General features: G+C 46.3%; 3 protein-coding genes across 3 annotated transcripts; 2 read left to right on the forward strand and 1 right to left on the reverse strand.

The window, feature by feature from the left end:
* The first annotated feature begins 11,572 nt into the window (after positions 1-11,572).
* Positions 11,573-49,753, forward strand: LOC106585483 (stalled ribosome sensor GCN1). Its single transcript, XM_014171737.3, has 57 exons — positions 11,573-11,637; positions 12,422-12,524; positions 12,636-12,699; positions 12,792-12,923; positions 13,067-13,175; positions 13,398-13,496; positions 13,638-13,772; positions 13,865-13,933; positions 14,099-14,207; positions 14,312-14,386; positions 14,472-14,600; positions 14,707-14,757; positions 14,865-14,963; positions 15,048-15,221; positions 15,370-15,522; positions 15,645-15,737; positions 15,926-16,001; positions 16,119-16,278; positions 16,483-16,672; positions 17,414-17,538; positions 17,731-17,909; positions 18,073-18,166; positions 23,346-23,459; positions 23,575-23,773; positions 24,093-24,245; positions 26,144-26,325; positions 27,254-27,334; positions 27,452-27,595; positions 27,701-27,825; positions 27,983-28,172; positions 29,362-29,432; positions 29,578-29,743; positions 29,886-30,080; positions 30,212-30,458; positions 30,570-30,691; positions 30,870-30,984; positions 31,183-31,362; positions 32,072-32,292; positions 32,418-32,486; positions 32,574-32,909; positions 33,002-33,144; positions 33,255-33,372; positions 33,473-33,688; positions 33,918-34,082; positions 34,262-34,423; positions 35,215-35,307; positions 35,471-35,614; positions 38,123-38,392; positions 38,586-38,699; positions 44,035-44,265; positions 44,506-44,699; positions 44,883-44,997; positions 47,600-47,696; positions 48,122-48,270; positions 48,393-48,503; positions 48,660-48,881; positions 49,043-49,753. Exons 1-57 carry the CDS (start codon positions 11,620-11,622, stop codon positions 49,166-49,168), a joined length of 8,016 nt encoding a protein of 2,671 aa, XP_014027212.3. The 5' UTR covers positions 11,573-11,619; the 3' UTR covers positions 49,169-49,753.
* A 401-nt stretch (positions 49,754-50,154) lies between these two features.
* Positions 50,155-64,553, forward strand: LOC106585482 (ras-related protein Rab-35). Its single transcript, XM_014171735.3, has 6 exons — positions 50,155-50,471; positions 54,754-54,804; positions 54,945-55,068; positions 61,444-61,568; positions 62,040-62,164; positions 62,406-64,553. Exons 1-6 carry the CDS (start codon positions 50,420-50,422, stop codon positions 62,532-62,534), a joined length of 606 nt encoding a protein of 201 aa, XP_014027210.1. The 5' UTR covers positions 50,155-50,419; the 3' UTR covers positions 62,535-64,553.
* Positions 64,554-67,281: 2,728 nt separating this feature from the next.
* On the reverse strand, positions 67,282-92,645 carry LOC106585479 (BICD family-like cargo adapter 1). The gene is made up of 10 exons (XM_014171732.3): positions 91,495-92,645; positions 90,212-90,427; positions 80,087-80,203; positions 75,224-75,370; positions 74,819-74,998; positions 74,447-74,665; positions 72,561-72,704; positions 72,269-72,399; positions 71,946-72,066; positions 67,282-70,777 (listed from the first exon to the last, which is right to left on the reverse strand). The coding sequence occupies exons 1-10, from the start codon at positions 91,900-91,902 to the stop codon at positions 70,592-70,594; spliced, it is 1,869 nt and encodes a 622-aa protein (XP_014027207.1). The 5' UTR covers positions 91,903-92,645; the 3' UTR covers positions 67,282-70,591.
* Positions 92,646-141,984: the final 49,339 nt, after the last annotated feature.

Consider the following 141,984-nt stretch of genomic DNA (forward strand, 5'->3'; position numbering starts at 1 on the left):
TAACTCTGTGTTGTTGTTTGTGTCGCACTGCTGTGCTTTATCTTGGCCAGGTTGCAGTTGTAAATGAGAACTTGTTCTCAACTAGCTTACCTGGTTAAATAAAGGTGAAATAAAAAAATTGTGAGTATGTGTGTATAAGTGTGTGTGCATGTTGGAGTGTCATTGTGAATGAGTGTGTAGAGTCCTGTGAGTGTGTTTTTTTAAATACAAGGGTCAACTCAGTCCATGTATCCATTATGTTAGCTATTTAGTTGTCTTATGGCTTGTGGGTAGAAGTTGTTACTGCTTGCCGTGTGGAAGCAGAGAGAACAGTCTATGGCTTGGGTGGCTGGAGGCATGTTTGCAAATGTTTTAAAAATAAAAAACTGAAATACCTTATTTACATAAGTATTCAGACCCTTTGCTATGAGACTCCAAATTAAGCTCAGGTTCATCCTGTTTCCATTGATCAACCTTGAGATGTTTCTACAACTTGATTGGAGTCCACCTGTGGTAAATTGAATTAATTGGACATGATTTGGAAAGGCACACACCTGTCTATATAAGGTCTCACAGTTGACAGTGCATGTCAGAGCAAAAACCAAGCCATGTGGTCGAAGGAATTGTCCGTAGAGCTCCGAGACAGGATTGTGTCAAACCTGTTCCTACTTTGTCATTGTGGGGTATTGTGTGTAGATTGATGACGGAAAAAAACAATTTAATCCATTTTAGAATAAAGCTGTAACATAACAAAATGTTGAAAAAGTCAAGGGGTCTGAATACTTTCCGAATGCACCATATATATAAATATGATATTTGAGGCGCTCTCACTAATTGATTGTACAATGTGTACACACAATATTATGTTATGATTTCAGTTTGTGAGTGTGTGATATGGGGTTAGATACATAATATATTATTAAGAGAACCTTTTATAAACAATCGCAACACTGCCATGTTGATCTGAGCCTTGCTGTCAGAAAACCACATTAGTGTTCGACTTTCGGCAGTCACAGATGCACCTCCACTGACTTCTCTCCTTACAACTCAAACGCACCCAATGAGAGAAGTTAACAATTCTTCCTTAGGCACCATCTAGATTAGAGACAATATCTTAAGTAGTTGAACATGTTATTACTCAAACCTCGTGAAAGTGACAAACTGACACATTTTCATTATAATTTCCGTCAAAAACAACTTTATATCAAAGGAGTGTGTAATATAACACACTGAGGCAGGGATGCGGGTAAAATAACAATGTTTATCAGATGTCATGGGTTAAGTGCAAGTACAGATGACATGAAATTGGGGAGAAAAATAGGGTAAAAATTTAAATAATAATAATAAAGATCACATGTAGTAATTAGTAACAGCGTCACCCTCAGGCACTCCAGGTAAGTACATGTACATACATGACATCATTTCTTTAGATAATAAAGAACAAACCAAAATGTTCTTTCAACTCAGTGTTTCACTGAAAAAATAAATGTTTTACAACATAACAGAGACATCACATTTGTCATCACACTGTTATTATTAAATTGTGAAAGACTCCAGTCACCCAAGTCATAGACTATTCTCTCTGCTACCACACGGCAAGCGGTACCGGAGCGACAAGTATAGGCCCAAAAAGCTCCTTAACAGCTTCTACCCCCAAGCTATAAGAACAATTAATGAAATGGCCACCCGGACTATTTCCATTGAAACTTTGGCAAATGGTAAAGTCTGCAAAACTTAGTGCAATCTGTTCGTAAGAGATTCTTATTTTTGAAATAGAAAACTGTTTTGAGATTCAAAGTTTAATCGATGAGAAACTTTGCAGAATGTCGGCCAAAATCCATCTCGCTCCATCTTCTCCCACTGCTGATAACTGAGCTTCCTCTCACCACCATATTTGGTAGTGAGTGGAAATGCCAACCGGGTGCATTACATTTATACATCCGGTGAAACATTGGTCTGATTGAGACTGTATTGTCTTTAAAGTGGTAATAAAAATAAATGCTTTTTTTTTCTTTTCATACAAGAATGCCATTCATGCTCAGAGGATGTGCATTTTGTTTAAACCAGTGGGGCAATGATCTATGGTTTTCAAAAGGTACAAATCATTCTGCAGGGGTCACTATTCCCAAACCAAGACTGATGCAAGAAGTCACTGGGTCCTTTTAGTAATTAAAACTTCTGTAGAACAGTTCTTACTTTGTAATGTTTCTGGTTATAGCTCAAGAAATGCAAATGAAAAACTATTGGAGGATATAGAAGAGAATCCAAATTCATTCGTAGATCATTTTCCTTCCGCAGAGACTTTAACATGGTTCTACACAATACCATAGACACATATCCTCCTAGAGCACACGATGCAGGTAATAGATCATCTGTATTATGTAATTGTATGAATGTTATTGATATATGGAGGTATAGAAAACCTATGGTAAAAGATTTATCTTGGAGAAACAAAAACTTCACTCTACAGCCCAGAATAGATTTATTGCTGATATCCAATGAATTCGAACCTAAAGTTGATCAGATTGAGATCTAACCTGCTATTTTATGGGATCATAAAGTCATCAAACTAAAACTGAATCTTTGTGATGACTCACAGAAACAGTCAAATGTGAGTTATTGGAAATGTAATAACACTCTATTGCAATTTGAAGATTTCACAGCAAATGTCAATTACCTTATTGAAGAACGCTGGACATTAGCCATTGATTATGATCAATGTGGATGTAAAAAAGGCCGTCCTGCTCCCCTCCTTTCTACCTAACTTTCCCTCACAGTTCCTTCAGTTTCCCTCGAGTCCCGTTAGTTTGGCGGTTCATGCTACCTTAGTTTTCCCACACATCATAGCCCTGCCATTCCCAACCAATCAGAGCGCTTGGAAAGGCGCATCTGGACACCCACTCAGGTATGAGTGTGATCATTGTCCGCAGAAAGAAAACACACATTTCTTAGAATTATTTTTATTGTGGACAGTAACAAGAATACCTGAATGTGGTGTGTGCATCTAAATAACCACAATTCATTCGGATTTACAAATACTATTCCACCAAGATTCACTCCCAGTCAAGATTCATGTTATATGACCAAAAGTGTGTGTGTGTGTTTGTGTGAAGAGAAAAAAAATACACCAGTCGTCATTTACCATCGTGTGTCAAACCACGAGTTGGGAGACCTGTAGATGTATCTTACCTTCCCCGATTCAGGAAGTCTGTCGGCATTTCTTGCCCATCTCCTGTGAAAAAAGAAGCATTAGCATTGTTCTTACCAGACATCCTCTGGAGGGTCAGAACCCAAATCACAGTCAGCATAATTGTACTAGCGGACGAGGACATTCACAGCCGACGGCTCAGACGGGTGAGGGCGTACCAGCCCACCGTTTTTACAATAGGCAATTCTGGAACTACTAAAGTTTCAGATTAGAACATTGACAATGAGGCATGGCAAGGAACATGCATCAAAAAATAAGTTAAGGATAGAAAGCATTGTCAATGAAATGACTTCCCTATCTGAGCATCAAAAAGAAGGTACAGGGTTGTATGACATTCCGTTACATAGACTGCTAAATGAATAAGCTGAAATGTACAAAGATAAGGCTAGAGGGGCTTTTGTTAGATCAAGAAGACAATTGATGTAGGAAGGCGAGAGAAATAGTACCTATTTTTTTGGCTTGGAAAAGAGAAATTCTGAAAAGAATGTTTTAAGGAAACTAACAATTGATGGGGCTTTAAGTGAAGATAGTAAAATAATCTCTACCTTTGTAGCTAGTTTTTACAATAATCTTTACAAACTGACTCAATAACAACGACGCTCAGAAATATTTAAGTCTATTATTAATCCAATAACTGTAAATGAGGAAACTGAATGTTCAAGAAGTATAACTATACATTTAATTCATTATTTTTTAAATCCCGGGGCAATGATGGATTAACGGCAGAGTTTCACAAGGCCTTTATACATAATATTATAACATTTCTTCTTGTAATTTAGTTTTCTTCTGGCAGTTGTTTATAAGGCCATTCTTCACAAACTTCTGTCTTATCTAACTTGGCTATAGAAATATAGACACCTGAGTTGCCTAACCCATTTACAGGATTTGTTAACTCTTGAGGTTCCTAGGTTTTGCTTTTAATTTTAATGCACCGTATTGCTGGAACAAAATTCTAAATACATTTCATCTTGATGTTCTGGTGCCATTCGGGCAATTTAAAATATTGATTTGGGACTTATTTGTGAAGGAATGTAACTATTTTTCTGGGTGATTTGTGATGTTTTTGTGCTTGCCATGTATTTTAATGTGTATACAGCATACAGTGCGCTCCAAAAGTATTGGGACAGTGACACATTTGTTTTGGCTCTGTACTCCAGCACTTTGGATTTTAAATGATACAATGACTATGAGCTTAAAGTACAGACTGTCAGCTTTAATTTGAGGGTATAAGAATATAAAATATTGCTAAACACTCATACATTATTGTGAATGCTACCATGATTACAGATAATCCTGAATGAATCTTGAATAATGATGAGTGAGAAAGTTACAGAGGCATAAATATCATACCCCCCCAAAAATGCTAACCTCCCTTGTTATTGTGATGGTGAGAGGTTAGCATGTCTTGGGGGTATGATATTTTTATGTCTGTAACTTTTTCATTCATCATTATTCATGATTCATTCTGGACTACCCGTAATTGTCACATCCTGACCAGTAAAGGGGTCATTTGTAATTGTAGTATGGTCAGGGTGTGGCAGGGGGTGTTTGTTTTGTGTGTTTTGGGGTTTTTGGTTCTAGGGGATTTTGGTTCTAGTTTTCTATTTCTATGTTTCTTTTTCCATGTTTGGCCGAGTATGGTTTCCAATCAGAGGCAGGTGTTTCTCGTTGTCTCTGATTGGAAGCCATACTTAGGCAGCCTGTTTTTACCTTTGGGTTTGTGGGTGGTTGTTTTCCGTTATAGTCTTTGTACCTTACGGAACTGTCGTTTTGTCTTTTGTTTAAGTGTTCACTTTAATCTAAATAAAGAAGATGAGCACTATACCCGCTGCGTTTTGGTCCAATCCTTACGACGCCCATGACAGTAATCATGGTAGCATCCACATTAATGTAGGAGTGTTTAGAAACATATTATACTCTTATTTACAATAAAAGTGATTCTAAAATGACACAATACATTATTTACCATTCATTTCTACTGGACACAAAATAACCTGAAACACAACCAAAACAAACAGCAAATACATCCAACAAGTTTGTAGAGTGACAAGCTTAATGTAATCATTGCGTGCTAGAAATATGGTATAGAGGTCCTGGATGGCAGAAAGCTTGGTCCCAGTGATGTACTGGGCCATACGCACTACCATCTGTAGTGCCTTGCGGTCGTAGGCCGATCAGTTGCCATACCAGGCAGTGATGGAACCCGTCAGGATGCTCTCGATGGTGCAGCTGTAACACCTTTTGAGGATCCCAGGACCCATGCCAAATCTTTTCAGTCTCCTGAATTTGTATAGATTTTGTCGTGCCCTCTTCATGACTGTCTTGGTGTGCTTGGACCATGTTAGTTTGTTGGTGATGTGGACGACAAGGAACTTGAAGCTCTCAACCTGCTCCACTACAGCCCCATCAATAAGAATGGGTGCGTCCTCGGTCCTCCTTTTCCTATAGTCCACAATCATCTCCTTTGTCTTGATCACATTGAGGGAGAGGTTGTTGTCCTTGCACCAACTGTCAGGTCTCTGACCTCCTCCCTATAGGCTGTCTCATCGTTGTTGGTGATCACTGTGAACAGGGAGCACAGGAGGGGACTGAGAACGCACCCCTGAGGGGCCCCCGTGTTGAGGATAAGCGTGGCAGATGTGTTGTTACCTACCCTTACCACCTGGGGGCGGCCCGTCAGGAAGGCCAGGATCCAGTTGCAGAGGGAGGTGTTCAGTCCCAGGGTCCTTAGCTTAGTGATGAGCTTTGAGGGCACTATTGTGTTGAACGCTGAGCTGTAGTCAATGAATAGCATGTTCACATAGGTGTTCCTTTTGTCCAGGTGTGAAAGAGCAGTGTGGAGTGCAATAGAGATTGCATCATTTGTGGATCTGATGCGGCGGTATGCAAATTGGAGTGGGTCTAGGGTTTCTGGGATAATGGTGTTGATGTGAGCCATGACCAGCCTTTCAACGCCCTTCATGGCCACATATGTGAGTGCTATGGGTCGGTAGTCATTTAGGCAGGTTACCTTAGTGTTCTTGGACACATGGACTATGGTGGTCTGCTTGAAACATGTTGGTATTACAGACTCAGACAGGGAGAGTTTGAAAATGTCAGTGAAGACACTTGCCAGTTGGTCAGCGCATGCTCGGAGTACACGTCCTGGTAATTCGTCTGGCCCTGCGGCCTAGTGAATGTTGACCTGTTTAAAGGTCTTACTCACATTGGCTGTGGAGAGTGTGATCACACCATTGTCCGTAACAGCTGATGCTCTCATGCATGTTTCAGTGTTACTTGCCTCGAAGCGAGCATATAAGTTATTTAGCTCATCTGGTAGGCTTGTGTCACTGGGCAGTTCTCGGCTGTGCTTCCCTTTGTAGTCTGTGATAGTTTGCAAGCCCTGCCACATCCGACGAGCGTTGGAGCCGGTGTAGTATCATTTGATCTTATTCCTGTATTGATGCTTTGCCTGTTCGATGGTTCGTCGGAGGGCATAGCGGGATTTCTTATAAGTGTCCGGGTTAGAGTCCTGCTCCTTGACAGCGGCAGCTCTACCCTTTAGCTCAGTGCGAATGTTGCCTGTAGTCCATGGCTTCTGGTTAAGGTATGCACGTACAGTCACTGTGGGGACGACATCATCAATGCACTTATTGATGAAGCCAGTGACTGATGTGGTGTACTCCTCAATGCCATCGGAAGAATCCCGGAACATATTCCAGTCTGTGCTAGCAAAACAGTCCTGTAGTTTAGCATCTGCTTCAACTAACCACTTTTTTATAGACCGAGTCACCGGTGCTTCCCGCTTAAATTTTTGCTCGTAAGCAGGAATCAGGAGGATAGAATTATGGTCAGATTTGCCAAATGGAGGGCGAGGGAGAGCTTTGCACACGTCTCTGTGTGTGGAGTAATGGTGGTCTTTAGAAACCCTTTAGAAACAAACTGTTGTCATTACAGATCCATCACTTGTAAATTCAAAGATAGTAATTAACAGTGTCTCAATTATTGATTAAAAAATGCAATAATTCATTAATTAGTGAAGCTTTTCCTGACAGTGTTGTTCCAATAGAAAAGGGTATGTGGAACTTGCTATGTGTTGTAAATTGGCCGAAGGTATGGACTTTATCATACACATATGTGCTCAGAAACAAAGTGAGGGAAACACTCTTTGAAAGAACTCATAGATGTTAGCCATCCAATGAAAGTATTTGTATGTTGAGGAGAAATGTACATTTCGTCAATCTGGGACAGAACCACTTTGTTTTTCCAATGTGTGTATATCCCTATGTTCTGGGTGGAACTTCGGCTGTGTAAAAGATTTGTTAGGGACATCCATCTGCAAGCTTGTGATGTTATTTTTGTTTTTGATAGTCCAAGATTCTCTGCTAACGAAAAGAATGTGATGAATTTTATTATAATTTTTATAAAATATTATATCTATAAATGTCACGTCCTGACCAGCAGAGGGCGTAATTGTGTTAGTCTTGGTCAGGATGTGGCAGGTGGTTTGTGTTTGTTAAATGTTGTGTTGGTGATTGGGACTTCCAATTGAAGGCAGGTGTGTTGAGTTGCCTTTGATTGGAAGTCCTATATAGGTGTGTGTGTTTTTCTTTGGGGTTGTGGGTGGTTGTCCTTGCACTGCATTGTATGTGCCTGCAAGACTGTTGCTGTTGTAAGTACTGTTTATTGTTGTTTTCAAGTGGATGCTTTACGTGTTTTATTTAATAAACATGAGTGTCCACAATCCCGCTGCGCCTTGGTCCTCTTCTCTCCATGACAACTTCTGTGACAATAAAATGAATTTTTTAGAAGAAACCATCCTATTCAATATTTTTTAAGGTAGATATAAATAATTACCTTGCCATATTCAAATCAAATTTTATTGGTCACGTACACATGGTTAGCAGATGTTATTGAGAGTGTAGCAAAATGCTTATGCTTCTTGATCAACAGCGCAGCAGTAACTAACAGGTAATATCTAACAATTCCTCAACAAAACCTAATATCTAACAAATTCCACAACAAAACCTAATACACACAATCTAGTAAAGGAATGGGATGTGAATATATAAGTATAAAATATATGGATGAGCAGTGACAGAGCGGCTAAGATGCAATAGATTGTAAAGAATAGATAGTGAACGATACAGTATATACATATGAGATGAGTAATGCGAGATATGTGAACATTCTTAAAGTGGCATTCTTAAACCTGTTAGGGACAGACGTTCCGCTAGCGGAACGCCTCACCAATATCCAATGGTATAGAGTGGCGTGAATTACAAATACCTAAAAAATGCAAAAACTTCAATTTCTCAAACATATGACTATTTTACACCATTTTAAAGACAAAACTCTCCTTTAACTAACCACATTGTCCGATTTCAAAAAGGCTTTACAACGAAAACAAAACATTAGATTATGTCAGGAGAGTACCCTCCCAAAAATAATCACACAGCCATTTTCAAAGCAAGCTTATATGTCACAAAAACCAAAACCACAGCTAAATGCAGCACTAACCTTTGATGATCTTCATCAGATGACACTCCTAGGACATTATGTTATACAATACATGCATGTTTTGTTCAATCAAGTTCATATTTATATTAAAAAAACAGCTTTTTACATTAGCATGTGATGTTCAGAACGAGCATACCCACCGCAAACTTCCGGGGGAATTTACAAAATTACTCATGATAAACGTTCACAAAAAACATAACAATTATTTTAAGAATTATAGATACAGAACTCCTTTATGCAATCGCGGTGTCACATTTTAAAATAGCTTTTCGGTGAAAGCACATTTTGCAATATTCTGAGTAGATAGCCCGGCCATCACGGCTAGCTAATTTGACACCCACCAAGTTTGGCTCTCACCAAACTCAGATTTACTATAAGAAAAATTGGATTACCTTTGCTGTTCTTCGTCAGAATGCACTCCCAGGACTTCTACTTCAACAACAAATGTTGTTTTGGTTCGAAATAATCCATAGTTATATCCAAATAGCTCCGTTTTGTTCGTGCGTTCAAGTCACTATCCGAAGGGTGACACGCCGGCGCATTTCGTGACAAAAAATGTCAAAATATTCCATTACCGTACTTCGAAGCATGTCAAACGCTGTTTAAAATCAATTTTTATGCGATTTTTCTCGTAAATTAGCGATAATATTCCAACCGGGCGACGTTGTGTTCATTCAAACACTGAAAGAAAAAAATGGAGTCCTCTCGTGCATGCGCGCGCCTCAGTGTCATTGTTCTCAGAAGGACCACTCACAAAAACTGGAGAGCTCTCATTCCACTTTCTGGCACCTTCCTAGAGCCAATGGAAGCCTTAGAAAATGTCACGTTACAGCAGAGATGCTGTATTTTTGATAGAGATGCCCTAGAAGGAGAACAAATTGTCAGGCAGGGCACTTCCTGTATAGAATCTTCTCAGGTTTTGGCCTGCCATATGAGTTCTGTTATACTCACAGACACCATTCAAACAGTTTTAGAAACTTTAGAGTGTTTTCTACTAATCTACTAATTATATACATATTCTAGTTTCTGGGCAGGAGTAGTAACCAGATTAAATCGGGTACGTTTTTTATCCGGCCGTGAAAATACTGCCCCCTATCCCAAACAGGTTAAAGTGGCATTATTAAAGTGACTAGTTTTCCATTTATTAAAGTGGCCAATGATATCAAGTCTGTAGGTAGGCAGCCGCCTCTCTGTGTTAGTGGTGGCTGTTTAACAATCTGATGGCCTTGAGATAGAAGCTGTTTTTCAATCTCTGTCCCAGCTTTGATGTACCTGTACTGACCTCGCCTTCTGGATGGTAGCGGGGTGAACAGGTAGTGGCTCGGGTGGTTATTGTCCTTGATGATCTTTTTGCCTTCCTGTTGTAGATGATGCGTTGTGCAGACCACACAACCCTCTGGAGAGCCCTGCGGTTGTGGCCGGCGCAGTTACCGTACCAGGCCGTGATTCAGCCCGACAGGATGCTCTCAATTGTGCACCTGTAAAAGTTAGTGAGGGTTTTCGGTGATAAGCCAAATTTTTTCGGTCTCCTGAGGTTGAAGAGGCGCTGTTGCGCCTTCTTCGCCACACTGTCTGTGTGGGTGGACCATTTCAGTTTGTTGGTGATATGTACACCGAGGAACTTAAAACTGTCCACCTTCTCCACTGCTGTCCCATCGATGTGGATGGGGTGTGCTCCCTTTGCTGTTTCCTAAAGTCCAAGATCATCTCTTTTGTTTTGCTGACATTGAGTGAGAGGTTATTTTCCTGACAGCACACTCCGAAGGCCCTCACCTCCTCCCTTTAGGCTGTCTCGTCGTTGTTGGTAATCAAGCCGAGGCGTGCATGCAGTCGTGGGTGAACAGGGAGTACAGGAGAGGACTGAGAACGCACCCTTGTGGGATTGAGGATCAGCGGAGTGGAGATGTTGTTTCCTACCTTCACCATCTGGGGGCGACCTGTCAGGAAGTCCAGGACCCAGTTGCACAGTGCGGGGTCGAGACCCAGGGTCTCAAGCTTAATGTTGAGTTTGGAGGGTACTATGGTGTTGAATGCTGAGCTGTAGTCAATGAACAGCATTCTTACATTGGTATTTCTCTTGTCCAGATGGGATAGGGCAGTGTGCAGTGTGATGACTATTGCATCGTCTGTGTACCTATTTTGGCGGTAAGCAAATTGGTGTGGGTCTAGGGTAACAGGTAGGGTGGAGGTGATATGATCCATGTCTAGTCTCTCAAAGCACTACATGATGACACAAGTGAGTGCTATGGGGCGATGGTAATTTAGTTCAGTTACCTTAGCTTTCTTGGGAGACTGGGATAGGGATTGATTGAATATGTCTGTAAACACACCAGCCAGCTGTGCAGACACATGCTCTGAGGACGTTGCTAGGGATGCCGTCTGGGCCGGCCATGGAGAAAGAGAGCCCAACAGTCTTTGGTAGCGGTCAGTGTCGGTGGCACTGTATTGTCCTCAAAGCGCGCAAAGAAGTTGTTTAATTTGTCTGGGAGCAAGACATATTAAATACTATGCTCTGTAAGAATAAGAAGGTGATGAAATCAAGGGGCACAACTTTCACTTGGGGGGAATAATGTCCTCCCCACTTCTAAAACCAAACTTGCGCCCCTGGCGAAATCAACTGATACTCTTAAGCTTTTCAAATGTCTTTGAATGTAAAAGCCCTGTATGTGTTTCTGTATTTGTGCTTTCTGTTTGTTTGTGACGTTTGTGTTACAAAAATCTATACATCTCTCTTAAAGATTGTAACACATTTTAATTTGTATCCTTCAAACAGTATGGAATTTCAAATATTTTTATTTATTTAAAAATGACATAATATAATAATAAAATAAACAAACAAACAAAAAAACAGTACTTACTGTCCTTGAAGTGATGATCACTCGTATCATGAACCGGAAGTGACTATAAGTTCTCCCTAGTTTGAGACCGGCAAGATGGCAGCGGACACGCAGGTTTGTGTCGCTGATGTTTAAAATGGTGCTGATTCCTCCTCGAGGATTTGTCAACAACATACTGCTGACAAGGAAGATATGATATGAGGGATAATTCATTTATTGTGGCTGCCTGTAGGGTTTCCCGTAAAATAAATGATTTAAACATTGTCCAGCTGGCTAAGCTAGCTAGCTAACCGTTACCTGGCTAGTACAGAGTGCTGACGTTAGCCATAGGTAGCATAAATATAGTAGCCAGCTAACTAGCAGTACGTGGCTAACTAGCTAGTCAGTTTTCTCGTGGTGACCAAATCCGTTGTTTTAGATTAATCGAAACACCAACTAGATGAGTAGGTTTCAGCCAGCCTAGTTTATAATTTATTTAGCAGTTAGCGACAATGAAGCATTTCATGAAGTTGTTCTTTGTTGGCAACAGACAATTTTAGGTAGAACATATACTATACAGTACTTGTTTGCTAGCTATTATGAGAAGCCAAACACGACTGTCTTCTGAATGGCATATTGTATTTGGTGACCACACCTCAGTATCCAGAAATTTGCTCAATTAAATGTTTTAATTGTTATGGGTGGTCTGATCACTTTTTGCCTGATGATGCCATAAAAATCTCTGAAGATATGTTTTCCATCTTGATAAATTGAAGACTAATTACAAAGTTACATCTTCAATCAGTGTGACATTTTTGAATATTCAGTACTATTGTTTCAAATGATTGACTTTATCCTAGATGCACACATTGCCAGGCGGCTTTCATTTGATTTTGGATGTCTGTGTGTATTGCACCAGGTTTCGGACACACTGAAGAAATTTGCTGTGAAAGTGACCACAGCCAGTGTAAGCGAGCGTAAGGAGATTCTTGGCGAACTGAAACAGTGTATTAGCGGCAAAGGTGAGGAGATCGATGCCCATGTAGTTAGTATAATTTGTTTATTTTCTGCTCTCACTCTGTTTATTTTTTGTCTTGGATTGTCAAATTAAAGCAATGTGTATGTCCTTATAGAGCTACCAGAGCCAGCCATCAAAGGGCTATGCAAGCTCTTCTGTCTCACTCCACACAGATACAGGTAGGTGCCCTTAGCCTACTGCTCTTCAGTATTCCCCAGTTATTGATTTGTTGGAAGTGTGTGTTGAGAGTTAAATGACATGTCTTCTCTAGGGATGCTGCATCTCGACGAGCTCTCCTCTCCGTCATTGGCCTACTGGCTGAGTCTCAACCTGAAATCCTAGCAACCAGCCTCCTTCACTGCCTCCTCAACTGTGGCGTCATCAGCAAGAATGGAGCACCCAGGTAGGACTTGGGGATAGGAATAGGGCTAAGACTAAATGCTTTGTATACATTTTACAGTGAGTTCTGTGAAATATTGTACTAATTTCACCACATACAGAATACCTTATTTGTGTTCCCTGTCCATCTTGTTATGGTGTTGTCAGTAAGAGCACAGGCTCGGCTGCCTTCACCGGGCTGGCCTGGACCTGCCTGTTGGTTCGCTCTGTGTTCTTGGCTCCAGAGAAAAGAGTGTGCCCCATCTGGAAGAAACTGGTAAGTGAGCAAGGAATCAGACACTGCTTATAGAAGCCATGCCTTTCACCTCCCAGCAATCACTATTTACATATATACTGTGAAACGATTTCGGCATGAATTTAGATGTCGTCAATTCCACACAGGTGATGGGATGTTAGATTTGGTTGTATAGGGACTTGTTAAGCCCTACTACTGTTTCTGCATCCACCCATCCATGCTTCACTATCTTTCCTCTGACAGGTGGAGGTACAGAGTTTACTGCTGGCTGAAGTGGTGGGAGGGGCTCAAGCAACAGCACTGAAGTCAACCCTGAAGAACCTGAACCACCTATGGAAAAAGGTAAGGGAGGTGTGGGGTTGGTATTCAAGGAACGCCAGACGGTTATAAGGAATATTTGGACACTGTCATCGTGGTCCAGTGTAAAATCTATATATTGGATTTGCTATGATTTAAATGCTTGTCTCTGCTGTTTTTCTCCAGAACCCTGGCCTGGCGGATCAGTATATAAGCACACTGTTGAGTCTGGAGCAGAACCCCAGCTCACTGGCTCTGCTGGGGGTGTGTCTGGACTTTTGCACAACTAACAAAGACATGGCCACTGTAGAGAAACACAAGGTGAGTCTTATTTGAATTCAATTAGATGAAAAATATTTCTATATAATAATAAAAAATCTATATCTGTAACCAAGCCTCTATTTTGTTTTTAGAGTGCCATATTGGACCTGTATATGAAGGCAGTCCTCATGAGCAAGACTAGACCACACCAACACCTATTGGTGAGTGGCGCTGGACTGGCCCTGAAACTGCTTTTGTCAGTGAGACCCAAAGATTGGAATTCACAACCTAAAGACCTCCCATAGCCACAATTTGATGTGTATTGCAAAATATGGGTATTAGTGCTAAAACTTCTTCTCTGTAATGTGTTTTGTGTTCCTCTGCAGGACAAGAGTGGTTCCTTGCTGCGCCATGTCTCCCACTCTGAGTTCAAGGAGCTGCTGCTGCCTGCCCTGCAGAAGGCCATGCTCCGCAGCCCAGAGAACGCCATGCAGAGTGAGTACAGTAGCTAATATCACAATCAAACACAATGTTGTGTATATTACCTACTATGTATTGTAGTTTTGTCCTTTCAAGATATAATTTCCTCTCTCCTTCAGCCGTCTCCTGTCTACTGGCTTCAGTGACTCTTGACCTCAGTCAGTATGCCATGGATATTGGAAAAGGCATTGCAAGTAAGTCAGGCCTTTATATGTAGAAATGTAGCTTTTTGAGGATGTTTCTCTCTCTATGTGTGTGTAACCAGGTTGTGTGTTTCAGGTCAGCTGAAGGCCAATAATCCCCAGCTGATGGAGCAGGCAGTGCAGGCCATGCGGAACCTGGCCAAGCAGTGTAGTGACCCTAGCGCTGTACAGGATGTCATCACACACCTCTTCAGCATCCTGGGAGGCAAGGACAACTCACTTTACTATGACCTAAGAAACATTTGAGCACACATAGCACAACACCCAAGTGTAAAGTATGTTTTTGCACTAACAGAACTGTGTATTTTCAGGGTCAGAGGGGAAGCTCACAGCGTTCGGCCAGAAGATGAGTGTGCTGTCAGGTAGCGTGGTCACTATTCTTCTGTCCTTCATAACCCACACTTAGTGTGTAGTCTTGCAGACCGATGGATGTTGTTTTTTAACCCTGGTTTTGACTTGTTCTGTCCAGGTATCGGCAGCTGCAGCCATCATGCTGTGTCGGGCACCTCCAGCCAAACTCTCAGCTCTACAGTCGCTGTGCTGTTCATCCCTTATCTGCAACAAGAAGGTAAGAACTATCTCTCATTCCTTCCTCCTTCTCAATCCCTTCATCCATAGAGAGAGGTGCTCATGTTGTGTTTCTGTCTGTCAGTCCATGAGGGGACCTTGGTGCACGCAGTGGCTATGCTGTCTCAGTGGAGTGGGCGGCTGACGGTGGAGGTCCCCAAGGCTCTGCTGGACTGGTTCAAGAAGGCCTTCACCCTCAAGACCTCCACCTCTCCTGTCCGCCACGCATACCTGCAGGCCATGCTGGGGGCTTTCAAAGGTTAGTTAGTCACAGGCACTGGGCAACTGTTACCTGTGTGTCTGTGAGCTTGTCTTTGAAATGAAATAACTTGTCTGCGTGTATTGATCCAGTTCTACGGAATGCAGGATGCACAGAATCACAGCCCTGCCCTCTCTCTCCTCTCCAGGGGACACTCTGGGACAGGTCTCTGACCTCGTGCCCCTCCTTCTCCAGACAGTTGAGAAGGCTGCGGCCCAGAACTCCCAGCATGCTCTGCTCTCAGAGGGCGTGGCTGCTGCTGTTCTCCTGAGTCGACTGTCTCTGCTGGAGACCCAGACAGGTGAGAGAATTTAGGATCATGACACCCCATAATTATTGAATGTTGAGGTTCCCAGTAGGGGACAGTGCCCTTGTTCATCAGTTTAGAGACTGATAGAATGGTGTGTTTTGTTGTTACTGCAGAGGCCAAGTTGGCTGTCTTCTGGACCCTGATCCTGGATGAGAAGAAACCTTTATTCACCACAGAGAAGTTCCTCTCCCAGGCCAGTGAGGAAGGTGAGGCATAATAAACAAACAGTACACAAAACACTAATGCAGACTGTCAGTAATCGCGCAAGTGTCAAGATATGGGACGATATTGAGTATTACATTTGACATTTTAGTCATTTAGCAGACGCTCTTATCCAGAGCGACTTACATTAGTGAATGTATACATTTCATACATTAAATCTCTTTCACCCCAGCATTGTGCACAGTGATACAGCTGTGTGAGAGAATTTTCTTGGACCACTCCCACCGACTCACCAACGGCAAATCACCGTGAGTGATTGTTTTACTGTCTCAGTCGCTCTGAATTTGTATCAGCATTTTGCGTAACACATTTCCACGTTTAGTACTCTGTAGGTGTTGACTCTTTCTGCTCTCCTCACCTGTCAGGATGTACCACCGTGCCACTGTGGCGGTGCTGCTGTCTCGTAGTTGGCGTGTGCGGAAGCGGGCACAGCAGACCGTGAAGAAGCTGCTCTCCTCCCTGGGCGGCTCCGGGCTGGCCCACGGCCTTCTGGGAGAACTAAGAGTGGTCATCAACAAACACAAGGTACGAATAGTTGACTGTGAGGCACTAAGAATTTTTATAGATTTGTAGTTGCAGGTCTCACCTCAGTGGTACTATAAACTAGTAATGACTGACTTTAAATTGGGATGTTAAGTACAAATATTTTAATTGTATTTGTAGTGTAATATGAATCTCTACATTATCCCTTTGTCATTGACTATATACTGTGTCTTTGTCTTTCCCCAGGTGTTGCCTCAGGAGGTGCTGCAGACAGAGTCAGGGGAGTTGTCTGAGGTGGGCAAGGCCTACAGTCCCCCCCGTGTCCTGCTGGAGGCGCTGGGTGTGGTGTGCTCTGTGGCCGGCCAGTGGAACGACACAGCCGAGGCTGACAAGATTGCCATGGAGATCCTGGTCGTCACCCACCATCCCTCCATAGGTCTGTTCGTTTACTTGTTACTGCGCTCCACAGCATCTTTCACACTGCAGTTTGTATGAACTAGGGATGGGCAAGGTTCATCAAATATCTGAACGGATGTTAGTATTTGATTACGTGAGTGTTAATTTAGCAAGATTTATTTTTTTATATATATTTATTTTTTAGGCCTATTTTATCAAAAGCTTTGTTTAAATTATTTTACATGGATAAACCATGACATTTGAAGTGATTAATTTAATAAACTTTAGAATGTAGTTTTTATAACTGTGCGTTGAGCTACTGCTCCACATTTAACCCTCCAGGCTGCCCTGACATCGGTATGCTATTTTCCCCACTTCAAATAGCAGTTACATGCGCTCACCTAACGTTTCCACAACACCTGACACAGATCAATGCAAAACACTCTTAACATTTCATGTTTTAGTTTTGTATTAACACTTGCAGTGTTTTAAAATGATATGCAGAATCTTTTTGTAACAATCAGTTCTATCATGGCAAATCTTCTTTCGTTGTTGCTGTTAGCCAAACTACTGGAGAAAAGCAGCATGGCTCCTGTTTACCTCTGCCATGTGCATTTGCATCGTTCTGATTGGTCAAGATTCAATAGCAAAGAGCTTTTCTTTTTTTGAATTTCGATTATTTGGATTTCTGAACAATGATGATATTACTTGAAATGCCCATCCCTAGTATAAACCCACTACTAGTACTGACATCTTTCCCCCCTCCTCTCCGATGATGCAGTTGAAGCTCGACCCGGTTTCTGGCCGTACCTGCTGTCCAGCATGAACATCAAGGCCGACGAGTTCATAGACAAGAACCTGGATGACATTCTGCCACGGCTGTTGCAGGCCAACGCTGACAATCAGGTCAGAACATAGTTTACATATTGACATCCTTACATCAGATGTACACATACAATACACATACATACTTACACTCACAGCCAAGGGATGGTTGAGGCCTACATTTGCTCTCGGTGATTGGATGAGACAAGCCTATGGTCCAACTTGTCATGTACTCTTATTGGCTGACTGATGGTCGTCCTCTTGTTTCACCAGGCTATAAGGAATGCGGTCGGTGCCCTGTCCGGTCTCTCTCCCATCAAGCTGCTGCCACGGGTGATGGAGCATGTGACACAGTGGCTGTCCAATCCGGCGCTGCGGCAGGTCACCAGGGAGGAGTATGCCATCATGCTCACCCCTGAGGGAGAGCTGTATGACAAGAGCATCATCCAGAGGTAGGACACTAATACAGTGTAAGAGCTGTTCTGTGGGTTTCACATTGTAGTCAGCAAGAATGCTTATCATTGTTTCAAAGACCTTGGCTATGTTGATTTCTTAGTTAAACGCAACAAAGGCTTGTTTCAACATTTCATTCTCTTCCTCCCGTGTCCTGTGCAGTGCCCAGCAGGAGAGCACTAAGAAGGGCAACATGAAGAGGGAGAACAAGGCCTACTCGTATAAGGAACAGATCATAGAGCTTGAGCTGCAAGAGGTGAGACTATGGGGGGCTATGATTGATAAACTAGATGGAGAGAGGATTGTTAACTGTTGCACTCCTACCTCTTACCTTATTACTGTACAGTGCCTTCAGAAAAATATTCACACCCCTTGACTTTTTCCACATTTTGTTGTTACACCCTGAATTTAAAATGGATTCAATTTAGATAAAAATAATTCACTGGTACACACAATACTCCATAATGTCAAAGTGGAATTATGTCCCTCAGTCGAGCAGTGAATTTCAAACACAGATTCAACCACAAAGGCCAGGGAGGTTTTCCAGTGCTTCGCAAAGAAGGGAACATATTGGTAGATGGGTATAAATCAAAAAGCAAACATTGAATATCCCTTTGAGCATGGTTAAGTTAATTACACTGTGGATGGTGTATCAATATACCCAGTCACTACAATTTTTTAAATGTAACTTTTATTTAACTAGGCAAGTCAGTTAAGAACAAATTCTTATTTACAATGACGGCCTACTAAAAAGGCAAAAGGCCTCCGGCAGGGCCTGGGATTAAAAAATAATAATGATACAATATAAATATAGGACAAAACACACATCACACCAAGAGAGACAACACTACATAAAGAGAGACCTAAGACGACAACATAGCAAGGCAGCAACACATGACAACACAGCATGGTAACAACATAACAACAACATGGTACAAACATTATTGGGCACAGTCAACAGCACAAAGGTCAAGGAAGATACCGGTGTACTTCTTAACTCCGTAGCCAGAGAGGAATGAAACTGCTCAGGGATTTCACCACGAGGCCAATGGTACATTTAAAACGGTTAGAGCAGTGGTGACCAGCCATTTCTGAGTCAAGATCACTTTCACAGTCAAAAAGCAAGCTGAGATCTACTGCTCAGATGTATTTTTTTACATTAACCTCACACAAAGAGTTTAATAGGAATGAGGTTTGGGCAGTAGGCCTAATACATTATCACAGCATATTAGATATATGATTGGCCTGCCAATATTGTTAATCAGACCATATTATTTTCAAAACTCGAGCTTTGATAACAAAATAGATCAGTTGGTTTAGCACTTGTGAGGCACTGTGGAGCATGAATTGAAATCATTTGCTTTTTTATTTTACTGGACTGATGGAACCTGCATCTGATGGTCAACGAGGTCAAATCACGGCGTCCGTGATCTTCAGGTCGAAAAATCGGAGCTCTAGAAAGATCCGAGTTTCCGACTTTGAATTCCGAGTTGGATGACGGTTCAAAACAACTTTTCACAACCGCTTCTCACAGTCCCTGCTCTCTCCTTCCCTTCCTCCAGTGAGACTGATCAGAGAGAGGGGACGCCGTTTTCTACCTGTTGGCGAAACTCATGTCGCACCGCATCTGCCTCATGCACAAATTCATGTTGTTCCTATGATCAGAGAAAGTTAAATATTCCTTAATATCGACACAACGAGCTGCTAATAATAATAAAACGTAGGGCTATCGATACTCGGCTACTCATTCATTGCAGCTGCAGCCCAAGCGGAAATACGGAGAAGTGTGTTTTGTTATAGTGTTAATAGTAATAACTCAGTCATAAAAACAGCAGCTCTTTGCTGTATCCGTTGACAGTCTCTCTGTGGTCGTGGTTTTAAAAGTGATTAAATCTTACGTAGGCTAGTAGCCTATTAAACGTGGCTGTGGCCAGGGTCATGGAAGCTCTGTAACCATAGTGATTTGAGCTATCCGATTGGGCAGCACAGTAGGTGCTCTAGATTGTCACAGATTTGCCGGTGTGCCGGACTTCAGAATCAAGTGCACCTACCGGCAACAGCTCAACACAATTTTAAAATATGAGCGCAAGCCTCGCTCGTTGGCTTTCTACAGAAATATTTGATGATGGACTAGGAATGCCTTGAAGGTTGACGACCACTGGGTTAGAGTTGAATGGCTCTGATAGGACTGAAGATAGATCAACAACATTGTATTTACTCCACAATACTTACCTGATTGAGACAGTAAAAGTGAATCCTGTACAGAATAAAAATATTCCAAAACGTCAGTGGTTGAAAAAACAACAACAATTGTCATACTTCAGTTAAAGATGCCTTAATAGAAAATGACTAAAGTGAAAGTCACCCAATAAAATACTACTTGAGTAAAAGTTAAATATCCTTAAGTATCAAAAGTAAATATAATTGTAAAAATATACTTAAGTATTTCAAGTGTGAATAATTTCGAATGGCCTATATTAAGCAAACCAGATGGCACCATTTTCTTGATTTGTTTATTTACGGATAGGCAGGGGCACACTCCAACACATCATTTACAAACAAAGCAGCATACCACCCTGCATCTGACTGCTGGCTTGCTTCTGAAGCTAAGCAGGGTTGGTCCCTGGATGGGAGACCAGATGCTTCGGGAAGTGGTGTTGTAGGGCCAGTAGGGGGTGCACTTTCCTTTGGATGGAAAAACCCCCCCTTTGGATGGAAACCCCCCCCCCCCCCGTGCCCCAGGGCAGTTATTGGGGGACGTTAAATGGGTGTCCTGACTCTGTGGTCTCTAAAAGATCCCATGGCACTTATCGTAAGAATAGGGGTGTTAACCCCGGTGTCCAGGCTAAATTCCCAATCTGGCCCTCACCATCACGGTCACGTAATCATCACCAGCTTCCAATTGGCTCATTCACCACCCCCCCCTTGCCTGTAACTATTCCCCAGGTCGTTGCTGTAAATGAGAATGTGTTCTCAGTCAACTTACCTGGTAAAATAAGGGTTAAATTAACTCTGCCAGATCAGAGGCAATAGGGATGACCAGGGATGTTCTCTTGATAAGAGCATGAATTTGACAATTTTCCTGTCTTGCTAGGCATTCAAAATGTAATGTACTTTTGGGTGTCAGGGAAAATGTATGGAGTAAAAATAATGTTATTTTCTTTAGGAATGTAGTCAAGTGAAAGTTGTCAAATATAAATAAAGTAAAATACAGATATCCAAAAAAATGACTTAAGTAGTACTTTAAAGTATTTCTACTTAAGTACTTTACACCACTGCAAAACATGCATCCTGTTTGCAATAAGGCACTAATGTAAAAATGTGGCAAAGCAAATCACTTTTTTTCCTGAATACAAAGTGTGATGTTTGGGGAAAATCCAATTCTACACATTGACTACCACTCTCCATATTTTGAAGCACAATGGTGGCTGCATCATGTTATGGATATGCTTGTAATTGTTAAGGATTGAGGAGTTTTTCAGGATAAAAAATAAATGGGATGGAGCTTAGCACAGGCAAAATCCTAGAGGAAACCCGGTTCAGTCTGCTTTCCACCAGACACTGGGAGATGAATTCACTTTTAAGCTAGACAATAACCTAAAACACAAGGCTAAATCTACACTGGAGTTGCTTACCAAGAAGACAATGAATGTTTGACTTAAAGCTACTTGGAAAATCTATGGCAAGACCTGAACATGGTAGTCTAGCAATGACCAACAATCACTTTGATAGAGCATGAAACATTTTGAAAAGAAAAATGGGCAAATGTTGCACAATCCACTTGTGGAAAGCTCTTAGAGACTTACCTAGAAACACTCACAGCTGTAATCTCTGCCAAAGGTGAAGTATTGGCTACTTTAATTTTCAATACATTTGCAAAAATGTCTAAAAACATGTTTCACTTTGTCATTGAGGTATTATGTGTAGATGGTTGAGATTTTAATTTTTTTAGTCCATTTTGAATTCCGGCTGTAACACAACAAAGTGAAATAAGTCAAGGGGTATGAATACTTTTTGAAGGCACTGTATATGGGCTAATAGATGCAGGAGCATATTGGTACTGTTTGATGATCCTCTGTTATCAGAGAATGTAAACTGAACAAAAATATAAACGCAACATGCAACAATTTTGACTGAGTTACAGTTTATATAAAGAAATCAGTCAATTGAAATAAATTCATTAGGTGGTTATCTATGGATTTGTCATGACTGGGAATACAGATATGCATCTGTTGGTCATAGATACCTTTAAAAAAAATGGTTGGGGCGTGGATCAGAAAACCAGCCAATATCTGGTGTGACCACCATTTGCGTCTTGCAGCGTGACACATCTCCTTCGCATAGAGTTGATCTGGCTGTTGATTGTGTCCTGCGGAATGTTGTGCCACTCCTCTTCAGTGGCTGTGCGAAGTTGTTGGATATTGGCGGGAACTAGCACACATTGCTGTACACGTTGATACAGTGCATCCCAAACATGCTTAATGAGTGACATGTCTGGTGAGTATGCAGTTGTGTTCATTGTCCGCAGCTTATCCCTGCTCATAACAAAACCCCACCGCCAAGAACGGGTGCACTCTGTTCACAACGTTGACATTGGCAAACAGCTCGCCCACATGATGCAATACACGCTGGCTGCCATTGGCCCGGTACAGTTGAAACCGTGATTCATCCACGAAGAGCACACTTCTCCAGCGTGCCAGCGGTCATCGAAGGTGAGAATTTCCCCACTGAAATCGGTTATAACGCAGAACTGGTGAGGACAACGAGCACGCAGATGAGCTTCCCAGAAATGGTTTCTGACAGTTTGTGCAGAAATTCTTCAGTTGTGCAAAGCCACAGTTTCATCAGCTGTCTGGATGGCTGGTCTGACGATCTCGCAGGTGAAGAAGCCGGATGTGGAGGTCCTGGGTTGGCGTGGTTACATGTGGTCTGCGGTTGTGAGGCCAGTTGGATGTACTGCTAATTCTCTGGCAACAGCACAGGTGGACATTCCTGCGGTCAGCATGTCAATTTCATGCTCCCTCAACTTGAGACATCTGTGGCATTGTGTTTTGTGACAAAACTGCACATCTTAGAGTGGCTGAGATATTGTCTCCAGCACAAGGTGCACCTGTGTAATGACCATGCTGTTTAATCAGCTGCTTGATATGCTACACCTGTCAAGTGGATGGATTATCTTGGCAAAGATGGAAATGCTCACTAAAAGGAATGTAAACAAATTTGTGCACAAAATTCAAGAGAAATAAGGTTTTTGTGCTTATGGAAAATGTACAGGATTATTTATTACAGCTCATGAAACATGGGACCAACACTTTACATGTTTTGAATTTTTGTTCAGTATAATAGGTCTAACTTGAATTACGATTGAACCATCATTAATTGAAGAAAGTAGAGTTATCATGAAATGAACACGGTGATTTCTATGTCTGTTTTAGGAGATCAAGAAGAAGAAAGGCATCAAAGACGAGTTGCAGCTGACCAGCAAACAGAAGGAGATGATGCAAGCCCAGCTGGAGAAAGAGTCCTCCATTCGCAAGAGACTACAAGGGGTACGGCCAGACACTTTAACATTTTTCACACTTATCCAGTTTCTCAAACGTTAAACTCCAGACATTGACATAATGTTCCTGTTGTTTGATCGATGGACTGTTGTGTGGTTGTCAGCTGGACATGGAGCTGCAGTGTGCGGTGGGTCTGCTGGAGGCAACGTTGATCCAGAAGCCTCCCCAGATCTCATGGCAGCTCCCAGGGGTCCTCCAGGTCCTACTGCCCCTCCTCCACTCCCCCCTGGCTGCCCCACGCCTGCAGCAGGCCTTCCTCGACATAGGAGCCTGCCTCATGCCCACGGAGCTGCACTACCTGGGTACGTGTAATATATTCCATTTGTAGACACTTTTATCCAAAGCATAGACTAATACTCGGTAGAGCTTTCCTCTCACTTCCCTCATATGTCCTTGTTCACACACCTTCACAGATCTGACAGGACTGGATAGGAGAAAATAACATGGAAACTCCACCTAGCCTACATGAAAACTATGTGGAGTTATTGCTTGTACCTATCCAGTTGTCTCTGATCTTTAAATGGGAGTGAACAAAGATAAAGTGGAGGGAAAAACGTTCTACTTCCTGTGATAAAACTTCCTCTTACCTCCTGCATGTTCTACTCATGGTCTTCTCCACAGCTGTGCTGGTGGGCAGGGTGACACTGCGCCTGATGAAACCTGAGTGTGATCTGGACGAGGCCTGGGGACAGGAGGATCTAGAAACAGCCACCCAGCGCACTGTCGGGCTGCTGCACATGCACACTGTCCCACACAGAGAGGGCAAGGCTGGTGGTGAGTACACTGTCCCACACAGAGAGGGCAAGGCTGGTGGTGAGTACACTGTCCCACACAGAGAGGGCAAGGCTGGTGGTGAGCACACTGTCCCACACAGAGAGGGCAAGGCTGGTGGTGAGTACACTGTCCCACACAGAGAGGGCAAGGCTGGTGGTGAGTACACTGTCCCACACAGAGAGGGCAAGGCTGGTGGTGAGCACACTGTCCCACACAGAGAGGGCAAGGCTGGTGGTGAGCACACTGTCCCACACAGAGAGGGCAAGGCTGGTGGTGAGCACACTGTCCCACACAGAGAGGGCAAGGCTGGTGGTGAGTACACTGTCCCACACAGAGAGGGCAAGGCTGGTGGTGAGTACACTGTCCCACACAGAGAGGGCAAGGCTGGTGGTGAGTACACTGTCCCACACAGAGAGGGCAAGGCTGGTGGTGAGTACACTGTCCCACACAGAGAGGGCAAGGCTGGTGGTGAGTACACTGTCCCACACAGAGAGGGCAAGGCTGGTGGTGAGCACACTGTCCCACACAGAGAGGGCAAGGCTGGTGGTGAGCACACTGTCCCACACAGAGAGGGCAAGGCTGGTGGTGAGTACACTGTCCCACACAGAGAGGGCAAGGCTGGTGGTGAGCACACTGTCCCACACAGAGAGGGCAAGGCTGGTGGTGAGTACACTGTCCCACACAGAGAGAGCAAGGCTGGTGGTGAGCACACTGTCCCACACAGAGAGAGCAAGGCTGGTGTCGAGCACACTGTCCCACACAGAGAGGGCAAGGCTGGTGGTGAGTACACTGTCCCACACAGAGAGAGCAAGGCTGGTGTCGAGCACACTGTCCCACACAGAGAGGGCAAGGCCGGTGGCGAGCACACTGTCCCACACAGAGAGGGCAAGGCTGGTGGTGAGTACACTGTCCCACACAGAGAGGGCAAGGCTGGTGGCGAGCACACTGTCCCACACAGAGAGGGCAAGGCTGGTGGTGAGCACACTGTCCCACACAGAGAGGGCAAGGCTGGTGGTGAGCACACTGTCCCACACAGAGAGGGCAAGGCTGGTGGTGAGTACACTGTCCCACACAGAGAGGGCAAGGCTGGTGGCGAGCACACTGTCCCACACAGAGAGAGCAAGGCTGGTGGTGAGCACACTGTCCCACACAGAGAGGGCAAGGCTGGTGGTGAGCACACTGTCCCACACAGAGAGGGCAAGGCTGGTGGTGAGCACACTGTCCCACACAGAGAGGGCAAGGCTGGTGGCGAGCACACTGTCCCACACAGAGAGGGCAAGGCTGGTGGTGAGCACACTGTCTTGTCCCACACAGAGAGGTCAAGGCTGGTGGTGAGCACACTGTCCCACACAGAGAGGGCAAGGCTGGTGGTGAGCACACTGTCCCACACAGAGAGGGCAAGGCTGGTGGTGAGCACACTGTCCCACACAGAGAGGGCAAGGCTGGTGGTGAGCACACTGTCCCACACAGAGAGGGCAAGGCTGGTGGTGAGCACACTGTCCCACACAGAGAGGGCAAGGCTGGTGGTGAGCACACTGTCCCACACAGAGAGGGCAAGGCTGGTGGTGAGCACACTGTCCCACACAGAGAGGGCAAGGCTGGTGGTGAGCACACTGTCCCACACAGAGAGGGCAAGGCTGGTGGTGAGCACACTGTCCCACACAGAGAGGGCAAGGCTGGTGGTGAGCACACTGTCCCACACAGAGAGGGCAAGGCTGGTGGTGAGCACACTGTCCACACAGAGAGGGCAAGGCTGGTGGTGAGCAAACACACATACACAGAGAGAGGAGAGGGCAAGACTGGTGAAGAAACACGGACACAATACAGACACAAATCAACGACATCAACATTGTGATTATACCTGCTGGTGTCCTAATGCGCTCATCCTGTTGTTTCAGACATGGCTCCACTGTCTGCCCCAGCCTTCTCCTTCTGTTTCCCCCTGCTAAACACCGTGCTCAGGGACTCCTCAGGCAGCACTGAGGAGACGGAGAGCATGCAGGTCCGTGCCCTGCAGGTCATCAATGTGCACGCTCAACTTCGCGCTGAGGTTGACACCACAGACATACTCATCGATGAGGTAAGAGTTGATCAAGTTTATCGTCTCAGTGTGTTGTCACATCTCTTTGTCTGAGGCATACTCCTACCAATGTATAATACACTTACCAATGTATAATACTCTTACCAATGTATAATACTCTTACCAATGTATAATACTCTTACCAATGTATAATACTCCTACCAATGTATAATACTCCTACCAATGTATAATACTCCTACCAATGTATAATACTCCTACCAATGTATAATACTCCTACCAATGTATAATACTCTTACCAATGTATAATACTCTTACCAATGTATAATACTCCTACCAATGTATAATACTCTACCAATGTATAATACTCTTACCAATGTATAATACTCTTACCAATGTATAATACTCTTACCAATGTATAATACTCCTACCAATGTATAATACTCCTACCAATATATAATACTCCTACCAATATATAATACTCCTACCAATATATAATACTCCTACCAATGTATAATACTCTTACCAATGTATAATACTCTTACCAATGTATAATACTCCTACCAATGTATAATACTCCTACCAATGTATAATACTCCTACCAATGTATAATACTCCTACCAATGTATAATACTCCTACCAATGTATAATACTCCTACCAATGTATAATACTCCTACCAATGTATAATACTCCTACCAATGTATAATATTCCTACCAATGTATAATACTCTTACACATGTATAATACTCTTACACATGTATAACCTCACGTCTCTACACATGTATTAATACTCTTACACATGTATATAATACTCTTACACATGTATATAATACTCTTACACATGTATATAATACTCCTACACAATGTATAATACTTTTCTCTTCCTGCACTCTCCACTCTATTAATGGCTGGCCATCATGGACAAAGGGCTTATGTTTGTATGACTTGTCTCTCTGTTTTGTCTCTCAGAATGGTCCTGAGCTGCTACCTCGTTTCAGTATGCTGCGTCTCCTGACCAGAGTCATCTCCACTGCAGCACCCAGACTGCAGGTACACACTTCAGCACCATGCTTCTACCACATTTACAGACTAATAGTAACCAGTAGAGCTCTCACATACGTTTATACACTGTGTCTGAGTGTAGATCTGTAATTGTGTGTGTTTCAGGTGCTGGCGTCCCAGTGTCTGACAGCAGTGTGTGCCAGTGGAGGAGGAGAGAAGGGCTGTGCTCTGGCTGAGCAGGATGAGATAGACGTCCTGCTGGAGGCTTTGCTCTCCCCCTGCTTCTCTGTCAGAGACGCTGCCCTCAGGGTGAGGAAATAGTGTGTGTGTGTACTGTGTGTACTGTGTGTACTGTGTGTACTGTGTGTGGGTCTTTGGATGTGTGTTAATGTCCCACCCTCTCTCTCTGTCCAGGGCCTGTTGGAGATGGAGATGGCTCTGCCTACAGAAAGTACAGATGCCAATGGTCTGCGTGTTCTCCGCAGGCTGTGGGTGTCCAGGTTTGATGTGGAGGAGGAGGGCAGGACCCTGGCTGAGAAGTGAGTAGCTAACGTCTCCTCTATGTAATACTTAGCTAGTTGAATATAGCTCCCGTCTTCAAAATGACTTTGCTTTCGAGAAGTAGCACGTCTCCCCTCTCATGTAGCGTAGCTGCTGTGACTGACCATACCTCTCTGCTCCCCTTCTCTCCCCCAGGCTGTGGCAGGCTCTGTGTCTGGAGCTGGTCCCTGAGCTGTGCTCTCTGCTCATCGGAGATGTGACCCACCATGAGGAGGCTGTGCGTACTGCCGGGGCCGAGGCTCTGTCCAGTGCCATCAGCGAGTACCGCGACCAGTCCCCCGCTGTCCTGGGCCAGCTCAATGAGCTCTACCACCAGAAACTCTACGTGAGTCTCCCTCACCCATGGCCCTCCTATCACAGCTCAGGAATAGCCACTAGTCGGGTATCAGGAGTGGTGTGTTGTAAGATACACTATATATACAAAAGAATGCGGACACCCTTTCAAATTTGTGGATTCGGCTATTTCAACCACACCCATTGCAGACGGGTATAAAGTTGAGCACAGAGCCATGCAATCTCCATAGACAAACATTGGCAGTAGAATGGCCTTACTGAAGAGCTGTGACTTTCAACATGGCACCGTCATAGGATGCTACCTTCTCAACAAGTCAGTTCTTAAAATGCTGTTATGGTGAAGTGTAAACGGCTCAGCCGCGAAGTGGTAGGCCACACGTGCTCATAGAACAGTAATGCTGAAGCGCATAAAATCATCTGTCCTCGGTTGCAACACTCACTACAGAGTTCCAAACTGCCTCTGGAAGCAACTTCAGCATAATAACTGTTCGTCGGGAGCTACATGAAATTGATTTCCATGGCCGAGCAGCCGCACACAAGCCTAAAATCACCATGCGCAACGCCAAGCGTCGGCTGTAGTGGCGTAAAGCTCGCCGCCATTGGACTCTGGATCAGTGGAAACGCGTTCTCTGGAGTGATGAATCACACTTCACCATCTGGCAGTCCGACAGGCGGATCTGGGTTTGGTGGATGTCAGGAGTACGCTACCTGCATAGTGCCAACTGTAAAGTTTGGTGGAGGAGGAATAATGGTCTGGGGCTGATTTTCATGGTTCGGGTTAGGCCCCTTAGTTCCAGTGAAGGGAAATCTTAACGCTACGGCGTACACTGACATTGTAGATAATTCTGTGCTTCCAACTTTGTGGCAACGATTTGGGGAAGGCCCTTTCCGGTTTCAGCATGACAATGCCCCTGTGCACAAAGTGAGGTACATACAGAAATGGTTTTTCGAGATCGGTGTGGAAGAACTTGACTGGCCTGCACAGAGCCCTGGCCTCAACCCCATCGAACACCTTTGGGTTGAATTGAAACGCTGAATGTTCCAACATCTAGTGGAAAGCCTTCTCATAAGAGTGGAGGCTTTTATAGACGCAAAGGGGGGACCAACTACATATTAATGCCCATGATTTTGGAATGAGATGTTCAATGACCAGGTGTCCACATACTTTTGGTCATATAGTGTAGAACCATGGTCAATGTGAAACTGTTGTCTTTTTACAGAGACCTCCTCCTGTCCTGGATGCTTTAGGACGAGTCATCTCTGAACAACCACCTGACCAGTGGGAAGCCAGGTAAGCGAACACTCAGCCACTCAACAATGTCGATACCACTCTTATTCCAGTGTATAGGACTGGGTGGTGATGATAGCTTTCCAGATTCTGTGTTTAAGTGGCACCACCTTGTGTATGGTGTCTAAGGGTATGTTGGTGTCTGCAGGTGTGGCATCGCCCTGGCTCTGAACAAGCTGTGTCAGTATCTGGAAGAGCCCCAGGTTACTCCTCTCTTCCTGTTCTTTGTTCCTGACGCTCTGAATGACCGTCACCCTGAGGTGCGGCGCTGCATGCTGGACGCTGCCCTCTCCGCCCTCAACACACACGGAAAGGTACCAACACTCTTTATATACTCTAGACAGCCACACCCTTCTCCTGGCACCCAATGCAACTGCTCCTCTCTCAATGGACTCCTTTCAACTCAATACAGTACATCCCTTTTCTTTCTGAGCAGTGTGTTGTGTTGTGTTGCAGGACAATGTGAGCTCCCTGCTCCCCGTCTTCGAGGAGTTTCTGAAGGACGCCCCCCAGGACGCCAGCTACGACTCAGTCCGCCAGAGTGTGGTCATCCTAATGGGCTCTCTGGCCAAACATCTGGAAAAGAGTGACCCCAAGGTCAAACCCATTGTGGCCAAGCTCATTACAGCACTCTCCACACCCTCACAGCAGGTACTGGAACAATCTGTCACATTATTCGCTATAGGTTTCATCTTGATTTCTAGAACCTATATGCATTGACCTTTACAATCAAATGCCTGCTTATTGTAATCGTTGCCTTATTTGTCTCTTTGCTCCCTCAGGTCCAGGAGTCTGTGGCTAGCTGCCTGCCCCCTCTGGTCCCTGCCATCAGGGAGGATGCTGGGGGGATGGTGCGGAAGCTGCTGCAGCTGCTGCTGGAAAGTGACAAGTACGCTGAGAGGAAGGGCGCGGCCTACGGTCTGGCAGGCCTGGTGAAAGGCCTGGGAATCCTGGCCCTCAAACAGCAGGACATCATGAGCACCCTGACCGATGCCATCCAAGACAAGAAGAACTTCAGACGCAGAGAGGGTCAGTGACTCCTCGCCAGTAGCTTAACCTCGCTGGTCTCTGTGGTTTAGTTTGTTCTCCCGCTATCTGTGCCTGTGATTTTTAACACCACTCTCTCTCGGTCTTCTCCAGGTGCCCTGTTTGCCTTTGAGATGCTGTGCAACATGCTGGGGAAGCTGTTTGAGCCCTATGTGGTCCACGTGCTGCCCCACCTCCTGCTCTGCTTCGGGGACGGGAACCAGTATGTCAGAGAGGTACTGTTAACATTACAAGCTTCTCATTTCAATCCCACCTACCTTCTCTCTCTCTCTCTCTCTCCTGTTTTCTCTTACACTTCTCACTCAACACTATTTTTCTACCTAATAATTCTCACATTCACTCACACGTTTTGTTGTGCATTACGCTCTAAGTAACGTCTTTGCCCTTTCCCAGGCTGCAGATGACTGTGCCAAGGCGGTGATGAGGAACCTGAGTGCCCACGGGGTGAAGCTGGTGCTGCCCTCCCTGCTGGTGGCTCTGGAGGAGGAGTCCTGGAGGACCAAAGCAGGTGAGGTTCCGCCCACTGCATCATGGGCCTTTTTTTTAGAGAGCTGTGCCATGTTATCCCAAATGATAGGATCGAACCATTCAGCAATCACCTGATGGTAACCACATCCTTGTCCTCCCTTCCTTGGCCCCTACTCTGCTCCCCATTCATCTCATCTTTCTCTCTTCTTAATCCTTCTACTCTCGTTTCCTCCTCCAGGTTCTGTGGAGCTCCTGGGGGCCATGGCATACTGTGCCCCTAAGCAGCTGTCCTCCTGCCTGCCCAGCATTGTGCCCAAGCTGACCGAGGTGCTGACTGACTCCCATGTCAAAGTGCAGAATGCCGGCCAACAGGCCTTACGACAGATCGGCTCTGTTATCCGCAACCCTGAGATCCTGGGTAGGAGGGTTATGCTCAACTCTGAGCATTAGCTATAGGAATGTGGGGAAAAGCAGTTAAAGCAGAATGTACAGTTGTGTGGAAGTAATTAAGTGAAAATACTTTAAAGTACTACGTTTTTTGGATATCTGTAGTCTACTATGTATATTTTTGTCAACTTTTACTTCACTACATTCCTAAAGAAAATAATGTACTTTTTACTCCATACATTTTCCCTGACACCCAAAAGTACTCGTTACATTTTGAATGCTAAGCAGGACAGGAAAATTGTCTAATTCACACACTTATCAAGAGAACATCCCTACTTCCTCTGATCTGGCAGACTCACTAAACACAAATGCTTCATTTGTAAATGATGTCTGAGTGTTGGAGTGTGCCCATGGCTATCAGTACATTTTAAAAACAATAAAATGCTGCTGTCTGGTTTGCTTAATATAAGGAATTTGAAATGATTTACACATTTTGATACTATATTTTAGCAATTACATTTACTTTTTACACTTCCGTATATTTAAAACCAAATACTTTGACTTTACTCAAGTAGTATTTTACTGGGTGACTCACTTGAGTAATTTTCTATTACAGTATCTTTACTTTTACTCAGGAATGACAATTTGGTACTTTTCCCACCAATGCATCTGTAGGGGTAATACAGATGGCGATTGGTATTTTAGGGTAGTTACTAACAGTGTTTCTGTCCCCCTCTCAGCCATAACCCCCATCCTGCTGGATGCCCTCACTGACCCCTCCCGTAAGACCCAGAACTGCCTGCAGACGCTGCTGGACACCAAGTTTGTCCACTTCATCGATGCCCCCTCCCTGGCCCTCATCATGCCCATCGTCCAGAGGGCCTTCCAGGACCGCTCCACTGACACTCGCAAGATGGCCGCTCAGATCATCGGCAACATGTACTCCCTCACTGACCAGAAGGTGCGTAGCAGCCCTGGGATATTGAGTTGCATTGTACTACAATTAATCTTCTCAAAATGCTCTACTGTTTATAATGTATGTGTTTCTAGTGATTGACACAATGTGTTTGTCTCTTTGTGTTGCAGGACCTGTCCCCATACCTGCCCAGTGTCATTCCTGGACTCAAAGCCTCTCTGCTGGACCCTGTGCCTGAGGTATGTACCTCTGCCTAACAGCTCAACAACAAACCCTTTAAGTGGTTTGGTTACCTGATGATAACTCTCTCTGTCCTCTCCTCTCAGGTGCGTACAGTGTCAGCCAAGGCCCTGGGTGCCATGGTGAAGGGCATGGGTGAGTCTTGCTTTGATGACCTGATGCCCTGGCTCATGGAGACCCTGGCATCTGAGCAGAGCTCTGTGGACCGCTCTGGAGCTGCCCAAGGTCTGGCTGAGGTGATGGCTGGGCTGGGCGTGGAGAAGCTGGACAAGCTGATGCCAGACGTGGTGCAGACGGCCAGCAAGGTGGACATCGCGTCCCACGTCCGCGACGGTTACATCATGATGTTTATCTACCTGCCCCTCACCTTCGGGGACAGGTTCACCCCCTATGTTGGCCCCATCATCCCCTGCATCCTCAAGGTAGGGAACACTCAACAATCACTAGCATCTCTCCATTCTCTCTCTGGTTGTGAACACCTCTCACCAGTCTCCCTCTCTCCTTGGTATTACAGGCTCTGGCAGATGAGAACGAGTATGTGAGAGACACTGCCCTGCGTGCCGGCCAGCGCATCATCAGCATGTACGCTGAGACTGCCATCGCCCTGCTGCTGCCTGAACTGGAACAGGGCCTGTTTGACGACCTCTGGAGGATTAGGTCGGGCATCTACCCATATATACACACACTATACATTTTATGTCAGTATGTAAGGGTTTTACCTGGCAGTGATAATGTAAGTGAGCCTCCATGTTGTCTCTGGTTCACAGGTTTAGCTCCGTGCAGCTGCTGGGAGACCTACTGTTCCACATCTCTGGAGTCACAGGGAAGATGACCACAGAGACCGCCTCAGAGGACGACAACTTTGGCACAGCGCAGTCCAACAAGGTATTCTGACAAATATGCGTGATTGTACTGTATAGATGGTTGATTATAAAGTGGTTTGTATGTGGTGTTGGTGCTGAGCCCTCTTCCTCCTCTCCCCCAGGCGATCATCGGAGCCCTGGGTGGAGAGAGGCGTAACCGAGTCCTGTCTGGCCTCTACATGGGCCGTTCAGACACCCAGCTGGTGGTGCGACAGGCCTCCCTCCACGTGTGGAAGATCGTGGTGTCCAACACTCCCCGCACCCTCCGGGAGATCCTGCCCACCCTCTTCACCCTGCTGCTGGGCTTCCTGGCCTCCGACTGCCCTGACAAGAGAACGGTAACGCTACTGCTCATTAAGTCTACAATCTATGGAGCTGTTTCCTTCTTGCTCTTTCACAGCTTTTGCACTTTATCACATCCCCTTTGTCTAACTCTCTGTGGTCCTGTTCATTAGTTGCACATGTTAAGACAATTCAGTGTTCTGAATTTGAGTGTATTTGCGTTCTGTGTTCTCTCATGCTTCTGATCCCGTGGTTACTGAATGTGGCTTCTCTCTGTGGTTGTAGATCGCTGCGAGGACACTTGGAGACCTGGTTCGTAAGCTGGGAGAGAAGATCCTCCCAGAGATCATTCCTATCCTGGAGGAGGGTCTGCGCTCAGACAAGAGTGATGAGAGGCAGGGTGTTTGCATCGGCCTCAGTGAGATCATGAAGTCCACCAGCAGGGATGCGGTCAGTACCTCAATACATACCTGGACACTTTTTCCTTCATCTTTTTATTCATGCTTTATTTAACCTGGCATTTAACCTTGAGATTAGTGTGAATTGTTCAAGGAAAACTTCAAATGTCTTAGACATAGCAGGGGTATGTGATGCCATGGTAGAGCAGTAAGGTGACTGTGTGTTTCCAGGTGCTGATATTCTCTGAGTCCCTGGTCCCCACGGTGAGGAAGGCTCTGTGTGACCCCCTGGAGGAGGTACGAGAGGCTGCAGCCAAAACCTTCGAGCAACTCCATGCCACCATCGGTCACCAGGCCCTGGATGACATCCTGCCTGCCCTGCTCAAACAGCTGGTGAGAGACACATCCACACACACCAACATTAACCCTCTTCACCTCTAAACAACCCTCTGTATCAACCATAGCCATTAAAACCAGTAGATAGTAATAGCGCTGACATCATCCACGTATTCCTATGGAAAACTCCTGATGGCGCATGAAGTATTTGAATTTGAAGCGTGCCTTATTGCTGAATGGGGCTTGAATGGCACCAAAAAAAATCACTAAGGATCATGGTGAAAGTGGCCGTAACTAGCAAAGTATCATGGTCGATGTAGTAGCTTTCATCCTGTCTGAGTCATCCGGGAGCCTCCTCGTAGCCTGCTGGCACGTGATTGGTCTGTGTCAGCAAGTGGTCCTGTGTAACGACAAATGTTGTTGTCCAAATGGATCCCTATTTAATCCAATTTCCTGATTTGTATTTAACTTTAAAATAAATCACTGTGTGGATCGAACTTGATCATAATAAACACATTTTAGAGCTCTAAACTGCTGACAAAACAAAAAAAGCCCGTTCTGGCGATCGTCATTTACATAGGCTTTCTAGGGCAGACCGGGGCTTTCTAGGGCAGACCGGGGCTTTCTAGGGCAGACCGGGGCTTTTGTCACGGCTGCGTTGCTACGCAGTAGCCGACCAGCAGAGCTTGTGACTTTACGCTCCAAACCGGACACTGGGGGCCTGATATCCACACATTGTGTTCGGTAATACTCACTCTCATGTCCCTCCTAAAGAAATTCTGGAGAGGGCCGAGAGGACCCACCATGGAACAGAATATAGAGTGAGGTTAATGTTTCTCTGTGTGCAGGATGATGAGGAGACTGCGGAGTTTGCTCTGGACGGTCTGAAACAGGTGATGGCAGTAAAGAGTCGCTCTGTGCTGCCCTACCTGGTGCCCAAGGTGAGCTGTCCAAATATTATACACTCTACTAACAATGGTTCATCTCACTGATCATTTATTGGATTTATATAACACTTTTCCTGATGCTCAGTGCTTTTTAGTCTTTTTTATAGTATGAGTGTAGTTCTGTGTATGAATGCTATCCTCTCCTCTTCCGTGACAGCTAACTGCTCCTCCAGTGAACACGCGTGTGCTGGCCTTCCTATCTGCTGTGGCTGGAGACGCTCTGACACGCCACCTGGGGGTCATCCTGCCCGCCCTCTACTCCTCTCTGAAAGACAAGCTGGGAACAGAGGAGGGACAGCAGGTAACAACGGCATTCTGAAGTGTTTCATTGAGCAGGCTTTCTTTCATGATTTGTTTTATTTTGCCTGGAGCAAGATTGATCTTATCCCTGATGTGGAAACTGCCTGGAAATTCTTTCATGATGGTTTTTCCCAAATAGTAAACAGACATGCTCCATTCCGCAGGTTCAGGGTTAAAGGGAGGGATAATCCATGGTTTTCGTCTGAGCTTTCTTGCATTGTTCACGACCGTAATCTAGCCTGGGCTAAAGCAAGGAAATCGTGTTCTGATGCTGATTGGCTTATTTTTAGGCAGTTACGAAACAAGTGTTCTTCTCTTCTCAGGAAGGCCAAGTCTGAATATTTTATGTCTGTTACCACTGATAACCTGAATGACCCTAGAAAGTTTTGGAAGGCTATTAAGTCTATGTCTGGTAATGTTAATGAATTACCGTCATGTGTATTGAAGGACTTTGTTGCTGTATATGACAAAACTGAAATGCTGAATTGTTTCAATGAGCACTTTGTATCATCTGGTAGACTGTTTGATTCAGTGTCCTCTGTCTCTGTACAACCTTGTGTTGATGAACCAGTGAGAGCTGGTCAAACTTGTAGCTTTTTGCCATTCTCAGTGCAGGTGGTACATAAGGCCCTGAAATCCTTAGATCAGAGAAAGCCTGCAGGTCCTGATCTTTTGGATCCCTGCTTTTTAAATCTGGCAGCTGATTTCATAGCTGAACCACTTACATATCTGTTCAATCTAACCCTGGAATGTAATGAAATTCCAAAGATCTGGAAATCAGCATTTGTCCTGCCACTTTTAAAAGGGGGAGATCCAACTCTTTTAAATAATTATAGGCCAATCTCAAAGCTGTCACCCCTGGTGAAAATACTTGAAACCCTTGTGAGTGACCAGCTAAAATAGTTTTTATATACTAACTCTATTTTATCAATGTACCAATCGGGTTTCAGGAAGAAGCATAGCACAATTACAGCAGTCATGAAGGTTTTAAATGATATCACTGAAGCTCTTGACAAAAAACAGCATTGTGTCTCACTTTTTATTGATCTCTCTAAGGCTTTTGATACAGTTGATCATGCTATACTAAGGCAGAGATTGTCGAGTGTAGGTCTTTCAGAGCATGCAGTTGCATGGTTTGTTAACTATCTGTCTGATAGAACTCAGTGCACTCAATTTGATGGGCTTAGGTCTGTTCAATTGTCTGTCTTGAATGGTGTGCCCCAAGGCTCTGTACTTGGTCCTCTCTTATTCACTATTTATATAAATAATTTAGACAAAAATGTCCAAAATGCGCAACTTCATTTTTATGCTGATGATACTGTTATTTATTGTTGTGCTTCATCTCTTACAAAAGCTTTCCAGAACTTGCAAACTGCTTTTAATACTGTTCAACATACCTTGTCTCAATTGAAGCTTATCCTCAATACTGACAAAACTAAACTACTGGTGTTTTCTAAAGCAAGAAATAGACCTCTGAACCTTTCACCTATTACTACCTGTCAGGGCAAGGAGATTGAGGTTGTAACCTCATATAAATATCTTGGAATTTTGATTGATGATGGCCTCTCTTTTAAAATGCATATTCAACAACTTACAAAAAAATTGAAGCTGAAATTAGGATTTTTATTTTAGGAATAAGGCTTGTTTTTCTTTTGAAGCCAGAAGGAGGCTAGTATCAGCTACATTTATGCCTTTACTAGACTATGGGGATATTTTATATATGAATGCTTCCGCTCAGTGTTTGAGATCAATTGACACCCTTTACCATGGCACTTTGAGATTTATTTTAAATTGCAAAACCCTTACGCACCACTGCACTTTATATACCAGGGTTGGCTGGCCTTCTCTAGTCACTCGTAGGCTCAGTCACTGGTATACTTTTATTTACAAAGCCATTTTGGGTTTACTACCTTTTTATTTGGGCATTTTTATTGTTCAGAAATGTGGTGGGTACTCTCTTCGTTCGAGGGACTTTATCTTGCTAACTGTTCCAAATGTCCGAACTGAATTTGGTAAAAGGGCTTTTATGTACTCTGCTCCATCGGCTTGGAACGCCTTACAAAATACTTTTAAACTGGAAGAACTTGTCCCGATTTGGTATTTTTAAATCACTGATGAATGATCTTGAGACTGATTCCCTGACATGTCAATGTTTTTAATTTGCTGTTTTTGATTTTGTTATATTCTTTGTTAATTCTATGGTTTTTACTAGATTACTTGTAGTTTTTCATGTTGTTTGTCTAATTTTTATAATGACTTGGCGCTGCCTATCTTGGCCAGGACGCTCTTGAAAAAGAGATTTTAAATCTCAATGAGCCTTTCCTGGTTAAATAAAGGTTAAGAATGATTACAAGATGGTTGTAAAGCAGTTCCAAGTGCACAGGCACTACTATTAGTCATCATCATGGGATATTATTACAGTGGCTCTTAGTGGGCTGTTGTGGTCACTAGATGATGGCTCTGTCCCCAGGCTCATATAACTCCTGTCCTCATCCCACCCCTCCTCTAGGAGCTGGCCAGCTGCCAGGCAGTGATCCTGTCTGTGGAGGATGAGGTTGGTCAGCGTATCATCATCGAGGACCTGCTGGAGGCCACCAGATCACCTGACGCTGGTCTCAGACAGGCCGCCGCCACCATCCTGAACGGATACTTCTCCCGCACCCGCCTGGATTACAGTGCCCACACCCGCAACCTGCTGTCAGGCCTCATCCGCCTGCTCAATGACTCCAACCCTGAGGTCCTGGTGCAGAGCTGGGACGCCATCAACTCCATCACCAAGGTTAGCAGTTGGCACCAAGAGCATTACAGGCACTGGGAATGAGTTTGTCAGGGTTTACTGACGTCGTACAGTATTTGTTATTCATGTGTGTTGGAGCTTTATGCAGCATTGATTTTATAGATAACCTAGTGACCTTTGGTTAACTGACATAGTATGCATCTGTGAAGAAATGTTCAACTCTTTGTTTTTATAGAAACTGGACGCTGGCAGCCAGCTGGCTCTGATTGATGACCTGCACAGAGACATCCGGTCAGTGGCAGCAGACGTCAAGGGTCAGCATCTGCCTGGGTTCTGTCTGCCCAAAAAGGTAAGCCTCTCCTCTAGACACATACGGTGCATTTCCACTGAGGATTTAGCCCAGTGGTTTACCCAGAAGGCTCAGACTTTTCTGTTTCCATCTACACGGGCCGGCACCCATGTCTCACTGGGCTATGGCTCTGGCGGACCTACTTTAACTTGGAGCCCCCTGGGTACTTTTCAGCTGGCATTTACATAACACTGGCTAACTGTGAACTTTAACACCTCACAAAGCAACATTCTTGAATGATGCAGAGGTTGTTGAAGTCTTTAGTATCACACTCCTAATGGAAACTCACTAAAGGAGTCCATATGCTTCCCAGCCGCAACGTGTTACAGCCTTATTCTAAAATGGATTTCCTCATCAATCTACACACAATACCCCATAATGACAAAGCGAAAAAAGGTTTTTAGAAATGTATGCAAATGTAGTAAAAAAGAAACAGAAATACCTGATTTACGTAAGTGTTCAAACACTTTGCTATGAGACTCGAAATTGAGCTCGGGTGCATCCTGTTTCCATTGATCATCCTTGAGATGTTTCTACAACTTGATTGGAGTCAACCTGTGGTAAATTCAATTGATTGCACGTGATTTGGAAAGGCACACACCTGTCTATATAAGGTCCCACAGTTGACAGTGCATGTCAGAGCATAAACCAAGCCATGAGGTCCAAGAAATTGTCCGTAGAGCTCTGAGACAGTGTTGTGTAGAGGCACCAATCAGGGGAAGGGTACCAAAACATTTATGCAGCATTGAAGGACCCCACAGTGGCCATCATTGTTAAATGGAAGAAGTTTGGAACCACCAAGACTCTTCCTAAAGCTGGCCGCCCAGCCTAACTGAGCAATCAGGGGGAGAATGGTTTGGTCCGGGAGGTGACCAAGAACCCAATGGTCACTTTGACAGAGCACTTATTTTTATTTTTTATTTCAACTTTATTTAACCAGGTAGTCTAGTTGAGAACAAGTTTTCATTTACAACTGCGACCTGGCCTAGATAAAGCACAGCAGTTCGACACAAACAACAACACATGGAATAAACAAACATACAGTAGAAAAAGTCTATATACAGTGTGTGCAAATGAGGTAAGATAAGGGAGGTAAGGCAATAAATCGGAGCGTGTGCTACGGGTGGGTGCTGCTATGGTGACCAGTGAGCTGAGATACCTAGCAAAGACTTGTAGATGACCTGGAGCCAGTGGGTTTGGCGACGAGTATGACGCGAGGGCCAGCCAACGAGAGCGTACAGGTCGTAGTGGTGGGTAGTATATGGGGCTTTGATGACAAAACAGATGGCACTGTGATAGACTGCATCCAATTTCTTAAGTAGAGTGTTGGAGGCTATTTTGTAAATTACATCGCCGAAGTCGAGGATCGGTAGGATGGTCAGTTTTACGAGGGTATGTTTGTCAGCATGAGTGAAGGATGCTTTGTTGCGAAATAGGAAGCCGATTCTAGATTTAATTTTGGATTGGAGATGCTTAATTTGAGTCTGGAAGGAGAGTTTACAGTCTAACCAGACACCTAGGTATTTGTAGTTGTCCACATATTCAAAGTCAGAACCGTCCAGAGTAGTGATGCTGGACGGGCGGGCAGGTGCGGGCAGCAATCGGTTGAAGAGCATGCATTTAGTTTTGCTTGTATTTAAGAGCAGTTGAAGGCCACAGAAGGAGTGTTGTATGGCATTGAAGCCCGTTTAGAGGTTAGTTAACAGTGTCCAAAGAAGGGCCAGAAGTATACAGAATGGTGTCGTCTGCATAGAGGTGGATCAGAGAATCACCAGCAGCAAGAGCGAGATCATTGATGTATACAGAGAAGAGTCGGCCAGAGAATTGGACCCTGTGGCACCCCCATAGAGACTGCCAGAGGTCCGGACAACAGGCCCTCCGATTTGACACACTGAACTCTATCAGAGAAGTAGTTGGTGAACCAGGCGAGGCAGTCATTTGAGAAGCCAAGGCTGTTGAGTCTGCCGATAAGAACGTGGTGGTTGACAGAGTCGAAAGCCTTGGCCAGGTCGATGAATACGGCTGCACAGTAATGTCTCTTATCGATGGCGGTTATGATATCGTTTAGGAACTTGAGCGTGGCTGAGGTGCAGCCATGACCAGCTCTGAAACCAGATTGCATAGTGGAGAAGGTACAGTTGGTTGGGATTGGTTAGGTTAGGATGATACCTATGAGGGTGCCCGTATTTAGTATTGGTTGTTTAGGATGATATCTATGAGGGTGCCCGTGTTTACGGATTTGGGGTTGTAGCTGGTAGGTTTATTGATAATTTGTGTGAGATTGAGGGCATCAAGCTTAGATTGTAGGATGGCCGGGGTGTTAAGCATGTCCCAGTTTAGGTCACCAAGCCGCACGAGCACTGAAGATGGATGGGGGGCAATAAATTCACATATGGTGATCTTTCGCAAGCGGCAACGGTGAGAGACTTGTTTCTGGAAAGGTGGATTTTTAAAAGTAGAAGCTTGAATTGTTTGGGTACAGACCTGGATAGTAAGACACAACTCTGCCGGCTATCTCTGCAGTAGATTGCAACTCCGGCCCCTTTGGCAGTTCAATCTTGTTGGAAAATGTTATAGTTAGGGATGGACATTTCAGGGTTTTTGGTGGTCTTCCTAAGCCAGGATTCAGACACGGCTAAGACATCCGGGTTGGCAGAGTGTGCTAAAGCAATGAATAAAACAAACTTAGGGAGGAGGCTTCTAATGTTAACATGCATGAAACCAAGGCTTTTACGGTTACAGAAGTCAACAAATGAGAGCACCTGGGGAATAGGAGTGGAGCTAGGCACTGCAAGTCCTGGATTAACCTCTACATCACCAGAGGAACAGAGGAGGAGTAGGGTAAGGGTACGGCTAAAGGCTAGTTAGTTCCTCTGTGTACATAAGAGAACCTTCCAGCAGGACAACTGTCTCTGCAGCACTCCACCAGTCAGGCCTTTATGGTAGAGTGGCCAGATGGAAGCCACTCCTCAGTAAAAGGCACATGACAGCCCGCTTTGAGTTTGAGACTCCTTTAGGGGCCTTTTGGCAGACCATGAGAAACAAGATTCTCTGGTCTGATGAAACAAAGATTGAACTCTTTGGCCTGAATGCCAAGCGTCACGTCTGGAGGAAACCTGGCACCATCCCTACGGTGAGGCATGGTGGTGGTAGCATCATGCTGTGTGGATGTTTATCAGCGGCAGGGACTGGAAGACTAATCAGGATTGATTGAAGCTGAATGGAGCAAAGTACAGAGAGAACCTGCTCCAGAGCGCTCAGGACCTCAGACTGGTGCGAAGGTTCGCCTTCCAATGGGACAACAACCCTAAGCACACAGCCAAGACAACGCGGGAGTGGCTTTGGGACAACTCTCTGAATGTCCTTGAGTGGCCCAGCTTGAACCCGATCGAACATCTCTGGAGAGACGTGAAAATAGCTGTGCAGCAGCGCTCCCCATCCAACCTGGCAGAGCTTGAGAGGATCTGCATAGAAAAATGGGAGAAACTCCCCAAATACAGGTGTGCCAAGCTTGTAGAGTTATACCCAAGAAGATTGTAATCTTCTGTAATTGCTGCCAAAGTTGCTTCAACAAAGTACTGAGTAAAGGGTCTGAATACTTATGTAAATGTTAGATTTCATTTTTTTTATTTACAATTAGCAAAAAAAATCTAAACCTGTTTTTGCTTTGTCATTCTTGAGTATTGTGTGTAGATTGAGGTGCGGGCAATTTAATCAATTTTAGAATAAGGCTCCAATTTAACAAAATGTGGAAAAAGTCAAGGGGTCTGAATACTTTTTGAATGCACTGTATGTTATGGCAACAATTATGGCACAAAGTTTTTGTGAGAGTGTTTTCGGCTGTTTTGGCGTACACATTTTTTCCTGGAGGCAAGCCGAAGTCGACGCCCTTTCATCGGTGATTGGTCAACAGTAGGGATTCTTCAATTAAGTCTTTGTTGTCATTCAAGGAGAGACGACTCGTTTTCATGCACATTATTTCATTGAGAAATACTGCACCAAACATCTTAGTTAGATGTTGTTCTATTTTGAGGACGTTTACTGGATACTGCGTCTCAAAATGTATAAACCATACTATTGACGCTGTTTTCTCGTTTTTCAAGCGAAGCTCTTTAAGGGAGCATGCAAGCGCAGTTCTTCGTTTCACCTAGCCGACTTTGGCTAGTTACCAGCTGAACTGAAGCAAGCTGACGCCTTACCCCTAGAGCTTACATTAGCAACATGCATGCACCGCCCACCTGAGGATCTGTCTTTCAGCAATCTATTGACTGTGTTTGAGGGGGGAAAGGTCCACTTGTCACTTAAATCTAGCTGGAATGATTGCTTTAATTTTACTCCAACGTATGTATAATGTTATGACAGCGAAAACGTTTATAATGACCTGTCAAACACACTCTGGTAATGGCTGAAATGGACGCAATGGAATACATTGTCTTTTTGTTGAATCTATCAGAAAGCTTCGTCGGGGATTTAATGCATTGTCTCGACACTTACATCACAAGAAAGAGAAGAAAAATAACTTTATTTTGATGGACGTTCATTTTTTTGTGCAATTGAAAAAATGGGTTTAATACAAATTAGATGCGCTGCAATGAAAGCAACTTCCGGAAATATACACTCGGATTATAGTGATATTATGTTTGATCTCGCAAACAATGTAAAGTATGTTTACATGGGTGTAATCTAGAGCCAAGCGTGTTGATTTTTAATCCGAGGGTATCCTGCTATTGACACACTTGAATCATGCAATAGAACGTGACAACGTAATTGAGGTAGTCCAGACTGTGCAGGTAGGTTAGACTGAGCAAGTGTTTGGTGGTTGCAGGCCTGTTCCACCCCTTTATATTAATTGATTAATATATGCAAATACATCTGGTGTATTTATGCAAATTAGGAACATATCATTTTCTTAATCTTAACACAAAATATATAAAAGAGAACTGATACAATAAGAACATGTGTGTGTATATACGAGTGCATTTTAAGATTTGACAAAAGTTGATGACCTGAAGTCCACCAAAATCCCTGAACTCCATTATTTGTCTGTGTCAGTAAAATGTTTTATGTGCTATAATTCAGTCAATATATATGAGGGATTATACAATTCAAAACGTTTGGAATATCTTCATCCATTTTCCAACTGTTAAATTTATTATAATTGTTTTTAAAACCTTTTGACAATTTTGATGACCGTTGATATTAATATAAAACACTGGTGAGTCCAGATAGAAAAACACCAATACAGTCACATCTACAAGTTACTCCAACTCAGGCTGACTAATGTTATTATACCCTGTGTCCTCCCTCTTCTTCTTCTCCTCTCCCTCTTCCCAAGGGTGTGACCTGCATCCTGCCAGTCCTGAGGGAGGGAGTGTTGACAGGCAGTCCTGAGCAGAAAGAGGAGGCAGCTAAGGCACTGGGAGGAGTCATCAAGCTGACATCCCCCGATGCTCTCCGTCCGTCTGTGGTCAACATTACTGGACCGCTCATCCGTATCCTGGGAGACCGCTTTGCCTGGAGCGTGAAGACTGCTCTGCTGGAGACACTCACCCTGCTACTGGCCAAGGTCAGTGTCTGCTGATGATTCAGTCTGATGTTAAAGGCTGTGTTCGGTAAGCACAACATGGGAGGGGAAATCGGGCTAATACATTAAATAATAAAAAATAAAAACTATTTTCGCTCTTCCATTTCTAAACGTTTTCCCATTTTGAACCAACTAAACACAATCCTGTAGTTTCCTCCCTGCTGGAACGATGGTTGGTGTCTGGCTCTGGTCCTGACCCTGTTGCTCTGGCCCTGTCTCCAGGTAGGCATAGCCCTGAAGCCCTTCCTGCCCCAGCTACAGACCACCTTCCTAAAGGCTCTGCAGGACTCCAGCCGGGCGGTTAGACTGAGGGCCGCTGAGGCCCTGGGCCAGCTGGTCTCTATCCACAGCAAGGTGGACCCTCTATTTACCGAGCAGCTCTCTGCCATCAACAACGCTGAGGACTCCGGAGTGAGGTATGCAAAACCATTAAATTATGGGAATGTTTCTGGAATTTAGCAACCCTCAGGTGTTCTTACTGAGAAACACTATCAAGAGTAGTGATCAGTTCCATATAGGATTCCCCTCATTTAAGAAATTATTTTTGATTGATTGATCAATCAAAATTGTGATCCTAGTGTTCTGCTCCCATATTTCAGGGAGACCATGCTACAAGCCTTACGATTTGTCATCCAGGGAGCGGGGTCAAAGGTTGACCCAGCCATCAGGAAAAACATTACCACGACATTGCTGAGCATGCTGGGACATGATGAGGTATGTCCAAAGATGGTGGATAAATGAAGAGGGTTCACTCAGGCCGTTGTCAGTTCTGGTCTACTTAATGGGGTGGTTCTCCCATAGGCACCAATGTAATAGCAGCTGGGTCTGGTCTACTTACAGGCTGACTACATCAGCCTGATTTCAAAATAAATTTTGAAATCTATTATTCAATCATTGCACCCACACTGCTCGCGGTCGCCAACGAGCGTCTGCGTTGCCAAGGGCTAAAATAGAAGTCAGTTCTATTTGTGACGCAGATCGCGCAGCAAGACCTGCCTCTCCCATCTCCTCATTGGTTTATAGAAGCAGGTACCCACGTGCCATCTCCTCATTGGTTATACCCACGTGGGTGACTGAAAGACGAATGAGGTCAGTGGCGGTAATGCACCTAATTTATGAAAGTTGACAATCGCAATATAAAGTCAAGAGAAGAAAAAGCCTAGAAGGAGGAGAGATGACTAGAAACGATTCGGTTGACCGTTTTATGTGTGGATTAATTGTCGGAGTAGAGGACCTTGTGCATTTCAGGTAAAATAACAACTCAATGTTTATATCCCAGGACAAATTAGCTAGCAACAGCCAGCTAGCTAAATAGGACAAATTAGCTAGCAAGTGCAAGCTAGCTAGCTAAATTGCCATAAATGTTTAATGCTTTTCGACCTGTTCCCAAATTAATGTAATTGGGTCAGAATTTGTTTTGATATTTTAACCTGCGTGTCGTGATCGCGTTTGGTGTGGGGGACAAAATTAATTTAGCGCACACAGCCGGTTTGGGTTCCGTGTTACAGTGAGCTCAAAGTATTCAGACAGTGACAAATGTTTTGTTTTGTCTCTGTATTCCAGCACATTGGTTAATGTGTAGACTGTTGGCTTTAATTTGAGGGTATTTTCATCCATATTGGCTAAACCATTTAGAAATTACTGCAGTTTTTGTACATAGTCCCCACCCATTTTAGGGGACTAAAAGTATTGGGACAAATTAAGTTGTGTATTATAGTCAACAAATTTTAGTATTTGGTCCCATATTCCTAACACGCAATGATTACATCAAGCTTGTGACTCTACAAACTTGTTTGCTGCATTTGCTGTTTTGGTTGTGTTTCAGATTATTTTGTGTCCAATAGAAATGAATGGTAAATAATGTATTGTGCCATTTTGGAGTCACTTTTATTGTAAATAAGAATCTAATATGTTTCTAACACTTCTGCGTTAATGCGGATACTACCATTATTACGGATAGTCCTGACTGAATCATGAAGAGTGAGAAAGTTATACGCACAAATATCATACCCTCAAAGACATGCAATAACGGGAGGTTAGCATTTTGGGGGGGGATATTTATGCCTTTAACTTTCTCACTCATCATTATTCATAATTCATTCAGGACTATCCATAATCATGGTAGCATCCGCACTAATGCAGAAGTGTTTAGAAACATTATTCTTATTTATAATTAAAGTAACTCAAATGACACACTACATTATTTACCATTTCTATTGGGCACAAAATATGAAACACAACCAAAACAAACAGCAAATGCATCCAACAAGTTTGTAGAGTCACAAGCTTAATGTAATCATTGCGCGCTAGGAATATGGGACCAAATACTAAACTTTTGACTACTTTAATACACGTATAAGTGAATTTGTGCCAATACTTTTGGTCCGCTATAATGGGGGACTATATACAAAAAGTGCTGTAATTTCTAAATGGTTCAACCGATATGGATGAAAATACCTTGAAGTTAAAGCTGGCAGTCTGCACATGAACCTTAGTCAATGTATCATTTAAAATCCAAAGTGCTGGCATACAGAGCCAAAACAACAACAGTGTCACTGGCCCAATAGTTTTGAAGCTTACACTAGTTCCTTGACTTTCATTGAACCAAACAAAAGCAGCGAATGGGGTGTCTCACTTCCTCTTCCATGTCTGGTATATCTTCGTGCAGATACACTGACTACAGCACGTATGAATGCAACAGATCTTTTTAAAGGCAGACTACTGATCCCCCCCCTTGTCTCCGTTAGTGGTAATTGTTAGAATTGAGTGCAAAACAATATCAGTTTTATCTTGCTAGCTAAATATATATTTTACCTGCAATACTGAACCTCGTATAAGGACACATTCAGATCCAAGTTTCAGTGACACTCTTTTTGAGTGCAATGTTACATTTTAGCTCTGATCAGACTTGACTTCCGTCAGTCTAGGCAGGATGTGGCTTTATGAAAGTGGTTTTGGGCCTCCTTGTCAGCATGTGTGTATGAAAGCCTTAAAGCTGCAATATGTAACTTTTTGGGCGACCTGACCAAATTCACATAGAAATGTGTGTTATAGATCTGCATTCTCATTGAAAGCAAGTCTAAGAAGCGGTAGATCTGTTCTATGTGCACTTTTTATTCTTCCCGTTTTCAAGTTTCATTTTTGCACACCGGCTTCAAACTGCTGAAAATACAATATTTTTGGTTATGGAATATATATTTCAGTGTTTTTGCTTGTTTTGTCACAAACTGAAATTAGGCGAACTATTAGAATTATAAAAACCAGGTGCATCTTTAAGTAGACTCATGTCGGTCTAACTGTGTGTGTGTGTGTGTAGGATGCTACACGCATGTCCTCAGCAGGGTGTGTAGGAGAGCTGTGTGCCTTCCTGTCTGAAGAGGAGCTGAGAAGTGTGTTGCTTCAGCACGTCCTGGGTAGGAATTTACTGTCACACCATACTCTCCCTCACACTACCCAGGGTTTCAGGAGGGAATGTCTCTGTTGTAACCAAAAAGCTAGCCACTTAGCAAACCAAATGCTGGAGCCCTGAGCAGGATATCATTTATTTGACTCATCTATGATTTCATATATTCGCAGCCCCCCAAAAATAATATATTTTTTTACAGTATTTAAAATTATACCCCCCGGTATACAGTATAAATGGTATATCGCCCAAGACTAATTTATAGCATGTTACTGTACAGCCACTGCGTTCCAATTTAGGTGCTTATTAATGGTAAAATCTGCCATTTTGAACCCATATACGGGTACGAGTGTAAAGGGCTACCTCTATCAAAATGGTAAAGTAGTAAGGAAAGACATTTATGTTTGTACTAAACAGTGCCCTCTCTTCTCCTAGCTGACATATCAGGCGTGGACTGGATGGTGCGTCATGGTCGCAGTATGGCCCTGGCCATCGCAGTCAAGTCTGCCCCTGAGCAGCTGTGTGTGGAGGACTACAGTTCAACTGTGATGGAGGCCATCCTTGCCAATGCCACTGCAGACAGGGTAGATCCCTTTAATTTATTCATTCTGTTCAACCAGACCATGGAAGGATTTGCTTTCCAAGCACTCTCTTCCCCTGTCTTTACCCTCTCTGACTAAACACTGTGCCCTGTCGTCTCCTCAAGATCCCCATAGCCACCAGTGGGATCCGAGCCATGGGCTACCTGATGAGACATCATCTCAGAACCGAGGGAGCAAGTGGCTCATCACAGCGCATTATCACACAGTTTGTCAAGGTGAGGCAGGAGGGTACTTCTCTTTATGTTACTTTTTTTCCCATTTACAAAAATGTTTCACCAATCGAGCATGGGACATTATCTGTAAGAAATAAGAACACTATGACAGTGCTCCTCTGAGGATTTGTCAGTAACCTCCTGTCATTTCCCCTGCAGTGTCTCCAGAACCAGTCCAGTGACATCAGGCTGGTGTCAGAGCGGGTGCTGTGGTGGGTGTTTAAGGACAAGGCCACGCCCTCCCTGGAGCCCACCCTCATCAAGCCTCTGCTGAAGAGCCTGCTGGACAACACCAAGGACAAGAACACCAGCGTCAGAGCCCAGAGCGAACACACCATCGTTAGCCTGCTCCGACTGCGCCAGGGAGAGCAGACCATGCAGGTCAGTGACACACACAAATGAACATCCACATAGTCTCAATACTCATTATAAAGAGGACAATACTCGGGCTGATGGATTTAAGTTGTGCATTGTGCATGTGGTGTACTTATCCAATAATATGCAAATTTCTCTCACTCTGTAATGTTATGTTTGTCTTTCAGAGCGTTAGTGCCATCCTTGACTCCGCAAGTAATGACCTGCTGTCTGACTGTCACCGCCGCTCCCTGAGGAAGATCTCCAGCCTTCCAGACTCTAACGAAGAGATTGACGACACCATCCTCACGTGATGGGCAGGACTGAACACAGCTTGACAAATCCATACTGTTGCTCATGTACTCAGAAAAGACCAACACAGCAATCAAGAAAAACTGCTGTTACGTCTTACAAATATATACATCTACGGAGAGAACCCTCACACACACATACATCCCCATTAACTCCATGTTATCCATGGACCAAGGAAAAATATGAATTTACTCACTTACCTTCATAATCCCCATCTTTGGACAATTATTTAATTTTGATGTTTTAGTGGCTCTAAACATACATTTAGAACATTTGTTTCATCTCACTAAGTGCAGTTAAATTTCCTGAGTGAGCTCACTGCATAAAGAAAGTAATTTGTGCCAATTCCTTTGACATTTTAAATGTGTATTCAATGTCCCTCTTATTTTATTGAATTTATTTAGAGCATCACTGATACTAGTGTAACAAAGCAGCAATTACATTTCTCCCATTGCTTATCCTCTGGGTTTTATACCTCTGATTTTGTGTGTGTGTGGAACACAACCTGTTATCTTTATGATAAAGTTGATATTCTAAACAATTATACGGTTGTAAAAAGAAATCAAATAAAGACCTTGATTTGATAATGGTTTTGACTGTCTGAATTAACTCAGACTTTTTGCCACCTTGTGAACGTCACTCATTATCTTTATCTAATTGCATTCACAAGTATACAACACAAGTTACACAAATTGGAAATGTAGCTAGTAAGTCATGTCCTCTGTAAATTCAGAGAAGTATCCCTTAGTTAAATGAGTGAAAAACTGCTGCCTATGACTTGGATACACATGAGACTGGATGTGGTGCGTTTTAGCGATTGTGTTGCTCCGAATCCAATCTGTCTAGGTCAAAGGTGTAGAATTATTTACGAACAAATGGAAAAGTGCAAACTTTCAACAGCTCCCTGCATGGTGGCTAGAATCAATGGGCCCAAATGGATTAGTGGTCCCACTTTGTCGTGCGTCTGCGCAGTGAGCATGGTTCGCGTAGGGTTGGGTGCACAACACTGTGCAGTAACAACCAGAGAAGGAAGCGGAGTTTCCGGCTATTTACAGCAGAGGGAGAGGATTGCTGACACCGCGAATACCCGATAAAAAGGCCGCCGGCTCGGGGGCTAGCAATTGGGCATCGGGAGTAATCACTCATTCATATCGGGGGTAGGGTTGGTGAAGTACAAGCCAAGGGTACAGACAGCAAGTCGAGAGGAAGACCAAAGTAACAGTAAAAGGCGGGGTGACCCACCAACTACCGGCATGGCCAGGGACTACGATTACCTCTTCAAGCTGCTCATCATCGGTGACAGTGGTAAGCGAATGCCGGGGATGTGTGACGGGAAATGGGCCTTTCCAGGTTTTTAGACGACGAGTCGCAGAAATGTAGGTCGAGGTTCATAACGTGATTTTGGACTCAGCTTTAAGTTGACGTCTTCGTTTTAGAAGTCCACATCCAATATTTTCGAGCAATGGGAAAGAGCGGTGACTAGGGCGGAGGTTGTGTATCGCAGGCTGGACATGTCAACCGATCAGGCCGGATATCGCTCGCTGCACGATAGTGTATTAGCGTCTATACTGGGACGAATTCCACCCATTCTAAGAATCTTATTTAGCGGGATACTTGACTACCCAAGTATTATGGTGTTCCAAGTGTGTACATTGTAACTAAATGTTTACATTATTTCGTAAAGCTAACAAAGTGCTATTAGATTATTAGTTATAGCTACAGTACAGTTCGCTAGTAAGCTAGTCAGCTAATGTTAGATACTTACTGGCAAGTGTTTTTATTTTATCCCAGTAGCTAGCGGCTCCATTGAAGTTGTTAACCAACCGTTATCCTGCTGTGTCAACTAGCTAGGTGGCTTGTCAGTGTAGCTGTAAAATATATATATATATATATATATATATATATATATATATATATATTCAGTAGTAGTTATGTTTGTAATTGCATATTAAAATGTGAAGTGCAGAGTTGTTTACAATACCTTGGCTTGAATGATTTCTAGATGCTCCCTGGTTAGGGCCTAGTAGACAAATGAGGCAGTAATTTAACATTCATACTATCAAGATCCAACTAAATGCCAGAAGTCCAGTGTATATGAGGTATATTAGCTAAGAACAATACTACCACATCACGTGCTACCTGTCCCAGACCTGCTGTCTGTCCCAGACCTGCTGTTTTCAACTCTCTAGAGACAGCAGGAGCGGTAGAGATACTCTCAAAGATCGGCTATGAAAAAGCCAACTGACATTTACTCTTGAGGTGCTGACTTGTTGCACCCTCGACAACTGTGATTATTATTATTTGACCATGCTGGTCATTTATGAACATTTGAACATCTTGGCCATGTTCTGTTATAATCTCCACCCGGCACAGCCAGAAGAGGACTGGCCACCCCTCATAGCCTGGTTCCTCTCTAGGTTTCTTCCTAGGTTTTTGCCTTTCTAGGGAGTTTTTCCTAGCCACCGTGCTTCTACACCTGCATTGCTTGCTGTTTGGGGTTTTAGGCTGGGTTTCTGTACAGCACTTTGAGATATCAGCTGATGTAAGAAGGGCTATATAAATACATTTGATTTGATGTGCTGTTTTTTCTACCTCCGACTCATAATTTTTTTTAAAGACGGTTGCATTCAGGTGAAAACATAAATCCACATAGACAACTCCACACTCCCTTTGTTAGGAAAGATCCATTGACACTCCCGGTCCTGGCACTACCCTGTCAGCTAGCTGATCACAATAGTGGGAAAGAAAGCAGTCCCCTTAGTACCACAGACACACAGGGGCCTGTGTCCCCTCAGCTGCAGTCTGGTACCAGTTTTAGCACCGCTGTTATGAGATTCAGAGAAAATGTAAACCAATGCTCAAATGCAAGTCCTGTCCCCTCCCCTGTCACACTTACACATGCAATTGTTGCTGAGATCGATCTGACACACAAAGTTTAGGAGCTCAGATCAAGGGTCCCTTCTGCACCTCATGGTCCCTCTACAGTTAATTGGTCAAGGAAAACTATTATTTGGACTGACAGAGGTCAAGTTTTGCACGACAACAACGAAGCAGAAACCAACTGTCACCCAGGCTACTGTGCCTCACGTTTGTTAACTAGTAGAAATACAGTATTGATGATTTTGAATGACATACTGTATTTTGTAACTTGTGCTTTTGCTTATCATCCTAGACACATTCAGGGACTATATCTTGACCACATGTTCCTATATCACAGCTAGGTACTCCTTCACAGACTGGGCTGCACTGATAATAGTCCTCCAGGTATCACTGAGGGCTGTTTTACCAGTTAGACCAGAGATGGGTAATGGACCTGCCAGGTACCAGAGATTCTACAGGTTTACCCTCGACTCACCCAGTCATTGATATCATTCACTATTAACAAGACTGACTACTGGACTGTCCAGTTCCATCATTCAAAACAAAGATGGATTTTCCTGGCTTACGACAGAGCCTGATTAAAAAGTAGCAATGATATGGTGATGTGGTTGTTAGTGGCCTGACAGATGTAAGTGTTGTTACCCACAGAAAGAACACTATCTGTTTCTTGTAGCTGCAAGTAATGCTGTCTGGTGAAGGTGAACAACAAGACTCAGTGAATGATCAGAGGGATTTGTTTTCTGATGGGCTGTTAACTCAGGACCAATCAACCGCAGCTAGGCATGATCACATTACCTTTAGCTAGCAACTGATCTGAGCTGTTAGTACCTCTGCCTGGACTCACAGTTCAGCTCTGACATTTTGGCCAACTCCTCATCTGACTGTTGGCTAGCCGCCTGTCTGTGCCTCTTGGGGAATTCGCTGAAAGTGTCATCTTATTACTGATTGGTGCACAAAGTACAAAGTAATTTGCAACATGGGATGTTATGAATTGTACCATCATAATTTTTTGCACACCATCACCTCTATGTTATTGTGATCTTAAATGTACTAATGGTTATGCAAAGTTCAGCTGTCACTGTCTTTTATACATGGACAAGATGGCATGTATTTGTCTGAGTGCATGCTGTCAAGGCCTGGCTGACTGACTGTGCTAATAAACACTACATGACCAAAAGTATGTGGACACCTTCTTGTCAAACATCTCATTCAGAAATCATGGGCATTATTATGGAGTTGGTCCCCCTTTGCTGCTTTAACAACCTTCACTCTTCTGGGAAGGCATTCTACTAGATGTTGGAACATTGCTGCAGGGACTTATTTCCATTCAGCCTTGAGCATTAGTGAGGTCGGGTACTGATGTTGGGTGATTAGGACTGGCTCGCCGTCGGCGTTCAATTCATCCGAAAGATGTTTGATGGAGTTGAGGTCAGGGCTCTGTGCAGGCCAGTCAAGTTCTTCCACACTGATCTCGACAAACCATTTCTGTATGGACCTCGCTTTGTGCACGTGGGCATTGTCATGCTGAAACAGGAAAGGTCCTTCCCCAAACTGTTGCCACAAAGTTGGAAGCACAGAATTGTCTAGTATGTCATTGTATGCTGTAGCGTTAAGATTTCCCTTCACTGGAACTAAGGGGCCTAGCCCGAACCATGAAAAACAGCCCCACATGATTATTTCCTCCTCCACCAAACTTTACAGTTGGCACTCGGGCAGGTAGCGTTCTGCTGTCATGCGCCAAACCCAGATTCTTCCGTCGGACTGCCAGATGGTGAAGCGTGAATCATCACTCCAGAGAAGGCGTTTCCACGGCTCTAGAGTCCAATGGCGGGGAGCTTTACACCACTCCAGCCGATGCTTGGTATTGCGCATGGTGATCTTAGGCTTGTGTGCGGCTGCTCAGCCATGGAAATCAATTTCATGAAGCTCGCGACGAGCAGTTATTGTGCTGATGTTGCTTCCAGGGGCAGTTTGGAGCTCGGTAGTGAGTGTTGCACACTGAGGACAGACAATATAAAAAAATATTCGCTACGTGCTTTAGCGCTCGTCGGTCCCGTTCTGTGAGCTTGTGTGGCCAACCACTTCGCGGCTGAGCTGTTGTTGCTCCTAAACGTTTACGGTTATATGCATTTACGGTTGACCAGGGCAGCTCTAGCAGGGCAGAAATTTGATGAACTGACTTGTTGGAGAGGTGGCATCCTATGATGGTGCCACTTTGAAAGTAACTGAGCTCTTCATGAAAGCCATTCTACTGCCAATGTTACTACTATGGAGATTGCATGGCGGTGTGCTTGATTTTATACACCTGTCAGCAACGGGTGTGGCTGAAATAGCCGAAAAAGTCACTAACTTGAAGGGATGTTCACATACTTTTGTGTATATATAGTGTACCTATACGATATACCACAGAGGTCAGGAACACACCAGCCTAGTTTTAGGTGGTTATGGTCCTCTGTTATTCCTCCTGGCTCTTTCATGGTCAGAGAAAAACAGAGCTATGGAAATCTGATGACTCTTTGGTGGCAAGAATATGTTTACAAAACATAACTCGAAGTCAGATAAATCTACATCTTCCTTCAAATTATCTTACTCATGAAACCTCTGTGTAGCCTAAATGTCATAATTAAAGGGTGGTAAGATGTCAAATCTACTGAGTTGTAAGCCTTTTTAATCTGACTCTCAACCTGTCATTTTCTCTTCATTTCAGGAGTGGGGAAGAGCAGTCTCCTCCTGCGGTTTGCAGACAACACATTTTCAGGTAAGAGTAAATCTAGCAGGTTATAAGTTGTTTGTTCTGTTGTATTTGAACAACTGTCCAACCCACACTACGTAAAGTGAGTATTTGCCTTGCAAAATCAGACACTGGGTCTCATAACTTGTTGTTGTTGTTGTTTGCAGGTAGCTACATCACCACGATTGGAGTGGACTTCAAGATCCGGACAGTGGAGATCAATGGGGAGAAGGTGAAGCTGCAGATCTGGGATACGGCAGGACAGGAGCGCTTCCGCACCATCACCTCCACGTGAGTACAGGCAGGGATGAATAACACACACGCGCAATAACACACACACACATGGAGAGCTGCAGTATTTTTTTACGAGGCCAACTTTTATGATAGTTTGAGCAAGTACTTCTCAAAGACTAGAATCATTTCCATGCTCCTTTTGGAATCTGATGGGATTTCCCACAGACCTTAATTACACATTTTAGTAACAGACGGTTTTTAGTCACAGAATTATAGGACTGTAAAGGTTGGAGCTCAATGGCTCTCTCACTTGGGTGTCATCCCCGTGGATTTTCTTCACCTTGTTTCTATTTCTATTGCAGAATTAGTGCCAATGCAATTTATTTTCTTCCTTTTTTTACATTTTCTTGTGCTTGCCTCCATTGTCCACATGTTTCTCATTTTCTGTCCGTTGTGTATTTCGGCTCCATGTTTGACAGATAATTACTTGTGTGGAGCCTGGGTTTTTTGGGAGACAGGTATTGCTCTGGCTATCAGATAAATAAAAAATTGCCAAGTGGAATATGGTCATTGCCTTTTTTTAAATTGTGGCACAAATAACTAACAATGACCCAATTGGAAGACATTCCTCTCTGAATTCATATTATTTTTTGTTTATTTTTTACTATGGCAGGTATTTTCTCTCAAGCGAGTGCTTCCTAAGCTGGAGTGGATGAGAGAGTGGCCCAGCCTTTCTCCTCTCTGTCATGAGAAATATGTGTAGTAATGAGCAGTTAGTGTTCCTGAACAAGAATGCCGTCACTCAGGAGGGGAGGGTGAAGGTCTGTGAGCTAGTGAGAATGACCTAACAACCATCTGACTCACACTGCTCTGTTTGTCATGGATAGGACAGCATATAAAAAAACATTCACTCCTTTTGGACTTTGACGGACGGTACAGTACTTTGACACTGTTTGGCTTTGATGACCTGTGACTATGACAGAGTGGAGACAGTAAAAACCTCGCTGCTTTGGTCATTCACTCAATTTACAATAACAACAGTGAGGAACTGACAAAGGTGTTGAGAAAGAGAGGCATTTGAACCTCTGCATGTTTCCCAAGCCCCCTGGGAAATTTGTCAATTTCTCCTCAGAAACAGAGCTGCTGGTTTTCCTATGGGAAAACCTCTACAAGTCTACAGCATGGATTCAGTGTGTGTTTGCTACTGAGCTGAGGGAGCCTGGCTGTGTGAGGACGGAGGTGCAGAGTGCTACTGCTGGGTTGTTTTTGCTGATTGTTAATTGTGGAGAAGTAGAGTGGCATGGTGCCTCATTAGGTCTAAGTGAATTTCAGGATAGAGATGGCTCACAGAGCCCTGCGTGCTGGAGTGGGAAACCCCACCTCCGTAAGGTAAATGGTCAGCCCACCCAGGGTGTATTTTGCCATATGTCCTTCCGTCACTCACAGTCCAGTAGCTGCCATATGTTTGTCTGTGTGTCTTTGTGGACAGCTGTGTGTGTGTGTGTGTGTGTGTGGGGGAGGGACTGGGAGTCTGGCTCCAGTGCCCACTGTGTGTTTGTGGTTCTCCATTCATCTGTGCAGAACACCCCCGCTGACTGCTCCATTACTCCAGGGCTGTGTGTGACAGGCCATTACAATGTCTCACACAAACACACACACCACCCCACCCGCCCCTTTGAAAGGCCTATTGTGCTTTTTGTGTGTGTGGTGCAGTCAGATTGGGGATGCACCCTCATTTTGGGTCCTAGTCAAACTTATTCAGACAATTTTTTGGGGGGGGTTCATGAATACTGTAGCTGTCCTCTACCTCCAGCTCTGTATAGCCTATATACAGGTAACTGCCATGAATACTGTGGCTGTCCTCTACTTCCAGCTCTGTATAGCCTATATACAGGTAACTGCCATGAATACTGTGGCTGTCCTCTACTTCCAGCTCTGTATAGCCTATATACAGGTAACTGCCATGAATACTGTGGCTGTCCTCTACTTCCAGCTCTGTATAGCCTATATACAGGTAACTGCCATGAATACTGTGTCTGTCCTCTACTTCCAGCTCTGTATAGCCTATATACAGGTAACTGCCATGAATACTGTGGCTGTCCTCTACTTCCAGCTCTGTATAGCCTATATACAGGTAACTGCCATGAATACTGTGGCTGTCCTCTACTTCCAGCTCTGTATAGCCTATATACAGGTAACTGCCAAAATAAAGGACATTGGGCCACCACGACCCGCCAGAACATCTTCATTGCGTCTTGGCATAGATTTTAAATGTCCGGAATTCTATTGGAGGGATGTGACACCATTCTCCCACGAGAAATTGCTTAATCTGGTGTTTTGTTGCTTATGGTGGTGAAAGATTCTGTCTCAGGCACCACTCCAGCATCTCCCATAAGTGTTCGATTGGGTTGAGATCTGGTGAGTGAGACGACACACACACACTTTAAACCCCCTGTGCTCCTTTGAAACACCTCTTTCAAAGTCACTGTGATCTCTTCTAGCCATGGTAGCCAAAATAATGGGCAACTGGGCATTGTTATACATGACTAAGCATGATGGGATGTTAATTGCTTAATTAACAAAAATAAAATTACAATTTATTGGTCACATACACGTGTTTAGCAATGTTATTGCGGGTGGAGCAAAATGCTTGTGCTTCTAGTTCTGAAAGTTCAGTAATATCTCAGTTTCACAACATATACCCAAAATACACGTAAATCTAAGTAAGGAATGGATTAAGTATATATATATATATATAACTTCCCACTTCAACTGTGTATATATATATATATATATATATATATATATATATATATATATATATCTATATATATATATATATATATATATATATATCTATATATATACACACACAGTTGAAGTGGGAAGTTATATATATATATTCATTCTTATACATTTAAACTCAGTTTTTCACAATTCCTGACATTTAATCCTAATAAAAATTCCATGTCTTAGGTCAGTTAGGATCACCACTTTATTTTAAGAATGTGAAATGTCAGAATAATAGTAGAGAGAATGATTTATTTCAGCTTTTATTTCTTTCATCACATTCCCAGTGGGTCAGAAGTTTACATGCACTCAATTAGTATTTGGTAGGATTGCCTTTAAATTGTTTAACTTGGGTCAAACGTTTCGGGTAGCCTTCCACAGGCTTTCCACAATAAGTTGGGTGAATTTTGGCCCATTCCTCCTGACAGAGCTGGTGTAACTGAGTCAGGTTTGTAGGTCTCCTTGCTCACACACACTTTTTCAGTTCTGCCCACAAATTCTCTATAGGATTGAGGTCAGGGCTTTGTGATGGCCACTCCAATACCTTGACTTTGTTGTCCTTAAGCCATAACTTTGGAAGTATGCTTGGGGTCATTGTCCATTTGGAAGACCCATTTGCGACCAAGCTTTAACTTCCTGACTGATGTCTTGCAATGTTGCTTCAATATATACACATCATTTTCTTTCCTCATGATGCCATCTATTTTGTGAAGTGCACCTCCTGTAGCAAAGCACCCCCACAACATGATGCTGCCACCCCTGTGCTTCATGGTTGGGATGGTGTTCTTCGGCTTGCAAGCCTCCCCCTTTTTCCTCCAAACATAACGATGGTCATTATGGCCAAACAGTTCTATTTTTGTTTCATCAGACCAGAGGATATTTCTCCAAAAAATACGATCTTTGTCCCCATGTGCAGTTGCAAAGCGTAGTCTGGCTTTTTTATGGCGGTTTTGGAGCAGTGGCTTCTTCCTTGCTGAGCGGCCTTTCAGGTTATGTCGATATAGGACTCGTTTTACTATGGATATAGATACTTTTGTACCTGTTTCCTCCAGCATCTTCACAGGGTCCTTTGCTTCTGTTCTGGGATTGATTTGCACTTTTCGCACCAAACTACGTTAATCTCTAGGAGACAGAACGTGTCTCCTTCCTGAGCGGTATGAAGGCTACGTGGTCCCATGGTGTTTATACTTGCGTACTATTGTTTGTACAGATGAACATGGTACCTTCAGGCATTTGGAAATTGCTCCCAAGGATGAACCAGACTTGTGGAGGTCTACACATTTTTTTTCTGAGGTCTTGGCTGATTTCTTTTGATTTTCCCATGATGTCAAGCAAAGAGGCACTGAGTTTGAAGGTAGGCCTTGAAATACATTCACAGGTACACCTCCAATTGACTCAAATTATATCAATTAGCCTATCAGAAGCTTCTAAAGCCATGACATAATTTTCTGGAATTTTCCAAGCTGTTTAAAAGCACAGTCAACATCGTGTATGTAAACTTCTGACCCACTAGAATTGTGATTAACTGAAATAATCTGTCTGTAAATAATTGTTGGAGAAATGACTTGTCATGCACAAAGTAGATGTCCTAACCGACTTTAACTGTACATATGAAATGGGTGATGCAATATGTAAACACAATTTAAAAGTGACTAAGATACCGTAGAATAGTTTGGAGTGCAGTTTATACATATGGGATGAGTAATGCCAGATACGGAAACATTATTAAAGTGGCTAATGATCAATTTCTAAAAGTGGCCAGTGATCCCTAATCTATGTCTATAGGCAGCCGCCTCTGATGTTCTAGTGATGGCTGTTTAGCAGTCTGATGGCCTTGAGATAGAAGCTGTTTGTCAGTCTCTCGGTCCCCGCTTTGATGCACCTGTACTGACCTTGCCTTCTGGATAGTAGCGGGGTGAACAGGCAGTGGCTCGGGTGGTTGATGATCTTTTTGGCCTTCCTGTGACATCAGGGGTGCTGCAGGTGTCCAGGAGGGTGGGAAGTTTGCCCCCGGTAATGCGTTGGGCAGACAGCACCACCCTCTGGAGAGCTTTGCGGTTGTGGGCTATGCCGTTGCAGTACCAGGTGGTGATACAGCCCGACAGGATGCTCTCAATTGTGCATCTGTAAAAGTTTGAGGGTTTTCGGTGTTAAGCCAAATTTCTTTAGACTCCTGAGGTTGAAGAGGCGCTGTTGCGCCTTCTTCACCACACTGTCTGTGTGGGTGGACCATTTCAGATTGTCAGTGATGTGTACACCGAGGAACTTGAAGCTTTCCACCTTCTCCACTGCGGTCCCATCTATGGATAAAGGGGTGCTCCCTCTGCTGTTTCCTGAAGTCCACGATCATCTCCTTAGTTTTGTTGATGTTGAGTGAGAGGTTATTTTCCTGGCACCACACTCCCAGGGCCCTGGCCTCCTCCCTGTAGGCTGCCTCGTTGTTGGTAATCAGCCCTACTACTGTTGTGTCGTCTGCAAACTTGATGATTGAGTTGGAGGCGTGCTTGGCCAGCTAGTCATGGGTGAACAGGGAATGATACTGCCACCCCTGTGCTTCATGGTTGAGATGGTGTTCTTCGGCTTGCAAGCCTCCCCCTTTTTCCTCCAAACATAACGATGGTCATTATGGCCAAACAGTTCTATTTTTGTTTCATCAGACCAGAGGATATTTCTCCAAAAAGTATGATCTTTGTCACCCATGTGCAGTTGCAAACCGTACTCTGTCTTTTTTATGGCGGTTTTGGAGCAGTGAACAGGGAATGACGGAGCCCGGTGTTGAGGATCAGCGAAAAGGTGTTGTTTCCTACCTTCACCACCTGGGGGCGACCCGTCAGGATGTCCAGGACCCAGTTGCACAGGGTGGTGTTCAGACCCAGGGCCTCGAGCTTGATGATGAGCTTCGAGGGTACTATGGTGTTGAATGCTGAGCTATAGTCAATGAACAGCATTCTTACATAGGTATGCCTCTTGTCCAGATGGGACAGGACAGTGTGCAGTGTGGTGGTGATTGCATTGTCTGTGGATCTATTGGGGCGGTAAGCAAAGTGAAGTGGGTCTAGGGTGGCAGGTAAGGTGGAGGTGATGTGGTCCTCATTTACGCAAGTGTTTCCTTTATTTTGGCAATTACCTGTACATCAGTCTTTGTCATCGTCCACTGGACTCCTTCGTCTTCAAAGGAAAACTGTGGTGAGCATTATCCCTGGCTTCCTGCTGACCGTTGCCCCACCCTGCCTCAGAGACACTCCTTCTTGCTCTCATCCTTTCAGGAACGCTATAATTAATATGGATTATTGAACTCTGAGCAGCATGTGGAGTCAGAGTGTATATGTTATACGCTTTCAATTAATTTTGGCTGTTATAGGAATGACAAAAGAAAATAAATGGTTTATATTGTGCCATTTATAGGAAAAGGTCTAAGTCTATGGGATCATAAAGAAGCATTGCAACTTAATGTGAGCATGGGCAGTCCTGGGCTCATTTGTCTTCAATCATACTCCTTGCTTTGTTAACATCAGTTGGGATTGATTGAAATCGCCAATGTGTGTTTGTGTAATTATGTGACTCTGTTCTCTAAGTTGGGCTCCCCCTATTGGACTTGAGGTCAACATGCTGACTGCTCTCTCTTTCTGTCTCTGTCTCCAGATACTACAGAGGAACACATGGGGTCATAGTGGTATATGATGTCACGAGTGCTGAATCCTTTGTGAATGTGAAACGATGGCTACATGAAATCAACCAGAACTGTGATGACGTGTGTCGAATATTAGGTGAGTCCAGTCCACCTGTTTCAAATACCTTTACTCAGTGCAGTGTTGTTGCAGGAGGGACCCTTGCTTAGGGCCGTATGAAATCCTTGCTGCGGACGGAATCCAGACATTAAAATGGAATTCAACAATATAATTTTTTTGGGAACTTTTATTGAATGCTTTTAACTAATTAGAACATTTTATTAATTTGCACAAGTTTCTCATAAGACATGAAAATAATGAAACAACAGAATAGGAATGTCCCTGTCTGTGTGCGGTGCACACATTTGTCTATCACTTATTGCATCGACATGAACACAGAACATCCAATTTTGTTTATCTATAAAAAAAAGTGTCATTTTGAGAGTGAAAACGTAAAATAATCTGAAAACGAAACTGAGGAATCTGGGAAAAATGCAACAGATTTGAACGGATCCTACATGCAGTTGAGCAGAACGCTAAAAAGGTCTTTCTATTCCTATTCTCCCTTAGTGGGAAACAAGAACGACGATCCCAACTCAAAGGTGGTGGAGACGACTGACGCACAGAAGTTTGCAGAGCAGATGAGCATCAACCTCTTTGAGACGAGTGCAAAAGAGAACATCAATGTTGAAGAGGTAAGTCATTGGCCGTTACTAGTATTAGTAATGGAAAGTTGAGTGGGTAGAATTGTTGATGGAACATAGGCTTGAAAGTGAGGTTGTTGTTGTTGCTTCATTGGAGGGAAATATAAAACAATCTCTCATCCAAAACAATGTAGTTGATTGTTTACCTTATTGTGTTGTTTTGTGATTTCCCCACAGATGTTTAATTGTAGTTGATGGCGTTCACCATGTTGTTTTTGTGTTTTCCCCATAGATGTTTAACTGCATCACAGAGCTAGTGCTGAGAGCCAAGAAGGAGGTGCAGGCCAAGCAGCAGCAGCAGCAACAGAATGACGTGGTCAAACTCACCAAGAACAGTAAACGAAAGAAAAAGTGCTGCTAGCGAACTCAAACCCACTCACAAAGTCCAGCAGCATCTGCTCCAGAGAACGCACACGGGATGGGACTCCAAGCATCTAAATTAAGACAAGAGAGATTTAATAAATATACAATGGGGGAAAAAAGTCCCCTTTTGGACAAAAATCATGAAGAAAAAAAATAAATGTACAGATTTTATTAGAAGTCAGTTTTATTTGGAATTCAGCAGATGAGCACTATTTAACAGTGATCCTCCTTTCTTGAAGGATCTGCAAGCAGACAAGTGATGACCATAATGCTCAGATTTCTATATGCATATATTCTTACATCGGTATCTATTTTGTCCTTCTCATTCCACTTCACACGGGACATTGAGTCAAGTGAAACTCTGCACCTGAAGTGGAGGACTCACTTTTTTTGGATGATTTTCTTAGTTTTTTGGGGGTGAGGGGTGGGGTCTGTTGTTGGAATGGGGGACTAAGTAAAATATCTACTGGGGAAGGGCTTCACAACCTTCGTACATTTTTTTTATTTGGACTTTTCAGACGCCTGTATGGCTCATCCCAACTCATTATGAACTTCTAGTTTGTTTTTGGACTTGATGGGAATAAATCATGAGGATTGATAGGCAACCTTTAGCAACTAATCCAATGGACAGAACTGGTGACTTCTACCTTATCTTTGGTTCTCTTTTTTTGCCAAGCTTTTTCTCCTCTTCACCTTAATCTCTAGCCAACGACTGGTTTGTAGAGAGATTTTCAGAGCAGTGAACCACTCCCATGGCCCTGGCTGGGACGCAATGTTCTGCCATCACCACTCACTGCAGTCTTATTGTGCGCTAAGTTTGCTTTTAAAAGAAAAAAAAATCTTCCACTTTTTTAAAACAATGATACTGCCAATATGTTGTGAATGAAATAGTTAGAATCTCTGTCTCCCCTTATTGGATTGTTGCCATAGAGGCCCACTGGGTGTAGTAATTTGGGGTTAGGGTCTGTAGGGGCCCAGGTAGCCCTCAGGGAGAGAGCCCAGGAACCACTCTCTAACCACACTCCAGCCTCTGGCCTCTACTCCCATGCACCAAACACCTCATATCAGCACCTCTCACAGCTATGGATTCAACCCCCTTAGCTTCCGCCACTTGTGGTGCATTTTAATTATAACTATCACTGCAGGGTGCATTTGGTTTGTGCCAGGAGGATGGTGTTGACAAGAAATGGGAGGTTTATTGTAGTCGGTGCAGTAATCCTTATCCATAGCTGACTGTGGTTAGCCGTGTGTGTGTGTGTGTTCAGCACTTAACACTGTTTGAAGGGGTATGTATAAGGTATCTGACATGCATTTTAGTATTCATAAGCTATCAAGGAGCTTGCAAAATGTTCTGAACTGTTAACACGTGTATACCTGGTGGTTTCGTCATGTTTTTATCTAGGACTTGTGACTATCTGGTTACCTGTTTAACTGAAGTCTTACTGTCCAGTGTTCTGCTTGACTGTGAGTGTGTGGCAGGCTGGCGGTGAGAGACTGGTTCCTCCCTGAGGGTCTGCTATGGGGGAGTATTAGTGATGGAGCAATGAGAACCTTGACCGTAGCACTTTCCTACACACATCGGGGCCCTGAATACCTCTCCCTCTGCTTGAGGGTAACTGGTGTAGGCTGAGGTGGCCGTGATGTGGGTTTGGGAAATCTCTAAATGACCCTACCCAGACAACCATTGAGGTGGGGAACATGACAGTGCCACAACCTGAGATCTGGGTGATGCAAGCCAAGCAGTTGAGAAATGGGATCAAATTCCAGACTGTATGATTTCTATTCATTATGTGTATGTATGTGTATATAAATATAGTTGTGTGTTTATATTCAATATACAGAACATACACACATTCGCACACACAATTGTGCATGTATTGACATGCCTCGTGTGCTATGGTTGAAACACACTTATCAGCTGTGGTTTGCTGTACACTGGAGAAAGAGATGTACTATTCAGTTCCCTTCATGAATTTAATCAATAAACCTTTTAAAATAATAAATATTTGACACAATGGCTGATCTCTCTTGTCAATTATTTGAAGCTTGCTCTTGATTCTTGTTGAGCTTCTGTCTTCTTGCTTTTTGTTAATAAAACTATGTAGGAATTGTGCAACTTAAATATCTTGTATAAAGCTGTTGTTTTCTTCTTTGTTGCTGACCACAATGAAACTATATGAACTCACAGTGTAGAGCATTCATTTACTTTGACTGGAAGTGGCCTGATAAATGGAGTTTTGTCCATAGAAGGCAAGGGCTTTTTCTCAATATATGGAGTGGAGCCAAAGTAAGAACACTACCAAGACAGTTTCTTTATTTCTGTGCCCATTTTATTTTTTCACAGTGGCCTCCACATATAGAATCACATTCATTGGGTACACTCTTTCCCTTGGAAAATTGCTAGAAAAATCACTTCTCATTTACAATATTTGGATATTTTTCCCCCATTACTAAAAATAGTAATTTGCTATGAATATAAAACCAAAACTCTTACACATTTCTTCCATCATAAATATTATGTACCTCTTTATGAAAGTGTCATCAATATAGGAAAAATGAGTTTGTCATGTCATATGTACAATATTTGAATGAGTATGCATATTCACAATGTGTAAATGCATATACACTACTGTTCAAACGTTTGGGGTCACTTAGACATTTCCTTATTTTTGTCCATTAGAATAACATCAAATTGATCAGAAATACATTGTAGACATTGTTAATGTTGTAAATGACTATTGTAGCTGAAAACGGCTGATTTGAATGGAATATTCACATAGGGGTAGAGAGGCCCATCATCAGCAACCATCACTCCTGTGTTCCAACGGCATGTTGTGTTAGCTAATCTAAGTTTGTCATTTTAAAAGGCTAACCGATCATTAGAAAACCCTTTTGCAATTATGTTAGCACAGTTGAAAACTGTTATGATTAAAGAAGCAATAAAACTGGCCTTCTTTAGACTAGTTGAGTATCTGGAGCATCAGCATTTGTGGGTTCGATTACTGGCTCATAATGGCCAGAAACAAATAACATTCTTCTGAAACTCGTCAGTCTATTCTTGTTCTGAGAAATGAAGGCTATTCCATGTGAAAAATTGCCAAGAAACTGAAGATCTCGTACAACGCTGTGTACTACTCCCTTCACAGAACAGCGCAAACTGGCTCTAACCAGAATAGAAAGAGGAGTGGGAGGTCCCGGTGTACAACTGAGCAAGAGGACAAGAACATTAGCGTGTCTAGTTTGAGAAACAGACGCCTCACAAGTCCTCAACTGGCAGCTTCATTAAATAGTATCCGCAAAACACCAGTCTCAACGTCAACAGTGAAGAGGCGATTCCGGGATGCTGGCCTTCTAGGCATTGTTGCTCTGTCCAGTGTCTGTGTTCTTTTGCCCATCTTAATCTTTTATTTTTATTGGCCAGTCTGAGATATGGCTTTTTCTTTGCAACTCTGCCTAAAAGACAAGCATCCCGGAGTCGCCTCTTCACTGGTGACATTGAGACTGGTGTTTTGCGGGTACTATTTAATGAAGCTGCCAGTTGAGGACTTGTGAGGCGTCTGTTTCTCAAACTAGACACTCTAATGTACTTGTCTTCTTGCTCAGTTGTGCACCTGGGTCTCCCACTCCTTCTTCTATTCTGGTTAGAGCCAGTTTCCACTGTTCTGTGAAGGGAGTAGTACACAGCGTTGTATGAGATCTTCAGTTTCTTGGCAATTTCTCGCATGGAATAGCCTTTATTTCTCAGAACAAGAATAGACATGAGTTTCAGAAGAAAGTTCTTTGTTTCTGGCAATTTTGAGCCTGTAATCGAACCCACAAGTGCTGATGCTCCAGATCCTCAACTAGTCTAAAGAAGGACAGTTTTATTGCTTCTTTAAATCAGGACAACAGTTTTCAGCTGTGCTAACATAATTGCAAAAGGGTTTTCTAATGATCAATTAGCCTTTTAAAATGATATACTTGGATTAGCTAACACAACATGCCGTTGGAACACAGGAGTGATGGTTGCTGATGATGGGCCTCTGTACGCCTATGTGGATATTCCCTTAAAAATCAGCCATTTCCAGCTACAATAGTCATTTACAACATTAACAATGTCTACAATGTATTTATGATCAATTGTATGTTATTTTAATAGACAAAAAATGTGCTTTTCTTTCAAAAACAAGGACATTTCTAAGTGACCCCAAACTTTTGAACTGTAGTGTACATCCACACTTACACATATGTAACCTGTGTCAAGTCATATAGCTTTATGTAATTTATCTTTTGTTCATTCTCACTTAACATTTCAAACTGAATGTCATTGATACTAAGTTCACTTGTGTTCTGGGATATTGCCTTTCAGTGTCATGACAGCATGCATTATCCATATTGAATTGACTGGGGCAGGGTATATGGTCCCTTACCATTACAGGAAAATATTGAATGTGTCAGGAGAGAGAGGGGGACCTGGTTAAGTTCAGTACCACATTAATTTATGAAGGATAAATTGCAAAAATGTAATTATTGATGATTGTCCACTAATGAGGTTGACATGAAGCTATGTTTCTTACCATATGTCTATAGTGGTGGGTCAGGGGGGAAATGGGGGTACTGATGCAAAAATAATGTATACCAAGACCTTCCACAGATTGCCCAAATTCATGGTCAGTTACCTATTTCGAAGGTTCCAGGCATTTGGAAACCCAAACAATGTTTTTCATTGGTGATTGTAAAAGGACACACACACACACACACACACACACACACACCACACACACACACACACACACACACACACACACACACACACACACACACACACACACACACACACACACACACACACACACACACACACACACACACACACACACACACACACACACACACACACACACAACACACACACACACACACACACACACACACACACACACACACACACACACACACACACACTGAGACCAAGTGAAATGCCAAAGAACAGGGCCCATAAGGACAAGCAGATGACACACCATGGAATGTCTGCTTTTTCCAAAACATGCACAAACACACACACAAACACTCAACGCAAGAGAACATCTCTTCCTTCAGCATCCAGGATGGTTAACGGTTAATAAAATTGAGGACAGGAGACAGGCTTTAAAAAGATTTTTCAAATGGAAAATGGAAACAATACAATTGACAGTAATTTTGGACATAACATATACATGAAGAGTAAACAACATTAAACTGAATAAACAAATACATGGATGTAAATTACAGGCCAGAGCTCTTGAACCGACCCCCCCTAACCCCCTGAATGAACAGAATGGCCAAACTTTTAGACCAGAGGCCATGTCCAGGAACACCTGGTGCCAACAGGCCATGAGGCTGAGACGAGGCTGAGTTCAAGAAGAAGACAAGGATATGAGAACTAACATTCTGGTCATGGTAAGTGTTGTTTGATCTCGTTCGTAATATAGGTAAATGCTCCCTCCATGTTCAACCAACCTCTAGCTTGGCCTGCAGAATATACTTCTCATCACTCCGTTCTGAGGCTGCAGTCTAGCTGTGTGTGGTTGGCTTCCTGTCCAATATAATAATGTCGCCAGTTAGTGCCTTTCCAAGCTGACCAGCTACTGGTGTTAGACCCTTAACCATTCCCTCAGATCAATACAACAACACAGCTGCTTAGACTACAGACAAATAGGCAGAACTCGTTCCTTTACACTCTTAGGAAAAAAAGGTTCTATCTAGAACCTTAAAGGGTTATTGGCTGTCCCCGTAGGTGAACGCTTTGTAGAACACTGTTGGGTTCCATGTCAAACCCTCTGTGAAAATGGTTCAACATGGAACCCAAAAGGGTTCTACCTGGAACCAAAAGGGGACAGCCGAAGAACCCTTTTGGAACCCTTTTATCTAAGAGTGTAACTGTGGGCTGGAGTGAAGGCTATGGAAGCAAATCCTACTTTGTAGAAAATGTCAGTACTACCCAGAACCCCCGTTAGAAGCAAACTGGTAATGACTTTGTTTTTGTTGCCTGGCTGGTGAACACTTGATTCAAACATTGGTCGACTGACTCACAGAATCCAAACTTGTGATACAAGAGCATAACTCTAACTTCAACAACATTCTGTGATTTGCGTGAAAGTTAGAATTACTTATTGCTTGGACAGAACTGAACAGTCACATGAAGAACTTAGACTCTCCAATCTTCACCCCTCCTCTCCCTTTCCACAGAGATCCCAATTTGTATGTAAACACTCAAAACACAAAACAAAACTACAGGGACAATGAAAGTATCATTCTAAAAAGAAAGAGTACATTTTCATTTTATGCCTTTATAAATCTATTGATTTCATCCCAACCTACTCTCAACTCTTTAAAATAACCATTCTTTGGGTTTATCCTAATCAACAACCTAACCAATTGAGATGGCGAGAAGACATCTGCATAGGTTTGCTCAGGTGCTTTAGATATGACTTCCAATACACACACAGAGGTCAGAGGACCGTGCCAGTCTCATGCTAAAACGCGCCATGAGGCTTCAGATGCATCACATTTATCTACACACACTCTACAAATATGGAGTCACAGATTCTCTATGACTGGCCTGAATGAAAGCCCAAAAGCTAGGAAATAAAGTGTCCACTATCATAAGCTTTGAACCAAAGGGAATGGCAGTAGACTGTCTATATTACTGTGAGACTATAACTAAAGCACTCTGTAGGCCCTGTCAATAGGTTTTCCTGTGGAACTCGATTGGTGGTAGCTGACTGAGTAGGTTACTTTGTGTTCCAATGAATGGTCATTTGACAGTTAACTATAGCACAATATGGATGCCTTTGACTTGCCAAAGTTAGGCACTGCAGACGTATTGAGAGACCGTTTTGACTTCCCCTTTCTCAACCTAGACTAATGTAAACAGTTGTGAGGATTTGGTCAGTTTGGAGGAAGATACTTGGCCATTGTACAGACAATGTTTGAAAATACAGTTTTCTTATCATTCTTTATATGTGAAATGTATGCTAAACGTGACATTCGAACTGTAGAAGTCCACCTGGATAGAGGCTGCAACTAACGACAGCTGTCTAGAGGTTTATTTAGATGTCAGAGACTGACAAGAGGCCTGTGTAGAAATGTCCATGGACCTGAGATAGACCCATACTCTCTGACTGGTTTTCATACATTCAGTGCTTGGTAAATGTAAGTGTCACTTTGTCATGCCATGGTTGCTCAGTCAGTATTGAGTATGATCTGAGGTAAACTTATGATCGATATACATAAAGACAAGTGATATGTTTATGGATTTACTGTGGCTTGATCTGGACATTTACACTTCTGTCTTATTTTTGTGAATGCAAAAGTTGTGTGATTTTGGTGTGTTGTGTTAGAGCTACCTTTAGCTATATTAACCAATGCATTGGCATGATCATAATTGTGAAGTGCATACCAATTGAATGAAATCCATCTATTGGACTGTATTGATTGGGAATAAGGCCTCTTTGTAAATCCCTGAACACATGAATAAACCTGAGAACATGTCTGAGTTAGCTGTAACAATGCTGCTTCACACCCAGAGGCTGGTCCTTCTCCTTCTCGCCCTTACCCAGATCCCTGCCCCACCGTCCCAATCTCTCCACTCCAAGGCCTTGGTGAGTCCCATATTGAACACCCTCTCCCCAGATTCCTTGGCCTGTGACAGCACACAGGAGTCAGCCCTACTGTATGCATACAATCCCAGTCTGGAGTTTTGGCAGTGGGGTAAAGACGCTGGGAGGCACTACTGGGGAACTGACCTCTTTGGAGGTAATATATGTAACCCTGTTCATGTAAGCCCAATGGGTGTTTATGGGATTGTAGCCAAGGCCTCTGGAGGTGTCTTACAGTGCTACTCATTCATTCTATAAGGGTCTGTAAGGAAGGGCATGATGGGACAGATAAAGTGCAATTGACCGCTGAACCTCTTTAGCCCCCCGTCTGACAGTCTGCATCACTACCCTTTGTCTTTAGCTTTACCTTTACTCTTTCTCCATCTCTTTTTCTTGATCTTTTCTCTCGTGTTCACTCGGGCCAGTCCAGAGGCACTCAGTTCTTTTTGAAGAAGGAAAAGAGCCTCTTGTCTCCATCGGAGAGACGACCGGCTCGTCTGGAGGACTGGCCGGAGGGGCCCCCGCGACCCCCAGAGGGCCCAGCGAGGGTGTAGGGGGTCACCCTCCACTCCTCCTGGTGCTTTTCCATAAGCTGCTGATCAATCATACTGTGCATATCATCCTAAGAGAGAGAAAGACAGAATGAATGAGTGACAGAGAGAGAGGGTGAGCACAGTAGTGATAGATAGGTAAAATGAATGTGAGGGGATGTTAAAGAGCACAGGGGGTTTTAGAGAAGAGAAACAGGAGGCAGGAGGATGGTGTGACAGATTGGCATGGAAGTGGGTGGTTTTGGGTGATCAAATGGCTTAGAATGGGTGAGCGCATTTCTGTTGAGTCAGCAGGCCATGGCATGGAATGGCTCAGCGTGGCATGGAAGAGTCGCACAGGACAGAACCAGGGTGAGATGGCACACCTCACCTCTAATGCAGAAGGGGGGGTACCACAGGGGAGAAAGGGTGGTACGGAAGCTGAGAAAGGCCACTAGATCAGAAACCACAAGAGCCACACAGTAAAGAGCCCTGAGGAGGCAAACTGCAGCCAGGGAAAGAGAGAGGAAAGAGCTGCTAGTTACGGGTGAGGGAGGGAGGGAAGGGAAAGTAATACACTGAGTCCTCAATTTAGTTAGATAGCTACTAGCCCTACTTGCTTAATTGTTTGCAGTATGTTCAATGAAAACCCAAGGTTGAAACTCATTGAGGAGTGAATTAGTACTTCAGACACTCAGGGTATGTACAGTATCGTACATGTTAACACATACACACGCTTTGGATAGTGGTAAGTTAGAGGAGAGGACAGGATGTGGTGGGGAAAAGATCACCATACACACATTTTCACCTAAACCTACAACTGTAAATTTCAGTCCACTAGTATACTCTTATTTAATGAATAAATACAGTACACATTAAGAATGATAATTCCTGTGTGAACGTAATCATTCATACGTTTTGTCATTCGTACACATATGAGCTGTCAGATACACATTCATATGGTATCTGTTATTATATCAGTTTGACAGTCCATTCAGTTTGACAGTCCATTCAGTTTGACAGTCCATTCAGTTTGACAGTCCATTCAGTAACAACCAGAGGACAACAATGGAAATAAGTCAGCGGACTACAATGGAAATAAGTTGTTCAACTTTATTGTGTTATCCTCCATTATTTTAAATACAATGTATCCACATGTGTGGCTGAATTGTGTTTTAAATAATCCCAAAATTCTAATGAAATAACTCATACTATGAGTGGTCTAGTGTGCCCCCTGATGAACCCTGACCTCTGACCCACCTGCCAGGCCTCCAGCTGCTGTGATAGGTTCAGCTTCTGCTGGATGGCGTCCAGGAGCTGGCTGTTCAGAGACATGATATCTATCTTACACTTGGCCAGCTCCATCTCCACCGCTTTCTTCCTGTTAGGCAGACAGACACACAGCTTAGAGACAGACAACACCTCTCTAGTTTCTATGCTCTGAATGAGAGCTTATGACTGGCCTGCTTATTCAGGAGATGACAGTAAAACAACTCATTGTTGTTATATGCTAGCCTATTACATACAGGACAAACATGCAATGTAGTTGTGCCCCAAAAATGTGCTATGTTTTATGGTCTTACTTGGAAATAGCGTCATCTCGGTCTCGTATAGCACTTTGGAGCTGTTCACTGGGGTCTCGTGCTTCAGACATGGCCCTCATACGCTCACTCTCCTCCTGTACAGAGCACATCTCCACAGAGAGCATCGCCATCTTCAGGACAGGGGAGGAATGACATAGGAGACACTCATCAGACACATTGTCAACCTTGTGAGTAAGAAATCCCATCTGTGTCTTGCTTGAATAACAAGGCTGTGTTGAAGTGATCTTGTTGGAGAACAACAGCGATGATAAAGCTCTGTGTGCAGTAGTACCTGATTATGGAGTTGTAGAACCTCTTCTTGGCTGCTCTGTGTTCTGTCCTGCTCTGCTTCGTACATCTCTCTCACTCCTCTCAGCTCTTCCCCAAGCTTTCTGACCTGGTCGTCAAGAGCCTCCTCGTCACTACGGCGAGAACCCTGCTCACACACAACCACAACAACACACATAGACTCATTATATTGTGAATTCAGGTCAAACTCAACTCAATTCATTTGGAGTTGTTTTGAGTGTGTACTGAATATCGCACACTCTTTATTGGATGCATGAAGGAACTAAATATCTGTATAGTATATCTGGTCAGTATTTTCATATGTACAGTACCAGTCAAAGTTTGAACACACCTACTCATTGTTTTAACCATGTTATGAGGCTATACAGTGTTTGTTTACATTTACAATGTTTACAAAGACTGGAGAAAAACAATCTTATATTTTGTGTTCTCATGGAGTGTGACAGTTGAACTAAGCTCATGAGGCTTATAAGTTATATAAGTTATATTCTTCAGGGATCAATGGATATACACATATATATATATATATATATATATATATATATATATATATATATATATATATACACTACTGGTCAAACATTTTAGAACACCTATTCATTCAAGGGTTTTTCTTTATTTTGACTATTTTCTACATTAATAATAGTTAAGACATCAAAACTATGAAATAACATATATGGAATCATATAGTAACCAAAAAAGTGTTAAACAAATAAAAATATATTTTAGATTCTTCAAAGTAGCCACCCTTTGCCTTGATGACAGCTTTGCATTCTCACAACCAGCTTCATGAGGTAGTCACCTGGAATGCTTTTCCAACAGTCTTGAAGGAGTTCCCACATATGCTGAGCACTTGTTGGCTGCTTTTCCTTCACTCTGCAGTCCAACTCATCCCAAACCATCACAATTGGGTTAAGGTCAAGTGATTGTGGAGGCCAGGTCATCTGATGCAGCACTCAATCACTCTCCTTCTTGGTCAAATAGCCCTTAAACAGCCTGGAGGTGTGTTTTGGGTCATTGTCCTGTTGAAAAACAAATGATAGTCCCACTAAGCGCAAACCAGATTGGGTTGGTGTATCGCTGCAGAATGCTGTGGTAGCCATGCTGGTTAAGTGTGCCTTAAATTTTAAATATATCACCAGCAATCCCCTCCATGCTTCACAGTGGGAACCACACATGCAGAGATCATCCGTTCACCTACTCTGCGTCTCACAAAGACTTGGCGGTTGGAACCAATAATCTCAAATTTGTACTCATCAGACCAAAGGACAGATTTCCACTAGTCTAATGTCCATTGCTCATGTTTCTTGGCCCAAGCAAATCTCTTATTATTATTGGTGTCCATTAGTGGTGGTTTCTTTGCAGCAATTCGACCATGAAGGTCTGATTCATGCAGTCTCCTCTGCACAGTAGATGTTGAGATGTCTGTTACTTGAACTCTGTGAGGAGCAATCTGAGGTGCAGTTAATTGCCAATTGACTGACCTTCATGTCTTAAAGTAATGATGGACTGTCATTTCTCTTTGCTAATTTGAGCTGTTCTTGCCATAATATGGACTTGGTCTTTTACCAAATAGGTCTATATACCCCCTGTACACCCCCCTACCTTGTCACAACACAACTGATTGGCTCAAACGCATTAAAAAGGAAATAAATTCCACAAATAAACTTTTAACAAGGCACACCTGTTAATTGAAATGCATTCCACTACCTCATGAAGCTGGTTGAGAGAATGCCAAGAGTGTGCAAAGCTGTCATCAAGTCAAAGGGTGGCTACTTTGAAAAATATAAAATATAAAATGTGTTATTTCATAGTTTTGATGTCTTCACTATTATTCTACAATGTATATCTGTGTGTGACGGTCAGTACCGTGGACTCGTTGCCGTCTAGCAGGTTCTGTGTGAGTCTGCGTAGTTCCAGTAGACTGGCATGCAGGCTCCCCATGGGAATGTCCTTGGCTGAGTATGTCTCTGAGGACTCGTCCATGGAGGAGTCTGTGGACAGGGCTGAGTCTGTGATGTCGTTCCCCCGCAGGTGGGAGACGAGCGAGCGCACCTGGCAGTAGGCCTCCCACAGCTGGAGACGAAGCTAGAGACAGAGAGGGAGAGCAGCTTAGCAAAGACGGTTTATAATACACTATGAATCCCTGATATGATATCTAGGACTCTCTGTATGCCACTCTATCTCACAAAGCAGGATGTGTGTGAGTGCATGTGCGTGTGTGCGTGTGCATGCGTGTACCTGCTCCCTCTCCTGTTCCTGCTCCTCTTGCTCCATGCTCTGTTCTATCTCACAGAGTAGGCTGGCAGGGTGTGGGCTGAGGCCTTGTAGACTTCTCTCCTCTGTGAGCTCCTCAAATCGGGCACTCAGATGTCTGTGGGACACCCGGACCTCCTGGAGCTCCAGCTGGCTCTGCCGTAACTGGACACACACAGCAATACAGTGGACAACAAACAGTAGACAACACAGTGGTCAACACAGTGGTCAACACAGTGGTCAACACAGTGGTCAACACAGAGCACTGATACCATACAGATCAACATGACACACTCAGACACACACACCTACAGAACATGTCTATAAACCCATATTCACACATAATACAGGAATATTATGGCACTGTACAAAGAGCGACAGAGATCGTACCTGTAAGTCCTTCTCGTGGTGATGTTTCTCCAGCACTAGCGTTCTTTCCCTCAGGTTGTCAACAGTGTTCTGAAGTAGCTCGTTTTCCTCTAGCACAGCGTTAACCCGACGCTCCAGCTCTCTCTTACGCTCCGACAGCATCTTAATCTGACAAGATACACAACCCCAATAGCCAAGTTACACATTGTGCTATGGGAACCTAGGACAGTGAAGATGTTGTTTTGTTTCGGTAGCTATCTGCACTCAGTGTTAGCCTCTATAAATCTGTTTCTCTCCTGACTGACTCTGAGGAGTTCAAATGTTCCAGAAGATTAAAGTACTCCCCCTGGTCCAAAAATGTTTGTTGCCTAGCATAGGCGTAGGAGGTTTCTGCCACCCTCATTTACAGGAATGTCTCCGTGGTAAGCTGATAGTCCAAATGGACCCGATAACAGTTTATTCCTTCATCAGTCTATAAAGTGGCCTCGGACTGAAGGCTAACATTGCACAAACACTGCACATTTCTAGCGATACAAGGAGAGTTGTTTGTAATATGTCTGGTGGCAGCCTGAGCAGCTTAATCCACTTTCTCGTTATCCCCCATCCATGCTTTGGCCTACATCTGGTAACCTACTTTACAGTGCAGTATGTGGACTTCTTTGCCACCATGTGGACTTCTTTGTAGATTCATGTTCTTCGTGTGCCCTTCAGATATTTTGGTTGACATTGCTGTGATTTTCTGTTTAGCTGGACTGTAACATATCCATCCTTGTCACTTTAAATGAAGAAAACCCGTTGCAACCCTGGGAACATCCAGACACTGCAGTATATCTGAGCTAAATATAGAGCGGTAGCTTTTTCACTCTGCAGTAAGGGTTACTCCTCTCCAATAAGACCTACTTTTAAAGAGGAGGCTGAGAGGTATAATATATCTGTAATGTTATCATTCTATGACCCTAAGCTAGATGGCTGACATTACACATGACTGATATTACTGTGTATTCTCCTGATAAATGTTTCACAGACAGAAACATACAGTATCTCATTCTCCATAGCAGTACAGTGGGACATGTACACACATGCGACATGCAGCATGCAGACAAACCAATATAACCACTCACTTCTAGCCCTTGCTGCTCCAGTCAAGAGGAAGGAGTCAGTCACGGTATTAGAGGAGGGGAACAGGGAGAAATTGAATGATTGATAGAAAAGGAGGAAAAACTGACAGGGCAATATTTGTTAACTTATTTCTTTTAGCCTTTATTAGGCTCTCTAGTCTCGCCTCAACCTGTAGGCTCTCTAGTCTCACCTCGGCCTGTAGGCTCTCTAGTCTCGCCTCAACCTGTAGGCTCTCTAGTCTCGCCTCAACCTGTAGGCTCTCTAGTCTCACCTCGGCCTGTAGGCTCTCTAGTCTCGCCTCAACCTGTAGGCTCTCTAGTCTCACCTCAGCCTGTAGGCTCTCTAGTCTCACCTCGGGCCTGTTGGCTCTCTAGTCTCGCCTCAACCTGTAGGCTCTCTAGTCTCACCTCAACCTGTTGGCTCTCTAGTCTCACCTCAACCTGTAGGCTCTCTAGTCTCACCTCGGCCTGTAGACTCTCTAGTCTCACCTCGGCTTGTAGGCGCTCTAGTCTCGCCTCGGCCTGTAGGCTCTCTAGTCTCACCTCGGCCTGTTGGCTCTCTAGTCTCACCTCAACCTGTAGGCTCTCTAGTCTCACCTCAACCTGTAGGCTCTCTAGTCTCACCTCAGCCTGTAGGCTCTCTAGTCTTACCTCGGCCTGTTGGCTCTCTAGTCTCACCTCAACCTGTAGGCTCTCTAGTCTCACCTCAACCTGTTGGCTCTCTAGTCTCACCTCAGCCTGTAGGCTCTCTAGTCTCACCTCAGCCTGTAGGCTCTCTAGTCTCACCTCGACCTGTAGGCTCTCTAGTCTCACCTCGGCCTGTAGGCTCTCTAGTCTCGCCTCGGCCTGTAGGCTCTCTAGTCTCACCTCGACCTGTAGGCTCTCTAGTCTCACCTCAGCCTGTTGGCTCTCTAGTCTCACCTCAGCCTGTTGGCTCTCTAGTCTCACCTCAGCCTGTAGGCTCTCTAGTCTCACCTCGGCCTGTTGGCTCTCTAGTCTCGCCTCAACCTGTAGGCTCTCTAGTCTCACCTCAACCTGTAGGCTCTCTAGTCTCACCTCGGCCTGTTGGCTCTCTAGTCTCGCCTCAACCTGTAGGCTCTCTAGTCTCACCTCGGCCTGTAGGCTCTCTAGTCTCACCTCGGCCTGTTGGCTCTCTAGTCTCACCTCTGCCTGTAGGCTCTCTAGTCTCACCTCAGCCTGTTGGCTCTCTAGTCTCACCTCAGCCTGTTGGCTCTCTAGTCTCACCTCGGCCTGTAGGCTCTCTAGTCTCACCTCGGCCTGTAGGCTCTCTAGTCTCACCTCAGCCTGTTGGTTCTCTAGTCTCGCCTCAACCTGTAGGCTCTCTAGTCTCACCTCAACCTGTAGGCTCTCTAGTCTCACCTCAGCCTGTTGGCTCTCTAGTCTCGCATCAACCTGTAGGCTCTCTAGTCTCACCTCGGCCTGTAGGCTCTCTAGTCTCACCTCGGCCTGTTGGCTCTCTAGTCTCACCTCTGCCTGTAGACTCTCTAGTCTCACCTCAGCCTGTTGGCTCTCTAGTCTCACCTCAGCCTGTTGGCTCTCTAGTCTCACCTCGGCCTGTAGGCTCTCTAGTCTCACCTCAGCCTGTTGGCTCTCTAGTCTCGCCTCAACCTGTAGGCTCTCTAGTCTCACCTCTGCCTGTAGACTCTCTAGTCTCACCTCAGCCTGTTGGCTCTCTAGTCTCGCCTCAACCTGTAGGCTCTCTAGTCTCACCTCAACCTGTAGGCTCTCTAGTCTCACCTCAGCCTGTTGGCTCTCTAGTCTCGCCTCAACCTGTAGGCTCTCTAGTCTCACCTCGGCCTGTAGGCTCTCTAGTCTCACCTCGGCCTGTTGGCTCTCTAGTCTCACCTCTGCCTGTAGACTCTCTAGTCTCACCTCAGCCTGTTGGCTCTCTAGTCTCACCTCAGCCTGTTGGCTCTCTAGTCTCACCTCGGCCTGTAGGCTCTCTAGTCTCACCTCGGGCCTGTAGGCTCTCTAGTCTCACCTCAACCTGTAGACTCTCTAGTCTCACCTCGGCCTGTAGGCTCTCTAGTCTCACCTCAACCTGTAGGCTCTCTAGTCTCGCCTCGGCCTGTAGGCTCTCTAGTCTCGCCTCGGCCTGTAGGCTCTCTAGTCTCACCTCGGCCTGAAGGCTCTCTAGTCTCACCTCAGCCTGTTGGCTCTCTAGTCTCACCTCAACCTGTAGGCTCTCTAGTCTCACCTCAACCTGTAGGCTCTCTAGTCTCACCTCGGCCTGTTGGCTCTCTAGTCTCACCTCGGCCTGTAGGCTCTCTAGTCTCACCTCGGCCTGTAGGCTCTCTAGTCTCACCTCAACCTGTAGGCTCTCTAGTCTCACCTCGGCCTGTTGGCTCTCTAGTCTCACCTCGGCCTGTAGGCTCTCTAGTCTCACCTCGGCCTGTTGGCTCTCTAGTCTCACCTCGGCCTGTAGGCGCTCTAGTCTCACCTCGGCCTGTAGGCTCTCTAGTCTCGCCTCAACCTGTAGGCTCTCTAGTCTCACCTCGGCCTGTAGGCTCTCTAGTCTCGCCTCAACCTGTAGGCTCTCTAGTCTCACCTCAACCTGTAGGCTCTCTAGTCTCACCTCGGCCTGTAGGCTCTCTAGTCTCGCCTCAACCTGTAGGCTCTCTAGTCTCACCTCGGCCTGTAGGCTCTCCTCAGCCTGTAGGCTCTCCTCAGCCTGTAGGCTCTCTAGTCTCGCCTCAGCCTGTAGGCTCTCTAGTCTCGCCTCAGCCTGTAGGCTCTCTAGTCTCGCCTCAGCCTGTAGGCTCTCTAGTCTCGCCTCAGCCTGAAGGCTCTCTAGTCTCGCCTCAGCCTGTAGGCTCTCTAGTCTCACCTCAGCCTGTAGGCTCTCTAGTCTCACCTCGGCCTGTAGGCTCTCTAGTCTCGCCTCAACCTGTAGGCTCTCTAGTCTCACCTCGGCCTGTAGGCTCTCTAGTCTCGCCTCGGCCTGTAGGCTCTCTAGTCTCGCCTCGGCCTGTAGGCTCTCTAGTCTCGCCTCGGCCTGTAGGCTCTCTCGTCTCACCTCGGCCTGTAGGCTCTCTAGTCTCACCTCTGCCTGTAGGCTCTCTAGTCTCACCTCGGCCTGTAGGCTCTCTAGTCTCACCTCGGCCTGTAGGCTCTCTAGTCTCACCTCGGCCTGTAGGCTCTCTAGTCTCGCCTCAACCTGTAGGCTCTCTAGTCTCACCTCGGCCTGTAGGCTCTCTAGTCTCACCTCTGCCTGTAGGCTCTCTAGTCTCACCTCGGCCTGTAGGCTCTCTAGTCTCACCTCGGCCTGTAGGCTCTCTAGTCTCTCCTCAGCCTGTAGGCTCTCTAGTCTCACCTCGGCCTGTAGGCTCTCTAGTCTCACCTCTGCCTGTAGGCTCTCTAGTCTCACCTCGGCCTGTAGGCTCTCTAGTCTCACCTCGGCCTGTAGGCTCTCTAGTCTCGCCTCAACCTGTAGGCTCTCTAGTCTCACCTCAGCCTGTAGGCTCTCTAGTCTCACCTCGGCCTGTAGGCTCTCTAGTCTCGCCTCGGCCTGTAGGCTCTCTAGTCTCGCCTCGGCCTGTAGGCTCTCTAGTCTCGCCTCGGCCTGTAGGCTCTCTAGTCTCGCCTCGGCCTGTAGGCTCTCTCGTCTCACCTCGGCCTGTAGGCTCTCTAGTCTCACCTCTGCCTGTAGGCTCTCTAGTCTCACCTCGGCCTGTAGGCTCTCTAGTCTCACCTCGGCCTGTAGGCTCTCTAGTCTCACCTCGGCCTGTAGGCTCTCTAGTCTCACCTCAGCCTGTAGGCTCTCTAGTCGAGTCATGTGCTGGTTGGTAGAGATGCTCTTCTCTCTGAAGTCATCCCGTAACGAGTGGACCTGAGTGGACAGCTGCCTCTCCACATCTGTTGCCTGGAGACACACAAACACACCCCAGACAGAGAGCGTGAGCACAAATACATTAACAAATAATTGTATAACATGTTATTCATACATTCAATACAACTTGCCTCAAGGGCAATTAAGAAAGGCATTACCAGATGACAAATATGAACATCTTCCACATGTAATACAAGGTGCATAACGGTAGGGTTGTAAAGTCCTAATTCAGAACAGCTCAGAACTCTCACAACAACACATCCTCACGCCACTCACATACTTCACATTGTACCATGTTGAGAAACGTTCTGAGTCAGTATCCAACACGGTAATGCTTGGAGTGGTATTTGATTTGACACACTGTTACCTCTGAGTCACCACAGTGTTCCTGTAACTGGCATGCAGCTGTAACTGGTATCCAGCTGTAACTGGTATCCAGCTGTAACTGATATCCAACTGTTCCTGTAAAAGCACAGGTTTGAGTAACTCAATCTTTAACATCCATTTAGAGCTTGGTCCCTACTGCCCCCTTCCCCGGCCGAGCTCATTGGACTGTTCTGATCAACAACTCACTCACTGCCTACCAGCCGCGTGCAGATCACAAAGCCAGACCAACAGAACCTTATTAGCATAAGTGAGGCTGCACTCAGGCAGCCCAGACTCTAATGATCATCATCACTGCAATGGCAACAGATGGTGGAATCCTTGATACCCTTCACTTACTTCTCTCCAGCCTCTGCACTGAGGAGAAATATAATTGCCATATAACAAAGCAATTATTGATTTATTCACTGGAGGCAAATTTAACTTAACAGGTCGATGTCAAGATAGATAAAGCCCTGGCTTACTGAGAATATAGAGATGTGATATACGGTCTGTACACCTCTGACTACAGTATTCCCCCATTATCATGACACTTTGATATCTAATAGATCTCTGTCTTCATTAGAAATTCCACAAAACATTAATCCAACGGGCTGATTCCTGTCAACAATCATTTACATTTCAGTCATTTAGCAGAGTCATTTATCCAGAGTGACTTACATGAGCAATTAGGTTTAAGTGGCTTGCTCATGGGCACATTGACAGATTTGTCACCTAGTTGCCTCAGAGATTCAAACCAGCAACCTTTCTGTTACTGGCCCAACGCTCTTAACAGCTAGGTTACCTGCCACCCTCCGATCAAACAAACAATCAAAGGTCAGCTGTATACCAGCTCTGACAAATAACAACCAGGTGGAATCATACCTCTACATCTGTTTGCTACTGATACTCTATATCCGTGGCAGATGTTTGATATGTTTGCCTCTAGGTGGCAGTCCGATGTTTATAGGATCTTTCAGTCAGCGGTTGAATTGTTGGCCACCGTGGTGACTGGTGACGCCTTCGTGAGTAGTGACTGCATGGGACAGGTAAGAACAGGAAGTTACCAAACACAGCCGCTCTCTAATGCTCTGTCCTTGTTTTAGACCTACAGGTATAATGTAATTGGACAGAGCTCTCCACCCATCTGTCTGTCTGTCTGAGTCCAAAACAGAGTTGGCTTTTCTACTACAGTCTACTGTAAGTGAGTTAGAGATTTAGGTGAGATTTATGGTTTCCCCACTGGGCGTCTGTGGTGATTCGTGGAACTAGCACAGCATATTGTGTAATAATACAAGGCTTATACTCATAAATCTGCACTACACCATGCTTTTTGGAAAGCTTTTATAGGTGAGGAGAAATGAGTGTGTTCCATTCACACTTGAATGCACTTGTGTCCTTAAGTAACTCAGAGAGGGCTTGGAATTGTTATGTATTCTGTGTGGGAGACTAAGGGAAGAACAACCTGAAAACTCAAATCTGTGCTGTGTCATAACACTGTTTGGTCAGTGCACTATGCTTACAAAAATAACAAAAGGCCGAGGTGAGACTAGAGAGCCTACAGTCTTCTACTTCTATGTACCCCTTTTTCATAATGGCACCTTGTTGTCCCCAGTGATGCATGGGAGGAATGATATAGCCTATACCAAATGCAGAATCATAATTAGTTTGATGTATTCTTAGACATTCAGACACAGCTGCTCTACTCTGCCATTCTGAATGTGCTTCACATTCTCCTAACCAGGCCAGGAAAATGCACACAGCTCTTCATCTCTGCTAAACTGGCCGATGTATCGGTCTCCTCAGTGGAGTTCTATGCAGAGCCCAGTCACAGTGGGAATGTGACCTTTGACTCAAGTGTCACACTGCGCCTGACAGATTGAGATCAGAGGAAAAACAGGATATTTCACTGTGTTGCCAGATGTACTGATATTCCCCTTAATCTGGGCATAAAGTCCTCAGATCCCAGATCAAGCATTATCAGTACATGGGGGAAATTGGACTACTGCAACAGAATCCAGGCCAAAAACTAGGGCTCAATATGCTGAGAGACAAGCATAAATGCTAATTCTTTCTCCAGAGTCAGGACACAAAGGTACTACTTGTGCAATGTTCCCTCTAATTTCCTGGGGCACTGAGCAAATGTTTGGTCTTGTGAGCAGAAACTTGAACATTGTGAGAATTTTGGCCAACTTCCGGCGCACGTTTACAGTGAACACTGAGGCTGTACCCTTACAGTTTTAGACAGAAGCCAATAGGCTATTGTGGCTATTGGAGAATAATGTAGGTCTACCAACAAAACCAATGGAGCAAATCCCATAACATTTTCACATGGAAATAGCTTTTGATTTCTATGATATAGCCTACAGTAGCCTGGTGTTCAATGCAGGCCTACATTGCATGAGACTTTTAAAAACGGTTTTACATTATGAAGGGTTTGACATTAATTCATGATTTTTTACTTGGTCATAGGCCAAACAGGTGACTGTAAATGTCATTGTATTGTGTTGTATGATGCAAGAACCCACTTTACAAAATAAAATGAATTATTATTACCATACAGAGAATTAGACAATGTAGGTTACCCCTCTGCCTATTGGCTTATTTGCATATTCAAGCTTGTCTCAAAATTCAACACCGCACCTTTAATTATGACATAAGCATTTTACCTGACAGGCTTTTCAAAGACAGCTTGAAATGTAGACTACACGTTTTGTGCTCTTGTAGGAAGCAGTATGTCCCCATTGCTGGCCTATACTTACCTATAACTGGGCTAATAACTCGCTAACTAGCAAAGAATATCAACAAATGTGCACACGCGCGGCTATGCGCTCTGATCTGAAAAACGCATTCACTCGCTGGTGATTAAAATACCACCAACATAATTCTACTCCGTTGCGCGTTGGCTCTGCATACAACAACGTCACAAACTCACACTTGCAAAGTTAGATTTGGTTTGGTTTGTTGCATTGAAAGGGGGCTGATATAATGTTGATTCGATCACAGAAAAAACGATGATCTATATAATGCAAACTAATGGGGCGTCTCAGTGAAGTTCAATCTCTTACGTCTCTGCGCGGCATGGTATTTCTTCTGCGCCGCAGTCCTGGAGGAGGTGGCGCACGCGCACAGCTTTGAGGGAACATTGACCTTGTGCCAAGCCATGATCTTTCAAAGGGATAATCACAACATTCTCAAAACCCTTTAATTTACAGCAGTCTTTGTTAGGAGAGGAACAATATCTTCCCTACATAAAGGCCTAATCCATAGCGTCTTTAATACAAGAACATAGCAGAGTTTCTGTGGTTTCCAGTCTAATGTTATTGCTTACACCTATGAGTGTGGAATGGAGAGGGGGTAGGCAGATCCTTAAGGGATTTACCACTTGTATCCTCTTCATTTTTAATATCGGTAATTAAATCAGTGATTTCCAATGGCTTATCTGTTCCCTCTGTCTCTGCCTGCCCTCTCCTCAGGATGCAGAACATACTGTACAGAACAAGCTATTATACACATATGGTTGAAGATGACTTGCAAGTCCATGTGTGTACCTGTCAGGTGGATCTGTGTTACAACCTGACATTGGGTTGGCTGTACAACACACAGTGCCGCAGAGAGCACATTCCCATGGTAACACATGAAATCTCACATATGACACCCGGGTTGTCATAGCAACCAGCGAGAGAGAGACAGGATTTATGGAGCTGTGTAACTAGGTGGCCATGTTCCTGGCATTTTCTTTAGTCATAGCACACAGTGTATTAGTTTATGGATCTACATGATGCAAGTCATGCCATGCACTAAAACAATACATATAAGTCAGTCTTCCAGTTTCCCGAGTGGCGCAGCGGTCTAAGGCACTGCCTCTCAGTGCTAGAGGCGTCACTACAGACACCCTGGTTTGAATCCAGGCTGTATCACAACCGGCTGTGATTGGGAGTCCCATAGGGCAGTGCACAATTGGCCCGCCGTTATCCGGGTTTGGCCGGCGTAGGCCGTCATTGTAAATAAGAATTTGTTCTTTACTGACTTGCCTAATTAAATAAAAGTAACACAGTTTAACGTTATCAATGAAGCTCTGAATGTCAGCACCACTGATGGCAGCAGGCAGGGAGCAGCAGTAGCAGCAGGCAGGGAGCAGTAGCAGCAGGCAGGGAGCAGTAGCAGTAGCAGCAGGCAGGGAGCAGCAGTAGCAGCAGGCAGGGAGCAGCAGCAGCAGGCAGGGAGCAGCAGGGAGCAGTGGCAGCAGGGAGAAGCAGAGAGCAGCAGGGAGCAGTAGCAGCAGGCAGGGAGCAGAAGGGAGCAGTAGCAGCAGGCAGGGAGCAGTAGCAGCAGGCAGGGAGCAGCAGGGAGCAGTAGAAGCAGGCAGGGAGCAGCAGCAGCAGGCAGGGAGCAGCAGCAGCAGGCCGGGAGCAGTAGAAGCAGGTAGGGAGCAGTAGCAGCAGGCAGGGAGCAGTAGCAGCAGGTAGGGAGAAGTAGCAGCAGGCAGGGAGCAGTAGAAGCAGGCAGGGAGCAGTAGCAGTAGCAGCAGGCAGGGAGCAGTAGCAGTAGCAGCAGGCAGGGAGCAGTAGCAGCAGGTAGGGAGCAGTAGCAGCAGGCAGGGAGCAGTAGCAGCGGGCAGGGAGCAGTAGCAGCAGGCAGGGAGCAGCAGCAGGTGTCCTCTGTCCCTTCGCAGCCTTAGGATCCATTCTAGACCTGATGTTTCTGTTCTTCATCACAACTGATGGCCTGGAAAGATGCCCAGTGTCTGTGTTGAACACATGGTGTGTGTTATTCACCTAGGTGTTTTATACGGTGGTAAGTAGCCATGGAGAATCGCAGAGCACAGCAGAGTATTACCCATGGCCCATGGTAATACAAAGTCAGCTCATTACAGTTAGTTGAGGTCTATGAGTTTATCATAGTGTAATGCAGAGCTTCAGTGTACACATACACATAGACCTAACACAAGGCCTTAAGGGGGTCTTGGTAACCACACAACACATTATTACTCCCATCTACACACTGGCCTTAAAACAAGCAGCTCCAATAAGGTCACTGGAGGTGCTATGGATGTCTGATCATCTTGGCGTAGCCAGAGATTTGGGGTTTTGATTTGATCAGGGTTATAGCCTAAAACATGTAGGCATTTGTGCTGGAGTCAGGTCTACCCCTTTCTAAATGTGTGCTGTAATGCAATTAGAGAAATGTTCCTTCCTCGCTGGTTCACTCTGATCAGATTAGGCCTCAGGGGATTGGCCAACCTCACACCCCAGGCCAGCCAAGCCTACCAGACCAGCAGACACCACTGGGTTTAGGTGTGTTTTTATGTCTGTGCTTCTTTGAGTCTGTATGAGTAGTAAGTGTCTGTGTCTCTACAGTATGTGGCTGAATATTGTTGAATATGTTAGTGACATGTGTGCCTCTCATAGACTTAAGTCTAGCTCATCGAGAATGGCTCCTGTGTCCTAGTGTATTAGTGGCAAGTTTGCACTGTCCCTTTACATGAGGGGCAATGGCTCACACACAGACAGTGCTCACACACAGACAGGGTGACCGTGTTTAATTAGCTGTGAGTGCAGTATGGAGTAGTGTTGTTGTTCTGGCTACTGATTGAATGCATAAAAAAAGGCTATTACAGAGGATTATCACCTAATCCATTCAGTGCCGCATCTTACACACTGCGTTTTACATCACTTCCTGTGGCCAGCTCCACCACACCAAGGTCATTCCTGCTGCATCCAATCAGACACTTGGTTCCAGCAGACGATTGGTTCCTCCCTCTAATCTGTTATTATGAAAGTGCATTGTTATTGTGAGTGTAATCTTCAAAGCTTTGTTTTGAGAATGGCCATTGGAAGAGCTGTCAGACACATGATAGGATTCTAGCCATTCTCCAGGCTCTCCACTGTCATGACTGCAGCCTGCAACAGATTACCACTTATTTCTGTCACTCCTTCACAGGGGGGTGCCTTATTTTAGACTGGAATACAGTGGACACATGTGGCACTCCTGTCATGTGTCTGAGTCTGGTCCCCAGTGAATGTGTCCAGAGTGGCCCGGTTAGAATGGAGCTTACGTTAAAGAATAGATCTTAAAGAATAGATATTAAAGAATAGATCTAAAAGAATAGATCTAAAAGAATAGATCTAAAAGAATAGATCTAAAAGAATAGATCATAAAGAATAGATCTAAAAGAATAGATATTAAAGAATAGATCTAAAAGAATAGATCTAAAAGAATAGATCATAAAGAATAGATCTAAAAGAATAGATCTTAAAGAATAGATATTAAAGAATATATATTAAAGAATAGATCTAAAAGAATAGATCTAAAAGAATAGATCTAAAAGAATAGATCTAAAAGAATAGATCTTAAAGAATAGATCTAAAAGAATAGATCTAAAAGAATAGATATTAAAGAATAGATCTAAAAGAATAGATCTTAAAGAATAGATATTAAAGAATATATATTAAAGAATAGATCTAAAAGAATAGATCTAAAAGAATAGATCTTAAAGAATAGATCTAAAAGAATAGATCTTAAAGAATAGATCTTAAAGAATAGATCTTAAAGAATAGATCATAAAGAACAGATCTTAAAGAACCCTGGAAATGAATTTATTGCTTGTTTTGTAGTGAGCCTTGCCAGACTAAATGGTCTGTCTGTAGATAAAACAGTCAGCATCCTTGTCTCTACTAATGCTGCTACAAAGAATATGTCATTACAAAGCCAAAACATCTCCTAATCCATGTCTTCGGATAGGACTACGCGCTCACAGACAGACAAACCTACTGTAATCCTAGTAAGGCTGTTGCAGTACAAGGGGAAATGATGGGAAAGACAGACAGACAGACAGACAGACAGACAGACAGACAGACAGACAGAGACAGACAGACAGACAGACAGACAGACAGACAGACAGACAGACAGACAGACAGACAGACAGACAGACAGACAGACAGACAGACAGACAGACAGACAGACAGACAGACAGACTGTAATCCTAATAAGGCTGTTGCAGTACAAGGGGAAATTATGGGGAAAGACAGACAGACAGACAGACAGACAGACAGACAGACAGACAGACAGACAGACAGACAGACAGACAGACAGACAGACAGACAGACAGACAGACAGACAGACAGACAGACAGACAGACAGACAGACAGACAGACAGATCCTACATACAGGCTGGTGCAGTACAGAGGGCAGACATACATGCGGAAAGACAGACAGACAGACAGACAGACTGTAATCCTAATAAGGCTGGTGCAGTACAAGGGGAAATAATGGGGAAAGACAGACAGACAGACAGACAGACAGACAGACAGACAGACAGACAGACAGACAGACAGACAGACAGACAGACAGACAGACAGACAGACAGACAGACAGACTGTAATCCTAATAAGGCTGGTGCAGTACAAGGGGAAATGATGGGGAGACAGACAGACAGACCTACTGTAATCCTAATAAGGCTGGTGCAGTACAAGGGGAAATGATGGGGAAAGACAGACAGACAGACAGACAGACAGACTGTAATCCTAATAAGGCTGGTGCAGTACAAGGGGAAATGATGGGGAAAGACAGACAGACCTACTGTAATCCTAATAAGGCTGGTGCAGTACAAGGGGAAATGATGGGGAAAGACAGACAGACAGACCTACTGTAATCCTAATAAGGCTGGTGCAGTACAAGGGGAAATGATGGGGAAAGACAGACAGACAGACAGACTGTAATCCTAATAAGGCTGGTGCAGTACAAGGGGAAATGATGGGGAAAGACAGAGGGAGAGCAGATGATTTAGCGCTTCTCTGGTGGCTCTACTACTGGGAGGTTTGTCAGAGTCTGGTGTGGGTTCCCTAGGAGGATGTGTTCTCAGAGCTGTGGAGTAAGCAGGCCATTGCTTAGTAACAGAGAGATTACCATGGCTGACTTCATTCATTTTATTACATAGGAGGTCTCTCTGGCATCTGACAGCAGTGAATCACAGAAGCCTGATCAATACTCTCTATTAGCACTCATAAATTACCCCCCCCCCCCCATCTACACCGATTTCATATTAACCAAGGCTGCTTTTAAATGAACTGCAACTTAATTACGTACCTAGCGGGATCCATAGCAACAGACCAGTTCAAAGCCCCCTCATTGGTCAGAGACTGATGGTGGATGACATTTAATCTGATCAGAGATGGAAATGAGAGGCGAAGCAGCGGGTCTGTATAACCCAGCGGTGCTGCTGCTGTCTCTGCATCTGTAACAGCACACAGCCAGCAGCAGCCCTGGTCAGGAGGGCTAAAAACAGCCATTGACCGCTAGCTAGCTCTCTCCCTGCTGGGCTGTGGAAGGAAGCAGCATCTGCCTGACTGCAGCTCACATCTATTCCCAGGACAGACAGCACCGCACCACAGGCATTGTCACCCACACCCACAACACTGTCACTGGTGTCACCAGAGCACATCAGCAGGCAACACCCGCCTATCTCCACATCTGAAGCTCCTCCGGCTACTAAAATGACTGTCCCTCTGACTGAAGTCAACACACAGCTTTCTCCATGTAACAGCCTTAACATACCCAGATTAAAGGTATCAATATATACCTTCAACTTGCACAAAAGCCTATCCCTGTCCCTCACGTCACTGGAAAGCTAGTCTCGTTTAGAAACAGCTATGTAACGCCGTGCCTATCAGCCTCAGTCTGGTATGCTATTGGTAAAATGAGCAGCAGTAAAATCATTTCTAACAGTCTGTTGATGTAGAGGATATGGAATGAATGGAAACATTGGGTGTTTCTGTCCTGGAATGAATGTCCATTAGGAAAAAATTGTTTTTCCAGATATTCATGTGATTTTTTTGCTGCAGCTCGACTCAAGTTGGTAGAAGAGCTGTCTACTACCTTCCTGGCCGGTGTTTCCATTAGTTTCCCATTGGGATTTAGGCCTAAAAGGAATTGACCACTCTGCTAGTCAGGTTGTCAGGGCAATGCCTCCCACTTTAGTTAGGTTTGAGTGATTTGACTTCGGGCTGTAGTCAACCAGCTTCTTGGTGGAGTCTAATCAACAGTATTACCTACAGCACTGTTGCTCACCTCCATCAATCCAGCCTGTCCATGGAGTCCAATCAATGAAAGCTTCTCCTGACACATGTCCATAACCCTTTACAAAGTGGATGTGTTCTGATTGAACATTTACCACCTCCACTCTCCCTGTCATCCTATCATTCTTTCTCAGTTTTTTTCTGTTCTTATCCCATCAATCATGTAGGTTATCAAAACATTTTGTTACCTAAAACATCAAATCTGTTTTAACAGCCTGTAGTTACTGATCAATATGGATAGGAGAGTTGCATAAGTATTATGCAGCCTAAATCATTCTACATGATTCAGCATTTAAGAGGTGAACGTTCCACTTTCGATGACTTAGCATATGCTGATCTGTATGAGAGAGAAAGAGAGAGAGAGAGAGAGATAGAGAGAGATTGAGAGAGATTGAGACATGGGGAAAGAGATTGAAGCAGTCCATGTATGTGCATGTATGCATTCCATATGAGAAGATAGTTGTACCCTCTCTAGAAATGAACACGGCAGACTGAGACATCCAGTGTTGAGGCCCAGTGGTCCACAGACAGACAGACAGACCGATTGACAGGTCTACAGACAGACAAAAAGGTCCACAGACAGATAGTTATCTCCACTCACCCGGTTAAGTTGCTCCAGCAGGCGGTGGTTCTCTTCTGACAGCTCCCTCATAGCCGTGGACTTGTCGCGGTCGGCCTCTCTCAGCTGGACCTGATGGCGCTCCAGCTCTCCTTGCAGCTGCTGGACATCGATCTCCAGCTCCGCCACGCGGTCCCCCCACTCCCCCTCCCTACTCTCCAGCCGCCGCCGCAGCTCGTGCTTCTCCTGCTCATGGTGCTGTGGGTGAGGGGAGACAAGGGACGGGGTTAGAGATGCTACTGGACTGGAGGGACCAGGTTAGGCCTGAGACTAGTAGTAGTAGTAATAGACATTGGATTGTGAAAGGATAGCACAAAGCTTCTGCTCTTTTCTATCCATAGCTTTATAAAGCTGAGGCAGGGGGTGGGGATATGAGTGTGGACTTATAATATGAGAGAACCAGAGGGTCAGGGTATGGGGGGTTGGGATGGGATGGGTGGCATGGTTGGTTACACACATGATGTAGCCCAGAGCATGTTGGGTGATCAGTCCCGAACAAAGAGGTGTGTCAGGAATAAAACATGGTTGGCAAAACACGGTTTGTAAAAGGATAACGAACAATGTTATCTTCCCCAAAAAGCTTTGAAATGTCTTGATGAATACTGTGCACTGGGTAATGGCGTAGTGCTGTGTTGTTAGAGATCAGGGCCCTGAGCAGATGGAGCCTACAGTAGATACAGTAGGCCATCTCCATGGGACACTAACAGGGGATTAGTCGTTGTTCCACTCCAGGCCATGTGCTGAGTGGAGTGGGGGGTTTCAGATGTGATGAACAAAAGCTCTGCTGTCAGCGTGAACAAATGCAACAGACATCTATGGGGTTTCAGGGCTTTAGTGACACCCCAAGATGTTGTGAACACCCCTCCAGCTGTGTCAATGCTACCTGTCAGTGTCAGGTAATGACAGTAAAAGCATATAAATAAAAAGTAATTGTGAGAATTGAGTGACCTCAGTCTGCTGTTAGAGCAGTGTTTTGTGCCCAAGTGTTTTTATGAGAGAGGCATTATACTGTTATTACACTGTATGGAGATTAGCTGTAAATTGTAGACAGTCTGAAAAAACTGTTTACAATGTGACATCTGCTCAATAGCACTACAATAATGGAGGACAGTCCTAATCAGTTGAATATGGTTACATACACTGCTTAACTCCACATGAATTTACTGAGACAAAAAGGATGGCCAAACAACTGAATTGAAAAACAGATCTGGAAGGACTGAATCGTGATTATACAGTATTTGGCAGTGAGTGTAAAAGCTACTTACCTCTAGTTTATCGTTAAGATCTTTGTTCATTTGCTCATATTGCTTAGTCAGGGCTTGGTTACGCTCTAGCAGAGCCTTGCCTAGTTTAGCAGCTAAAACCAAGTCCTTCTCTTTTTGACGGAAGAGCGACAACAAGTCTGTATTCTGTCCAATTACAGGCGTCTCAAATTCGGGCAACTCTTCCTCCTCGTCGTCCTGCTCCCCAGTAAGCATGGCTAATTCCTCTTCCAACGCCATCCCGAGGCCTCCAGAGTCGGTGTGTAGCAGCGAGTGGCCCTGAAATCCTCCCTTTTCTTGTGGGGTTTTGTTGCCCTGATCCACCGGGTGCTCCATGCAGTCGCTGTCCAGCTCGGGTGGTGCTGAAATCGCGGCCTTAGATGTGTGCAGGTCGAGACAGAAAGCTGACATCGCCGCCCGACGGACAAAAAAAAGAAGAGATTAGCCTACCCAATTGATTTATTCCGGTTGAACCCACTCTGTCACTGGGTCGGGCTGACCGGATCCTCTCTGTGTCGACAATATCTCCATAGATAGGGTTCCTTGGTAGGCATATATGTTACAGTTATTAAACATCACAGAAATAGCTAACCTGTCTGACTCAAATTTCCCTCACACTCGGAAGACCACCTCCCCTAAACCGTACACACCAAGCTCTCGCTTTAATCCTGCAAACAGTGCCGCCTCCTCTGCAGCTGAGCTGACGACGAGCCTCTTGCTGTCTGCTGCTGGCTATCTTGGATGTAATGATTGTCGGTCCACAGTGTGCTTTGTCCCCACATTAACCGCCCTGACGAACTCTCAATAGCAGTCGGTCTGTCCACCCGGTTGAGGCGGGGTCCCGGCTCCCCATAATTGTTGGCCACTTTACACCGGAGGCATTTTGCAGAACCTCAGGCTTCGGCAAAATATCCAAAATACCCACTCTAGCAGAGCGCGGGGCCGATTGCGCCACCTCCTTTCCTCCCTGGAATGCGCGACACACGTTAGCTGACGTCAACAGCAACCTGTTACAAATAAACATCGATTGGTTGAGGATGATAACGCCATTGTTATTTAGCATTATGTGTGACGTATGTGAGTATTTCCTTCGCTTTGAGTCTACAAAGTTTCATAAAGCTTTTCAACGATATAATATTACATCAAGAACGTCCTCTCCTAGTCCTCACAGACATGGCACCAGGGTTAATTAGAGCAGATGTTTTGGCAGATGAATAGGGGAACACACGGGTGGTCTAGATCTGACCCCATTATTTCACAGCGGGTGTTCATGTATAAACAATGCAAAACCCACGTGATTGTCCTAATCTCTAATGTTAGGAATTTCCTAGAGGAATTCCCAATGATAAACATTTCTGTTATAATAAATTCATAACATAACACATAAAAGGTCAGTTTGCTGTTTAATCCCATTTTACTAGGCCTATATACATTATCAAACCAGAAACCAATCTACTCAGATACTATTTTATATTTTATAAACAGGCCTAATTAGTTACCACCCTCACCCTCTGTGTCAGTGCATATTTCAATATGGTCACATGTCATCATACTAATTACCAGGAGCTTTCATATAGTTGGCTATTACAATTTATAAACTGGGTGGTTTTGAAAATACTGGACGAAAAAAGGAATGAATCCAAAACTGAGGCTTGAATGCAAAATAAAGATGTTTATTGAAACATCATGGTGCCCAACGAATATATCATTGCGCAAGAAAGTGCATAAATAAAAGGTGAAAACAAAACATAAACGTTTCGGCCTCAGGCTATCATCAGTGTAAATGATCTCTGATCAATCATGCATTTAGAAAATATAAATTAGAGCTTTCGAAAGTATCTCGTTACAAAATACATTGGAGTGTAGTTCAGCCCAGTGTAGTACAACATACACAATACTCAGGAGTAATTAAAATACATTTTTTAAATACATGTAACAGAAATACTGTGGACATGATAGAGATTGGCCACAGATTTAATGGCAAGAATACAGTTCTGCACTTTGCTAAAAGCTGCCCAGAATCAAGTGAATAATTGTCTGATTATCTGACAACACGAACATAAAAATTGCAGTGTTCAGGGACAGTTAATGTTAAGTGTGCATGAATGCTTTGGGAATTTGAACTTGCAAGCTTTTGGGCAGAAGTGCATTAATGTTTCAGCAGTGCCACCAGGTACATCTTTATTACCAATAACCTATATCCACACACTCTCAAAATTAGGGTACTGTTAGGGTACAGTGTTGTTCCCTGGGGTACAAAATGTCAAAGGTACACATAAGGTACCTTCAGAAGTGCACATAGGAACTCACATGGTACTGGTTGGTTCCTTTTAGGGTACATATGCAGATAATCTAGCATAATGTAAAAAATATATATATATATTTTGAATATAAGGTAAAATCATTACTGAACTTTGAAATGTAGGTGGGGCAATGTAACGGATGGGCTCATTATCATATTAAAGGGCATGGTGTATTTGTGCCAACCGTAAGTGGAAGTGTTGTGCCAGTTTTAGTGGTTGATTGATATGTTGAGCATCTCACGTAAAAGATTACTGTATCTCACAGTAACTTAATAGAAAATGTTGGGAATTTTGTGTTACTGAATTGGAAACCAGCTGTCAGTAAGTTATTGTAAAAGTCACAGTAACTTAATAGCCAATAACTGCTAGTAACTCACTGGCAGCTTAACTGGCAACCTTATTGTGTATAAGTTATTGTAAAATAAACAGTAACATACTTGCAACTAGCTGCCAGTAGCTCACTTCAATTAACTTTTCTGACTACAAGAAAGCTTATAACATTAGGCGACAACTATTAAGCATTCTTTGTAATGAGCACACTTGGGACCCCGCCTCAACCTCTAGGTTGGCAGCGAACTGAACTTCCTGCCTCGCCATCAGGTCAGTGAGCGTGACACAGATCAGCCACTGTAAGTTACTGTGAATTTCACAATAACTACTTGCAGCAAACTGACAGTAACTTATTCAAAATTAAGCATGACTTCCCGGTGACCAATGGCCATTTTTCTTACTGGAAAATGTACAGTAACGTCTTAACAGTGCAGCTCTTGATTGTCACAAGTTTTTACAAAGATAGTAGAACTGGGAGTGGACAAATGCAGTGCGCAACCTTTATCAACATAATGATAAAACATCTTAAACACTTCCATTAACACAAATACAACATATTTTAGACCATACCCCCAAATATGCTAATGAGCCACCTCCAGCACATTAAACCACCTACATTTCAAAGTGCAGTGAATTTAAGGTAAACAACAACAAGTTATTTGACAACAATAACACATTGATTCTACTGTAAAAATACTGTATTTCTTCTGCAACTCAGTAGCCGGTAACTTACTTTGAAATTACAGGTCGTTTTTAACAGTGTGTACCATAAGCACATCTGAAGTATCCTATTTTCATTTACATTTACGTCATTTAGCAGACGCTCTTATCCAGAGCGACTTACAAATTGGTGCATTCACCTTATGATATCCAGTGGAACAACCACTTTACAATAGTACATCTATATCTTTTTTTTGGGGGGGGGGGGGGGGGGGGTTAGAAGGATTACTTTATCCTATCCCAGGTATTCCTTAAAGAGGTGGGGTTTCAGGTGTCTCCGGAAGGTGGTGATTGACTCCGCTGTCCTGGCATCGTGAGGGAGCTTGTTCCACCATTGGGGTGCCAGAGCAGCGAACAGTTTTGACTGGGCTGAGCGGGAACTGTGCTTCCGCAGCGATAGGGGGGCCAGCAGGCCAGAGGTGGATGAACGCAGTGCCCTTGTTTGGGTGTAGGGCCTGATCAGAGCCTGAAGGTATGGAGGTGCCGTTCCCCTCACAGCTCCGTAGGCAAGCACCATGGTCTTGTAGCAGATGCGAGCTTCAACTGGAAGCCAGTGGAGTGTGCGGAGGAGCGGGGTGAAGCGAGAGAACTTGGGAAGGTTGAACACCAGACGTGCTGTGGCGTTCTGGATGAGTTGTAGGGGTTTAATGGCACAGGCAGGGAGCACCGCCATCCTATAAATATAACCAGGGTTGGGGAGTAATGGATTACAATTTTTTTTAACTGTAATCCGTTACATTACCAGCAAAAATATTGTAATCAGATTACAGATACTTTTGAAAAACTAGATGATTATTTCGAGGATTACTTTTAAATTCAGAAACGATGTTTGACACTTCTCTGTTTTCTCAATGACATTCAAATCAGCATTAAAAAAAGGCACAAATGTAAGTTTGTTCCACCTAAGCGAGTCTGACCACAAGTCAGAGACCACTATGATGACACACCAGATTGATGGATCACGGGAAAAGAGCAGGAATAGGCTTTTGTAGGTTACAGTTCAAGCTATGTCTTCCAATGGTGTGACTGCTGTCGGCATCCAAAGGTTATCCAACTTGAATAAATGCTTGGAGGTAAGGATGACAGCAGTGGTGTAGTCTTCAGTGATACGGATATCACTTATTATTGATATCTACATAGTGCATTGATGTGAATCACACTGCTGCTCTCTCATTTAGCTATTTGCACCTTATGGATTGTGGTTATTGTAGATGTTAGTTCTCAAATCTAAATGTGTATTTGAACCCAATATTGGTTGAATTCAAAATGTTTAAGTTGCCTAACGATCATTGTTTTTGAAACCAGTGAACAGCCAATGAAAAATGCGCTCTTGCAACAGCTGCATAGTGCGGATCCAAGCCTATGGCATGAAAGTGGGGCTTTTATTGCTCAATCTAATTCACTCTGATAAAATAAATAAAATCCTTTGGCCTAAAACTTGCACACATTTGATAGACTTAAAGGGTCAATCTGTAGTTGCTACATCCATTTTTGGACTTATAAATACATACAGTATACACTACCGATTAAAAGTTTTAGAACACCTACTCATTCATGGGTTTTTCTTTATTTTTACTATTTTCTACGTTGTATAATAATAGTGAAGACTTCAAAACTATGAAATAACACATATGGAATTATGTAGTACCCAAAAAGTGTTAAACATATCAAAATAAATGTTACATTTGAGATTCTTCAAATAGCCACCCTTTGCCTTGATGACAGCTTTGCACACTCTTGGCAAGGGTTTGGGCAACCCCTTGTGTGATACCGATGAGTGTCCGAACTTTCGGTACCTTCAACCCATCAACACCTTGCACAAAAACCAATAGTGATTCAGTCAAATCTCTCCTCAACTTTGAGCCAGAAGAGATTGACATGCATACCAGTGACATAATACGTGCTGCTCTGTTCTGGACCAACTGAAATGTTCCTATGTCCTTCATCACACCACCATCATCATCACCATCATAATCATCACAGTAATGTGGATATGACTATATTCTTGTTATAGGGCTGACAAGCAGCTGGTATATTATGCTCAACATGATTTTAAGATTATTATTTGAACATGAGTTGTTATGAGAAGACATGGGGTCCAGGCACAGGGTGATGGTCCAGTGTTCTACTGAAAGCTATAAACATAAAACTGCATGTGAATACATACATTATATTCCTCTCCAGAATTGATGTTTTTATGGCGAAGGTTGACGTATGGCGCCCTCTGTGGAGAAGACTTGGTATCTCATCACAGACTCATCTCACGGGTTAGCACAGTAAGTAGCCTACCTCCTTGTTGTCTTAAACATATGCACACGCGCAATCATGCAGGCAGACAGACCGACAGACAGACAGACAGACAGACAGACAGACAGACAGACAGACAGACAGACAGACAGACAGACAGACAGACAGACAGACAGACAGACAGACAGACAGACAGACAGACAGACAGACAGACAGACAGACAGTGGTAATATGTAGGTTGTGGTGCATTAAATATGCTATAGAAACTGTCTCTTACTGTCTGTCAGTAAGAAGGTCTGGTGTGAAAGGAGTACATTTACATTTGAGTCATTTAGCAGATGCTCTTATCCAGAGTAATGAGTGCATACATTTTCATACTGATCCCCCATGGGAATCGAAGCCACAACCCTGGCATTGCAAATCAAATCAAAGTTTATTGGTCGTGTACACAGATTTGCAGATGTTACCGCAGGTGCAGCGAAATATTTGTGTATCTAGCTACAACAGTGCAGTAAAAAATGAAGAAATATCAGAACGAGCAATGTCAAAGTCCGGAATATAGATACAATATATATATATATATATATATATTACAGTGAGGGGAAAAAGTATTTGATCCCCTGCTGATTTTGTACGTTTGCCCACTGACAAAGAAATGATCAGTCTATAATTTTAATAGTAGGTTTATTTGAACAGTGAGAGACAGAATAACAACAAAAATATCCAGAAAAACACATGTGAAAAATGTTATAAATTGATTTGCATTTTAAATAGGGAAATAAGTATTTGACCCCCTCTCAGTCAGAAAGATTTCTGGCTACCAGGTGTCTTTTATACAGGTAACGAGCTGAGATTAGGAGCACACTCTTAAAGGGAGTGCTCCTAATCTCACCTTGTTACCTGTATAAAAGACACGTGTCCAAAGAAGCAATCAATCAATCAGATTCCAAACTCTCCACCACGGCCAAGACCAAAGAGCTCTCCAAGGATGTCAGGGACAAGATTGTAGACCTACACAAGGCTGGAATGGGCTACAAGACCATCGTCAAGCAGCTTGGTGAGAATGTGACAACAGTTGGTGCGATTATTCGCAAATGGAAGAAACACAAAAGAACTGTCAATCTCCCTCGGCCTGGGGCTCCATGCAAGATCTCACCTCGTGGAGTTGCAATGATCATGAGAACGGTGAGGAATCAGCCCAGAACTACACGGGAGGATCTTGTCAATGATCTCAAGGCAGCTGGGACCATAGTCACCGAGAAAACAATTGGTAACACACTACGCCGTGAAGGACTGAAATCCTGCAGCGCCCGCAAGGTCCCCCTGCTCAAGAAAGCACATATACATGCCCGTCTGAAGTTTGCCAATGAACATCTGAATGATTCAGAGGACAACTGGGTGAAAGTGTTGTGGTCAGATGAGACCAAAATGGAGCTCTTTGGCATCAACTCAACTCGCCGTGTTTGGAGGAGGAGGAATGCTGCCTATGACCCCAAGAACACCATCCCCACCGTCAAACATGGAGGTGGAAACATTATGCTTTGGGGGTGTTTTTCTGCTAAGTGGACAGGACAACTTCACCGCATCAAAGGGACGATGGACGGGGCCACGTACCGTCAAATCTTGGGTGAGAACCTCCTTCCCTCAGCCAGGGCATTGAAAATAGGTCGTGGATGGGTATTCCAGCATGACAATGACCCAAAACACACGGCCAAGGCAACAAAGGAGTGGCTCAAGAAGAAGCACATTAAGGTCCTGGAGTGGCCTAGCCAGTCTCCAGACCTTAATCCCATAGAAAATCTGTGGAAGGAGCTGGAGGTTCGAGTTGCCAAACGTCAGCCTCGAAACCTTAATGACTTGGAGAAGATCTGCAAAGAGGAGTGGGACAAAATCCCTCCTGAGATGTGTGCAAACCTGGTGGCCAACTACAAGAAAGGTCTGACCTCTGTGATTGCCAACAAGGGTTTTGCCACCAAGTACTAAGTCATGTTTTGGAGAGGGGTCAAATACTTATTTCCCTCATTAAAATGCAAATCAATTTATAACATTTTTGACATGCGTTTTTCTGGATTTTTTTGTTGTTATTCTGTCTCTCACTGTTCAAATAAACCTACCATTAACATTATAGACTGATCATTTCTTTGTCAGTGGGCAAACGTACAAAATCAGCAGGGGATGAAATACTTTTCCCCTCACTGTATATATATATATACATATATGTTAAAAAATTAAGAAAAATCGCGGCAGAACGAGCTCTGCTCGTTCGTCTAATTTTTTAACATTTTGGATTATGTGTGTATTGTTTTGTATTGCTAGGTATTACTGCACTGTTAGAGCTAGAAACACAAGAATTTCGCTGCACCTGCGATAATATCTGCAATTATATAAATATATAAATATATATAAAGGGTAAAAGAATATTTAAACATGATTAAAATAACTATACTGTATGTACAAAGGACAGCAGTCTCTAAGGTGCAGGGTAGAGTATCGAGTGGTAGCCGGCTAGTAACAGTCTCTAAGGTGCAGGGTAGAGTTTCTAGTGGTAGCCGGCTAGTAACAGTGACTAAGGTGCAGGGTAGAGTATCGAGTGGTAGCCGGCTAGTAACAGTGACTAAGGTTCAGGGTAGAGTATCGAGTGGTAGCAGGCTAGTAACAGTGACTAAGGTTCAGGGTAGAGTATACAGTGGTAGCCGGCTAGTAACAGTGACTAAAGTGCAGGGTAGAGTATCGAGTGGTAGCCTGCTAGTAACAGTGACTAAGGTGCAGGGTAGAGTGTCGAGTGGTAGCCGGCTAGTAACAGTGACTAAGGTTCAGGGTAGAGTGTCGAGTGGTAGCTGGCTAGTAACAGTGACTAAGGTGCAGGGTAGAGTATCGAGTGGTAGGCGGCTAGTAACAGTGACTAAGGTTCAGGGTAGAGTGTCGAGTGGTAGCCGGCTAGTAACAGTGACTAAGGTGCAGGGTAGAGTGTCGAGCGGTAGCTGGCTAGTAACAGTGACTAAGGTGCAGGGTCGAGTATCGAGCGGTAGCCGGCTAGTAACAGTGACTAAGGTGCAGGGTAGAGTATCGAGTGGTAGCCGGCTAGTAACAGTGACTAAGGTTCAGGGTAGAGTGTCGAGTGGTAGCCGGCTAGTAACAGTGACTAAGGCGCAGGGTAGAGTATCGAGTGGTAGCCGGCTAGTAACAGTGACTAAGGTTCAGGGTAGAGTATAGAGTGGTAGCCGGCTAGTAACAGTGACTAAAGTGCAGGGTAGAGTATCGAGTGGTAGCCTGCTAGTAACAGTGACTAAGGTTCAGGGTAGAGTATAGAGTGGTAGCAGGCTAGTAACAGTGACTAAGGTTCAGGGTAGAGTATAGAGTGGTAGCCGGCTAGTAACAGTGACTAAGGTGCAGGGTAGAGTATCGAGTGGTAGCCGGCTATTAACAGTCTCTAAGGTGCAGGCTAGAGTGTCGAGTGGTAGCCGGCTATTAACAGTGACTAAGGTGCAGGGTAGAGTGTCGAGTGGTAGCCGGCTAGTAACAGTGACTAAGGTTCAGGGTAGAGTGTCGAGTGGTAGCTGGCTAGTAACAGTGACTAAGGTTCAGGGTAGAGTGTCGAGCGGTAGCTGGCTAGTAACAGTGACTAAGGTGCAGGGTCGAGTATCGAGCGGTAGCCGGCTAGTAACAGTGACTAAGGTGCAGGGTAGAGTATCGAGTGGTAGCCGGCTGGTAACAGTGACTTAGGTTCAGGGTAGAGTATAGAGTGGTAACCGGCTAGTAACAGTCTCTAAGGTGCAGGGTAGAGTATCGAGTGGTAGCAGGCTAATAACAGTGACTAAGGTGCAGGGTAGAGTGTCGAGTGGTAGCCGGCTAGTAACAGTGACTAAGGTGCAGGGTAGGGTATCGAGTGGTAGCTGGCTAGTAACAGTGACTAAGGTGCAGGGCAGAGTGTCGAGTGGTAGCCGGCTAGTAACAGTCTCTAAGGTGCAGGGTAGAGTTTCGAGTGGTAGCCGGCTAGTAACATCTCTTAGGTGCAGGGTAGAGTATCGAGTGGTAGCCGGCTAGTAACAGTGACTAAGGTGCAGGGTAGAGTGTTGAGTGGTAGCCGGCTAGTAACAGTGACTGAGGTGCAGGGTAGAGTGTTGAGTGGTAACCGGCTAGTAACAGTCTCTACGGTGCAGGGTAGAGTTTCGAGTGGTAGCCGGCTAGTAACATCTCTTAGGTGCAGGGTAGAGTATCGAGTGGTAGCTGGCTAGTAACAGTCTCTAAGGTGCAGGGTAGAGTATCGAGTGGTAGCCGGCTAGTAACAGTGACTAAGGTGCAGGGTAGTGTGTCGAGTTGTAGCCGGCTAGTAACATCTCTAAGGTGCAGGGTAGAGTATCGAGTGGTAGCCGGCTAGTAACAGTGACTAAGGTGCAGGGTAGTGTGTCGAGTGGTAGCCGGCTAGTAACAGTCTCTAAGGTGCAGGGTAGAGTATCGAGTGGTAGCCGGCTAGTAACAGTGACTAAGGTGCAGGGTAGAGTGTCGAGTGGTAGCCGGCTAGTAACAGTCTCTAATGTGCAGGGTAGAGTATCGAGTGGTAGCCGGCTAGTAACAGTGACTAAGGTGCAGGGCAGAGTGTCGAGTGGTAGCCGGCTAGTAACAGTCTCTAAGGTGCAGGGTAGAGTTTCGAGTGGTAGCCGGCTAGTAACATCTCTAAGGTGCAGGGTAGTGTGTCGAGTGGTAGCCGGCTAGTAACAGTAACTAAGGTGCAGGGTAGAGTGTCGAGTGGTAGCCGGCTAGTAACAGTCTCTAAGGTGCAGGGTAGAGTATCGAGTGGTAGCCGGCTAGTAACAGTGAGTAAGCTTCAGGGTCGAGTGGTAGCCGGCTAGTAACAGTCTCTAAGGTGCAGGGTAGAGTATCGAGTGGTAGCCGGCTAGTAACAGTCTCTAAGGTGCAGGGTAGAGTGTCGAGTGGTAGGCGGCTAGTAACAGTCTCTAAGGTGCAGGGTAGAGTGTCGAGTGGTAGCCGGCTAGTAACAGTCTCTAAGGTGCATGGTAGAGTTTCTAGTGGTAGCCGGCTAGTAACAGTCTCTAAGGTGCAGGGTAGAGTGTCGAGTGGTAGCCGGCTAGTAACAGTCTCTACGGTGCAGGGTAGAGTTTCGAGTGGTAGCCGGCTATTAACATCTCTTAGGTTCAGGGTAGAGTATCGAGTGGTAGCCGGCTAGTAACAGTGACTAAGGTGCAGGGTAGAGTATCGAGTGGTAGCCGGCTAGTAACAGTGACTAAGGTTCAGGGTAGAGTGTCGAGTGGTAGCCGGCTAGTAACAGTGACTAAAGTGCAGGGTAGAGTATCGAGTGGTAGCCGGCTAGTAACAGTCTCTAAGGTGGAGGGTAGAGTATCGAGTGGTAGCCGGCTAGTAACAGTGACTAAGGTTCAGGGTAGAGTATACAGTGGTAGCCGGCTAGTAACAGTGACTAAAGTGCAGGGTAGAGTATCGAGTGGTAGCCTGCTAGTAACAGTGACTAAGGTGCAGGGTAGAGTATCGAGTGGTAGCCGGCTAGTAACAGTGACTAAGGTTCAGGGCAGAGTGTCGAGTGGTAGCTGGCTAGTAACAGTGACTAAGGTGCAGGGTAGAGTATCGAGTGGTAGGCGGCTAGTAACAGTGACTAAGGTTCAGGGTAGAGTGTCGAGTGGTAGCCGGCTAGTAACAGTGACTAAGGTTCAGGGTAGAGTGTCGAGCGGTAGCTGGCTAGTAACAGTGACTAAGGTGCAGGGTCGAGTATCGAGCGGTAGCCGGCTAGTAACAGTGACTAAGGTGCAGGGTAGAGTATCGAGTGGTAGCCGGCTAGTAACAGTGACTAAGGTTCAGGGTAGAGTGTCGAGTGGTAGCCGGCTAGTAACAGTGACTAAGGCGCAGGGTAGAGTATCGAGTGGTAGCCGGCTAGTAACAGTGACTAAGGTTCAGGGTAGAGTATAGAGTGGTAGCCGGCTAGTAACAGTGACTAAAGTGCAGGGTAGAGTATCGAGTGGTAGCCTGCTAGTAACAGTGACTAAGGTTCAGGGTAGAGTATAGAGTGGTAGCAGGCTAGTAACAGTGACTAAGGTTCAGGGTAGAGTATAGAGTGGTAGCCGGCTATTAACAGTCTCTAAGGTGCAGGCTAGAGTGTCGAGTGGTAGCCGGCTATTAACAGTGACTAAGGTGCAGGGTAGAGTGTCGAGTGGTAGCCGGCTAGTAACAGTGACTAAGGTTCAGGGTAGAGTGTCGAGTGGTAGCTGGCTAGTAACAGTGACTAAGGTTCAGGGTAGAGTGTCGAGCGGTAGCTGGCTAGTAACAGTGACTAAGGTGCAGGGTCGAGTATCGAGCGGTAGCCGGCTAGTAACAGTGACTAAGGTGCAGGGTAGAGTATCGAGTGGTAGCCGGCTAGTAACAGTGACTTAGGTTCAGGGTAGAGTATAGAGTGGTAACCGGCTAGTAACAGTCTCTAGTGACTAGTGCAGTGTTACCTAGCGAGCTACCTAGTTGTCTTTGTCATAGCTTGATAATTGTTAATTGATAATTGTTAGCTAGCCAGCCATCGAGGTTAGCTAGCCAGCTATTTCCGTCCCCCGCGACGCCATTTTTCCTAACCTAGCCAACTATTACCGACGAGCAGCATTGTTGAAACTAAATACACTACAAGGAACGTCTTGATTAGTGTTATGTTAGCTAGCTAGCTACAAAGTTGCTTTGTATCATGACAAGGTGTAGTACTGAAACTACCGAGGTTACCTAGCCAGCTACACGTTCAAAGTCAACAACGCAGCCACTGCTAGTTAGCCTACTCCACCAGCCAGCAGTACTGTATCATTTTAGTCAATAACATTTTTGCAACGTAAGCTTAACTTCCTGAACATTCGAGACGTGTAGTCCACTTGTCACTCCAATCTCATTTGCATTAGCGTAGCCTCTTCTGTAGCTTGTCTACTATGTGTCCGCCTATCCCTGTTCTCTCTCCTCTGCACAGGCCATACAAACGCTCCACACCGCGTGGCCGCTGCCGCTCTAACCTGGTGGTCCCAGCGCGCACGACCCACGTGGAGTTCCAGGTCTCCGGCAGCCTCTGGAACTGCCGGTCTGCGGCCAACAAGGCTGAGTTCATCTCAGCCTATGCTACCCTCCAGTCCCTAGACTTCCTGGCGCTGACGGAAACATGGATCACCACAGATAACACTGCTACTCCTACTGCTCTCTCCTCGTCTGACTACGTGTTCTCGCATACCCCTAGAGCATCGAGCCAGCGGGGTGGTGGCACTGGAATCCTCATCTCTCCCAAGTGGACATTCTCTCTTTCTCCCCTGACCCATCTGTCTATCTCCTCATTTGAATTCCATGCTGTCACAGTTACCAGCCCTTTCAAGCTTAACATCCTTATCATTTATCGCCCTCCAGGTTCCCTTGGAGAGTTCATCAATGAGCTTGACGCCTTGATAAGTTCCTTTCCTGAGGATGGCTCACCTCTCACAGTTCTGGGTGACTTTAACCTCCCCACGTCTACCTTTGACTCATTCCTCTCTGCCTCCTTCTTTCCACTCCTCTCCTCTTTCGACCTCACCCTCTCACCTTCCCCCCCTACTCACAAGGCAGGCAATACGCTTGACCTCATCTTTACTAGATGCTATTCTTCCACTAATCTCATTGCAACTCCCCTCCAAGTCTCCGACCACTACCTTGTATCCTTTTCCCTCTCGCTCTCATCCAACACTTCTCACTCTCCCCCTACTCGGATGGTATTGCGCCGTCCCAACCTTCGCTCTCTCTCTCCCGCTACTCTCTCCTCTTCCATCCTATCATCTCTTCCCTCTGCTCAAACCTTCTCCAACCTATCTCCTGATTCTGCCTCCTCAACCCTCCTCTCCTCCCTCTCTGCATCCTTTGATTTCCTCTGTCCCCTATCCTCCAGGCCGGCTCGGTCCTCCCCTCCTGCTCCGTGGCTCGACGACTCACTGCGAGTTCACAGAACAGGGCTCCGGGCAGCCGAGCGGAAATGGAGGAAAACTCGCCTCCCTGCGGACCTGGCATCCTTTCACTCCCTCCTCTCTACATTTTCCTCTTCTGTCTCTGCTGCTAAAGCCACTTTCTACCACTCTAAACTCCAAGCATCTGCCTCTAACCCTAGGAAGCTCTTTGCTACCTTCTCCTCCCTCCTTAATCCTCCTCCCCCTCCCCCCCCCCCCCTCCTCCCTCTCTGCGGATGACTTCGTCAACCATTTTGAAAAGAAGGTTGACGACATCCGATCCTCGTTTGCTAAGTCAAACGACACTGCTGGTCCTGCTCACACTGCCCTACCCTGTGCTTTGACCTCTTTCTCCCCTCTCTCTCCAGATGAACTCTCGCGTCTTGTGACGGCCGGCCGCCCAACAACCTGCCCACTTGACCCTATCCCCTCCTCTCTTCTCCAGACCATTTCCGGAGACCTTCTCCCCTACCTCACCTCGCTCATCAACGCATCCTTGACCGCTGGCTACGTCCCTTCCGTCTTCAAGAGAGCGAGAGTTGCACCCCTTCTGAAAAAACCTACACTCGATCCCTCCGATGTCAACAACTACAGGCCAGTATCCCTTCTTTCCTTTCTCTCCAAAACTCTTGAACGCGCCGTGCTTGGCCAGCTCTCTTGCTATCTCTCTCAGAATGACCTTCTTGATCCTAATCAGTCAGGTTTCAAGACTGGGCATTCAACTGAGACTGCTCTTCTCTGTGTCACGGAGGCTCTCCGCACTGCTAAAGCTAACTCTCTCTCCTCTGCTCTCATCCTTCTAGACCTATCTGCTGCCTTTGATACCGTGAACCATCAGATCCTCCTCTCCACCCTCTCCAAGCTGGGCATCTCCGGCACCGCGCACGCTTGGATTGCGTCCTACCTGACAGGTCGCTCCTACCAGGTGGCGTGGCGAGAATCTGTCTCCGCACCACGTGCTCTCACCACTGGTGTCCCCCAGGGCTCTGTTCTTGGCCCACTCCTATTCTCGCTATACACCAAGTCACTTGGCTCTGTCATATCCTCACATGGTCTCTCATATCATTGCTATGCAGACGACACACAATTAATCTTCTCCTTTCCCCCTTCTGACAACCAGGTGGCGAATCGCATCTCTGCATGTCTGGCAGACATATCAGTGTGGATGACGGATCACCACCTCAAGCTGAACCTCGGCAAGACGGAGCTGCTCTTCCTCCCGGGGAAGGACTGCCCGTTCCATGATCTCGCCATCACGGTTGACAACTCCCTTGTGTCCTCCTCCCAGAGTGCTAAGAGCCTTGGCGTGACCCTGGACAACACCCTGTCGTTCTCCACCAACATCAAGGCGGTGACCCGATCCTGTAGGTTCATGCTCTACAACATTCGCAGAGTACGACCCTGCCTCACACAGGAAGCGGCGCAGGTCCTAATCCAGGCACTTGTCATCTCCCGTCTGGATTACTGCAACTCGCTGTTGGCTGGGCTCCCTGCCTGTGTCATTAAACCCCTACAACTCATCCAGAACGCCGCAGCCCGTCTGGTGTTCAACCTTCCCAAGTTCTCTCACGTCACCCCGCTCCTCCGCTCTCTCCACTGGCTTCCAGTCGAAGCTCGCATCCGCTACAAGACCATGGTGCTTGCCTACGGAGCTGTGAGGGGAACGGCACCTCCGTACCTTCAGGCTCTGATCAGGCCCTACACCCAAACAAGGGCACTCCGTTCATCCACCTCTGGCCTGCTCGCCTCCCTACCTCTGAGGAAGCACAGTTCCCGCTCAGCCCAGTCAAAACTGTTCGCTGCTCTGGCACCCCAATGGTGGAACAAGCTCCCTCACGACGCCAGGACAGCGGAGTCAATCACCACCTTCCGGAGACACCTGAAACCCCACCTCTTCAAGGAATACCTGGGATAGGATAAAGTAATCCTTCTAACCCCCCCCTTAAAAGATTTAGATGCACTATTGTAAAGTGGTTGTTCCACTGGATATTATAGGTGAATGCACCAATTTGTAAGTCGCTCTGGATAAGAGCGTCTGCTAAATGACTAAAATGTAAAAATGTAAAATGTGCAGGGTAGAGTTTCGAGTGGTAGCCGGCTAATAACAGTGACTAAGGTGCAGGGTAGTGTGTCGAGTGGTAGCCGGCTAGTAACAGTGACTAAGGTGCAGGGTAGGGTATCGAGTGGTAGCTGGCTATTAACAGTGACTAAGGTGCAGGGCAGAGTGTCGAGTGGTAGCCGGCTAGTAACAGTCTCTAAGGTGCAGGGTAGAGTTTCTAGTGGTAGCCGGCTAGTAACAGTGACTAAGGTGCAGGGTAGAGTATCGAGTGGTAGCCGGCTAGTAACAGTGACTAAGGTTCAGGGTAGAGTATCGAGTGGTAGCAGGCTAGTAACAGTGACTAAGGTGCAGGGTAGAGTGTCGAGTGGTAGCCGGCTAGTAACAGTGACTAAGGTGCAGGGTAGAGTATCGAGTGGTAGCCGGCTAGTAACAGTCTCTAAGGTGCAGGGTAGAGTTTCTAGTGGTAGCCGGCTAGTAACAGTGACTAAGGTGCAGGGTAGAGTATCGAGTGGTAGCCGGCTAGTAACAGTGACTAAGGTTCAGGGTAGAGTATCGAGTGGTAGCAGGCTAGTAACAGTGACTAAGGTTCAGGGTAGAGTATACAGTGGTAGCCGGCTAGTAACAATGACTAAAGTGCAGGGTAGAGTATCGAGTGGTAGCCTGCTAGTAACAGTGACTAAGGTGCAGGGTAGAGTGTCGAGTGGTAGCCGGCTAGTAACAGTGACTAAGGTTCAGGGTAGAGTGTCGAGTGGTAGCTGGCTAGTAACAGTGACTAAGGTGCAGGGTAGAGTATCGAGTGGTAGGCAGCTAGTAACAGTGACTAAGGTTCAGGGTAGAGTGTCGAGTGGTAGCCGGCTAGTAACAGTGACTAAGGTGCAGGGTAGAGTGTCGAGCGGTAGCTGGCTAGTAACAGTGACTAAGGTGCAGGGTCGAGTATCGAGCGGTAGCCGGCTAGTAACAGTGACTAAGGTGCAGGGTAGAGTATCGAGTGGTAGCCGGCTAGTAACAGTGACTAAGGTTCAGGGTAGAGTGTCGAGTGGTAGCCGGCTAGTAACAGTGACTAAGGCGCAGGGTAGAGTATCGAGTGGTAGCCTGCTAGTAACAGTGACTAAGGTGCAGGGTAGAGTGTCGAGTGGTAGCCGGCTAGTAACAGTGACTAAGGTTCAGGGTAGAGTGTCGAGTGGTAGCTGGCTAGTAACAGTGACTAAGGTGCAGGGTAGAGTATCGAGTGGTAGGCAGCTAGTAACAGTGACTAAGGTTCAGGGTAGAGTGTCGAGTGGTAGCCGGCTAGTAACAGTGACTAAGGTGCAGGGTAGAGTGTCGAGCGGTAGCTGGCTAGTAACAGTGACTAAGGTGCAGGGTCGAGTATCGAGCGGTAGCCGGCTAGTAACAGTGACTAAGGTGCAGGGTAGAGTATCGAGTGGTAGCCGGCTAGTAACAGTGACTAAGGTTCAGGGTAGAGTGTCGAGTGGTAGCCGGCTAGTAACAGTGACTAAGGCGCAGGGTAGAGTATCGAGTGGTAGCCGGCTAGTAACAGTGACTAAGGTTCAGGGTAGAGTATAGAGTGGTAGCCGGCTAGTAACAGTGACTAAAGTGCAGGGTAGAGTATCGAGTGGTAGCCTGCTAGTAACAGTGACTAAGGTTCAGGGTAGAGTATAGAGTGGTAGCAGGCTAGTAACAGTGACTAAGGTTCAGGGTAGAGTATAGAGTGGTAGCCGGCTAGTAACAGTGACTAAGGTGCAAGGTAGAGTATCGAGTGGTAGCCGGCAATTAACAGTCTCTAAGGTGCAGGCCAGAGTGTCGAGTGGTAGCCGGCTATTAACAGTGACTAAGGTGCAGGGTAGAGTGTCGAGTGGTAGCCGGCTAGTAACAGTGACTAAGGTTCAGGGTAGAGTGTCGAGTGGTAGCTGGCTAGTAACAGTGACTAAGGTTCAGGGTAGAGTGTCGAGCGGTAGCTGGCTAGTAACAGTGACTAAGGTGCAGGGTCGAGTATCGAGCGGTAGCCGGCTAGTAACAGTGACTAAGGTGCAGGGTAGAGTATCGAGTGGTAGCCGGCTGGTAACAGTGACTTAGGTTCAGGGTAGAGTATAGAGTGGTAACCGGCTAGTAACAGTCTCTAAGGTGCAGGGTAGAGTATCGAGTGGTAGCAGGCTAATAACAGTGACTAAGGTGCAGGGTAGAGTGTCGAGTGGTAGCCGGCTAGTAACAGTGACTAAGGTGCAGGGTAGGGTATCGAGTGGTAGCTGGCTAGTAACAGTGACTAAGGTGCAGGGCAGAGTGTCGAGTGGTAGCCGGCTAGTAACAGTCTCTAAGGTGCAGGGTAGAGTTTCGAGTGGTAGCCGGCTAGTAACATCTCTTAGGTGCAGGGTAGAGTATCGAGTGGTAGCCGGCTAGTAACAGTGACTAAGGTGCAGGGTAGAGTGTTGAGTGGTAGCCGGCTAGTAACAGTGACTGAGGTGCAGGGTAGAGTGTTGAGTGGTAACCGGCTAGTAACAGTCTCTACGGTGCAGGGTAGAGTTTCGAGTGGTAGCCGGCTAGTAACATCTCTTAGGTGCAGGGTAGAGTATCGAGTGGTAGCTGGCTAGTAACAGTCTCTAAGGTGCAGGGTAGAGTATCGAGTGGTAGCCGGCTAGTAACAGTGACTAAGGTGCAGGGTAGTGTGTCGAGTTGTAGCCGGCTAGTAACATCTCTAAGGTGCAGGGTAGAGTATCGAGTGGTAGCCGGCTAGTAACAGTGACTAAGGTGCAGGGTAGTGTGTCGAGTGGTAGCCGGCTAGTAACAGTCTCTAAGGTGCAGGGTAGAGTATCGAGTGGTAGCCGGCTAGTAACAGTGACTAAGGTGCAGGGTAGAGTGTCGAGTGGTAGCCGGCTAGTAACAGTGACTAAGGCGCAGGGTAGAGTATCGAGTGGTAGCCGGCTAGTAACAGTGACTAAGGTTCAGGGTAGAGTATAGAGTGGTAGCCGGCTAGTAACAGTGACTAAAGTGCAGGGTAGAGTATCGAGTGGTAGCCTGCTAGTAACAGTGACTAAGGTTCAGGGTAGAGTATAGAGTGGTAGCAGGCTAGTAACAGTGACTAAGGTTCAGGGTAGAGTATAGAGTGGTAGTCGGCTAGTAACAGTGACTAAGGTGCAAGGTAGAGTATCGAGTGGTAGCCGGCAATTAACAGTCTCTAAGGTGCAGGCCAGAGTGTCGAGTGGTAGCCGGCTATTAACAGTGACTAAGGTGCAGGGTAGAGTGTCGAGTGGTAGCCGGCTAGTAACAGTGACTAAGGTTCAGGGTAGAGTGTCGAGTGGTAGCTGGCTAGTAACAGTGACTAAGGTTCAGGGTAGAGTGTCGAGCGGTAGCTGGCTAGTAACAGTGACTAAGGTGCAGGGTCGAGTATCGAGCGGTAGCCGGCTAGTAACAGTGACTAAGGTGCAGGGTAGAGTATCGAGTGGTAGCCGGCTGGTAACAGTGACTTAGGTTCAGGGTAGAGTATAGAGTGGTAACCGGCTAGTAACAGTCTCTAAGGTGCAGGGTAGAGTATCGAGTGGTAGCAGGCTAATAACAGTGACTAAGGTGCAGGGTAGAGTGTCGAGTGGTAGCCGGCTAGTAACAGTGACTAAGGTGCAGGGTAGGGTATCGAGTGGTAGCTGGCTAGTAACAGTGACTAAGGTGCAGGGCAGAGTGTCGAGTGGTAGCCGGCTAGTAACAGTGACTAAGGTGCAGGGTAGGGTATCGAGTGGTAGCTGGCTATTAACAGTGACTAAGGTGCAGGGCAGAGTGTCGAGTGGTAGCCGGCTAGTAACAGTCTCTAAGGTGCAGGGTAGAGTTTCGAGTGGTAGCCGGCTAGTAACATCTCTTAGGTGCAGGGTAGAGTATCGAGTGGTAGCCGGCTAGTAACAGTGACTAAGGTGCAGGGTAGAGTGTTGAGTGGTAGCCGGCTAGTAACAGTGACTGAGGTGCAGGGTAGAGTGTTGAGTGGTAGCCGGCTAGTAACAGTCTCTACGGTGCAGGGTAGAGTTTCGAGTGGTAGCCGGCTAGTAACATCTCTTAGGTGCAGGGTAGAGTATCGAGTGGTAGCTGGCTAGTAACAGTCTCTAAGGTGCAGGGTAGAGTATCGAGTGGTAGCCGGCTAGTAACAGTGACTAAGGTGCAGGGTTGTGTGTCGAGTTGTAGCCGGCTAGAAACATCTCTAAGGTGCAGGGTAGAGTATCGAGTGGTAGCCGGCTAGTAACAGTGACTAAGGTGCAGGGTAGTGTGTCGAGTGGTAGCCGGCTAGTAACAGTCTCTAAGGTGCAGGGTAGAGTTTCGAGTGGTAGCCGGCTAGTAACATCTCTAAGGTGCAGGGTAGTGTGTCGAGTGGTAGCCGGCTAGTAACAGTAACTAAGGTGCAGGGTAGAGTGTCGAGTGGTAGCCGGCTAGTAACAGTCTCTAAGGTGCAGGGTAGAGTATCGAGTGGTAGCCGGCTAGTAACAGTGACTAAGCTTCAGGGTTGAGTGGTAGCCGGCTAGTAACAGTCTCTAAGGTGCAGGGTAGAGTATCGAGTGGTAGCCGGCTAGTAACAGTCTCTAAGGTGCAGGGTAGAGTGTCGAGTGGTAGGTGGCTAGTAACAGTCTCTAAGGTGCAGGGTAGAGTGTCGAGTGGTAGCCGGCTAGTAACAGTCTCTAAGGTGCATGGTAGAGTATCGATTGGTAGCCGGCTAGTAACAGTCTCTAAGGTGCAGGGTAGAGTATCGAGTGGTAGCCGGCTAGTAACAGTCTCTACAGTGCAGGGTAGAGTTTCGAGTGGTAGCCGGCTAGTAACATCTCTTAGGTGCAGGGCAGAGTATCGAGTGGTAGCAGGCTAATAACAGTGACTAAGGTGCAGGGTAGAGTGTCGAGTGGTAGCGGGCTAGTAACAGTGACTAAGGTGCAGGGTAGGGTATCGAGTGGTAGCTGGCTAGTAACAGTGACTAAGGTGCAGGGCAGAGTGTCGAGTGGTAGCCGGCTAGTAACAGTCTCTAAGGTGCAGGGTAGAGTTTCGAGTGGTAGCCGGCTAGTAACATCTCTTAGGTGCAGGGTAGAGTATCGAGTGGTAGCCGGCTAGTAACAGTGACTAAGGTGCAGGGTAGAGTGTTGAGTGGTAGCCGGCTAGTAACAGTGACTGAGGTGCAGGGTAGAGTGTTGAGTGGTAACCGGCTAGTAACAGTCTCTACGGTGCAGGGTAGAGTTTCGAGTGGTAGCCGGCTAGTAACATCTCTTAGGTGCAGGGTAGAGTATCGAGTGGTAGCTGGCTAGTAACAGTCTCTAAGGTGCAGGGTAGAGTATCGAGTGGTAGCCGGCTAGTAACAGTGACTAAGGTGCAGGGTAGTGTGTCGAGTTGTAGCCGGCTAGTAACATCTCTAAGGTGCAGGGTAGAGTATCGAGTGGTAGCCGGCTAGTAACAGTGACTAAGGTGCAGGGTAGTGTGTCGAGTGGTAGCCGGCTAGTAACAGTCTCTAAGGTGCAGGGTAGAGTATCGAGTGGTAGCCGGCTAGTAACAGTGACTAAGGTGCAGGGTAGAGTGTCGATTAGTAGCCGGCTAGTAACAGTCTCTAATGTGCAGGGTAGAGTATCGAGTGGTAGCCGGCTAGTAACAGTGACTAAGGTGCAGGGCAGAGTGTCGAGTGGTAGCCGGCTAGTAACAGTCTCTAAGGTGCAGGGTAGAGTTTCGAGTGGTAGCCGGCTAGTAACATCTCTAAGGTGCAGGGTAGTGTGTCGAGTGGTAGCCGGCTAGTAACAGTAACTAAGGTGCAGGGTAGAGTGTCGAGTGGTAGCCGGCTAGTAACAGTCTCTAAGGTGCAGGGTAGAGTATCGAGTGGTAGCCGGCTAGTAACAGTGACTAAGCTTCAGGGTCGAGTGGTAGCCGGCTAGTAACAGTCTCTAAGGTGCAGGGTAGAGTATCGAGTGGTAGCCGGCTAGTAACAGTCTCTAAGGTGCAGGGTAGAGTGTCGAGTGGTAGGCGGCTAGTAACAGTCTCTAAGGTGCAGGGTAGAGTGTCGAGTGGTAGCCGGCTAGTAACAGTCTCTAAGGTGCATGGTAGAGTATCGAGTGGTAGCCGGCTAGTAACAGTCTCTAAGGTGCAGGGTAGAGTATCGAGTGGTAGCCGGCTAGTAACAGTCTCTAAGGTGCAGGGTAGAGTTTCTAGTGGTAGCCGGCTAGTAACAGTATCTAAGGTGCAGGGTAGAGTGTCGAGTGGTAGCCGGCTAGTAACAGTCTCTACGGTGCAGGGTAGAGTTTCGAGTGGTAGCCGGCTATTAACATCTCTTAGGTTCAGGGTAGAGTATCGAGTGGTAGCCGGCTAGTAACAGTGACTAAGGTGCAGGGTAGAGTATCGAGTGGTAGCCGGCTAGTAACAGTGACTAAGGTTCAGGGTAGAGTGTCGAGTGGTAGCCGGCTAGTAACAGTGACTAAAGTGCAGGGTAGAGTATCGAGTGGTAGCCGGCTAGTAACAGTCTCTAAGGTGGAGGGTAGAGTATCGAGTGGTAGCCGGCTAGTAACAGTGACTAAGGTTCAGGGTAGAGTATACAGTGGTAGCCGGCTAGTAACAGTGACTAAAGTGCAGGGTAGAGTATCGAGTGGTAGCCTGCTAGTAACAGTGACTAAGGTGCAGGGTAGAGTATCGAGTGGTAGCCGGCTAGTAACAGTGACTAAGGTTCAGGGCAGAGTGTCGAGTGGTAGCTGGCTAGTAACAGTGACTAAGGTGCAGGGTAGAGTATCGAGTGGTAGGCGGCTAGTAACAGTGACTAAGGTTCAGGGTAGAGTGTCGAGTGGTAGCCGGCTAGTAACAGTGACTAAGGTTCAGGGTAGAGTGTCGAGCGGTAGCTGGCTAGTAACAGTGACTAAGGTGCAGGGTCGAGTATCGAGCGGTAGCCGGCTAGTAACAGTGACTAAGGTGCAGGGTAGAGTATCGAGGGGTAGCCGGCTAGTAACAGTGACTAAGGTTCAGGGTAGAGTGTCGAGTGGTAGCCGGCTAGTAACAGTGACTAAGGCGCAGGGTAGAGTATCGAGTGGTAGCCGGCTAGTAACAGTGACTAAGGTTCAGGGTAGAGTATAGAGTGGTAGCCGGCTAGTAACAGTGACTAAAGTGCAGGGTAGAGTATCGAGTGGTAGCCTGCTAGTAACAGTGACTAAGGTTCAGGGTAGAGTATAGAGTGGTAGCAGGCTAGTAACAGTGACTAAGGTTCAGGGTAGAGTATAGAGTGGTAGCCGGCTATTAACAGTCTCTAAGGTGCAGGCTAGAGTGTCGAGTGGTAGCCGGCTATTAACAGTGACTAAGTTGCAGGGTAGAGTGTCGAGTGGTAGCCGGCTAGTAACAGTCTCTAAGGTGCATGGTAGAGTATCGAGTGGTAGCCGGCTAGTAACAGTCTCTAAGGTGCAGGGTAGAGTATCGAGTGGTAGCCGGCTAGTAACAGTCTCTAAGGTGCAGGGTAGAGTTTCTAGTGGTAGCCGGCTAGTAACAGTATCTAAGGTGCAGGGTAGAGTGTCGAGTGGTAGATGGCTAGTAACAGTCTCTACGGTGCAGGGTAGAGTTTCGAGTGGTAGCCGGCTATTAACATCTCTTAGGTTCAGGGTAGAGTATCGAGTGGTAGCCGGCTAGTAACAGTGACTAAGGTGCAGGGTAGAGTATCGAGTGGTAGCCGGCTAGTAACAGTGACTAAGGTTCAGGGTAGAGTGTCGAGTGGTAGCCGGCTAGTAACAGTGACTAAAGTGCAGGGTAGAGTATCGAGTGGTAGCCGGCTAGTAACAGTCTCTAAGGTGGAGGGTAGAGTATCGAGTGGTAGCCGGCTAGGAACAGTGACTAAGGTTCAGGGTAGAGTATACAGTGGTAGCCGGCTAGTAACAGTGACTAAAGTGCAGGGTAGAGTATCGAGTGGTAGCCTGCTAGTAACAGTGACTAAGGTGCAGGGTAGAGTATCGAGTGGTAGCCGGCTAGTAACAGTGACTAAGGTTCAGGGCAGAGTGTCGAGTGGTAGCTGGCTAGTAACAGTGACTAAGGTGCAGGGTAGAGTATCGAGTGGTAGGCGGCTAGTAACAGTGACTAAGGTTCAGGGTAGAGTGTCGAGTGGTAGCCGGCTAGTAACAGTGACTAAGGTTCAGGGTAGAGTGTCGAGCGGTAGCTGGCTAGTAACAGTGACTAAGGTGCAGGGTCGAGTATCGAGCGGTAGCCGGCTAGTAACAGTGACTAAGGTGCAGGGTAGAGTATCGAGTGGTAGCCGGCTAGTAACAGTGACTAAGGTTCAGGGTAGAGTGTCGAGTGGTAGCCGGCTAGTAACAGTGACTAAGGCGCAGGGTAGAGTATCGAGTGGTAGCCGGCTAGTAACAGTGACTAAGGTTCAGGGTAGAGTATAGAGTGGTAGCCGGCTAGTAACAGTGACTAAAGTGCAGGGTAGAGTATCGAGTGGTAGCCTGCTAGTAACAGTGACTAAGGTTCAGGGTAGAGTATAGAGTGGTAGCAGGCTAGTAACAGTGACTAAGGTTCAGGGTAGAGTATAGAGTGGTAGCCGGCTATTAACAGTCTCTAAGGTGCAGGCTAGAGTGTCGAGTGGTAGCCGGCTATTAACAGTGACTAAGGTGCAGGGTAGAGTGTCGAGTGGTAGCCGGCTAGTAACAGTGACTAAGGTTCAGGGTAGAGTGTCGAGTGGTAGCTGGCTAGTAACAGTGACTAAGGTTCAGGGTAGAGTGTCGAGCGGTAGCTGGCTAGTAACAGTGACTAAGGTGCAGGGTCGAGTATCGAGCGGTAGCCGGCTAGTAACAGTGACTAAGGTGCAGGGTAGAGTATCGAGTGGTAGCCGGCTAGTAACAGTGACTTAGGTTCAGGGTAGAGTATAGAGTGGTAACCGGCTAGTAACAGTCTCTAAGGTGCAGGGTAGAGTTTCGAGTGGTAGCCGGCTAATAACAGTGACTAAGGTGCAGGGTAGTGTGTCGAGTGGTAGCCGGCTAGTAACAGTGACTAAGGTGCAGGGTAGGGTGTCGAGTGGTAGCTGGCTATTAACAGTGACTAAGGTGCAGGGCAGAGTGTCGAGTGGTAGCCGGCTAGTAACAGTCTCTAAGGTGCAGGGTAGAGTTTCGAGTGGTAGCCGGCTAGTAACATCTCTTAGGTGCAGGGTAGAGTATCGAGTGGTTGCCGGCTAGTAACAGTGACTAAGGTGCAGGGTAGAGTGTTGAGTGGTAGCTGGCTAGTAACAGTGACTGAGGTGCAGGGTAGAGTGTTGAGTGGTAGCCGGCTAGTAACAGTCTCTACGGTGCAGGGTAGAGTTTCGAGTGGTAGCCGGCTAGTAACATCTCTTAGGTGCAGGGTAGAGTATCGAGTGGTAGCTGGCTAGTAACAGTCTCTAAGGTGCAGGGTAGAGTATCGAGTGGTAGCCGGCTAGTAACAGTGACTAAGGTGCAGGGTAGTGTGTCGAGTTGTAGCCGGCTAGTAACATCTCTAAGGTGCAGGGTAGAGTATCGAGTGGTAGCCGGCTAGTAACAGTGACTAAGGTGCAGGGTAGTGTGTCGAGTGGTAGCCGGCTAGTAACAGTCTCTAAGGTGCAGGGTAGAGTTTCGAGTGGTAGCCGGCTAGTAACATCTCTAAGGTGCAGGGTAGTGTGTCGAGTGGTAGCCGGCTAGTAACAGTAACTAAGGTGCAGGGTAGAGTGTCGAGTGGTAGCCGGCTAGTAACAGTCTCTAAGGTGCAGGGTAGAGTATCGAGTGGTAGCCGGCTAGTAACAGTGACTAAGCTTCAGGGTCGAGTGGTAGCCGGCTAGTAACAGTCTCTAAGGTGCAGGGTAGAGTATCGAGTGGTAGCCGGCTAGTAACAGTCTCTAAGGTGCAGGGTAGAGTGTCGAGTGGTAGGTGGCTAGTAACAGTCTCTAAGGTGCAGGGTAGAGTGTCGAGTGGTAGCCGGCTAGTAACAGTCTCTAAGGTGCATGGTAGAGTATCGATTGGTAGCCGGCTAGTAACAGTCTCTAAGGTGCAGGGTAGAGTATCGAGTGGTAGCCGGCTAGTAACAGTCTCTACGGTGCAGGGTAGAGTTTCGAGTGGTAGCCGGCTAGTAACATCTCTTAGGTGCAGGGTAGAGTATCGAGTGGTAGCTGGCTACTAACAGTCTCTAAGGTGCAGGGTAGAGTATCGAGTGGTAGCCGGCTAGTAACAGTGACTAAGGTGCAGGGTAGTGTGTCGAGTTGTAGCCGGCTAGTAACATCTCTAAGGTGCAGGGTAGAGTATCGAGTGGTAGCCGGCTAGTAACAGTGACTAAGGTGCAGGGTAGTGTGTCGAGTGGTAGCCGGCTAGTAACAGTCTCTAAGGTGCAGGGTAGAGTATCGAGTGGTAGCCGGCTAGTAACAGTGACTAAGGTGCAGGGTAGAGTGTCGAGTTGTAGCCGGCTAGTAACATCTCTAAGGTGCAGGGTAGAGTATCGAGTGGTAGCCGGCTAGTAACAGTGACTAAGGTGCAGGGTAGTGTGTCGAGTGGTAGCCGGCTAGTAACAGTCTCTAAGGTGCAGGGTAGAGTTTCGAGTGGTAGCCGGCTAGTAACATCTCTAAGGTGCAGGGTAGTGTGTCGAGTGGTAGCCGGCTAGTAACAGTAACTAAGGTGCAGGGTAGAGTGTCGAGTGGTAGCCGGCTAGTAACAGTCTCTAAGGTGCAGGGTAGAGTATCGAGTGGTAGCCGGCTAGTAACAGTGACTAAGCTTCAGGTCGAGTGGTAGCCGGCTAGTAACAGTCTCTAAGGTGCAGGGTAGAGTATCGAGTGGTAGCCGGCTAGTAACAGTCTCTAAGGTGCAGGGTAGAGTGTCGAGTGGTAGGCGGCTAGTAACAGTCTCTAAGGTGCAGGGTAGAGTGTCGAGTGGTAGCCGGCTAGTAACAGTCTCTAAGGTGCATGGTAGAGTATCGAGTGGTAGCCGGCTAGTAACAGTCTCTAAGGTGCAGGGTAGAGTATCGAGTGGTAGCCGGCTAGTAACAGTCTCTAAGGTGCAGGGTAGAGTTTCTAGTGGTAGCCGGCTAGTAACAGTCTCTAAGGTGCAGGGTAGAGTGTCGAGTGGTAGCCGGCTAGTAACAGTCTCTACGGTGCAGGGTAGAGTTTCGAGTGGTAGCCGGCTATTAACATCTCTTAGGTTCAGGGTAGAGTATCGAGTGGTAGCCGGCTAGTAACAGTGACTAAGGTGCAGGTTAGAGTATCGAGTGGTAGCCGGCTAGTAACAGTGACTAAGGTTCAGGGTAGAGTGTCGAGTGGTAGCCGGCTAGTAACAGTGACTAAAGTGCAGGGTAGAGTATCGAGTGGTAGCCGGCTAGTAACAGTCTCTAAGGTGGAGGGTAGAGTATCGAGTGGTAGCCGGCTAGTAACAGTGACTAAGGTTCAGGGTAGTGTATACAGTGGTAGCCGGCTAGTAACAGTGACTAAAGTGCAGGGTAGAGTATCGAGTGGTAGCCTGCTAGTAACAGTGACTAAGGTGCAGGGTAGAGTATCGAGTGGTAGCCGGCTAGTAACAGTGACTAAGGTTCAGGGCAGAGTGTCGAGTGGTAGCTGGCTAGTAACAGTGACTAAGGTGCAGGGTAGAGTATCGAGTGGTAGGCGGCTAGTAACAGTGACTAAGGTTCAGGGTAGAGTGTCGAGTGGTAGCCGGCTAGTAACAGTGACTAAGGTTCAGGGTAGAGTGTCGAGCGGTAGCTGGCTAGTAACAGTGACTAAGGTGCAGGGTCGAGTATCGAGCGGTAGCCGGCTAGTAACAGTGACTAAGGTGCAGGGTAGAGTATCGAGTGGTAGCCGGCTAGTAACAGTGACTAAGGTTCAGGGTAGAGTGTCGAGTGGTAGCCGGCTAGTAACAGTGACTAAGGCGCAGGGTAGAGTATCGAGTGGTAGCCGGCTAGTAACAGTGACTAAGGTTCAGGGTAGAGTATAGAGTGGTAGCCGGCTAGTAACAGTGACTAAAGTGCACTGTAGAGTATCGAGTGGTAGCCTGCTAGTAACAGTGACTAAGGTTCAGGGTAGAGTATAGAGTGGTAGCAGGCTAGTAACAGTGACTAAGGTTCAGGGTAGAGTATAGAGTGGTAGCCGGCTATTAACAGTCTCTAAGGTGCAGGCTAGAGTGTCGAGTGGTAGCCGGCTATTAACAGTGACTAAGGTGCAGGGTAGAGTGTCGAGTGGTAGCCGGCTAGTAACAGTGACTAAGGTTCAGGGTAGAGTGTCGAGTGGTAGCTGGCTAGTAACAGTGACTAAGGTTCAGGGTAGAGTGTCGAGCGGTAGCTGGCTAGTAACAGTGACTAAGGTGCAGGGTCGAGTATCGAGCGGTAGCCGGCTAGTAACAGTGACTAAGGTGCAGGGTAGAGTATCGAGTGGTAGCCGGCTAGTAACAGTGACTTAGGTTCAGGGTAGAGTATAGAGTGGTAACCGGCTAGTAACAGTCTCTAAGGTGCAGGGTAGAGTTTCGAGTGGTAGCCGGCTAATAACAGTGACTAAGGTGCAGGGTAGTGTGTCGAGTGGTAGCCGGCTAGTAACAGTGACTAAGGTGCAGGGTAGGGTATCGAGTGGTAGCTGGCTATTAACAGTGACTAAGGTCCAGGGCAGAGTGTCGAGTGGTAGCCGGCTAGTAACAGTCTCTAAGGTGCAGGGTAGAGTTTCGAGTGGTAGCCGGCTAGTAACATCTCTTAGGTGCAGGGTAGAGTATCGAGTGGTAGCCGGCTAGTAACAGTGACTAAGGTGCAGGGTAGAGTGTTGAGTGGTAGCCGGCTAGTAACAGTGACTGAGGTGCAGGGTAGAGTGTTGAGTGGTAGCCGGCTAGTAACAGTCTCTACGGTGCAGGGTAGAGTTTCGAGTGGTAGCCGGCTAGTAACATCTCTTAGGTGCAGGGTAGAGTATCGAGTGGTAGCTGGCTAGTAACAGTCTCTAAGGTGCAGGGTAGAGTATCGAGTGGTAGCCGGCTAGTAACAGTGACTAAGGTGCAGGGTAGTGTGTCGAGTTGTAGCCGGCTAGTAACATCTCTAAGGTGCAGGGTAGAGTATCGAGTGGTAGCCGGCAAATAACAGTGACTAAGGTGCAGGGTAGTGTGTCGAGTGGTAGCCGGCTAGTAACAGTCTCTAAGGTGCAGGGTAGAGTTTCGAGTGGTAGCCGGCTATTAACATCTCTTAGGTTCAGGGTAGAGTATCGAGTGGTAGCCGGCTAGTAACAGTGACTAAGGTGCAGGGTAGAGTATCGAGTGGTAGCCGGCTAGTAACAGTGACTAAGGTTCAGGGTAGAGTGTCGAGTGGTAGCCGGCTAGTAACAGTGACTAAAGTGCAGGGTAGAGTATCGAGTGGTAGCCGGCTAGTAACAGTCTCTAAGGTGGAGGGTAGAGTATCGAGTGGTAGCCGGCTAGTAACAGTGACTAAGGTTCAGGGTAGAGTATACAGTGGTAGCCGGCTAGTAACAGTGACTAAAGTGCAGGGTAGAGTATCGAGTGGTAGCCTGCTAGTAACAGTGACTAAGGTGCAGGGTAGAGTATCGAGTGGTAGCCGGCTAGTAACAGTCTCTAAGGTGGAGGGTAGAGTATCGAGTGGTAGCCGGCTAGTAACAGTGACTAAGGTTCAGGGTAGAGTATACAGTGGTAGCCGGCTAGTAACAGTGACTAAAGTGCAGGGTAGAGTATCGAGTGGTAGCCTGCTAGTAACAGTGACTAAGGTGCAGGGTAGAGTATCGAGTGGTAGCCGGCTAGTAACAGTGACTAAGGTTCAGGGCAGAGTGTCGAGTGGTAGCTGGCTAGTAACAGTGACTAAGGTGCAGGGTAGAGTATCGAGTGGTAGGCGGCTAGTAACAGTGACTAAGGTTCAGGGTAGAGTGTCGAGTGGTAGCCGGCTAGTAACAGTGACTAAGGTTCAGGGTAGAGTGTCGAGCGGTAGCTGGCTAGTAACAGTGACTAAGGTGCAGGGTCGAGTATCGAGCGGTAGCCGGCTAGTAACAGTGACTAAGGTGCAGGGTAGAGTATCGAGTGGTAGCCGGCTAGTAACAGTGACTAAGGTTCAGGGTAGAGTGTCGAGTGGTAGCCGGCTAGTAACAGTGACTAAGGCGCAGGGTAGAGTATCGAGTGGTAGCCGGCTAGTAACAGTGACTAAGGTTCAGGGTAGAGTATAGAGTGGTAGCCGGCTAGTAACAGTGACTAAAGTGCACTGTAGAGTATCGAGTGGTAGCCTGCTAGTAACAGTGACTAAGGTTCAGGGTAGAGTATAGAGTGGTAGCAGGCTAGTAACAGTGACTAAGGTTCAGGGTAGAGTATAGAGTGGTAGCCGGCTATTAACAGTCTCTAAGGTGCAGGCTAGAGTGTCGAGTGGTAGCCGGCTATTAACAGTGACTAAGGTGCAGGGTAGAGTGTCGAGTGGTAGCCGGCTAGTAACAGTGACTAAGGTTCAGGGTAGAGTGTCGAGTGGTAGCTGGCTAGTAACAGTGACTAAGGTTCAGGGTAGAGTGTCGAGCGGTAGCTGGCTAGTAACAGTGACTAAGGTGCAGGGTCGAGTATCGAGCGGTAGCCGGCTAGTAACAGTGACTAAGGTGCAGGGTAGAGTATCGAGTGGTAGCCGGCTAGTAACAGTGACTTAGGTTCAGGGTAGAGTATAGAGTGGTAACCGGCTAGTAACAGTCTCTAAGGTGCAGGGTAGAGTTTCGAGTGGTAGCCGGCTAATAACAGTGACTAAGGTGCAGGGTAGTGTGTCGAGTGGTAGCCGGCTAGTAACAGTGACTAAGGTGCAGGGTAGGGTATCGAGTGGTAGCTGGCTATTAACAGTGACTAAGGTGCAGGGCAGAGTGTCGAGTGGTAGCCGGCTAGTAACAGTCTCTAAGGTGCAGGGTAGAGTTTCGAGTGGTAGCCGGCTAGTAACATCTCTTAGGTGCAGGGTAGAGTATCGAGTGGTAGCCGGCTAGTAACAGTGACTAAGGTGCAGGGTAGAGTGTTGAGTGGTAGCCGGCTAGTAACAGTGACTGAGGTGCAGGGTAGAGTGTTGAGTGGTAGCCGGCTAGTAACAGTCTCTACGGTGCAGGGTAGAGTTTCGAGTGGTAGCCGGCTATTAACATCTCTTAGGTTCAGGGTAGAGTATCGAGTGGTAGCCGGCTAGTAACAGTGACTAAGGTGCAGGGTAGAGTATCGAGTGGTAGCCGGCTAGTAACAGTGACTAAGGTTCAGGGTAGAGTGTCGAGTGGTAGCCGGCTAGTAACAGTGACTAAAGTGCAGGGTAGAGTATCGAGTGGTAGCCGGCTAGTAACAGTCTCTAAGGTGGAGGGTAGAGTATCGAGTGGTAGCCGGCTAGTAACAGTGACTAAGGTTCAGGGTAGAGTATACAGTGGTAGCCGGCTAGTAACAGTGACTAAAGTGCAGGGTAGAGTATCGAGTGGTAGCCTGCTAGTAACAGTGACTAAGGTGCAGGGTAGAGTATCGAGTGGTAGCCGGCTAGTAACAGTCTCTAAGGTGGAGGGTAGAGTATCGAGTGGTAGCCGGCTAGTAACAGTGACTAAGGTTCAGGGTAGAGTATACAGTGGTAGCCGGCTAGTAACAGTGACTAAAGTGCAGGGTAGAGTATCGAGTGGTAGCCTGCTAGTAACAGTGACTAAGGTGCAGGGTAGAGTATCGAGTGGTAGCCGGCTAGTAACAGTGACTAAGGTTCAGGGCAGAGTGTCGAGTGGTAGCTGGCTAGTAACAGTGACTAAGGTGCAGGGTAGAGTATCGAGTGGTAGGCGGCTAGTAACAGTGACTAAGGTTCAGGGTAGAGTGTCGAGTGGTAGCCGGCTAGTAACAGTGACTAAGGTTCAGGGTAGAGTGTCGAGCGGTAGCTGGCTAGTAACAGTGACTAAGGTGCAGGGTCGAGTATCGAGCGGTAGCCGGCTAGTAACAGTGACTAAGGTGCAGGGTAGAGTATCGAGTGGTAGCCGGCTAGTAACAGTGACTAAGGTTCAGGGTAGAGTGTCGAGTGGTAGCCGGCTAGTAACAGTGACTAAGGCGCAGGGTAGAGTATCGAGTGGTAGCCGGCTAGTAACAGTGACTAAGGTTCAGGGTAGAGTATAGAGTGGTAGCCGGCTAGTAACAGTGACTAAAGTGCACTGTAGAGTATCGAGTGGTAGCCTGCTAGTAACAGTGACTAAGGTTCAGGGTAGAGTATAGAGTGGTAGCAGGCTAGTAACAGTGACTAAGGTTCAGGGTAGAGTATAGAGTGGTAGCCGGCTATTAACAGTCTCTAAGGTGCAGGCTAGAGTGTCGAGTGGTAGCCGGCTATTAACAGTGACTAAGGTGCAGGGTAGAGTGTCGAGTGGTAGCCGGCTAGTAACAGTGACTAAGGTTCAGGGTAGAGTGTCGAGTGGTAGCTGGCTAGTAACAGTGACTAAGGTTCAGGGTAGAGTGTCGAGCGGTAGCTGGCTAGTAACAGTGACTAAGGTGCAGGGTCGAGTATCGAGCGGTAGCCGGCTAGTAACAGTGACTAAGGTGCAGGGTAGAGTATCGAGTGGTAGCCGGCTAGTAACAGTGACTTAGGTTCAGGGTAGAGTATAGAGTGGTAACCGGCTAGTAACAGTCTCTAAGGTGCAGGGTAGAGTTTCGAGTGGTAGCCGGCTAATAACAGTGACTAAGGTGCAGGGTAGTGTGTCGAGTGGTAGCCGGCTAGTAACAGTGACTAAGGTGCAGGGTAGGGTATCGAGTGGTAGCTGGCTATTAACAGTGACTAAGGTGCAGGGCAGAGTGTCGAGTGGTAGCCGGCTAGTAACAGTCTCTAAGCGGCAGGGTAGAGTTTCGAGTGGTAGCCGGCTAGTAACATCTCTTAGGTGCAGGGTAGAGTATCGAGTGGTAGCCGGCTAGTAACAGTGACTAAGGTGCAGGGTAGAGTGTTGAGTGGTAGCCGGCTAGTAACAGTGACTGAGGTGCAGGGTAGAGTGTTGAGTGGTAGCCGGCTAGTAACATCTCTAAGGTGCAGGGTAGTGTGTCGAGTGGTAGCCGGCTAGTAACAGTAACTAAGGTGCAGGGTAGAGTGTCGAGTGGTAGCCGGCTAGTAACAGTCTCTAAGGTGCAGGGTAGAGTATCGAGTGGTAGCCGGCTAGTAACAGTGACTAAGCTTCAGGGTCGAGTGGTAGCCGGCTAGTAACAGTCTCTAAGGTGCAGGGTAGAGTATCGAGTGGTAGCCGGCTAGTAACAGTCTCTAAGGTGCAGGGTAGAGTGTCGAGTGGTAGGTGGCTAGTAACAGTCTCTAAGGTGCAGGGTAGAGTGTCGAGTGGTAGCCGGCTAGTAACAGTCTCTAAGGTGCATGGTAGAGTATCGATTGGTAACCGGCTAGTAACAGTCTCTAAGGTGCAGGGTAGAGTATCGAGTGGTAGCCGGCTAGTAACAGTCTCTACGGTGCAGGGTAGAGTTTCGAGTGGTAGCCGGCTAGTAACATCTCTTAGGTGCAGGGCAGAGTATCGAGTGGTAGCAGGCTAATAACAGTGACTAAGGTGCAGGGTAGAGTGTCGAGTGGTAGCCGGCTAGTAACAGTGACTAAGGTGCAGGGTAGGGTATCGAGTGGTAGCTGGCTAGTAACAGTGACTAAGGTGCAGGGCAGAGTGTCGAGTGGTAGCCGGCTAGTAACAGTCTCTAAGGTGCAGGGTAGAGTTTCGAGTGGTAGCCGGCTAGTAACATCTCTTAGGTGCAGGGTAGAGTATCGAGTGGTAGCCGGCTAGTAACAGTGACTAAGGTGCAGGGTAGAGTGTTGAGTGGTAGCCGGCTAGTAACAGTGACTGAGGTGCAGGGTAGAGTGTTGAGTGGTAACCGGCTAGTAACAGTCTCTACGGTGCAGGGTAGAGTTTCGAGTGGTAGCCGGCTAGTAACATCTCTTAGGTGCAGGGTAGAGTATCGAGTGGTAGCTGGCTAGTAACAGTCTCTAAGGTGCAGGGTAGAGTATCGAGTGGTAGCCGGCTAGTAACAGTGACTAAGGTGCAGGGTAGTGTGTCGAGTTGTAGCCGGCTAGTAACATCTCTAAGGTGCAGGGTAGAGTATCGAGTGGTAGCCGGCTAGTAACAGTGACTAAGGTGCAGGGTAGTGTGTCGAGTGGTAGCCGGCTAGTAACAGTCTCTAAGGTGCAGGGTAGAGTATCGAGTGGTAGCCGGCTAGTAACAGTGACTAAGGTGCAGGGTAGAGTGTCGAGTGGTAGCCGGCTAGTAACAGTCTCTAATGTGCAGGGTAGAGTATCGAGTGGTAGCCGGCTAGTAACAGTGACTAAGGTGCAGGGCAGAGTGTCGAGTGGTAGCCGGCTAGTAACAGTCTCTAAGGTGCAGGGTAGAGTTTCGAGTGGTAGCCGGCTAGTAACATCTCTAAGGTGCAGGGTAGTGTGTCGAGTGGTAGCCGGCTAGTAACAGTAACTAAGGTGCAGGGTAGAGTGTCGAGTGGTAGCCGGCTAGTAACAGTCTCTAAGGTGCAGGGTAGAGTATCGAGTGGTAGCCGGCTAGTAACAGTGACTAAGCTTCAGGGTCGAGTGGTAGCCGGCTAGTAACAGTCTCTAAGGTGCAGGGTAGAGTGTCGAGTGGTAGCCGGCTAGTAACAGTCTCTACGGTGCAGGGTAGAGTTTCGAGTGGTAGCCGGCTATTAACATCTCTTAGGTTCAGGGTAGAGTATCGAGTGGTAGCCGGCTAGTAACAGTGACTAAGGTGCAGGGTAGAGTATCGAGTGGTAGCCGGCTAGTAACAGTGACTAAGGTTCAGGGTAGAGTGTCGAGTGGTAGCCGGCTAGTAACAGTGACTAAAGTGCAGGGTAGAGTATCGAGTGGTAGCCGGCTAGTAACAGTCTCTAAGGTGGAGGGTAGAGTATCGAGTGGTAGCCGGCTAGTAACAGTGACTAAGGTTCAGGGTAGAGTATACAGTGGTAGCCGGCTAGTAACAGTGACTAAAGTGCAGGGTAGAGTATCGAGTGGTAGCCTGCTAGTAACAGTGACTAAGGTGCAGGGTAGAGTATCGAGTGGTAGCCGGCTAGTAACAGTGACTAAGGTTCAGGGCAGAGTGTCGAGTGGTAGCTGGCTAGTAACAGTGACTAAGGTGCAGGGTAGAGTATCGAGTGGTAGGCGGCTAGTAACAGTGACTAAGGTTCAGGGTAGAGTGTCGAGTGGTAGCCGGCTAGTAACAGTGACTAAGGTTCAGGGTAGAGTGTCGAGCGGTAGCTGGCTAGTAACAGTGACTAAGGTGCAGGGTCGAGTATCGAGCGGTAGCCGGCTAGTAACAGTGACTAAGGTGCAGGGTAGAGTATCGAGTGGTAGCCGGCTAGTAACAGTGACTAAGGTTCAGGGTAGAGTGTCGAGTGGTAGCCGGCTAGTAACAGTGACTAAGGCGCAGGGTAGAGTATCGAGTGGTAGCCGGCTAGTAACAGTGACTAAGGTTCAGGGTAGAGTATAGAGTGGTAGCCGGCTAGTAACAGTGACTAAAGTGCACTGTAGAGTATCGAGTGGTAGCCTGCTAGTAACAGTGACTAAGGTTCAGGGTAGAGTATAGAGTGGTAGCAGGCTAGTAACAGTGACTAAGGTTCAGGGTAGAGTATAGAGTGGTAGCCGGCTATTAACAGTCTCTAAGGTGCAGGCTAGAGTGTCGAGTGGTAGCCGGCTATTAACAGTGACTAAGGTGCAGGGTAGAGTATCGAGTGGTAGCCGGCTAGTAACAGTGACTAAGGTTCAGGGTAGAGTGTCGAGTGGTAGCTGGCTAGTAACAGTGACTAAGGTTCAGGGTAGAGTGTCGAGCGGTAGCTGGCTAGTAACAGTGACTAAGGTGCAGGGTCGAGTATCGAGCGGTAGCAGGCTAGTAACAGTGACTAAGGTGCAGGGTAGAGTATCGAGTGGTAGCCGGCTAGTAACAGTGACTTAGGTTCAGGGTAGAGTATAGAGTGGTAACCGGCTAGTAACAGTCTCTAAGGTGCAGGGTAGAGTTTCGAGTGGTAGCCGGCTAATAACAGTGACTAAGGTGCAGGGTAGTGTGTCGAGTGGTAGCCGGCTAGTAACAGTGACTAAGGTGCAGGGTAGGGTATCGAGTGGTAGCTGGCTATTAACAGTGACTAAGGTGCAGGGCAGAGTGTCGAGTGGTAGCCGGCTAGTAACAGTCTCTAAGGTGCAGGGTAGAGTTTCGAGTGGTAGCCGGCTAGTAACATCTCTTAGGTGCAGGGTAGAGTATCGAGTGGTAGCCGGCTAGTAACAGTGACTAAGGTGCAGGGTAGAGTGTTGAGTGGTAGCCGGCTAGTAACAGTGACTGAGGTGCAGGGTAGAGTGTTGAGTGGTAGCCGGCTAGTAACAGTCTCTACGGTGCAGGGTAGAGTTTCGAGTGGTAGCCGGCTAGTAACATCTCTTAGGTGCAGGGTAGAGTATCGAGTGGTAGCTGGCTAGTAACAGTCTCTAAGGTGCAGGGTAGAGTATCGAGTGGTAGCCGGCTAGTAACAGTGACTAAGGTGCAGGGTAGTGTGTCGAGTTGTAGCCGGCTAGTAACATCTCTAAGGTGCAGGGTAGAGTATCGAGTGGTAGCCGGCAAATAACAGTGACTAAGGTGCAGGGTAGTGTGTCGAGTGGTAGCCGGCTAGTAACAGTCTCTAAGGTGCAGGGTAGAGTTTCGAGTGGTAGCCGGCTAGTAACATCTCTAAGGTGCAGGGTAGTGTGTCGAGTGGTAGCCGGCTAGTAACAGTAACTAAGGTGCAGGGTAGAGTGTCGAGTGGTAGCCGGCTAGTAACAGTCTCTAAGGTGCAGGGTAGAGTATCGAGTGGTAGCCGGCTAGTAACAGTGACTAAGCTTCAGGGTCGAGTGGTAGCCGGCTAGTAACAGTCTCTAAGGTGCAGGGTAGAGTATCGAGTGGTAGCCGGCTAGTAACAGTGACTAAGGTGCAGGGTAGTGTGTCGAGTTGTAGCCGGCTAGTAACATCTCTAAGGTGCAGGGTAGAGTATCGAGTGGTAGCCGGCAAATAACAGTGACTAAGGTGCAGGGTAGTGTGTCGAGTGGTAGCCGGCTAGTAACAGTCTCTAAGGTGCAGGGTAGAGTTTCGAGTGGTAGCCGGCTAGTAACATCTCTAAGGTGCAGGGTAGTGTGTCGAGTGGTAGCCGGCTAGTAACAGTAACTAAGGTGCAGGGTAGAGTGTCGAGTGGTAGCCGGCTAGTAACAGTCTCTAAGGTGCAGGGTAGAGTATCGAGTGGTAGCCGGCTAGTAACAGTGACTAAAGTTCAGGGTCGAGTGGTAGCCGGCTAGTAACAGTCTCTAAGGTGCAGGGTAGAGTATCGAGTGGTAGCCGGCTAGTAACAGTCTCTAAGGTGCAGGGTAGAGTGTCGAGTGGTAGGTGGCTAGTAACAGTCTCTAAGGTGCAGGGTAGAGTGTCGAGTGGTAGCCGGCTAGTAACAGTCTCTAAGGTGCATGGTAGAGTATCGATTGGTAACCGGCTAGTAACAGTCTCTAAGGTGCAGGGTAGAGTATCGAGTGGTAGCCGGCTAGTAACAGTCTCTACGGTGCAGGGTAGAGTTTCGAGTGGTAGCCGGCTAGTAACATCTCTTAGGTGCAGGGCAGAGTATCGAGTGGTAGCAGGCTAATAACAGTGACTAAGGTGCAGGGTAGGGTATCGAGTGGTAGCTGGCTAGTAACAGTGACTAAGGTGCAGGGCAGAGTGTCGAGTGGTAGCCGGCTAGTAACAGTCTCTAAGGTGCAGGGTAAAGTTTCGAGTGGTAGCCGGCTAGTAACATCTCTTAGGTGCAGGGTAGAGTATCGAGTGGTAGCCGGCTAGTAACAGTGACTAAGGTGCAGGGTAGAGTGTTGAGTGGTAGCCGGCTAGTAACAGTGACTGAGGTGCAGGGTAGAGTGTTGAGTGGTAACCGGCTAGTAACAGTCTCTACGGTGCAGGGTAGAGTTTCGAGTGGTAGCCGGCTAGTAACATCTCTTAGGTGCAGGGTAGAGTATCGAGTGGTAGCTGGCTAGTAACAGTCTCTAAGGTGCAGGGTAGAGTATCGAGTGGTAGCCGGCTAGTAACAGTGACTAAGGTGCAGGGTAGTGTGTCGAGTTGTAGCCGGCTAGTAACATCTCTAAGGTGCAGGGTAGAGTATCGAGTGGTAGCCGGCTAGTAACAGTGACTAAGGTGCAGGGTAGTGTGTCGAGTGGTAGCCGGCTAGTAACAGTCTCTAAGGTGCAGGGTAGAGTATCGAGTGGTAGCCGGCTAGTAACAGTGACTAAGGTGCAGGGTAGAGTGTCGAGTGGTAGCCGGCTAGTAACAGTCTCTAATGTGCAGGGTAGAGTATCGAGTGGTAGCCGGCTAGTAACAGTGACTAAGGTGCAGGGCAGAGTGTCGAGTGGTAGCCGGCTAGTAACAGTCTCTAAGGTGCAGGGTAAAGTTTCGAGTGGTAGCCGGCTAGTAACATCTCTTAGGTGCAGGGTAGAGTATCGAGTGGTAGCCGGCTAGTAACAGTGACTAAGGTGCAGGGTAGAGTGTTGAGTGGTAGCCGGCTAGTAACAGTGACTGAGGTGCAGGGTAGAGTGTTGAGTGGTAACCGGCTAGTAACAGTCTCTACGGTGCAGGGTAGAGTTTCGAGTGGTAGCCGGCTAGTAACATCTCTTAGGTGCAGGGTAGAGTATCGAGTGGTAGCTGGCTAGTAACAGTCTCTAAGGTGCAGGGTAGAGTATCGAGTGGTAGCCGGCTAGTAACAGTGACTAAGGTGCAGGGTAGTGTGTCGAGTTGTAGCCGGCTAGTAACATCTCTAAGGTGCAGGGTAGAGTATCGAGTGGTAGCCGGCTAGTAACAGTGACTAAGGTGCAGGGTAGTGTGTCGAGTGGTAGCCGGCTAGTAACAGTCTCTAAGGTGCAGGGTAGAGTATCGAGTGGTAGCCGGCTAGTAACAGTGACTAAGGTGCAGGGTAGAGTGTCGAGTGGTAGCCGGCTAGTAACAGTCTCTAATGTGCAGGGTAGAGTATCGAGTGGTAGCCGGCTAGTAACAGTGACTAAGGTGCAGGGCAGAGTGTCGAGTGGTAGCCGGCTAGTAACAGTCTCTAAGGTGCAGGGTAGAGTTTCGAGTGGTAGCCGGCTAGTAACATCTCTAAGGTGCAGGGTAGTGTGTCGAGTGGTAGCCGGCTAGTAACAGTAACTAAGGTGCAGGGTAGAGTGTCGAGTGGTAGCCGGCTAGTAACAGTCTCTAAGGTGCAGGGTAGAGTATCGAGTGGTAGCCGGCTAGTAACAGTGACTAAGCTTCAGGGTCGAGTGGTAGCCGGCTAGTAACAGTCTCTAAGGTGCAGGGTAGAGTGTCGAGTGGTAGCCGGCTAGTAACAGTCTCTACGGTGCAGGGTAGAGTTTCGAGTGGTAGCCGGCTATTAACATCTCTTAGGTTCAGGGTAGAGTATCGAGTGGTAGCCGGCTAGTAACAGTGACTAAGGTGCAGGGTAGAGTATCGAGTGGTAGCCGGCTAGTAACAGTGACTAAGGTTCAGGGTAGAGTGTCGAGTGGTAGCCGGCTAGTAACAGTGACTAAAGTGCAGGGTAGAGTATCGAGTGGTAGCCGGCTAGTAACAGTCTCTAAGGTGGAGGGTAGAGTATCGAGTGGTAGCCGGCTAGTAACAGTGACTAAGGTTCAGGGTAGAGTATACAGTGGTAGCCGGCTAGTAACAGTGACTAAAGTGCAGGGTAGAGTATCGAGTGGTAGCCTGCTAGTAACAGTGACTAAGGTGCAGGGTAGAGTATCGAGTGGTAGCCGGCTAGTAACAGTGACTAAGGTTCAGGGCAGAGTGTCGAGTGGTAGCTGGCTAGTAACAGTGACTAAGGTGCAGGGTAGAGTATCGAGTGGTAGGCGGCTAGTAACAGTGACTAAGGTTCAGGGTAGAGTGTCGAGTGGTAGCCGGCTAGTAACAGTGACTAAGGTTCAGGGTAGAGTGTCGAGCGGTAGCTGGCTAGTAACAGTGACTAAGGTGCAGGGTCGAGTATCGAGCGGTAGCCGGCTAGTAACAGTGACTAAGGTGCAGGGTAGAGTATCGAGTGGTAGCCGGCTAGTAACAGTGACTAAGGTTCAGGGTAGAGTGTCGAGTGGTAGCCGGCTAGTAACAGTGACTAAGGCGCAGGGTAGAGTATCGAGTGGTAGCCGGCTAGTAACAGTGACTAAGGTTCAGGGTAGAGTATAGAGTGGTAGCCGGCTAGTAACAGTGACTAAAGTGCACTGTAGAGTATCGAGTGGTAGCCTGCTAGTAACAGTGACTAAGGTTCAGGGTAGAGTATAGAGTGGTAGCAGGCTAGTAACAGTGACTAAGGTTCAGGGTAGAGTATAGAGTGGTAGCCGGCTATTAACAGTCTCTAAGGTGCAGGCTAGAGTGTCGAGTGGTAGCCGGCTATTAACAGTGACTAAGGTGCAGGGTAGAGTGTCGAGTGGTAGCCGGCTAGTAACAGTGACTAAGGTTCAGGGTAGAGTGTCGAGTGGTAGCTGGCTAGTAACAGTGACTAAGGTTCAGGGTAGAGTGTCGAGCGGTAGCTGGCTAGTAACAGTGACTAAGGTGCAGGGTCGAGTATCGAGCGGTAGCAGGCTAGTAACAGTGACTAAGGTGCAGGGTAGAGTATCGAGTGGTAGCCGGCTAGTAACAGTGACTTAGGTTCAGGGTAGAGTATAGAGTGGTAACCGGCTAGTAACAGTCTCTAAGGTGCAGGGTAGAGTTTCGAGTGGTAGCCGGCTAATAACAGTGACTAAGGTGCAGGGTAGTGTGTCGAGTGGTAGCCGGCTAGTAACAGTGACTAAGGTGCAGGGTAGGGTATCGAGTGGTAGCTGGCTATTAACAGTGACTAAGGTGCAGGGCAGAGTGTCGAGTGGTAGCCGGCTAGTAACAGTCTCTAAGGTGCAGGGTAGAGTTTCGAGTGGTAGCCGGCTAGTAACATCTCTTAGGTGCAGGGTAGAGTATCGAGTGGTAGCCGGCTAGTAACAGTGACTAAGGTGCAGGGTAGAGTGTTGAGTGGTAGCCGGCTAGTAACAGTGACTGAGGTGCAGGGTAGAGTGTTGAGTGGTAGCCGGCTAGTAACAGTCTCTACGGTGCAGGGTAGAGTTTCGAGTGGTAGCCGGCTAGTAACATCTCTTAGGTGCAGGGTAGAGTATCGAGTGGTAGCTGGCTAGTAACAGTCTCTAAGGTGCAGGGTAGAGTATCGAGTGGTAGCCGGCTAGTAACAGTGACTAAGGTGCAGGGTAGTGTGTCGAGTTGTAGCCGGCTAGTAACATCTCTAAGGTGCAGGGTAGAGTATCGAGTGGTAGCCGGCAAATAACAGTGACTAAGGTGCAGGGTAGTGTGTCGAGTGGTAGCCGGCTAGTAACAGTCTCTAAGGTGCAGGGTAGAGTTTCGAGTGGTAGCCGGCTAGTAACATCTCTAAGGTGCAGGGTAGTGTGTCGAGTGGTAGCCGGCTAGTAACAGTCTCTAAGGTGCAGGGTAGAGTATCGAGTGGTAGCCGGCTAGTAACAGTGACTAAGCTTCAGGGTCGAGTGGTAGCCGGCTAGTAACAGTCTCTAAGGTGCAGGGTAGAGTATCGAGTGGTAGCCGGCTAGTAACAGTCTCTAAGGTGCAGGGTAGAGTGTCGAGTGGTAGGTGGCTAGTAACAGTCTCTAAGGTGCAGGGTAGAGTGTCGAGTGGTAGCCGGCTAGTAACTGTCTCTAAGGTGCATGGTAGAGTATCGATTGGTAGCCGGCTAGTAACAGTCTCTAAGGTGCAGGGTAGAGTATCGAGTGGTAGCCGGCTAGTAACAGTCTCTACGGTGCAGGGTAGAGTTTCGAGTGGTAGCCGGCTAGTAACATCTCTTAGGTGCAGGGCAGAGTATCGAGTGGTAGCAGGCTAATAACAGTGACTAAGGTGCAGGGTAGAGTGTCGAGTGGTAGCCGGCTAGTAACAGTGACTAAGGTGCAGGGTAGGGTATCGAGTGGTAGCTGGCTAGTAACAGTGACTAAGGTGCAGGGCAGAGTGTCGAGTGGTAGCCGGCTAGTAACAGTCTCTAAGGTGCAGGGTAGAGTTTCGAGTGGTAGCCGGCTAGTAACATCTCTTAGGTGCAGGGTAGAGTATCGAGTGGTAGCCGGCTAGTAACAGTGACTAAGGTGCAGGGTAGAGTGTTGAGTGGTAGCCGGCTAGTAACAGTGACTGAGGTGCAGGGTAGAGTGTTGAGTGGTAACCGGCTAGTAACAGTCTCTACGGTGCAGGGTAGAGTTTCGAGTGGTAGCCGGCTAGTAACATCTCTTAGGTGCAGGGTAGAGTATCGAGTGGTAGCTGGCTAGTAACAGTCTCTAAGGTGCAGGGTAGAGTATCGAGTGGTAGCCGGCTAGTAACAGTGACTAAGGTGCAGGGTAGTGTGTCGAGTTGTAGCCGGCTAGTAACATCTCTAAGGTGCAGGGTAGAGTATCGAGTGGTAGCCGGCTAGTAACAGTGACTAAGGTGCAGGGTAGTGTGTCGAGTGGTAGCCGGCTAGTAACAGTCTCTAAGGTGCAGGGTAGAGTATCGAGTGGTAGCCGGCTAGTAACAGTGACTAAGGTGCAGGGTAGAGTGTCGAGTGGTAGCCGGCTAGTAACAGTCTCTAATGTGCAGGGTAGAGTATCGAGTGGTAGCCGGCTAGTAACAGTGACTAAGGTGCAGGGCAGAGTGTCGAGTGGTAGCCGGCTAGTAACAGTCTCTAAGGTGCAGGGTAGAGTTTCGAGTGGTAGCCGGCTAGTAACATCTCTAAGGTGCAGGGTAGTGTGTCGAGTGGTAGCCGGCTAGTAACAGTAACTAAGGTGCAGGGTAGAGTGTCGAGTGGTAGCCGGCTAGTAACAGTCTCTAAGGTGCAGGGTAGAGTATCGAGTGGTAGCCGGCTAGTAACAGTGACTAAGCTTCAGGGTCGAGTGGTAGCCGGCTAGTAACAGTCTCTAAGGTGCAGGGTAGAGTATCGAGTGGTAGCCGGCTAGTAACAGTCTCTAAGGTGCAGGGTAGAGTGTCGAGTGGTAGGCGGCTAGTAACAGTCTCTAAGGTGCAGGGTAGAGTGTCGAGTGGTAGCCGGCTAGTAACAGTCTCTAAGGTGCATGGTAGAGTATCGAGTGGTAGCCGGCTAGTAACAGTCTCTAAGGTGCAGGGTAGAGTGTCGAGTGGTAGCCGGCTAGTAACAGTCTCTACGGTGCAGGGTAGAGTTTCGAGTGGTAGCCGGCTATTAACATCTCTTAGGTTCAGGGTAGAGTATCGAGTGGTAGCCGGCTAGTAACAGTGACTAAGGTGCAGGGTAGAGTATCGAGTGGTAGCCGGCTAGTAACAGTGACTAAGGTTCAGGGTAGAGTGTCGAGTGGTAGCCGGCTAGTAACAGTGACTAAAGTGCAGGGTAGAGTATCGAGTGGTAGCCGGCTAGTAACAGTCTCTAAGGTGGAGGGTAGAGTATCGAGTGGTAGCCGGCTAGTAACAGTGACTAAGGTTCAGGGTAGAGTATCGAGTGGTAGCCGGCTAGTAACAGTGACTTAGGTTCAGGGTAGAGTATAGAGTGGTAACCGGCTAGTAACAGTCTCTAAGGTGCAGGGTAGAGTTTCGAGTGGTAGCCGGCTAATAACAGTGACTAAGGTGCAGGGTAGTGTGTCGAGTGGTAGCCGGCTAGTAACAGTGACTAAGGTGCAGGGTAGGGTATCGAGTGGTAGCTGGCTATTAACAGTGACTAAGGTGCAGGGCAGAGTGTCGAGTGGTAGCCGGCTAGTAACAGTCTCTAAGGTGCAGGGTAGAGTTTCGAGTGGTAGCCGGCTAGTAACATCTCTTAGGTGCAGGGTAGAGTATCGAGTGGTAGCCGGCTAGTAACAGTGACTAAGGTGCAGGGTAGAGTGTTGAGTGGTAGCCGGCTAGTAACAGTGACTGAGGTGCAGGGTAGAGTGTTGAGTGGTAGCCGGCTAGTAACAGTCTCTACGGTGCAGGGTAGAGTTTCGAGTGGTAGCCGGCTAGTAACATCTCTTAGGTGCAGGGTAGAGTATCGAGTGGTAGCTGGCTAGTAACAGTCTCTAAGGTGCAGGGTAGAGTATCGAGTGGTAGCCGGCTAGTAACAGTGACTAAGGTGCAGGGTAGTGTGTCGAGTTGTAGCCGGCTAGTAACATCTCTAAGGTGCAGGGTAGAGTATCGAGTGGTAGCCGGCAAATAACAGTGACTAAGGTGCAGGGTAGTGTGTCGAGTGGTAGCCGGCTAGTAACAGTCTCTAAGGTGCAGGGTAGAGTTTCGAGTGGTAGCCGGCTAGTAACATCTCTAAGGTGCAGGGTAGTGTGTCGAGTGGTAGCCGGCTAGTAACAGTAACTAAGGTGCAGGGTAGAGTGTCGAGTGGTAGCCGGCTAGTAACAGTCTCTAAGGTGCAGGGTAGAGTATCGAGTGGTAGCCGGCTAGTAACAGTGACTAAGCTTCAGGGTCGAGTGGTAGCCGGCTAGTAACAGTCTCTAAGGTGCAGGGTAGAGTATCGAGTGGTAGCCGGCTAGTAACAGTCTCTAAGGTGCAGGGTAGAGTGTCGAGTGGTAGGTGGCTAGTAACAGTCTCTAAGGTGCAGGGTAGAGTGTCGAGTGGTAGCCGGCTAGTAACAGTCTCTAAGGTGCATGGTAGAGTATCGATTGGTAGCCGGCTAGTAACAGTCTCTAAGGTGCAGGGTAGAGTATCGAGTGGTAGCCGGCTAGTAACAGTCTCTACGGTGCAGGGTAGAGTTTCGAGTGGTAGCCGGCTAGTAACATCTCTTAGGTGCAGGGCAGAGTATCGAGTGGTAGCAGGCTAATAACAGTGACTAAGGTGCAGGGTAGAGTGTCGAGTGGTAGCCGGCTAGTAACAGTGACTAAGGTGCAGGGTAGGGTATCGAGTGGTAGCTGGCTAGTAACAGTGACTAAGGTGCAGGGCAGAGTGTCGAGTGGTAGCCGGCTAGTAACAGTCTCTAAGGTGCAGGGTAGAGTTTCGAGTGGTAGCCGGCTAGTAACATCTCTTAGGTGCAGGGTAGAGTATCGAGTGGTAGCCTGCTAGTAACAGTGACTAAGGTGCAGGGTAGAGTGTTGAGTGGTAGCCGGCTAGTAACAGTGACTGAGGTGCAGGGTAGAGTGTTGAGTGGTAACCGGCTAGTAACAGTCTCTACGGTGCAGGGTAGAGTTTCGAGTGGTAAAAGCTAGTAACATCTCTTAGGTGCAGGGTAGAGTATCGAGTGGTAGCTGGCTAGTAACAGTCTCTAAGTTGCAGGGTAGAGTATCGAGTGGTAGCCGGTTAGTAACAGTGACTAAGGTGCAGGGTAGTGTGTCGAGTTGTAGCCGGCTAGTAACATCTCTAAGGTGCAGGGTAGAGTATCGAGTGGTAGCCGGCTAGTAACAGTGACTAAGGTGCAGGGTAGTGTGTCGAGTGGTAGCCGGCTAGTAACAGTCTCTAAGGTGCAGGGTAGAGTATCGAGTGGTAGCCGGCTAGTAACAGTGACTAAGGTGCAGGGTAGAGTGTCGAGTGGTAGCCGGCTAGTAACAGTCTCTAATGTGCAGGGTAGAGTATCGAGTGGTAGCCGGCTAGTAACAGTGACTAAGGTGCAGGGCAGAGTGTCGAGTGGTAGCCGGCTAGTAACAGTCTCTAACGTGCAGGGTAGAGTTTCGAGTGGTAGCCGGCTAGTAACATCTCTAAGGTGCAGGGTAGTGTGTCGAGTGGTAGCCGGCTAGTAACAGTAACTAAGGTGCAGGGTAGAGTGTCGAGTGGTAGCCGGCTAGTAACAGTCTCTAAGGTGCAGGGTAGAGTATCGAGTGGTAGCCGGCTAGTAACAGTGACTAAGCTTCAGGGTCGAGTGGTAGCCGGCTAGTAACAGTCTCTAAGGTGCAGGGTAGAGTATCGAGTGGTAGCCGGCTAGTAACAGTCTCTAAGGTGCAGGGTAGAGTGTCGAGTGGTAGGCGGCTAGTAACAGTCTCTAAGGTGCAGGGTAGAGTGTCGAGTGGTAGCCGGCTAGTAACAGTCTCTAAGGTGCATGGTAGAGTATCGAGTGGTAGCCGGCTAGTAACAGTCTCTAAGGTGCAGGGTAGAGTATCGAGTGGTAGCCGGCTAGTAACAGTCTCTAAGGTGCAGGGTAGAGTTTCTAGTGGTAGCCGGCTAGTAACAGTCTCTAAGGTGCAGGGTAGAGTGTCGAGTGGTAGCCGGCTAGTAACAGTCTCTACGGTGCAGGGTAGAGTATCGAGTGGTAGCCGGCTATTAACATCTCTTAGGTTCAGGGTAGAGTATCGAGTGGTAGCCGGCTAGTAACAGTGACTAAGGTGCAGGGTAGAGTATCGAGTGGTAGCCGGCTAGTAACAGTGACTAAGGTTCAGGGTAGAGTGTCGAGTGGTAGCCGGCTAGTAACAGTGACTAAAGTGCAGGGTAGAGTATCGAGTGGTAGCCGGCTAGTAACAGTCTCTAAGGTGGAGGGTAGAGTATCGAGTGGTAGCCGGCTAGTAACAGTGACTAAGGTTCAGGGTAGAGTATACAGTGGTAGCCGGCTAGTAACAGTGACTAAAGTGCAGGGTAGAGTATCGAGTGGTAGCCTGCTAGTAACAGTGACTAAGGTGCAGGGTAGAGTATCGAGTGGTAGCCGGCTAGTAACAGTGACTAAGGTTCAGGGCAGAGTGTCGAGTGGTAGCTGGCTAGTAACAGTGACTAAGGCGCAGGGTAGAGTATCGAGTGGTAGCCGGCTAGTAACAGTGACTAAGGTTCAGGGTAGAGTATAGAGTGGTAGCCGGCTAGTAACAGTGACTAAAGTGCACTGTAGAGTATCGAGTGGTAGCCTGCTAGTAACAGTGACTAAGGTTCAGGGTAGAGTATAGAGTGGTAGCAGGCTAGTAACAGTGACTAAGGTTCAGGGTAGAGTATAGAGTGGTAGCCGGCTATTAACAGTCTCTAAGGTGCAGGCTAGAGTGTCGAGTGGTAGCCGGCTATTAACAGTGACTAAGGTGCAGGGTAGAGTGTCGAGTGGTAGCCGGCTAGTAACAGTGACTAAGGTTCAGGGTAGAGTGTCGAGTGGTAGCTGGCTAGTAACAGTGACTAAGGTTCAGGGTAGAGTGTCGAGCGGTAGCTGGCTAGTAACAGTGACTAAGGTGCAGGGTCGAGTATCGAGCGGTAGCAGGCTAGTAACAGTGACTAAGGTGCAGGGTAGAGTGTCGAGTGGTAGCCGGCTAGTAACAGTCTCTAAGGTGCATGGCTAGAGTATCGATTGGTAGCCGGCTAGTAACAGTCTCTAAGGTGCAGGGTAGAGTATCGAGTGGTAGCCGGCTAGTAACAGTCTCTACGGTGCAGGGTAGAGTTTCGAGTGGTAGCCGGCTAGTAACAGTCTCTTAGGTGCAGGGTAGAGTATCGAGTGGTAGCTGGCTACTAACAGTCACTAAGGTGCAGGGTAGAGTATCGAGTGGTAGCCGGCTAGTAACAGTGACTAAGGTGCAGGGTAGTGTGTCGAGTTGTAGCCGGCTAGTAACAGCTCTAAGGTGCAGGGTAGAGTATCGAGTGGTAGCCGGCTAGTAACAGTGACTAAGGTGCAGGGTAGTGTGTCGAGTGGTAGCCGGCTAGTAACAGTCTCTAAGGTGCAGGGTAGAGTATCGAGTGGTAGCCGGCTAGTAACAGTGACTAAGGTGCAGGGTAGAGTGTCGAGTGGTAGCCGGCTAGTAACAGTCACTAAGGTGCAGGGTAGGGTATCGAGTGGTAGCCGGCTAGTAACAGTGACTAAAGGTGCAGGGCAGAGTGTCGAGTGGTAGCCGGCTAGTAACAGTCTCTAAGGTGCAGGGTAGAGTTTCGAGTGGTAGCCGGCTAGTAACATCTCGGTGCGGGTAGGTGCGGGGAGCCGGCGCGCTAGGGCAGGGTGAGGTCGAGTGGTAGCCGGCTAGTAACAGTCTCTAAGGTGCAGGGTAGAGTATCGAGTGGTAGCCGGCTAGTAACAGTGACTAGCCAGGTCGCGGGAGCCGGCGTCAGCCAGGTGCGGGTGGTCGAGTGGTAGCCGGCTAGTAACAGTCTCTAAGGTGCAGGGTAGAGTTTCGAGTGGTAGCCGGCTAGTAACATCTCTTAGGTGCAGGGTAGAGTATCGAGTGGTAGCCGGCTAGTAACAGTCTCTAAGGTGCAGGGTAGAGTATCGAGTGGTAGCCGGCTAGTAACAGTGACTGAGGGCAGGGTGCGGGAGGGTGCCGGCTAGTCAGCCTCGGTGCGGGGAGTCGGTGGTAGCCGGCTAGTAACATCTCTAAGGTGCAGGGTAGAGTATCGAGTGGTAGCCGGCTAGTAACAGTGACTAAGGTGCAGGGTAGAGTGTCGAGTGGTAGCCGGCTAGTAACAGTCTCTAAGGTGCAGGGTAGAGTTTCGAGTGGTAGCCGGCTAGTAACAGTCTCTAAGGTGCAGGGTAGTGTGTCGAGTGGTAGCCGGCTAGTAACAGTAACTAAGGTGCAGGGTAGAGTGTCGAGTGGTAGCCGGCTAGTAACAGTCTCTAAGGTGCAGGGTAGAGTATCGAGTGGTAGCCGGCTAGTAACAGTGACTAAGCTTCAGGGTCGAGTGGTAGCCGGCTAGTAACAGTCTCTAAGGTGCAGGGTAGAGTATCGAGTGGTAGCCGGCTAGTAACAGTCTCTAAGGTGCAGGGTAGAGTGTCGAGTGGTAGGTGGCTAGTAACAGTCTCTAAGGTGCAGGGTAGAGTGTCGAGTGGTAGCCGGCTAGTAACAGTCTCTAAGGTGCATGGTAGAGTATCGATTGGTAGCCGGCTAGTAACAGTCTCTAAGGTGCAGGGTAGAGTATCGAGTGGTAGCCGGCTAGTAACAGTCTCTACGGTGCAGGGTAGAGTTTCGAGTGGTAGCCGGCTAGTAACATCTCTTAGGTGCAGGGTAGAGTATCGAGTGGTAGCTGGCTACTAACAGTCTCTAAGGTGCAGGGTAGAGTATCGAGTGGTAGCCGGCTAGTAACAGTGACTAAGGTGCAGGGTAGTGTGTCGAGTGGTAGCCGGCTAGTAACAGTCTCTAAGGTGCAGGGTAGAGTATCGAGTGGTAGCCGGCTAGTAACAGTGACTAAGGTGCAGGGTAGAGTGTCGAGTGGTAGCCGGCTAGTAACAGTCTCTAATGTGCAGGGTAGAGTATCGAGTGGTAGCCGGCTAGTAACAGTGACTAAAGTGCAGGGCAGAGTGTCGAGTGGTAGCCGGCTAGTAACAGTCTCTAAGGTGCAGGGTAGAGTTTCGAGTGGTAGCCGGCTAGTAACATCTCTAAGGTGCAGGGTAGTGTGTCCAGTGGTAGCCGGCTAGTAACAGTAACTAAGGTGCAGGGTAGAGTGTCGAGTGGTAGCCGGCTAGTAACAGTCTCTAAGGTGCAGGGTAGAGTATCGAGTGGTAGCCGGCTAGTAACAGTGACTAAGCTTCAGGTCGAGTGGTAGCCAGCTAGTAACAGTCTCTAAGGTGCAGGGTAGAGTATCGAGTGGTAGCCAGCTAGTAACAGTCTCTAAGGTGCAGGGTAGAGTGTCGAGTGGTAGGCGGCTAGTAACAGTCTCTAAGGTGCAGGGTAGAGTGTCGAGTGGTAGCCGGCTAGTAACAGTCTCTAAGGTGCATGGTAGAGTATCGAGTGGTAGCCGGCTAGTAACAGTCTCTAAGGTGCAGGGTAGAGTATCGAGTGGTAGCCGGCTAGTAACAGTCTCTAAGGTGCAGGGTAGAGTTTCTAGTGGTAGCCGGCTAGTAACAGTCTCTAAGGTGCAGGGTAGAGTGTCGAGTGGTAGCCGGCTAGTAACAGTCTCTACGGTGCAGGGTAGAGTTTCGAGTGGTAGCCGGCTATCAACATCTCTTACGTTCAGGGTAGAGTATCGAGTGGTAGCCGGCTAGTAACAGTGACTAAGGTGCAGGGTAGAGTATCGAGTGGTAGCCGGCTAGTAACAGTGACTAAGGTTCAGGGTAGAGTGTCGAGTGGTAGCCGGCTAGTAACAGTGACTAAAGTGCAGGGTAGAGTATCGAGTGGTAGCCGGCTAGTAACAGTCTCTAAGGTGGAGGGTAGAGTATCGAGTGGTAGCCGGCTAGTAACAGTGACTAAGGTTCAGGGTAGAGTATACAGTGGTAGCCGGCTAGTAACAGTGACTAAAGTGCAGGGTAGAGTATCGAGTGGTAGCCTGCTAGTAACAGTGACTAAGGTGCAGGGTAGAGTATCGAGTGGTAGCCGGCTAGTAACAGTGACTAAGGTTCAGGGCAGAGTGTCGAGTGGTAGCTGGCTAGTAACAGTGACTAAGGTGCAGGGTAGAGTATCGAGTGGTAGGCGGCTAGTAACAGTGACTAAGGTTCAGGGTAGAGTGTCGAGTGGTAGCCGGCTAGTAACAGTGACTAAGGTTCAGGGTAGAGTGTCGAGTGGTAGCTGGCTAGTAACAGTGACTAAGGTGCAGGGTAGAGTATCGAGTGGTAGCCGGCTAGTAACAGTGACTAAGTTTCAGGGTAGAGTGTCGAGTGGTAGCCGGCTAGTAACAGTGACTAAGGCGCAGGGTAGAGTATTGAGTGGTAGCCGGCTAGTAACAGTGACTAAGGTTCAGGGTAGAGTATAGAGTGGTAGCCGGCTAGTAACAGTGACTAAAGTGCACTGTAGAGTATCGAGTGGTAGCCTGCTAGTAACAGTGACTAAGGTTCAGGGTAGAGTATAGAGTGGTAGCAGGCTAGTAACAGTGACTAAGGTTCAGGGTAGAGTATAGAGTGGTAGCCGGCTATTAACAGTCTCTAAGGTGCAGGCTGGAGTGTCGAGTGGTAGCCGGCTATTAACAGTGACTAAGGTGCAGGGTAGAGTGTCGAGTGGTAGCCGGCTAGTAACAGTGACTAAGGTTCAGGGTAGAGTGTCGAGTGGTAGCTGGCTAGTAACAGTGACTAAGGTTCAGGGTAGAGTGTCGAGCGGTCGCTGGCTAGTAACAGTGACTAAGGTGCAGGGTCGAGTATCGAGCGGTAGCCGGCTAGTAACAGTGACTAAGGTGCAGGGTAGAGTATCGAGTGGTAGCCGGCTAATAACAGTGACTAAGGTGCAGGGTAGATTGTCGAGTGGTAGCCGGCTA

The sequence above is a fragment of the Salmo salar genome, chromosome 24 (assembly GCF_965601325.2).
Source record: "Salmo salar chromosome 24, fSalSal1, whole genome shotgun sequence".
Lineage (NCBI taxonomy): Eukaryota > Metazoa > Chordata > Actinopteri > Salmoniformes > Salmonidae > Salmo > Salmo salar.

What these genes read in the sequence shown, in the direction of transcription:
- LOC106585483 (XM_014171737.3), top strand. An exon ending in TCTGCTGGAGACCCAGACAG is followed by an intron (nt 15,523 to 15,644) that starts GTGAGAGAATTT and finishes TTGTTACTGCAG; the next exon opens with AGGCCAAGTTGGCTGTCTTC. An exon ending in TAGAGCTTGAGCTGCAAGAG is followed by an intron (nt 18,167 to 23,345) that starts GTGAGACTATGG and finishes TGTCTGTTTTAG; the next exon opens with GAGATCAAGAAGAAGAAAGG.
- LOC106585482 (XM_014171735.3), top strand. Translation starts at nt 50,420, where the DNA reads ATGGCCAGGGACTACGATTACCTCTTCAAGCTGCTCATCATCGGTGAC. An exon ending in GCTCATCATCGGTGACAGTG is followed by an intron (nt 50,472 to 54,753) that starts GTAAGCGAATGC and finishes TCTTCATTTCAG; the next exon opens with GAGTGGGGAAGAGCAGTCTC. An exon ending in AGAACATCAATGTTGAAGAG is followed by an intron (nt 62,165 to 62,405) that starts GTAAGTCATTGG and finishes TTTTCCCCATAG; the next exon opens with ATGTTTAACTGCATCACAGA.
- LOC106585479 (XM_014171732.3), bottom strand. Translation starts at nt 91,902, where the DNA reads ATGTCAGCTTTCTGTCTCGACCTGCACACATCTAAGGCCGCGATTTCA. An exon ending in ATCTTAACGATAAACTAGAG is followed by an intron (nt 90,428 to 91,494) that starts GTAAGTAGCTTT and finishes CCTCACCCACAG; the next exon opens with CACCATGAGCAGGAGAAGCA. An exon ending in TAGAGAGCCTACAGGCTGAG is followed by an intron (nt 75,371 to 80,086) that starts GTGAGACTAGAG and finishes GTATCTTGTCAG; the next exon opens with ATTAAGATGCTGTCGGAGCG.